The sequence below is a fragment of the Sphaerodactylus townsendi genome, linkage group LG14 (genome assembly GCF_021028975.2).
Source record: "Sphaerodactylus townsendi isolate TG3544 linkage group LG14, MPM_Stown_v2.3, whole genome shotgun sequence".
NCBI classification, from domain to species: Eukaryota; Metazoa; Chordata; class Lepidosauria; order Squamata; family Sphaerodactylidae; genus Sphaerodactylus; species Sphaerodactylus townsendi.
In genome coordinates, this window is record NC_059438.1 from 39,373,848 (window position 1) to 39,517,099 (window position 143,252).

The following is a 143,252-nucleotide window of genomic DNA, read 5'->3' on the forward strand; positions in this document are numbered from 1 at the left end:
AGCCGCAGGTTGCAGACCCCTGCTCTAGTTTAACTCTATATCTGCATATCAACCCCACCTTATTTCCATTTAATTGCTTTGTTGAGGCAGACCCAAAACTATTCCTACACTGTCCCTAAGGCTCATTCCGCACATGCAGAATAATGCACTTTCAAACTGCTTTCAGTGCTCTTTGAAGCTGTGCGGAATGGCAAAATCCACTTGCAAACAGACGTGAAAGTGGTTTGAAAACGCATTATTTTGCGTGTGCGGAAGGGTCTGTTTTACTGGGCCCAGTGAAAGTTACATTAAAAGACTTCTGGACATATAAATGTTTGAAAGTGAAATGAGAAATACTTATACACATCTGAACAACAAATAATACAATGCAAAGCCCTTGTTTTCACAGGTTATCTTTATTAATAATGTGAATTAATGTTACACCAACCAGGTGCCAGTCATATTTCACTCTCTTCAGGACTTTTGGGAGTAGAAAGGTGAAAAGTTAATCATTTGTCTTGAAAGATTCTTTTTTTAAAAAAAAAAATCATGGATGCCTTCGAAGAATGTAAGAATTGCTGGATTGGTCAAAAATTTCATGTAATCCAGCATTTTCTTTTGAACTGCAGCCAATACACAGAGAAATACAGAAGTTGTAAAATCAAAAATAAAGCACAGGTAGAACAGAATTAAAACATCACAAAGTAAAACAAAAGGGCTTTCTTGGTTTTGTGTTCCTTTTTCATGGCCAGTTTTAAATACAAATTTGCTTTGAAAATACAGTAAGAAAATAGTCTTAATATGAGAGTATTATTTAATGTCAGATTCATCAATAGGTGCAGTAATAATGGAAGACGGATACAAAATTCTTAATACATTGCAGTTTTTAAAGAAAAACACCCAAACACCCTCTTTGTCCCCCAAATTATAACCTGATATCTAAACAGTACCCTCAATGATATTGAGTACCTCTATAAAAATGTTTTTAAAAAGTAAAAATTGATTATTATTTTTTCTGGATGCTTGCATCTGTAAAAGTTTCTCAGACATACACATTTGATGTATATAAAACAGCTTTAAAAGTAGCTGGGAGTGTAAATTGCGTCATAAAACCCACCTTGATTTTTTACCCAAAGTTTGCTAAAGGGTTGAAAAAGATGTGATGGGCAGGAGAAAGGGAGAGAGGTTTATACTAACACTGCTCCACCCTACGCACTTACTCCTGTGCACAGTGAAGCTGTCTTGACTTTGCCCCATAAGGCAACTGGAGTGATAAGAGAAGGCCAAAAGGAAAAGCACGTACAGCACACTGTGGTTAAAAGCAAGTGATGCCTAGACATCCAAAGGAAAAGGTATAGGCTGCTCTGCCATACCTTCCTTGCCTGTCCCGCTGAACCCAGGACTTGGGCACCACTGCCTTCCCAAACCAGGCATTGTCCCTTCCTCTTTCCAACTCTGCCTCCTGGATTATTGCTTGACCAGGTTCCAAGTAAATGAACGAACCAGGGAATATAAACCCTTCCCTTCCAACCCTGGAAGCCCTTTCAGGAGGAGCCAGGGTTGATTTTGCTTTGCTGTTCTGGTTGGTAGTTACTGGACCAATTTTGCCTGGATTCTAAATGATGATGATGATGATGATGAAGAAGAAGAAGAAGAAGAAAAAGAAGAGGAGGAGGAGGAGGAGGAGGAGGAGGAGGAGGAGTTTGGATTTATATCCCCCCTTTCTCTCCTGTAGGAGACTCAAAAGGGTCTTACAATCTCCTTGCCCTTCCCCCCTCACAACAAACACCCTGTGAGGTAGGTGCGGCTGAGAGAGCTCCAAGAAGCTGTGACTAGCCCAAGGTCACCCAGCTGGCATGTGTGGGAGTGCCCAGGCTAATCTGAATTCCCCAGATAAGCCTCCACAGCTCAGGCGGCAGAGCTGGGAATCAAACCCGGTTCCTCCAGATTAGATACACGAGCTCTTAACCTCCTACGTACTTGATTTCCCCCACTGAGTAAATGGCAGCAACTTATACAAGAGAAATACGAGGGATGCACTTTGGAATAAGGGTGGAGTGCAAACTCCACGTGTTCCCAGGTCCTGACTAGCCCCAGTAATTAGGAACAAATTCCCTTTCAACAGATTGTCATCCTCAGTTTCGTTTCTTGTCAGTGCTAGAGGCTGATACAATGGGGGCAACTGCTTTATTTTTTAAAAGATCTACATATTTGTGTTAGGATCCCATGAACACGCAATATCCTTCTCCTTGTCTTAAATCATTGAAGCCATTTCCAAAGGAGGCTTGTAAAAGGTTTTTGTATGGGATCTGGGATAGATACTTTTGTGCCATAGGCCTCAGACTGTCCCTTTAAAAAGGGGTGGGTGTATTGCACTGTATCCATGCCCAACACCGTAGTCAGCATTTAGCTTGGGCATGGTGCACTCAAATTGCTTTGGGAAAACGAAGTCAGAACCATTCAAAGAGTTCCGTCAGGGAAGAGGCAGCAGACGAAGAGTAGGTGTTTTGTTTGTTATGCCTGCTTTTGGCAAGTATCTCGATTATCTCTCCCACAGATCAACGTGTTGTAATGTAGTGACAAAGAGACTTGCTATGAAAGCACACAAGTAATCAGGATAACAGAAACACTCATCTCCACCCCCACACAGTCTACAGGGGGCTGACTTCCCTTTTCATTTCGTGAAACTTGCCAGTCCAGGACAGGGTAATGCAGCAACTTCAGTTTCAAAGGCAGCCACTCTCTGCTCAAAGTAGTTTTCACAAATTAAAAAATGAGATTGCACACCTCAGGAAAAATTCTTCCAATTAGCTAGTCCAGGGGTGTCCAACTCTGGCGCCCCAGATGTTCACGAAGAAGAAGAAGAAGAAGAAGAAGAAGAAGAAGAAGAAGAAGAAGAAGAGGAGGAGGAGGAGGAGGAGGAGGAGGAGGAGGAGGAGGAGGAGGAGGAGGGAGGGAGGAGAGGGATTTGGATTTATATCCCCTTCTCTCTCCTGCAGGGAGACTCAAAGGGGCTGATAACTCTCCTTGCCCTTCCCCTCACAACAAACACCCTGTGAGGTAGGTGGGAGCTAGAGAGAGGCCATGGGCGCAGAAGCTGTGACTGGAAGCCCAAGGTCTCACCCAGCTGGCTTGTGTGGGAGCCGCACAGGCTAGATCCTGAATTCCCCAGATAAGCCTCCCCACGGCTCAGGCGGCAGAGGCTGGGAGAATCAAACCTCGGGTTCCTCCAGGATTAGATACACACGAAAGCTCTTAACCTGCTCACGCCCCTACTGTTGCCTCCATGTGAACGCCTGGGGGCACCAAGGAGCTTAGGAACCCACCCCTGAGCTAGTCTATTCAACAGTTACATGATGTGTGATCCATTTAGAAGAGTCCAGAGGAAGAACTTCCTCTTTAAAACGGGGAGAGGGGGTTAATTGGCATACATCATAAATAGGTACATATATAAATTAAAACATTTAATGAACTATACAAATAAATTAGTTTAAAATAATTTGCCTAAAACAAAATAACTTCCCGCCCCATAAAACCTCCTTGCAGTGAATTTACAGGATTTATCTGAGATTTCTGCACATTCTCCTTGGCCAAACTGCCGTACAACCCAAACAGCAAATGGAGGAAATAGGATTAGGGTGAGGAAAAGGCTGGCCGTCATCCCACTGTGTACACCCTCAGAAAAAAATTAAGGAAATCAACACAGCCACTTTAGTAGACAACCAAGTTACTCCAATGTTATTTGTTTGATTTGCCACACCAGAGAAAGCTACTGTAGGGGCAGAGCTGCCCAACTCTGTGGAGGAGAGAGATTTGTGTGTCTCCTCTCCCAAGGCAGAAGATTCAAAACAGCTGGACAGTAGCCAAAGGAATGACCAGTAACCAAAGGAATGACCAGTCAGTTTCCAGACTCCAAGGTTAAGAGATGGAAAAACCAGCTAGATTTTTCTTGAAAGGATCAGAGACCTCTCTCACACACACATACACACAGAGCAGTTTCGACTGACGGAGTTAAATAGTACAATAGCAAATGCTGGTTTGCCCCACAGGTCTAGCTTCTCTGGTTTTCCTCATCTGTCACACAGGACAGAGCTTCTCCCTGCCATAATCTTGGCACATCTGGATTTTGAGGTTATACAACTGAACAATGGAAGATTCTAAGCTCTTACCTGTCAGAGCTTGTTCAAAGATCAGGGCACAGTTTTGTGTTTGGGGCCAAGATTTCTGATGGGACTGTCTAGTGCAGTGATGGCGAACCTTTTCGAGACCGAGTGCCCAAATTGTATCCAAGACCCACTTATTTATCGCAAAGTGCCAACACGGCAATTTAACCTGAATACTGAGGTTTTAGTTTAGAAAAAACGGTTGGCTCCGAGGCGCACATTACTCAGGAATAAGCTTGGTGGAAGTCGGTGGCTTTGCTTTGAAGCAACCGTGCAACTCTTCCAATGGGTGAATCAGGACCCTAGGAGGGTTTACTCAGAAGCAAGCCCCATTGCCAGCAACCGAGCTTACTCCCAGGTAAAGGATTGTGCTTTAGTTCTTCGCATGAAAATCAGTGGGGTTCAACAGCACTTAACAGGGTTACCTACACTGCTTCCACAAAACTAGGTCTGAAGTTTAATGCTTATAATTGAGCCCAGCGGCCCAGGACAGCCTAGATGTGGGGGGGAGGGCAACTCTGTTTGCGCATGCCCACAGAGAGGGCTCTGAGTGCCACCTCTGGCACTCGTGCCATAGGTTCGCCACCACTGGTCTAGTGGAGGACACAGAGATGAGACAGGGCTTGCGTTTGTGGAAAACAGGGATTATGCACAAGGCATTTTCATCTTCTCCTCAGAAAGACTGGGCAGCAGTTTTTGTACTCCAGTTAGCACAATTTAAAGTACTTTATATCAATTTAGCTCTTCTGGACTCCATGTCAAAGAGCAAGCTGGAAATCTTGCCATAAGTGCAGATTTGGAGAGAACCACAAAATCCACCTTGGAGTATCTGCTCCAGCTCAGTGTCTCATCCTGTGCTGCCCCCCACCCCGCCCCCCACCAGTGGCACACAGAAGGTCAGAGAGAGCTCCTGAACACGGGTCACTGGGACAGCCCCTGCTGATCAGTTCCTTGAACTGAACCCAGCCAAGAAGAAGGGAGAGAGGAACCCCTAACCACGTGAAGTTAGAAAACCTGCTAAGAAGGCTAAGAACACAGGGAGGAGATCAGTGGTGGGATCCAAAAATTTTAGTAACAGGTTCCCTCTCCAGCCCCCCCGCCCCAGCAAAGGGGGCAGAGGCGTACCTAGGCAAACCTGAGCCCTGGGCAAAACCTGAGTTGGATGCCCCCCCATGGGCAGCAACCCCACCATAACCCCCCAAAATTGTTTTGCACCATGGCCATTTCTAAATCATCATCACATTATAGAAAATGCCCCAACTCACAAACCTGAACACAGCAATGGTGAAACACACAGGTTCTTTGATAGGGACTGGTGAGATAACAGGTACAAAAGGCTGAGAATCCATGAATTGCAGTACCTGAAAGGGATTAACCCAGTTCAGGGAGTCATGTTATTAGTCGCAATTGCTATATGGAACCTTCACGTTCAAAGGCAGGATGCCTCTCGGGGAGGCGAGGGCGTGGAGACGGAAAAGAGGACCCAATTAGTAACCCCCTCTTGGCACACACAAATAATTAGTAACCCATTCGCAGGAACTGGTGAGAACCTGCTGGATCCCACCTCTGGAGGAGACGTACCTCCACTCGCTCCTCCTATCTGCCCTCAGGAGAGAAACCTCAGGAGAGGTCAAAAGGAGCCTCTTTTCTGGGAGCTGTCAATCGGCCTACTGTCCAGTGGAGAAGGGATCTACCCAGCTGTCCTGGATCATGTGACTGAGGGAGTACACCATATTGAGGCAGCCCTCGATGCCCAGGTGCTGAGTGGGTTCAGAAGAGCACCAATGGAGCTCTGGATTGGCGCCATTATAGGCAACTGGAGGAAACTGTCACTGTTAAGAAACATTTCTTTGGGAGGTGCAGAATTCTGCCAGCTATTTATACAGCGCATTTCAGTCGTTCAAAGCACTTCACATATTTGTTGCCTCAGTAATCCTGACAATCATTTATTTTCAAAGCTGCTGATTTAGGTACCGTAGCTGGCCAATGGGCCTACTGACACAGGGGAGATTCATAGCTCATAAGAACATAAGAACGTAAGAACTAGCCTGCTGGATCAGACCAGAGTCCATCTAGTCCAGCTCTCTGCTACTCGCAGTGGCCCACCAGGTGCCTTTGGGAGCTCACATGCAGGAGGTGAAAGCAATGGCCTGCTGCTGCTGCTGCTCTCGAGCACCTGGTCTGCTAAGGCATTTGCAATCTGAGATCAAGGAGGATCAAGATTGGTAGCCACAGATCGACTTCTCCTCCATAAATCTGTCCAAGCCCTTTTTAAAGCTATCCAGGTTAGTGGCCATCCCCACCTCCTGTGGCAGCATATTCCAAACACCAATCACACGTTGCGTGAAGAAGTGTTTCCTTTTATTAGTCCTAATTCTCCCCCCCAGCATTTTCAATGGATGCCCCCTGGTTCTAGTATTGTGAGAAAGAGAGAAAAAATTCTCTCTGTCAACATTTTCTACCCCATGCATAATTTTATAGACTTCAATCCTATCGCCCCTCAGCCGCCTCCTCTCCAAACTAAAGAGTCCCAAACGCTGCAGCCTCTCCTCATAAGGAAGGTGCTCCAGTTGCTTAGCCACTGTGCTACAGCAAAAAAAAAAAAGAGAGAGAGAGAGAAAGAAACTTTATAAAAAGTTATATAAATAAACGTTCCTTTAAAAACAAACACACACTCAGGGAATTGTATATCTTACAACACAGACCACTGAAGATAATAGGTGCTTAGGAATAATAAAAATAAAAACTCAAATATTAATTGCTGATTGGATGAACTCTGGTCAGAAAAAAAGGCAGTGTTCTCAAAAAGAGGGAGGCGAGAGGTTTCCAAACAGATTTGGTCTTTTTTCCCTTAGAATATATTCAAATGCATTTGATGTTTTAAGCTCACGGAGTCCTTTCCACTTCCAGAGTTAGGAAGGCGAGTTGTAATTGTTTGCTTTAACGAGCATGTATTTCCTGCAATCGTGTGAAGTGACGCATGTATCTGTTGATTTTAAAAAAAGAATAAACACGTTTGGAAAAAAATAATAATAAATAATCTCTTTACACTGATGGCAGCAACCGGGAGCCGCCCCTGTCCAAAGGCATTCCCCAGCTGTGTTTCATCTTCCCTGCCTCTCAGGGCAAGAGAAATGTCCCCGACTTCAGCAGAGAATCCAGCTTTTCAATCTTCTCCCATGAAAAACGCACAAGCACTGAATGGAAGCCGCACACTTGTGACTTTCCACACCTATCCAGCAACGCATGTCGGAATTCCACATTAGACCTCATATCAAATGATTAAAAGCTACCTAAAACTATTTCAAATGGGTACTGAAACATGCCAATCTTCATTTCCATCCCATACAACTGCTAGTGCTAGTTTAACCCAGTCTTGCTACGAAATCATTTAAATGGTTCCCTTCTTATCACTGATATTCCAGATGAAGACTCAACAGTAATGAAAACATCATGTTCTAGTCAGCCCTTCTCTCAGATGCATTCTTTTGCATGGACCGCTGACTGAGTGGGATTGACCAATCCTTAATATTGCTGTATAGATAAATCCACTTCACTCCATCTTCAGCCACACCAGACAGAGCCTCAAAGCAGAGGGCTAGAAATTATTTTATTCTTTTATGTTCCATTTTTCAACTCCCATTCCTGAAGGACAGAAAGAGAGAGAGAGAGAGAGAGAGAGATCAGAGTTAATCCTCAACTGAAAAAGCAGATTCCAACATATCTCGATGCAAGTGTTTCAGTGTTTACTCTCACACCCCACAATAATACAAGAGAAAAAGAGTTATGCTGAATTTCCCCTGCTGTGAATTTAACACATAAAATTCAGATGTTCCTTTCCCCATACCTGAAGAAAAGTAAAATGAGAATCTTGGAGGAAAACACTGCAACAGAGAAACACTTCAACGGTGACAGACGAAGAACTACATAAGCTGAAGGAAATCGTACGCTCCCGCCAGTAGCTTAAAAATAATAATAAATAAACTGGAACATACATCTAAAAGTAGAGTAAGGTCAATTCCCCACTGGCAGGTTTGACCTAGGTTCAACCTAGGTTTGACTTAGGTATTCCCCACAGCCACTGAGTTCGACACGGTTCCATCCCAGCTTCACCTCCTCAAACTGTCAAATTCCGACTCCATCAGGGAGGTACAACTTTTTCAGCGAACCTAGGTCGAACTCAGGTCGAAGCCACTAAAGTGGGGAATCATCAAGGAACTGTTCCCTCCAGTCACCCAATCACACCTCAGTGTTTTGGGCATGCTCAGAACGAAAGACTTGTGGCGGGGAAAAGCGCGCCCTTTAAAAAAAATCCTTCTTGTATATGAAGCGATGGCCATACAGATAAACAGCACACGTTTACACACTGCTTTTAGCTACATAGAGCACTGATTTGTGGCTATGTTGCCGTTATGTAAAAAAAAAACGGACGCACATTCACGTTCCCATGGTAACACGACAGCCAATCGGGAATAAAGAGCAAAAGAGGCGCTGAGGTGATCCCGCCCTCTGAGCTCAGTTCTGGTGGGATGAACTCGGCTGCTGTGGGGAGTAACAATGGAGTCGACCTGGGTGAGTTCCTTTTCAGGGAATCAGGTCGAATCTAGTTGACTCTGCAGTGGGGAATCAACCTAAGAGAGGCAATTCCTGTGGAGTCTATGAACAGCACATTTCGGCCCGGATGGTTGGATTTATTTTTTTACTTGGCTTTGTTTGTATGCCCACCTTTATCCACCAACAGACCTTCTCCTCCACTCCACTTTATCCTTACAACCATTCTGAAGAGCAATTAGGCTGAGAGTGCGTGATTGGCTCAAGGGCACCCAACAAGTTTCCTTGGCAGAGCGTGGCACTAGATCAGGCTCTCCCGGCTCCTGAATGAACACTCTAGCCCAGGAGTCTCCTATGAGTGCCACGGTGCCCACTGACACCTTTTCTGGTGCCCATCAAGGGTTGTTAGGAAGTGGGTGGGGTGAGGCAGCCACTTGCCCAACAGGGATTCTGACTGGCCACTGGAGTTTCAATTGGCTGGGCAGATTAAAATGGCTTCATTTCAGGGGCAGCTGCCCCACAGTTTTGGTTTTATTCACTCTTACTGTACTTCTCTTTTCCAGTTTATTTTTTAAAACCATCTGTCCCCTTCTCTTGAGCTTCCTCTGTGTGTGTGGCTGGTTGGCTCCACCCCCTTTTGTGGTTGGCTTCACCCCCATGGCAGTCATTCTGTGGTTGCACCCACCACCCTGTGTCAGAATTCCAATGGTGTCCACGAACATAAGAACAAGCCAGCTGGATCAGACCAGAGTCCATCTAGTCCAGCTCTCTGCTACTAGCAGTGGCCCACCAGGTGCCTTTGGGAGATCACATGCAGGATGTGAGAGCAATGGCCTTCTGCTGCTGCTGCTCCTGAGCACCTGGTCTGTTAAGGCATTTGCAATCTGAGATCAAAGAGGATCAAGATTGGTAGCCATAAATCGACTTCTCCTCCATAAATCTGTCCAAGCCCCTTTTAAAGCTATCCAGGTTAGTGGCCATCACCACCTCCTGTGGCAGCATATTCCAAACACCAATCACACATTGCGTGAAGAAGTGTTTCCTTTTATTAGTCCCAATTCTTCCCCCAGCATTTTCAATGGATGCCCCCTGGTTCTAGTGTTGTGAGAAAGAGAGAAAAAAATGAGCTAAAAAAGGTTGGGGAACCCTTCTCCAACCTCTGGGATCCCTCTTTCCTCCTCTATGTGTTGATGCTTGTTTTTAATCTTTGGTACTTATTTTAAGCTTGAATTTTAATTTGTTTCAATGCTGCATTTGTGTTGGTTTTACTGGATATTAAGGCCTTCTGATGGGTATGTTTTAATTGGTTAGCTGCCTCTGTGGCCCGATGGGGGTGGTAAAAAGGTGAGGTAAAAATCTTCATAATAAATAAATGAAATGCCCCACGCCGACACCATGCTGGCTCCCAAATCTAGGCGGAACACGAGATCTTACCTTTGCCTTCTGAAGTACGTGGCCTCTACAGGGGGATGTGCTTGAAGAGGAATGTCTCTTTAAGACCACCGCACTGTTCACAGGCACCGAACATTCTGTATCGCTCGTATCACAGCTGGAGATTGGCGAGTTTTCCAATGTCTGATGCTTAAGTACTGGAGACTGAATAAGAGCACAGAAGAATCTAAAACCACCCTGAATGGTTGCTGCCAGCAGGGGTGGGAGCAGTGGTGGGATCCAAAAATTTTAGTTACAGGTTCTCATGGTGGTGGGATTCAAACTGTGGTGTAGCACCAATGGGGCACGACAGGGGTGTGGCCGGGCATTCCTGAAGCGGGGCATTCCTGGGCGGGGCTGTGGCAAGGACGCAGCCGCTGCGTCGGTCCTTGGGCGGGAAATGAATGCACGCAGGTGCAGGCTGCCACGCACACCGGTGCACCTCCTGCTAGACTGCTTCCAGTTCTGCGTGCTACTGCTGAGAGGAGGGTCGTAACTAAGGCAGAAAATCACGTGGCAAAATTACCAATTAGTAACCCCCTCTCGGCACACACAAATAATTAGTAACCTGCTATCGGGAACCTGTGAGAACCTGCTGGATCCCACCTCTGGGTGGGAGCAAAAATTCATGAACATGCACAAAACTGATACGCGGATGAATAAGGTTTAGTTTTAATTTTAAAAGACGACAACGAGGGCAGGGTGTGCATGTGAGAAAAAGTATTCACTGTGTGGCAAAAAGAGATAACTTTCTCCCATTCTCCAAATATAAGAATTTGAGTCGCAAGCAATGGCCAATCAATTCAGCATGGACAAAAGAAAGCATCCCATATATAAGAGGGCCCTGGGTCTAATGGTGTTAAACAGGAATTAAATTCACAGAATACCATCAAAATGAAGAAACATAAGATACACCACGAAGTGGAAATTAAATGAGAAACGGTATCGATCAAAGAGAAAATAACTTCAAAAACTTCTGCTAAAAATTTTGCAACCACCACTGCAATTTCAGGGACAGGATCATTCTGTAAGTACTGAATTACACGCTCCCTACTAGCAAATCCTTTAGCGGGAATAAAGGCAACACCAGTTCTCTACAAAGTCCCTCATGAAGATGGCAATCTGAGTCTACATGCTGGATTGACTCAGGTGTGCTCTCTCCACATGGGCAAAGTCTCTCCAAAAAAAAAGGACGTGATGGTATTTTCCCACTAATGCACTGGAGGGGAATACATTCATAAATAAGACTAATAAAATTCCAGCCCAGAGTGGAGCAAGTACATTTATTCCCAACACATACTTTGAATTAAAAGAGAATAATTTATTTTGTGGTTTGTGACCTCACCTGTCATGAGGTTGGGGTGGGGAATCCGGCCTCCCCAGCTGCATTCAAAGTGGGGTGTGTGCAGTGGTGGGATCAAAAAATTTTAGTAACAGGTTCTCATGGTGGTGGGATTCAAACCGTGGCGTAGCGCCAATGGGGCTCGGTGGGGCATTCCAGGGGTGTGGCCAGGCATTCCGAGGGCGGGGCATTCCTGGGTGGGGCTGTGGCAAGGACACAGCCGCTGCGCCGGTCCTTGGGTGGGAAACGAATGCACGCAGGCGCAGGCTGCCATGCACGCCGGGGCACCTCCTGCTAGACTGCTTCAAGCTCTGCGCGCTACTGCTGAGAGGAGGGGCGTAACTAAGGCAAAAATCACCTGGCAAAATCACCAATTCGTAACCCTCTCTCGGCACACACGAATAATTAGTAACCTACTCTCGGGAACCTGTGAGAACCTGCTGGATCCCACCTCTGGGTGTGTGTGTGATTTGTTGATGTCCTTAAGGGCTCCCCTCCCCAATAATGCAAGCCATTGCTGCACATGGCATCTCAAATAACTCCCAGTTTATAAAGCAATAGAACTGAACTGCTTAACCAAACTTAGAGGGTCCCATCTACCCACACAGCATAACAAGAAGAGAAGCAGAACAGGTCGAAGTACCTGGGCGCTGGAGGTTCCTGATTTGGGTTCTATGGCCAGCCCCAGGGTGATGCCTCCGGCCAAGGCCTTCTTCAGGTTTTCCTTCAGCTCGGTCAGCTCCAATTCCAGAGTCACACGTTCAGACTCCTTCAACTTACACTCCTCCTCCAGCTTCTTTAATTTATCTTCAAGAATAACTAGGGTTTTCTTGCCTGAAATCCAGAAGTGGGTTTTTAAGTTGGGGTGAACTTTTATATACCTAATTGACATCAACGAAGCTCCCGCTTGACAGAAAATAACTTCAAAACTGCAACTGGTACAAAATAAGAGTCAGAATTGGCTGGCAATAAGAGGGTTATGGGAAAGATTAAGGAAATCTAGGATAAAAGGAGACTGTATAATAAATCAATGGTTAAGACTCCATGAAAAATTATAAGGGAAAATTATAGGATCAGTGTATACTTATATGGTAGGGGATAAAGAATTTATGTTAAGAACGTTGAAGCAAAAATGGGAGAAAGAAAATTTTTTAGAAGAAGAAAAAATAGAAAGAATTATGGATAGTATAACGAAGATAAAGATTGAAAAATATGTGGAATTGGAAAGAGAAAGGCAAGTTACTTTAAAGTGGTATAGGACCCCTTAATACAACTAGCCTATACATGATCAAAGGACTAAACCCAAAATGTTGGCACTGTGGGAGAGAAAAAAGGAGCATATTATACTCATATGTGGATAGAATGCCAAAGTGGTAAAAAAAGTTTTGGGGAGAATATTTTGAAATATGTAGAACAGTTAGTAAAAGTAAAAAAAATTGATGTAAACAATGATTTATTAATTGTGGGGATAATAGGATGATATAAGAGTGAACAGAAATTTGGAAACCAATGTATAAAATAATGATTAGAGCAGAACACGCAGTGTTGGCGTTGGGCTGGAAAGATAACAAGAAATGGATAAAGTCTCAAGGAAATGGATTGGGAGTATAATTTGGGGAACCAGGAATTCAAGTTTAGAAAGATTTTTGCACAGAGGAACTGGCAAAAAAAAAAAATACACTATGGCAAGGAAAGAGAAGAACTAGAAGAGAATCATAATTCATGGAGCTATGGACCATTTGTATTAGAAAGAAATGGATGGAAGAAGCCGGATTTAACGAAGAACTATGGAATAAGAGAATAAGAAGAATGAACCTTCTGCTGCTTGCTTGAAATAATCAATGGAAAAGAAGGGGGAGGGGGGTGAAAAAGGAAAAATGTATAGTTGGAACAAATATATTGAATGTTAACAAATATAATAATATTCTATACAATAATTTTTTTAAAAAAAACAAAAACAAAACAAGAGTCAGTACAATTTTCATGTCGCCTTGACGCCCAGAGTTCAGGGTCCCCAAAGTGGCAAATCATCGTAAATTCAGAATAGCAGTTTGCATGACCCACTAAGGAAGGTAACAAAATTCAAAACAGGAACCATTAATTGCACATTTATTTGAAGTTGAATGTATTTGAAGTTGGAAACTTTCATATTTGGGATTGTGATTGTGCTCTTCTTGTTATGTTAAGTTACTTTACGTTGTACACCGCCCAGAGCCCTCTGGGGGTGGGTGGTATATAAATTAAATAAACAACAACAACAACAATTTGTGGCTGCAGGACGGGGCATCTGCTCGGCTGGCAGAAGACTCCAGGCTCTATGCCTGGCATCTCCATTTAAAACCTTCAGGGGATAGGTGATGTGAAAAATTTTGACCTGTGATCCTGCAGAGCTGCAGCCAATCAGAGCAGAGAAGCAGTAGAGCAGTAGCCTCAGCACAAGCGTCTTGACTCAGTAGACTGGTTTTGATTGTTCTAACACCCAAAGAAACCCAACACCCAACCTACCAGTGTTCGCTTCGAGTGCTGCTCTGAGGTCTTTCCTTTCTTTCCGGAGCTGAGCCAGGCGACTCCGCAACACTTCTTTTCTCCTCAAGAGCTCCTCCTCTTTGGTCTGCAGCCTCTTTGCGTCTGCTTCTACGCGGTTCTTGCCATACTTGTACTGATCAGCATCTGCCCAGGAAGACCAGTTATTAGATCAAAACACACGGGAGACGGAGCTGTCACAGATCGGAAACAGGAGGATTACAAGGGGCTTTGAACAGAGTAATCTGTAAGGGTTTGTTACTCCAGCCAACACCGTGTTTCCCCGAAAATAAGACAGTGTCTTATATTAATTTTTGCACCCAAAGATACGCTATGTTTTATTTTCAGGGGATGTCTTATTTTTCTGTGGTCTGTTCGTCGGGCATGCTTCCAAACAAAAACTTTGCTACGTCTTACTTTCAGGGGATGCCTTATATTTCGCACTTCAGCAAAACCTCTACTATGTCTTATTTTCAGGGGATGTCTTATATTCCGGGAAACAGGGTAATTGAGACTCATGAAGATATCAAGAGCTTTTATTGAACCGTGTCAGGACCCCAGGGATGAGTAGCCAAAGGTGGGGGCTCTGTCTCCTGTCCCTGGTATATATCAGAAAACATTTGCACATTGGCATTCCCCCTCCCCCTTTTCCCAAAACAATTTTCAACAGACAAGGAAGAGTAAAAGAAAGGACTGTTATGGAATTGGGGCGTGCGAAGGACTCCTCCTTGGTCCCAGGAAATGGAAGATAAGGAGAATGTATGCCTGAATCGGGGCACATAGCCAAATATCTTGAATTATTAACTGAACCCCAACAGAGATGGATTGTCACAAGGGCCAGATCCAATACCTTCCCATCGGCCATTACAAAGGGTCGCTACTTATCCATCCCTCTCCAGGATCGGGTTTGTCCACACTGCAAAAATCAAGTGGAGACTCTTGCTCACATTATTCTTGACTGTCCGAGATATGTGGACATTAGGAATTTCTCTCCCAGGCTGGCCCTTCACAAACCTGAAAGTGACTCTGACTGTTCTGTTGTGGAGCTTCTGTTAAACAACACAGATGTTTTGGAAAAAGTAGCAAAATTTCTTTTACAAGTGACAGAACTTTCTAAGTAATGTATACTGCTATATACAGTCTTCCTGTCTGCGCTTTGAATGTACTCTTGATTTGTATTTCAAAAATGTCTGGCAACGCTCTAGAACCTATTTTTAAATGCCAAATAAAGGTGGTTGTTTTTGTTGTTGTTTGCCTGAATCACTAGTTACAAAGCGAAGCAGTAGGAGAGCCATCCAGACCCCAAGCGGTGAAAAGCTAGGAGTGGCCTTGGGCGAGTAGCAGGAAATGCCAGACTCTGTGGAGCCAGGCCGGTCTCTGGGATGCCAGGCCCAGCGGGAGCTAGGCCGGACATAATCCTATTCAGCCTAAGCCTCTGGATTTCCTTGGAGTAACTCTGAAGAGGAAGTCACTACAAGGCATTCAGCAATTAATCAGTACCAAAGCATCACTGCCTTTCCAAGAAACATCCATGCTTAAGTAATGATGTTACGTTAACAGAAATGACCATTTCTGAAGGGAAATCAGTCATTTCAACACCTCGAGAAAAAAACAACCCTAAATCTCATGTGAAATGACACATTGGCCTGAAGATCCTTTCAGTATTAGACTTTTTAACACATTGTTTACACATTGTAGGTGAACAAAGAAGAAGAGAAGAGTTTGGATTTATATCCCCCCTTTCTCTCCTGCAAGGAGACTCAAAGGGGCTGACAATCTGCTTTCTCTTTTCCCCCCCCTCAACAAACACCCTGTGAGATGGGTGGGGCTGAGAGAGCTCACAAAGCACTATTTGCACAACATTGTGTCAGAGGGCAGCCAAATTGATTTGCAGAAGAGCAGCTTGATTTGAGTCCAGGAGCTCCAGATTTTCGGGGTGTAAGCTTTTGAGAGTTACCCTTCATCAGACATCTGATGAGGGGAACTTTGACTTGTATTGTCAGCTTCCACAGCTGGAATCAACTGCTGTTGCAGGTTTTCTGGGTTGTGTGGCGGTGGTCTGGTAGTTTTTGCTCCTTCAGGAAACACATCTCACCATGACGTGCCTCTGAAGATGTCAGCCATAGATGAAGGCGAAACCAGACCACAGCCCAGAAAACCCACAATAGCCAGGACCTGGTTGGTCTCCAAAGTACTACTGGACTTGAATCTAGCTATTTTTACAGAAGTTTCCAGAAGTTTCCAAAGATATAGCCTTCCACAGATGGAGTACACTTACTAGAGGTATTGCGTTTCACATTTGAAGCAAATTCTGATTTCTTCTGAGGATTGCTTAAAGTTCTCCCTTTCCCCACAATTCCATTTGCAGCCAGAGGAGTCTTCTTTCCTTTAAACTAATAAGAAAATCAAATTATTTAGCTATTATTAGTAGGAAGCAGAAATATCCTGTTTTTATTAGGTCAAAGCATCTCAGATTCAATTCAATAAGCCTTTATTGGCATATAACACGATAGTATAAAATACAGTTCCAGTTAAAAAGTGAATAGTAAAAGACTTCGCGTTTGTCCCCCCCCCCCCCCACCCCCCCCCCCCCCCACCCCCCCCCCCCCCCACCCCCCCCCCCCCCCACCCCCCCCCCCCCCCACCCCCCCCCCCCCCCACCCCCCCCCCCCCCCACCCCCCCCCCCCCCCACCCCCCCCCCCCCCCACCCCCCCCCCCCCCCACCCCCCCCCCCCCCCACCCCCCCCCCCCCCCACCCCCCCCCCCCCCCACCCCCCCCCCCCCCCACCCCCCCCCCCCCCCACCCCCCCCCCCCCCCACCCCCCCCCCCCCCCACCCCCCCCCCCCCCCACCCCCCCCCCCCCCCACCCCCCCCCCCCCCCACCCCCCCCCCCCCCCACCCCCCCCCCCCCCCACCCCCCCCCCCCCCCACCCCCCCCCCCCCCCACCCCCCCCCCCCCCCACCCCCCCCCCCCCCCACCCCCCCCCCCCCCCACCCCCCCCCCCCCCCACCCCCCCCCCCCCCCACCCCCCCCCCCCCCCACCCCCCCCCCCCCCCACCCCCCCCCCCCCCCACCCCCCCCCCCCCCCACCCCCCCCCCCCCCCACCCCCCCCCCCCCCCACCCCCCCCCCCCCCCACCCCCCCCCCCCCCCACCCCCCCCCCCCCCCACCCCCCCCCCCCCCCACCCCCCCCCCCCCCCACCCCCCCCCCCCCCCACCCCCCCCCCCCCCCACCCCCCCCCCCCCCCACCCCCCCCCCCCCCCACCCCCCCCCCCCCCCACCCCCCCCCCCCCCCACCCCCCCCCCCCCCCACCCCCCCCCCCCCCCACCCCCCCCCCCCCCCACCCCCCCCCCCCCCCACCCCCCCCCCCCCCCACCCCCCCCCCCCCCCACCCCCCCCCCCCCCCACCCCCCCCCCCCCCCACCCCCCCCCCCCCCCACCCCCCCCCCCCCCCACCCCCCCCCCCCCCCACCCCCCCCCCCCCCCACCCCCCCCCCCCCCCACCCCCCCCCCCCCCCACCCCCCCCCCCCCCCACCCCCCCCCCCCCCCACCCCCCCCCCCCCCCACCCCCCCCCCCCCCCACCCCCCCCCCCCCCCACCCCCCCCCCCCCCCACCCCCCCCCCCCCCCACCCCCCCCCCCCCCCACCCCCCCCCCCCCCCACCCCCCCCCCCCCCCACCCCCCCCCCCCCCCACCCCCCCCCCCCCCCACCCCCCCCCCCCCCCACCCCCCCCCCCCCCCACCCCCCCCCCCCCCCACCCCCCCCCCCCCCCACCCCCCCCCCCCCCCACCCCCCCCCCCCCCCACCCCCCCCCCCCCCCACCCCCCCCCCCCCCCACCCCCCCCCCCCCCCACCCCCCCCCCCCCCCACCCCCCCCCCCCCCCACCCCCCCCCCCCCCCACCCCCCCCCCCCCCCACCCCCCCCCCCCCCCACCCCCCCCCCCCCCCACCCCCCCCCCCCCCCACCCCCCCCCCCCCCCACCCCCCCCCCCCCCCACCCCCCCCCCCCCCCACCCCCCCCCCCCCCCACCCCCCCCCCCCCCCACCCCCCCCCCCCCCCACCCCCCCCCCCCCCCACCCCCCCCCCCCCCCACCCCCCCCCCCCCCCACCCCCCCCCCCCCCCACCCCCCCCCCCCCCCACCCCCCCCCCCCCCCACCCCCCCCCCCCCCCACCCCCCCCCCCCCCCACCCCCCCCCCCCCCCACCCCCCCCCCCCCCCACCCCCCCCCCCCCCCACCCCCCCCCCCCCCCACCCCCCCCCCCCCCCACCCCCCCCCCCCCCCACCCCCCCCCCCCCCCACCCCCCCCCCCCCCCACCCCCCCCCCCCCCCACCCCCCCCCCCCCCCACCCCCCCCCCCCCCCACCCCCCCCCCCCCCCACCCCCCCCCCCCCCCACCCCCCCCCCCCCCCACCCCCCCCCCCCCCCACCCCCCCCCCCCCCCACCCCCCCCCCCCCCCACCCCCCCCCCCCCCCACCCCCCCCCCCCCCCACCCCCCCCCCCCCCCACCCCCCCCCCCCCCCACCCCCCCCCCCCCCCACCCCCCCCCCCCCCCACCCCCCCCCCCCCCCACCCCCCCCCCCCCCCACCCCCCCCCCCCCCCACCCCCCCCCCCCCCCACCCCCCCCCCCCCCCACCCCCCCCCCCCCCCACCCCCCCCCCCCCCCACCCCCCCCCCCCCCCACCCCCCCCCCCCCCCACCCCCCCCCCCCCCCACCCCCCCCCCCCCCCACCCCCCCCCCCCCCCACCCCCCCCCCCCCCCACCCCCCCCCCCCCCCACCCCCCCCCCCCCCCACCCCCCCCCCCCCCCACCCCCCCCCCCCCCCACCCCCCCCCCCCCCCACCCCCCCCCCCCCCCACCCCCCCCCCCCCCCACCCCCCCCCCCCCCCACCCCCCCCCCCCCCCACCCCCCCCCCCCCCCACCCCCCCCCCCCCCCACCCCCCCCCCCCCCCACCCCCCCCCCCCCCCACCCCCCCCCCCCCCCACCCCCCCCCCCCCCCACCCCCCCCCCCCCCCACCCCCCCCCCCCCCCACCCCCCCCCCCCCCCACCCCCCCCCCCCCCCACCCCCCCCCCCCCCCACCCCCCCCCCCCCCCACCCCCCCCCCCCCCCACCCCCCCCCCCCCCCACCCCCCCCCCCCCCCACCCCCCCCCCCCCCCACCCCCCCCCCCCCCCACCCCCCCCCCCCCCCACCCCCCCCCCCCCCCACCCCCCCCCCCCCCCACCCCCCCCCCCCCCCACCCCCCCCCCCCCCCACCCCCCCCCCCCCCCACCCCCCCCCCCCCCCACCCCCCCCCCCCCCCACCCCCCCCCCCCCCCACCCCCCCCCCCCCCCACCCCCCCCCCCCCCCACCCCCCCCCCCCCCCACCCCCCCCCCCCCCCACCCCCCCCCCCCCCCACCCCCCCCCCCCCCCACCCCCCCCCCCCCCCACCCCCCCCCCCCCCCACCCCCCCCCCCCCCCACCCCCCCCCCCCCCCACCCCCCCCCCCCCCCACCCCCCCCCCCCCCCACCCCCCCCCCCCCCCACCCCCCCCCCCCCCCACCCCCCCCCCCCCCCACCCCCCCCCCCCCCCACCCCCCCCCCCCCCCACCCCCCCCCCCCCCCACCCCCCCCCCCCCCCACCCCCCCCCCCCCCCACCCCCCCCCCCCCCCACCCCCCCCCCCCCCCACCCCCCCCCCCCCCCACCCCCCCCCCCCCCCACCCCCCCCCCCCCCCACCCCCCCCCCCCCCCACCCCCCCCCCCCCCCACCCCCCCCCCCCCCCACCCCCCCCCCCCCCCACCCCCCCCCCCCCCCACCCCCCCCCCCCCCCACCCCCCCCCCCCCCCACCCCCCCCCCCCCCCACCCCCCCCCCCCCCCACCCCCCCCCCCCCCCACCCCCCCCCCCCCCCACCCCCCCCCCCCCCCACCCCCCCCCCCCCCCACCCCCCCCCCCCCCCACCCCCCCCCCCCCCCACCCCCCCCCCCCCCCACCCCCCCCCCCCCCCACCCCCCCCCCCCCCCACCCCCCCCCCCCCCCACCCCCCCCCCCCCCCACCCCCCCCCCCCCCCACCCCCCCCCCCCCCCACCCCCCCCCCCCCCCACCCCCCCCCCCCCCCACCCCCCCCCCCCCCCACCCCCCCCCCCCCCCACCCCCCCCCCCCCCCACCCCCCCCCCCCCCCACCCCCCCCCCCCCCCACCCCCCCCCCCCCCCACCCCCCCCCCCCCCCACCCCCCCCCCCCCCCACCCCCCCCCCCCCCCACCCCCCCCCCCCCCCACCCCCCCCCCCCCCCACCCCCCCCCCCCCCCACCCCCCCCCCCCCCCACCCCCCCCCCCCCCCACCCCCCCCCCCCCCCACCCCCCCCCCCCCCCACCCCCCCCCCCCCCCACCCCCCCCCCCCCCCACCCCCCCCCCCCCCCACCCCCCCCCCCCCCCACCCCCCCCCCCCCCCACCCCCCCCCCCCCCCACCCCCCCCCCCCCCCACCCCCCCCCCCCCCCACCCCCCCCCCCCCCCACCCCCCCCCCCCCCCACCCCCCCCCCCCCCCACCCCCCCCCCCCCCCACCCCCCCCCCCCCCCACCCCCCCCCCCCCCCACCCCCCCCCCCCCCCACCCCCCCCCCCCCCCACCCCCCCCCCCCCCCACCCCCCCCCCCCCCCACCCCCCCCCCCCCCCACCCCCCCCCCCCCCCACCCCCCCCCCCCCCCACCCCCCCCCCCCCCCACCCCCCCCCCCCCCCACCCCCCCCCCCCCCCACCCCCCCCCCCCCCCACCCCCCCCCCCCCCCACCCCCCCCCCCCCCCACCCCCCCCCCCCCCCACCCCCCCCCCCCCCCACCCCCCCCCCCCCCCACCCCCCCCCCCCCCCACCCCCCCCCCCCCCCACCCCCCCCCCCCCCCACCCCCCCCCCCCCCCACCCCCCCCCCCCCCCACCCCCCCCCCCCCCCACCCCCCCCCCCCCCCACCCCCCCCCCCCCCCACCCCCCCCCCCCCCCACCCCCCCCCCCCCCCACCCCCCCCCCCCCCCACCCCCCCCCCCCCCCACCCCCCCCCCCCCCCACCCCCCCCCCCCCCCACCCCCCCCCCCCCCCACCCCCCCCCCCCCCCACCCCCCCCCCCCCCCACCCCCCCCCCCCCCCACCCCCCCCCCCCCCCACCCCCCCCCCCCCCCACCCCCCCCCCCCCCCACCCCCCCCCCCCCCCACCCCCCCCCCCCCCCACCCCCCCCCCCCCCCACCCCCCCCCCCCCCCACCCCCCCCCCCCCCCACCCCCCCCCCCCCCCACCCCCCCCCCCCCCCACCCCCCCCCCCCCCCACCCCCCCCCCCCCCCACCCCCCCCCCCCCCCACCCCCCCCCCCCCCCACCCCCCCCCCCCCCCACCCCCCCCCCCCCCCACCCCCCCCCCCCCCCACCCCCCCCCCCCCCCACCCCCCCCCCCCCCCACCCCCCCCCCCCCCCACCCCCCCCCCCCCCCACCCCCCCCCCCCCCCACCCCCCCCCCCCCCCACCCCCCCCCCCCCCCACCCCCCCCCCCCCCCACCCCCCCCCCCCCCCACCCCCCCCCCCCCCCACCCCCCCCCCCCCCCACCCCCCCCCCCCCCCACCCCCCCCCCCCCCCACCCCCCCCCCCCCCCACCCCCCCCCCCCCCCACCCCCCCCCCCCCCCACCCCCCCCCCCCCCCACCCCCCCCCCCCCCCACCCCCCCCCCCCCCCACCCCCCCCCCCCCCCACCCCCCCCCCCCCCCACCCCCCCCCCCCCCCACCCCCCCCCCCCCCCACCCCCCCCCCCCCCCACCCCCCCCCCCCCCCACCCCCCCCCCCCCCCACCCCCCCCCCCCCCCACCCCCCCCCCCCCCCACCCCCCCCCCCCCCCACCCCCCCCCCCCCCCACCCCCCCCCCCCCCCACCCCCCCCCCCCCCCACCCCCCCCCCCCCCCACCCCCCCCCCCCCCCACCCCCCCCCCCCCCCACCCCCCCCCCCCCCCACCCCCCCCCCCCCCCACCCCCCCCCCCCCCCACCCCCCCCCCCCCCCACCCCCCCCCCCCCCCACCCCCCCCCCCCCCCACCCCCCCCCCCCCCCACCCCCCCCCCCCCCCACCCCCCCCCCCCCCCACCCCCCCCCCCCCCCACCCCCCCCCCCCCCCACCCCCCCCCCCCCCCACCCCCCCCCCCCCCCACCCCCCCCCCCCCCCACCCCCCCCCCCCCCCACCCCCCCCCCCCCCCACCCCCCCCCCCCCCCACCCCCCCCCCCCCCCACCCCCCCCCCCCCCCACCCCCCCCCCCCCCCACCCCCCCCCCCCCCCACCCCCCCCCCCCCCCACCCCCCCCCCCCCCCACCCCCCCCCCCCCCCACCCCCCCCCCCCCCCACCCCCCCCCCCCCCCACCCCCCCCCCCCCCCACCCCCCCCCCCCCCCACCCCCCCCCCCCCCCACCCCCCCCCCCCCCCACCCCCCCCCCCCCCCACCCCCCCCCCCCCCCACCCCCCCCCCCCCCCACCCCCCCCCCCCCCCACCCCCCCCCCCCCCCACCCCCCCCCCCCCCCACCCCCCCCCCCCCCCACCCCCCCCCCCCCCCACCCCCCCCCCCCCCCACCCCCCCCCCCCCCCACCCCCCCCCCCCCCCACCCCCCCCCCCCCCCACCCCCCCCCCCCCCCACCCCCCCCCCCCCCCACCCCCCCCCCCCCCCACCCCCCCCCCCCCCCACCCCCCCCCCCCCCCACCCCCCCCCCCCCCCACCCCCCCCCCCCCCCACCCCCCCCCCCCCCCACCCCCCCCCCCCCCCACCCCCCCCCCCCCCCACCCCCCCCCCCCCCCACCCCCCCCCCCCCCCACCCCCCCCCCCCCCCACCCCCCCCCCCCCCCACCCCCCCCCCCCCCCACCCCCCCCCCCCCCCACCCCCCCCCCCCCCCACCCCCCCCCCCCCCCACCCCCCCCCCCCCCCACCCCCCCCCCCCCCCACCCCCCCCCCCCCCCACCCCCCCCCCCCCCCACCCCCCCCCCCCCCCACCCCCCCCCCCCCCCACCCCCCCCCCCCCCCACCCCCCCCCCCCCCCACCCCCCCCCCCCCCCACCCCCCCCCCCCCCCACCCCCCCCCCCCCCCACCCCCCCCCCCCCCCACCCCCCCCCCCCCCCACCCCCCCCCCCCCCCACCCCCCCCCCCCCCCACCCCCCCCCCCCCCCACCCCCCCCCCCCCCCACCCCCCCCCCCCCCCACCCCCCCCCCCCCCCACCCCCCCCCCCCCCCACCCCCCCCCCCCCCCACCCCCCCCCCCCCCCACCCCCCCCCCCCCCCACCCCCCCCCCCCCCCACCCCCCCCCCCCCCCACCCCCCCCCCCCCCCACCCCCCCCCCCCCCCACCCCCCCCCCCCCCCACCCCCCCCCCCCCCCACCCCCCCCCCCCCCCACCCCCCCCCCCCCCCACCCCCCCCCCCCCCCACCCCCCCCCCCCCCCACCCCCCCCCCCCCCCACCCCCCCCCCCCCCCACCCCCCCCCCCCCCCACCCCCCCCCCCCCCCACCCCCCCCCCCCCCCACCCCCCCCCCCCCCCACCCCCCCCCCCCCCCACCCCCCCCCCCCCCCACCCCCCCCCCCCCCCACCCCCCCCCCCCCCCACCCCCCCCCCCCCCCACCCCCCCCCCCCCCCACCCCCCCCCCCCCCCACCCCCCCCCCCCCCCACCCCCCCCCCCCCCCACCCCCCCCCCCCCCCACCCCCCCCCCCCCCCACCCCCCCCCCCCCCCACCCCCCCCCCCCCCCACCCCCCCCCCCCCCCACCCCCCCCCCCCCCCACCCCCCCCCCCCCCCACCCCCCCCCCCCCCCACCCCCCCCCCCCCCCACCCCCCCCCCCCCCCACCCCCCCCCCCCCCCACCCCCCCCCCCCCCCACCCCCCCCCCCCCCCACCCCCCCCCCCCCCCACCCCCCCCCCCCCCCACCCCCCCCCCCCCCCACCCCCCCCCCCCCCCACCCCCCCCCCCCCCCACCCCCCCCCCCCCCCACCCCCCCCCCCCCCCACCCCCCCCCCCCCCCACCCCCCCCCCCCCCCACCCCCCCCCCCCCCCACCCCCCCCCCCCCCCACCCCCCCCCCCCCCCACCCCCCCCCCCCCCCACCCCCCCCCCCCCCCACCCCCCCCCCCCCCCACCCCCCCCCCCCCCCACCCCCCCCCCCCCCCACCCCCCCCCCCCCCCACCCCCCCCCCCCCCCACCCCCCCCCCCCCCCACCCCCCCCCCCCCCCACCCCCCCCCCCCCCCACCCCCCCCCCCCCCCACCCCCCCCCCCCCCCACCCCCCCCCCCCCCCACCCCCCCCCCCCCCCACCCCCCCCCCCCCCCACCCCCCCCCCCCCCCACCCCCCCCCCCCCCCACCCCCCCCCCCCCCCACCCCCCCCCCCCCCCACCCCCCCCCCCCCCCACCCCCCCCCCCCCCCACCCCCCCCCCCCCCCACCCCCCCCCCCCCCCACCCCCCCCCCCCCCCACCCCCCCCCCCCCCCACCCCCCCCCCCCCCCACCCCCCCCCCCCCCCACCCCCCCCCCCCCCCACCCCCCCCCCCCCCCACCCCCCCCCCCCCCCACCCCCCCCCCCCCCCACCCCCCCCCCCCCCCACCCCCCCCCCCCCCCACCCCCCCCCCCCCCCACCCCCCCCCCCCCCCACCCCCCCCCCCCCCCACCCCCCCCCCCCCCCACCCCCCCCCCCCCCCACCCCCCCCCCCCCCCACCCCCCCCCCCCCCCACCCCCCCCCCCCCCCACCCCCCCCCCCCCCCACCCCCCCCCCCCCCCACCCCCCCCCCCCCCCACCCCCCCCCCCCCCCACCCCCCCCCCCCCCCACCCCCCCCCCCCCCCACCCCCCCCCCCCCCCACCCCCCCCCCCCCCCACCCCCCCCCCCCCCCACCCCCCCCCCCCCCCACCCCCCCCCCCCCCCACCCCCCCCCCCCCCCACCCCCCCCCCCCCCCACCCCCCCCCCCCCCCACCCCCCCCCCCCCCCACCCCCCCCCCCCCCCACCCCCCCCCCCCCCCACCCCCCCCCCCCCCCACCCCCCCCCCCCCCCACCCCCCCCCCCCCCCACCCCCCCCCCCCCCCACCCCCCCCCCCCCCCACCCCCCCCCCCCCCCACCCCCCCCCCCCCCCACCCCCCCCCCCCCCCACCCCCCCCCCCCCCCACCCCCCCCCCCCCCCACCCCCCCCCCCCCCCACCCCCCCCCCCCCCCACCCCCCCCCCCCCCCACCCCCCCCCCCCCCCACCCCCCCCCCCCCCCACCCCCCCCCCCCCCCACCCCCCCCCCCCCCCACCCCCCCCCCCCCCCACCCCCCCCCCCCCCCACCCCCCCCCCCCCCCACCCCCCCCCCCCCCCACCCCCCCCCCCCCCCACCCCCCCCCCCCCCCACCCCCCCCCCCCCCCACCCCCCCCCCCCCCCACCCCCCCCCCCCCCCACCCCCCCCCCCCCCCACCCCCCCCCCCCCCCACCCCCCCCCCCCCCCACCCCCCCCCCCCCCCACCCCCCCCCCCCCCCACCCCCCCCCCCCCCCACCCCCCCCCCCCCCCACCCCCCCCCCCCCCCACCCCCCCCCCCCCCCACCCCCCCCCCCCCCCACCCCCCCCCCCCCCCACCCCCCCCCCCCCCCACCCCCCCCCCCCCCCACCCCCCCCCCCCCCCACCCCCCCCCCCCCCCACCCCCCCCCCCCCCCACCCCCCCCCCCCCCCACCCCCCCCCCCCCCCACCCCCCCCCCCCCCCACCCCCCCCCCCCCCCACCCCCCCCCCCCCCCACCCCCCCCCCCCCCCACCCCCCCCCCCCCCCACCCCCCCCCCCCCCCACCCCCCCCCCCCCCCACCCCCCCCCCCCCCCACCCCCCCCCCCCCCCACCCCCCCCCCCCCCCACCCCCCCCCCCCCCCACCCCCCCCCCCCCCCACCCCCCCCCCCCCCCACCCCCCCCCCCCCCCACCCCCCCCCCCCCCCACCCCCCCCCCCCCCCACCCCCCCCCCCCCCCACCCCCCCCCCCCCCCACCCCCCCCCCCCCCCACCCCCCCCCCCCCCCACCCCCCCCCCCCCCCACCCCCCCCCCCCCCCACCCCCCCCCCCCCCCACCCCCCCCCCCCCCCACCCCCCCCCCCCCCCACCCCCCCCCCCCCCCACCCCCCCCCCCCCCCACCCCCCCCCCCCCCCACCCCCCCCCCCCCCCACCCCCCCCCCCCCCCACCCCCCCCCCCCCCCACCCCCCCCCCCCCCCACCCCCCCCCCCCCCCACCCCCCCCCCCCCCCACCCCCCCCCCCCCCCACCCCCCCCCCCCCCCACCCCCCCCCCCCCCCACCCCCCCCCCCCCCCACCCCCCCCCCCCCCCACCCCCCCCCCCCCCCACCCCCCCCCCCCCCCACCCCCCCCCCCCCCCACCCCCCCCCCCCCCCACCCCCCCCCCCCCCCACCCCCCCCCCCCCCCACCCCCCCCCCCCCCCACCCCCCCCCCCCCCCACCCCCCCCCCCCCCCACCCCCCCCCCCCCCCACCCCCCCCCCCCCCCACCCCCCCCCCCCCCCACCCCCCCCCCCCCCCACCAGGGGGTGGCTGCTGACCTTGTGGCAGGCCCTGCCCCATGGGCCAGCTCCATGTCCTTGCTGGCGTTGGTGGGAGACACCACAAGAATGGGGGGGTGGTGGTGGTAGTGTTGCCGCAGAACCCCTGGGACATGCTCACGGCACCCCAGGGTACCAGGGAACCCTGGTTGAGAATGGCTGATTTAGGGGAATCCTGCATTACGTAAAGCACAGTGGTTCTCAAACTTCTCACAGGCCACGAAATACAGCTTCTGGCTCAGTATTGTATAAACATTAAACACAAAAAAGTGGAATATACCCTAGCTGAATGTTAACAGTTATGAGATTCCTACATTTTGCATTGAGAAGGGGTAAGGCAGCCTGAAGTTACTTTGGATGTAAGTAACTTAGGCAGTTTAGACATGAATATAATGAACATCCAGGATACTTTGTGAATGCCAACAGGACAAAGGCGGTAATTTTATGTTCACTTACCCAGAAGTAAAAACTGTGGAACATGCTGAAGTCATGAAAATATGCACAAGATCAGAGTCTGGGTTTTTGCTTCCAATACAGGGAATTAGACAATGAAGAGCCTCAACAACGCTCCCATTTCCAGAAGTTTCCTCTATGTGGTCTTACTGATTGTGTGTGTCACTGGTATAAGATTATAAAAAGGGACTGTACATGTGGGTGTGTGGGTGTGTGTTTTATCTGTATTGATTTGCTTTCTCAATTGTAATAATGCACCTTTCATATGTTCTTTCCCATAGATGTATGTTCTTTCCCATAGATGTATTTAATCACCATAAGATTTGGTCTGGAGATTTCGTAGGGATTTTCATATATGTTTGTACCTAGAAAAAACATGTAGTTTGTAGCCCACTGTTTCATCAAACCAGCAATGCTTCTGTCTTTACCAACAGAGTAAGAAACAAAAGAAACACTCTGCTTTGAAAAAAACAGAATCTGGTATTTTCTCAGGTATAGAATAGGGAACAGCACGAATTCTGCTTTTGTTTGTCTCTGCAACAGAGACTGTCGCTAAGCAAGGTACCTCTAACACTGCAACTTCCTGTGCGTTTCGAAGTAGTCGGAACGTCAAAGGATGCTTGGAATCCAGCCCTGGAATAACATCACAGCCGCGAAGGGGAATAGAGACGATGTGATTCTTCAGATCTGTTCTATCTTTATGGAAAATGAGTTTATTGTCCTTCACTCTGCACCAGCGCTCACGCCAACGGTTATTTGACAGCACATTCAGATAGCCTGCGAAAGGGGGAGGGGAGAGGGGGAGAAAGCATCGTCACTTTTTACTTCCAATATTCTTTCAAGCCAACATGTTTTTAAAATTAAGTCACAGCTGACTCATGGCGACTCTGCAGCATTTTCAAGAGACGTTCAGAGGTAATTCATGTGGCAGATCATATTCTGTGATTACTGGAACCACTTTAAGTCGGATTGTCTGCAAATTAATATGTATTCCTAAATGATAAAATAATTAAAAGAGAAGAGATGTTCAGAGGTGATTTACAATTGCCTGCCTTTGCATAGTAACCCCGGTATTCCTTAAAGGTCTCCCAACCAAATACTTACCAGAGTTCACCCTGCTGAGCTTCCGAGATCTGACGAGTTCAGACCAGCCTGAATTACCCAAGTAAGGGCATCATGCCAGCTTGGTACTTAGCAAATGCCTGTACCTGAAGAATTAAGCCCAGGGCAACTCCATGAGCGGAGGTGTGTTTTCCCGAATATGTTAAAGTGGTAATACAGGTTCTATTTCTGAAATTCTTGGGAAAGGGGCACTGAGTGGGCCCAAGTGATACAGCTGTTGCCTCAGTACTTCTCTTCCACAATAGCAGGAGGGGAGTTGTTGTGGCACAAGACAGTGTGAATCTCTCCATAGTTCTCATGGGTTCCTACTTCCTCTCTTAAATCAGGCCTTTCAAGAAGATGCTATGCTTTCAAGGATCCAGTCATATTTGACAACATGACAGCATGGCTAAACAGCCTTACTCTGATTTGGTCTAGCCTGTGACAATGTCACACATAAGATAAAGGATACCTACCATATATACTCACGTATAAGTTGAGTTTTTCGGCCCTTTTTTAAGGCTGAAAAATGCCCACTCGACTTATACGCGAGTGAGGGTCCCACACCCCTTCCCACCTTGGTCAGCCCCCAGCTGCAGCTCAACCACGCCCCTTTAGCACCACCCCCTCACTCACTCACCCTTTCCTTTTGTTTCCCGCCCAAGGACCGGCGCAGCAGCTGCGTCCTTGCCACAGCCCCGCCCAGGAATGCCCGGCCACGCCCCCGTTGCGCCCCGCCCAGCCCCATTGGCGCTACGCCACTGTTTGAATCCCACCACCATGGGAACCTGTCACTAAAATTTTTGGATCCCGCCACTGCACACTTCACAAGCTTTTAAAAAAACACAAACTTTATGGTCCAGCTTTTCCCTAAAAACTAAAGTTTCTTGCACAGACCCTTGAATACACTTAGCTGCACTTTTCCTGTAAATTTATCAATACAGGGATTTCCCTTGACCACTGAAATCCTGTTTTGGCCGGTAGCAAGAGCAACCATTTCTTAGAAAGCCCATCTTCAACAAACAAAACACGAAGGAGATAACACCGCCCTCTCCTAAAAGGATACGCTTACAAAGGCAGTAACCAAAAAGAACCAAAATTAAAAGCAACTACAATAACATGCAGACGCTGCCTGTCTTTCCTGTATCACAGTAACGCCTGAAAACATGGCAGCTGAGTCTCCCCGTTTTCAGAAACAACCCCCCCCCCCCACATACACACACAACCCCTCCTTGTGCTCCCCCTGGAAACACTAGCAATTAGTCTCCAAGTGTACTTAGATAATAAAAGGTTTCTGGTATTTTCAGTGACGGGGAAGAAATCAGTCAGGCTTCATTGCTTCCTTCCTGCAGGGCCATGAAAACACTGCCATTTTAAAGTCATTTAAAAATGCCATGAGGGCCTGACTCTGATTGGGCCCACAGAATGGCCATCTTCCCCCACCCATGGCTTTTCAAGCACAGAAGCAGAACTTGGGGAGGGGGGGTTGCCTTTGGGCACTTGATAAGGCATTGAGAGAGAGAGAGCCACAACAGAAAGAGGTTTTATACTGCACCAAACAAACAACCCTGTAGCATGCAATAGAAACTTTCAAATAAATCTCATGTTCTCCAGTATTCTTATTTATTTGCATTATGGTGCTAGGCGTAATCTGGAAGAAAAACAAAAAACCCACCAGTGGTTTCTGGACCACTGGTTAAGAACCTCTGTACCATGGATGTTGAACTCATTTGTTATGACATAAATATAGCCTGGTCGGACTGGCCGTGTGTGTGTGTGTGTGTGTGTGTGTGTGTGTGTGTGAGAGAGAGAGAGAGAGAGAGAGAGAGAGAGCTCTGAGAAGCTGTGACTAGCCCAGGGTCACCCAGCTGGCGTGTGTGGGAGTGTACAGGGCAATCTGAATTCCCCAGATAAGCCTCCACAGCTCACGCGGCAGAGCGGGGAATCAAACCCGGTTCCTCCAGATTAGATACACGAGCTCTTAACTTCCTACGCCACGGCTGCGGGGGATATTACAAAGCCAAAGAAATATTTGGAGTCTAAATTCAAGAGACAAAAGCTCTCAGCAGTATAAAGTAGTGCAGGGGTCTGCAACCTGCGGCTCTCCAGATGTTCACAGACTACAATTCCCATCAGTCCCTGCCAGCATGGCCAATTGGCAGGGGCTGATGGGATTTGTAGTCCATGAATATCTGGAGAGCCGCAGGTTGCAGACCCCTGAAATAATGGGTGGGAAAGTTTCAGAATGCCACGAAATACAAATCTGGCTCACTTTTATCTAACTTACCTTTATTAGTTTACTTGCAGAGCCCTTCGGGGATGGGGCGGTATATTAAATCAATCAATCAATCAATCAATCAAATAATAGTAATAGTAATAGTAAGAAGAAGAAGAAGAAGAAGAAGAAGAAGAAGAAGAAGAGGAGGAGGAGGAGGAGGAGGGGGAGGAGGAGGAGGAGGAACATGAGAGGCCACTCACCACAGGTGGGAATGTCTTCATCAGCTGATGATGTCTGTTCGTCCGTGGAGAGCTTCTTCTTCCCTAAACCAATCATCTTGGTGATCTTTTTCCCCGTTACTTTAGTCACGGGGCCCTTGGAGTCCGTCTTCGTGCTCTTTTTTCTCTTTACTATGAAGGGAAACACAAGTCTTGTTGGTGTAGCCTGCTGGAAGGATGGCCAACTTATGGTGACCCCAACAAAGGGTTTTTTAGGCTATTGAGAAGCAGAGATGGTCTGCCACTGCCTTCCTCTACACAAGTGGTTTGCCACTCCCCTCCTCTGCAGAGCCTTTCGTGGGGACCGTCTTTCCAGGCACTGACCCTGCTTTGCACCCGATCTGATCAAGTCTGCCTATACCATGCCCCCTTCCCAGCCATACAAGTTTTACACCATTTCAGTGGGTTTCTAATTTAAATTTTTATTCAGTTTAACTTAAAATAAAAAACAACATACAATATAAGAGAACTAGTGTGTAGCGTCTCGCATTTTAACATAGTGACATACAAATGAATATACATACAAGACAAACTAATGATAACATCACATATACTACACTCGCCCTAACATAACATAAATTCAATTGTGACTTCCTTGATTGCCTCAAGAGGTTTAATTTTTCTCCTTTATGAACTCTGTCATTTCACATATTTCAATATTGAAACTATTTGCAATGGTCCTCCGAAGGTGGTAAAATATTAACTTAGGGGTACATTGTGTAATCTACAAATACATTCATCTCTTAAAACCTTGTTAGATTCATTTAAAAATATAAAAATAAAAATGTATAAATTAAACTAATATAAGCATATAAGCAACTATTTGTTGACTTTGCTGTTAGTTTCCTTCTCAAGTTTATCACAACTCGCATAAGAACAAAAGCTTCTATGTCATAAAAGAAACAAGATACAGCATTTGCTTTTATGCCTTGTGACCAGTACTTGGGAAAAAAGTTTTACACCATTTGAAAAGACCTGGTTATGCAGGAAAATTAGCTGCACCAAAAAAAAAGGTTTTTCTCAATATAAGCAAGTGAGAAAGACACAGAAATGAAGCCCAGATGTAGTTTTAATTAATTAACAAAAGGCTCCGTCAAAAGGCTAAAAACACAATAAGTAAAAACAGTAAAACAATGGAAAACCCTACCCCTGCAGGCAACAAAACCATCCTCAGTGCGCGTCATTCCTGGCGCTCCTCAAAACGGCGCCTTTTGATGACCCCATGGGGTCGTGGGGAAGCCCGGGAGCGCGCTAGAAATGACGCGTGCTGAGAGTAGCGCGCAGCAAAGGCTGGTCGAGGTAAGTGGGGAAACGGCCAATAATGACATGGTGCTAGCACAGAGAACTACCTTTACCTCTTCCTGCATATTAGGCCTCTCTTACCCTCCCCTTTTTTGCTATACTGCCTCTGAGTTCCTTGCATCTTCTCTTCCCCTCAGGCCCCGGATAACACATTCCATGCAATCTGATTAAAAAACATTTGCATTAAATAAAGCAGGCTTTGCATTTCCCTTACAGAAGAATGTTTATAAAAATCCAGAGCTACTGCTTCTTTTTTTCTTTTTCCCAGAAATGTTGTAAACATTTGACAGGCCAGCTCAGGTCCCATTCAACACTGTCCTCCTACCTTGTTCTTTTCCATTACAGATGGTGACAGTCCCGTTTTCTACGGCCCCCTCTCCATCAGAACTCGGCCTTTCAGAGGACAATTTCTGCAACAACAAAAGGACTGCTAGCAACACGGTCACATTGGAAAATTAAGTGTCACAAATTAAATGATATGCCAGATTCTTGTGTGTCCGCAGAACAAATGTGAGGCTGCTGAGAATTAAGTGGAAATATGGGAGTGAAGGTGAACGATCCTCATCTTTCATTGTGACACTCATTAAAAACTGTTCGGCGATCAAATAGGCCCGTTCAAAAAAATTCCACTCAAGACAAAAAACATTTACCTTTAAAATTTCCTGTTACCTCAGTGCTTTGGCATTTTAGATGTAACTAGTGGGGCCCGGCCACGCGTTGCTGTGGCTTATTGTGGTGAAATGGGAAAGGAACAGTAGCAGCAAATCAATTGCAGAGGCCAGCAGTACATGCTCATGCAAACACGCAGCCTGAAACTGTGCGATGTCATTGATGTGTGTGCCCACATTCCTTGGGGGGGGGGGGGAATTGAAAGATACCCCTCACACACATCTAGGCTGGCTGGTCATGATCCTTTACCTGGGAGTAAGTTTGGTTGGTGGCAATATGAAGGTGTAAGCTTCTGAGAAACCCTCTGAGGGCCTTGACGCAGCCATTCAAAGTATGTCACGCAGTTGCTGTACCGGGGAAAGCTTACTCCTGAGTAATGCGTGCCTGGATTTTCTTAACTTTGTAACCGTGCGAATTCAGGGGAATCTAAGGGGTGCCTGGCCCCTCGCTTCCCATCCCTTGCATGTAAGCCCCTCACTCTCTTCCCTCCCTCACTTCTCTTCCCTTGCATGCCACCCCTACCCCTCCCTTCCCTTCCCTTCGGCATCTCCGGCTAGGGTGGGTGGGTCATATCAAGATGCTGGGGCCCCTGCCTCCCCTCCCTTGCATGCCACCCCTCATTCTCTCCCCTCTCTCACTTCTCTTCCCTTGCATGCCTCCCCCTCTGTCCCTTTCCTCTCCCTCCCTCTCTTCCCTTGCATGCCACGCCTCCCTCTCCCTCCCTTCCCTCTCCCTCGTGTGTATGTGTGTGTATGTGTTTCACTTCCACTCAAGTGACTGCCTATGTACTGTTTTCACTGTTCATATCTGGCCATCTGAGTGAACATTCTAAGCAGCACAAACATTCTAAGGGTGACAGTTACACACAGGCAGCTGCATGTCCTTCACCAGGGAGCGCCAGGAAAAAAGCGTTTTACCTGGGCCAGGTGTGAAATTTCAGGTATGTGAACATCTACAAACACTCTCACCTGGCTGACTATAGTAGCTGGGAATTCTCAGAGGAATTGGCCCAGCAGTTTCTGAGTTATACTACCACTAACAAATACACGGTTAGCTTTTTATATATATAGATTCACAGTCCGGTCATTTAATACTCAAGTAGCACGTTCAGAATTGGCAGTATACTTTCCGCACAATTGTTTCTGAGTTTTCTGCATACTGTCAAATGAAGGATACTACTTAAGTCTTGTGGAAATCCTGTCAATTCAGTGTTATCTCTCTCCATTAATGGTGCTCAGCTATGTGTGCTGCTGCTTCTTCTAGTCCCCGTTCTCCAAAGACCGTTCTCATATTTCTGCTGGGTGTCTCATGGTTCTCAAATATCATATCCAAAGCAAATTCCTTGTCCTTATCTTTCTAACTTTCCAACTTTCTTTGTTTCTCATAATACCCCTGCAGGTGGTGACCTTCACTTCTCCACTTCCGCCTCTCTTTGACCCATGTTCTCTTTGTTCTCACACCTATGCCTGGAATGTTCACCCTGTATTTTCTGTCTCTCTCGCTTCCTTCAAATTCCTTCCCCCAAACCCTCCTTTTCCTCACACTCCTTGGTCCACACCCTTGGAAAAAAACGTCAAAGGACATTCATTCTCATTCATCCTTTTGTTTACCTGACCTCTCAAACCCCATAAGTGTAGAGGACCATTTCAATTTGCTCATAACATCCAAAGATTGAGAGCGTTAGAGAAAAAAAAATAACAATGAAATCCATTTCTCCACACACAAATCTAAAAGTGATCTCAACTTCCTCTAGAACTCAGTTGGGTCTCTCTTTTTTTCAGTCTGGAAATGTATGTCTGCTTTCCCATCTTTTTTTCTTATCTTTTCCCCCAGCCCTTGATCTCTCCAGGCACCGAAATGTTAGCCCTCTTTCACTGTGCTGATATTCCTGAAAATATTTGACCAATGAAGCTGGAATCCTGCCATTCTTGTAACTCTTGTGCTCACAAACAGCCGGAGACCCTCTTAGCAAACACTGGGCCAGAAATAACATTCGCAGCAGGCTGAGGGGGACGGCTTTTATTCCTGTCAGGAAAAACTTGGCTTGAGGCAGTCTTCGAGCAAAGTTTTTTGCCCTCATGCATGAATGGAAAAATAAACCTGATATGCAGCCAGCTTGAAGTGAGAGAAAATACCTCTCCAATTATAAAGATATGACCAATGAATGAAAGCAGGAAGTAGTTCCCTATACCGGCAGAAATGGTAAATTTTAAGGCGGGGAGGTCATACTTAAAGAAAATTGAACAGGGATAACTAGAAAAGCAATACATCTTAAAACAAACAAACAAACAACCAGTGAAGCAATGTTAAACTTGGAATAACAAACTTTGGTTTGGCTCCTATGGTGTATACACATACAAATGTGCTTTTTCCCCCCTGCTCTCTTCCTTCACCCAGCAGCCTCCTGAGACCTCCAAAATACAGATGCTGGAAGTTGTAGGACCTGACTGAATCAAAAGTCACGGAGCCCAAGGGGGTGACCATGAGAAGGAAGACCCAAACAAAACCACCCTCCCATTCTACTTCCATCAGCAGAAATTCCATTAGCAGAGGAGTTAGAGCAGTGATGGCGAACCTTTTCGAGACCGAGTGCCCAAATTGCAACCCAAAACCCACTTATTTATAGCAAAGTGCCAACATGGCAATTTAACCCGACTACTGAGGTTTTAGTTAAGAAAAAATGGTTGGCTCTGAGGCGTGCGTTACTCGGGAGTAAGCTTGGTGGTAGTTGGTGGCTTTGCTTTGAAGCAACTGTGCAGCTCTTTGAACGGGTGAATCACAACCCTAGGAGGGTTTACTCAGAAGCAAGCCCCATTGCCAGCAACCGAGCGTACTCCCGGGTAAAGGATACGGCGCTTTAGTTCTTCGCATGAAAATCAGTGGGGTTTAACAGCGCTTAACAGGGTTACCTACACTTCTTCTCCAAAACTAGGTCTTAGTTTAATGCTAACAATCGAGCCCAGCGACCCAGGCCAGCCTAGATGTGTGGGAGGGGGACGATTCCCCCCCCCACATGACGAACTCTGTTTGCGCATGCCCACAGAGAGGGCTCTGAGTGCCACCTATGGCACCCGTGCCATAGGTTCGCCACCACTGAGTTAGAGTCAGCTAAGCTCTCCTTCCTCTGCATAGCCTTTGTAGGGTTTTTTTCCTACGGCCAGCAGTATGATCATTTTGGAAGTTCCAGGATGCTATTGGTGGAAGGCAAGAAAGAAACATGTCAATCCTTTTATTCGTGCTCTGGAGGACCCAAGCCACTGGATGCCAGCCCATAGAATTACAATCTCATTAAGTAAATTCAATAAATTTTAGTTGAGCCGCTGTTTAGGTTTTGCTTGATTAATCTGTTGCATCTGCATATGGTTCTAATGAAAACATCATTCTTGCTTTGGTTACATGCACTACGACCGAGAAACAAGCTGTAGGAATTAAGATGTAGGAATTAAAAAATTTCTAAGATGTAGGAATTAAGATTTTAAAAAAATGAAAATCTGCTACTTATCAGGCGCCGCTGTTCTTCATTAAAACGAATGCCGGCCTGTTGTACTGGTTAAGGTGCCAGACTAGGATTTGGGAAACCCGAGTTTGAGTCCCCACTCGACCTGGGGCCAGTCACACACTTTCAGCCTCAACCCTGACAAGTATTTGGATGGGAGACCTCCAAGAAACACCAGAGGTGTAACATGGAGGCAGCTAACCACAAGCCACCTCTAGATATCTGTTGCCTTGAAAACCACAGGGTCACTATAAGTCAGTCAGTATATCTACTAACCCCATATGTCCCAAATCGACCTCTGCGGTCAACAGAGGCCAATCTGCTGGTGATCCCTGGCCCCTCAATGATGTGGCTGGCCTCCACCCGGGCCAGAGCTTTTACAGCTCTGGCCCCTGCCTGGTGGAACGCTCTACTTCCAGCTACGCGGGCCCTGCGGGACCTTAATGAGTTCCGCAGGGCCTGCAAGACTGAGTTGTTCTACCGGGCCTTTGGGGAGACTGGCCGCTGATGCCCCCCCCCTTTGTAACACCTGTGGATCCTACCGTCCCTCCCCTCCCCCCCTTTTCTTCTTAGGGGATTTGTTAGTAGAACGCTATCTATTTATTTAGCTATTTGACTGAATGCTGCTTTTAATGGGGCATTTTAATATATATGGAGCCACTATTAGTGTTTATTCGATCCGTTTGATATTATTGATTTTATTGTGTGCTCTAATTGTATGTTTTGTTCACCGCCCTGAGCCCTTCGGGGGAGGGCGGTTTATAAATACAAATAATACAAATAATAATAATAATACAAATAATAATAATAATAATAATAATAATAATAATAATAATAATAATAATAATAATAATAATAATAATAATAATAATAATAATAATAATAAAGGATTGAATTACAAAGACTCTGGCACAAACCAGTAAAGGTGGTCCCAGTGGTGATCGGCACACTGGGTGCAGTGCCTAAAGATCTTGAACGGCACTTAAAAACAATTGGCGCTGACAAAATCACCATATGTCAGCTGCAAAAGGCCGTAGCCCACCCTACTGCGGCTCTGCAGCCTTATTAGATGCGATAGCATCCACACGCACAGTCCTAGATGCTTGGGAAGTGTCCGACGTGTGATGAAATACAAAATCCAGCATATTGATCTTGTTTGCTGTGTATAACTGTTTTGTATCAATAATAATAATAATAATAATAATAATAATAATAATAATAATAATAATAATAATAATAATAACAACCACCACCACCACCACCACCACCACCACCACCACCAATTAGAATAGGAGTCTGCAACCTGCGGCAGTCCAGATGTTCATGGACTACAATTCCCATCAGCCCCTGCCAGCAGGGCCAATTGGCTGGTGGGAATTGTAGTCCATGAACATCTGGAGAGCCGCAGGTTGCAGACCCCTGAAGGACAATCCAAAATTGAGTCACACAGTTCTAAAGCCACTGACTTCAGTGGGACTCAGAAGGGTGTAATTCTGTTTCAGACCGGATTGTACATGTTGCAGCTGCTATGAATATGGATGTCCTTCTTAATGACTGGGAGGGGATAACCCATAGCAGTGACTTGGAAGGAAGACAATAAAATCCAGAGATAAGGGGCTGCCAAAAAAGAAAGGAAATAAGACAACAAATGCAATCTTTGCCTTAAGGAAAATGAAGAGCAACAGTCAGGAGCAAGCAGGTAAGCATTTAAAAGAAAAAGTGAGATTTTAAAAGTAATACAACGATGGAAGGAAGTCGGTGAAAAGGGGGGGAAAAAGAAACATGGTCATATTTTAAGGGAAAGGATGGACTGCTGAATAAAGACCAGATTGTCAAGAAGATTTACCTTCTTGAAAGTAAAATCTTCTTGGTTGAGAGGTAATTGTTGGAAACAGGAGGGCAAGAGTCAGTTGTAGATAATTCAGCCAATAAAATGAGTTAATTGTTTGGCAGCTCTCAGGAGTGCTTGGTCACTAGAACTCAGTCCTCAATCAAAATACCTGTGAAGGAGGGTTGCGATTGACTTGGGTTCTAATAAGGAAGTCATGGTTGAACTGGGTTTTTTGGACGGGAGGCAAAGACAGTACAGACTGGCATGGCTTGTAGACGTAGCCATAGGTCCTGGCCAAAGAACCAATTCAAGTTGATTCCAGCTACATGGAAATTGTAGGTATTCTGAGAAGAGTATGCAGTTAGCACTCAAGTGGGAATTAATTAATGTTTTGGTTTATTGATTGCGTTGAATTCTTGTTTAAGAAAATGAATCTTAAGAAACAGTCTTGATCTCTCTAATGATTATCAACATGCAAGAACGAAGTATCATGGTACAATATTGTACTATATTGGTACAAGGGCCACCTGACAGAGGTAGTATATTTATAGGTTGAGTCCCAACTTTGGGACAACCCTGGAGGTTGGAAAGCAGATGTTCTGGAGGTTGGAAAGCAGATGTTCTGCCAGCTTGGGGGGGGGGGCATCCTGACACAGACACCAGTGGGTTTTTTTTGTGAGATGAAGGAAGACCATAAAAAAGAAACCGTGGAAACACTTCTTCACGCAACGTGTGATTGGTGTTTGGAATATGCTGCCACAGGAGGTGGTGATGGCCACTCACCTGGATGGCTTTAAAAGTGGCTTGGACAGGTTTATGGAGGAGAGGTCGATCTATGGCTACCAATCTTGATCCTCTTTGATCTGAGATTGCAAATGCCTTAACAGTCCAGGTGCTCAGGAGCAACAGCCACAGAAGGCCATTGCTTTCACATCCTGCATGTGAGCTCCCAATGGCACCTGGTGGGCCACTGCGAGTAGCAGAGAGCTGGACTAGATGGACTCTGGTCTGATCCAGCTGGCTTGTTCTTATGTTCTTATGGAACTAGTCCAGTTTTGACAAAATAAAGGAAGGAACCCCAATTTTAGTAGCATCTTCAGACATACAAGCAAGCCCATCTCCAAAACTAAGGACCGGCAGCTCTTGCGGTTACATGGTCTCTACTGTCCATGGACCTCAGTGGACTTTGAAAGGCATAACTAGTTTAGGATTGCTCCAATGATCTTCTTCCTTACAATAGGAACATGAGTACACAGCCATGCCGCAAAGCCCTCCTCCAGCCCAGTCATAAATCTGCGTCCTGGTAAACAAGACCAAATTAACAACATATCTAATCCTCCTTTTTGGTTTTTATTGAATGTCTACCATGCTTAGCATTGATGGGCTTTTCTCCTAGAATCCATGTGCTAATTTTATCATCCAATTACAGAAAATAATATGAAGGTTACAGTAAAGGAAGCAGAATATAGGGTGCAGTATAGAAGTGCTTTACAATCCACACAAAGTACTACTCCCAAAAGCTTTAATGTGACCCACTCAAAAATGGTGCGCTTCAATGCTTGTTCCTTTATGAACAAACACTAACAAATTACAGCTGATTTGTGGGGTTTTCAAGACAAAAAACAGGAGCAGCAGTGGCGTAGGTGGAGGAGGTTAAGAGCTCGTGTATCTAATCTGGAAGAACCGGGTTTGATTCCCCGCTCTGCCGCCTGAGCTGTGGAGGCTTATCCGAGGAATTCAGATTAGCCTGTGCACTCCCACACACATGCCAGCTGGGTGACCTTGGGCTAGTCACAGCTTCTCGGAGCTCTCTCAGCCCCACCTACTTCACAGGGTGTTTGTTGTGAGGGGGGAAGGGCAAGGAGATTGTAAGCCCCTTTGAGTCTCCTACAGGAGAGAAAGGGGGGATATAAATCCAAACTCCTTCTCCTCTCTTTTTCTTTCTTTTCTTTTCTCTTCTCTTCTCTTCTCCTTCTCCTTCTTCCCACTGCCTGCCTCTGCATAGTGACTCTGGACTTACTCAGTGGTATCCCATTCCAGTACTAAATCAGGTCCAACTCTGCCTAGTTTCCCGATCAGATTGGGTCAGGGCCAGTTCTAAACTGCGCGCGTGGGCATGGCCCCCTCTCTGCGCCCCCCTCCTGCCTGGTTCCCCCCGCCCCCCTGCCCTACTTACAGGAGCCAGGGAGCCAGCAGGGAGGGTGTGTGGGGCTTGGGGGGCAGGGCTCAGGCTGGTGTCACGGCAGAAGGTCGGCTCCTGGGCCGCATGCCGCAAAGCTACATGCCGCCATCCCCAGGCCCTGGGGATGGCAGGAGCCGGTCTGCAGGGAGGCTGGAGGGGCAGGAGCCGGTCTGTAGGGAGGCTGGAGGGGCGGGGCTTGGTGGCATGCCATGTCCCATGTCTCCATTAGCAGTACGCCACTGATCAGGGCTAGTTGCTCCTTAGAGGCACTACTCCAAGAAACAACATTTTTACAGGCTAACAGTAATTTGAGTTATCAAATATACCCTGTTTCCCCAAAAATAAGACAGTGTCTTATATTAATTTTTGCTCCCAAAGATGCGCTATGTCTTATTTTCAGGGGATGTCTTATTTTTCTGTGTTCTGTTTGTCGGGCAAGCTTCCAAACAAAAACTTTGCTATGTCTTACTTTTGGAGGATGCCTTATATTTCGCACTTCAGCAAAACCTCTACTACGTCTTATTTTCAGGAGATGTCTTATTTTTCTGTGTTCTGTTCGTCAGGCTGTCTTATATTCGGGGAAACAGGGTAATCACAGACCAAGAACTACCATTCAATTGTACCAAGCTGAAAGTACAGCCACAAATCTCAAGTTCATGCTCAATTTTCTATGTGCCGCCAAGATGAATTAAGCAGTCAGTTGGAAATAGCACAGTTCTCTTAAGTGTCTCCAAAAGAACACAGTGCAATCCAGCTTGCGGGGGGGAGGGGGGGGAGTGTTGCAATGGCTGGAAGAGGTGCAGGGAAAGCGGCGCCGTTCTGCCTCTAAAAGGGTTTCAGGTAGCACAGAAGGGAGGGGGAACAAAAAAACTCCCACTGCACAAATTGCCCCCTAGGCCAACACGCTTACTGTAGTTTTCGTGCAGCAGGTCCGAGGGTCAGCATTCCTGGGCTAGAACACTGGTGGAAGATGACTGGTGTTGGCTCCACCCGTGGGAATACCCTCCCCCCAATGGTGGGATCCAAAAATTTTAGTAACAGGTTCCCATGGTGGGGGGATTGAAACTGTGGCGTAGCGCCAATGGGGCTGGGCGGGGCATGACGGGGGCGGGAGCGGGCATGACGGGGCGGGGCATTCCTGGGCGGGGCTGTGGCAAGATGCAGCCGCTGCGCCGGTCCTTGGGCAGGAAACGAATGCACGCAGGCGCAGGCTGCCATGCACGCCGGTGCACCTCCTGCTAGGCTGCTTCTGCGCGCTACTGCTGAGAGGAGGGGCGTAACTAAGGCAAAAATCAAGTGGCAAAATCACCAATGAGAAACCCCCTCTCGGCACACACCAATAATTAGTAACCTACTCTCGGGAACCTGTGAGAACCTGCTGGATCCCACCTCTGCCTCGCCCCGATACTGGCATCCAAGAAGACACCAGAATTGCTCCGCAGCAGCCCAGACTTCTGGTTTTTGCCGCCACTGAACTGAGGGGATGTCGCCCGCTGGCGCCTTCACCCCTCCTCTAGCAGAGGGGGCAATGGACTGAATGATTCATTCAAGAATGATTCATTCATTCATTCATTCATTCATTCATTCATTCATTCATTCATTCATTCATTTATTCATTCATTCATTCATTCAAGAAAGAGATAACTACTGGTGTCCAACACTTACAAGAGACTTTTTTCACGAGTCTTTTATGGTACAAGGGTTACCTTTTCTAGTTCAGTCTTGTGTATGGGAGAATTAGATGGTGGGCCATCGGAATCTGTACCTCCAATGTAGTTGTTGCAAACTTCCTTTATCACCTATAAAGAAATGAGGGGAAAAAACAAATTACCTCGTTTTGTTTGAAGCTATTTAAATGGCACTGGAGAGCAAATAAGAAATTAGAATTATTTATTTATTTGTTTGTTTATTTATTTGTTCAATTAATATACCGCCCTCCCCCTAGGGGCTCAGGGCGGTTCACAACAATTAAATACATTAAAAACATGAACAGCTAAAACCACCCTCACAAAGTTCAAAGAACCATAATTTGTTGATGGAGTCAGAAAGAAATGATTCCCCCCCCTTCTCTTCCTTGCGCCCATGGGAGGACAGATGTTAACTTATAGCGAAATTTGACGTTACCCCGGCTGGCCAAACGCCTGGCGGAACAGGTCCGTTTTGAAGGCCCTGCGTGTAGCTCCTATCTTGAAAACTGAATCTCCAGAGACCAAATCACAAAACCCCTACTTCAGAGTTTCCACCTTCATGCATGTCCTAGAGCCGTGGTGGCGAACCTTTGGCGCTCCAGATGTTATGGACTACAATTCCCATCAGCCCCTGCCAGCATGGCCAATTGGTTCATGAGTAGTTTTCTTTTGCAGCCAATTGGCCATGCTGGCAGGGGCTGATGGGAATTGTAGTCCATAACATCTGGAGTGCCAAAGGTTCGCCACCACGGTCCTAGAGTGACTAGAGGGACTACAATGTCAGGAGGTGAAATATTTAAGCTAGAACAGCTTAGGCCAAGCCAGAGACACATACCGATGCTCCTGGATAAAGAAGTGCTTGTATAGCAGGGCCAACGTGTTTTTCTCTCTGAGATAACAAATTTTAATCTAAAATTAAAATAACAAATCTACAGGGAATGGCTAAGGGCCTGCATATGGAGAAAACATACTGCATATTCCTAAAGAAAGAGAATTCAGGCTCCAGCTTGAAAACCTGCTCTTCAGTTTAATCCTAAATGATGAGAGACAAGTGCCCTTCAGAAGACACAGTAGAAGAAGAAGAAGAAGAAGAGTTTGGATTTATATCCCCCCTTTCTCTCCTGCAGAAGACTCAAAAGGGCTGACAATCTCCTTGCCCTTCCCCCCCTCACAACAATCACCCTGTGCGGTAGGTGGGGCTGAGAGAGCTCGGAAGAACTGTGACTAGCCCAAGGTCACCCAGCTGGCGTGTGTGGGAGTGCACAGGCTAATCTGAATTCCCCAGATAAGCCTCCACAGCTCAGGCGGCAGAGTGGGGAATCAAACCCGGTTCCTCCAGATTAGATACATGGAGCTCTTAACCTCCTACTCCACTGCTGCTCCTGTAGTAGTATCTGGTACCCTTGTTGATGCCTCTGGAATGAGGAAATGACAGAGATGGTTGACAGAGTTGGTTGACAGAACCTTGCTCAGCGCTCTCTCTCAATGTTAGAGCACAGGTGGTCCCTTGGTTTACCAAGGGGCTGTGGGCAATGAAAAGACAAAGGAGACAAAGGAGGAAGACTCGGGATGAATCTGACAAGATGTGGGCAAAAGCTCATTTTAAAGCATACTCCATAGCAGTGATGGCAGCAAACAAACAACTTTTTTCTGCTACCACTGGGTCTGCACAGTCCAATTAAGCCTTCTAGGGCCGTGGTGGCGAACCTATGGCACTCCAATTGGCCATGATGGCAGGGGCTGATGGGAATTGTAATCCATGAACAGCTGGAGTGCCATAGGTTCGCCACCACTGTTCTAGGGGGTCAGAGGCCTGCTGGGATCTGACCTGAAGGAGCAGGTGGGCTGCTCTGCGGCCATTTTGCTCTGCAGATAAACTCTCTTGCATCCGCAGCCGTTCTGACTTGGACTCATTGTTAGCAGTTTCAGGGTCATTGCAAAAGGTGGAAAAAAAGCACGGGGGGGGGGGGTCGTCAACCTAAAGAGTTTTTCAACTTCCAAATCATTCTGTGCCAGACCTGTGTGTACACAGCAACCCATGTAAGACAGAACAACAGACAAATTAAAACAACACAATAAGAAAATACAATGAAAGCAAAGAGATGTGTAGGGGGTAGATGGGCTTGTTAAAAAAAATTAACAAGTTTTTTGCAGAGCTGAATTAAGCCCAGCATAATGTGGCTAATGTACACCAGTCTCACACAGCTGACCACCTTTAATTTCCCTAGCATTTTAATTTCCCTTGTGGATCAATGTCGTGCTGGAGAGAAGGCTGCAATCTACCGTGAAATCAGGTAAAACCCAAAGCCATGAGCAACCCGGGCAGCAACACGGGTTTTCCTGGCAAAAAAATGTAGGCCTCCAACTTCCTTCTTTTTACGAGGAAGCCCGAAGTAGAATATTCCAGATTGGCATGAACATCCCAGGCACCCAGTATACCTTCGGTAATTTTTTTTAATAGCACAGGGAGAAAATCTGGTGTTAAAACCAGAAAGACTGTTTGTGAGCCATCTGTTTCTTCCCCCTGAATAGACCTCAGGAGGATGCACAGAGAACAGCTGGCTCTCTCTGCCTGCACATGATCCCAATTAGGGATCTCCCTCCCTCCTGAGAGAATTCACCCTAAAGAGGCCCTAACTCCCCCCCCCCAAATGTCCCTGTTTATATAGACACTGAAGAACTCTGTTCCTTTTAAATGTGATGTTTGAAATGGCAAGCAGAGGTTCCAAAGGACAGAAAAGTAGGAAAGATGCAAACCAAAGTAAAATAGAATGAAGTGAACTGTAACCGTCCTCTTCCCGTCGGCACAGTGTAAGACCAGGTGCCCCTCCCTTTCCAGCCAGCTGACCCTTTCCATTTGCTTTAGCAGGTCAGTCAGATGGCCGGCGGGCAGCAGCCGGTAGCTCCAGTGCCAAATGTAGCTCATTATGGAACCTCATATGGTTCTTCTCAAAAGAAAAGGAAATCTCTGGGTTAAGGGACATGCAAAGAATTGGGGGGGGATGATGGAAGAAGCAGTCAGCAAAGGGAAGAGCAGGCAGATTTTTGTGTGATTAAAAAGTTTCTCAGAGGTGTCCTAAAGAAAGGGAGATGATGAAAGTTGAACAGATGCCAGGAATCCAAGCGTGAACCATGCACAGATTTTTTTGCCAGTTTGCGGAAACTGGCATAAACGGTATGTTTATACAGAGCGCTTCCTGTGTTTTTATGCCTCACTGTGAGATTTCATATGCACCACTTCCTAATAAAGGACTCTCAACAGCATGTATTTGGGACTGTAGATTGATCAATGTGTTATCAATAATGTATAATATAAAAACGTGTCTTTTCAAGTGGGCTCCTGTATAGTGTTGTTGATCTCTTGTCCGAATTCCGACACGGTTTTCTTGTCCTTTCTGGAACCTTCTTTGAGAATTCTGGCTCTTTGATTCCAAAATGTTGCTGACCCCTAGAGCCTGGCTTTCACCTCTACCCCTCTGGAATATAAGCTGATTTCTGTCTCCCATATTAACCAAACTCTGAAAAAAATAATGTGTATCTTTGGAGGGAGTTTTAGAAGAACACTGGAAACAAATTTCATAACATCACAAAATGGGCTACAGTACAGTACAGTATATGTTACTAAACAGTACAGCATATACAGTACAGTAGAGTATATGTTACTAAACAGTACAGCATATACAGTAGTATATGTTACTAAACAGTACAGCATATACAGTACAGTACAGTATATGTTACTAAACAGTACAGTATATACAGTCGCATATGTTACTAAACAGTACAGTATATACAGTACAGTATATGTTACTAAACAGTACAGCATATACAGTACAGCACAGTATATGTTACTAAACAGTACAGCATATACAGTACAGTACATGTTACTAAATAGTACAGCATATACAGTACAGTACATGTTACTAAACAGTACAGCATATACAGTACAGTATATGTTATTAACAGTACAGCATATACAGTACAGTATATGTTATTAACAGTACAGCATATACAGTACAGTATATGTTATTAACAGTACAGCATATACAGTACAGTACATGTTACTAAACAGTACAGCATATACAGTACAGTATATGTTATTAACAGTACAGCATATACAGTACAGTATATGTTATTAACAGTACAGCATATACAGTACAGCACAGTATATGTTACTAAACAGTACAGCATATACAGTACAGTACAATATATGTTAAGGATTGTTTTAAACATTCCAATATCTGAGCTGTGGTTTGACGAGAACCTACTTAATACTGTACTTGAATGCTCCATTTCTGCTCCTGCCTCTTTGATGACCCTGACAGAACAGCTCATATTTTCAGCCTCTGCTCATACCACAGTGGTAATTAGTTTGGCCAGGCAGGATGGCTGTGGAAGTCAGACAGAGGTCACAAGGAGGAATTTGGCAACCATCAGAGAGCTGGAACTGCAAAGCCAAGCACTCTTGCAAAAGACCAATTTCATCACCACGCGAGGAGAAGATCCAGGCCTCCTGATGCCTGGCAAAACCGGCTCTCTTTTATTTCCTAGGTGCAATTCAAGGTGCCGGTTTTGACTGATGGAGGCCTAAAGGACTTTCTGAGACCCACTTCTGCCAAACGTTGCATCATGGTCCTTCAGAGCAGCCTACAGTGCCGTCTTAACTACAGCATCTACCTCCAAAGGTACTAAAGAAAGGTTCAGTCACACAACTGTGGGCTATTTGGGTGCAGTGGCGACCTTTGAGATAATATGTTCCATTTGTTTCTAGGAATGCTGCCTGCTTATGAAGACAGCTTGGAGAAATGAATGTACCATTTGAATGAGGAAAGGAGCGCTGCCGCTTTTCTCAGCTCCCTCACAACTGCAATGAGGTCTCACAGCAATCCACAAAGGCCTTATTTAATAGAAGGTGAGTGGGAAACGTTATTGCCTGAGTGCTGTGTGGTTTCCGGGCTGTATGGCTGTGTTCTAGCAGCATTTCTCCTGACGTTTCGCCTGCATCTGTGGCTGGCATCTTCAGATCCTCTGTATCCTCTGAGGATGCCAGCCACAGATGCAGGCAAAACGTCCAGAAAGAATGCTGCTAGAACACGGCCATACAGCCCGGAAACCACACAGCACCCCAGTGATTCCGGCCGTGAAAGCCTTCGACAAGTTATTGCCTGACTCCGCAAAGAGACAGACAGAGGCTGTGGTGCCCTCTGGCATTCCCTTTCTCCCCAGAGGGGCCTTTGAGCAGCCTCTGTTGCCAATGGGTCCCCTCTCTTCCAACCACCACAGCTCTCTCCCATGACTGGGAGAGTAACTTGGCTCTTTCTCCCCAACTCACCTCTTAAAGACTTCCCCAGGAGACGCACCTGAATTCTCCCAGTCTCAGATGCGAGACTTGAATCCCTCATGAGAGCCAGAGCTAAACAGCCTTCCCATGGGTTGCCACCCTTCTTGCCCTGCTCATCCATCTGTTCCCAAAGTCCTGCTTCCTGCCTAAGCAAGACTAGGGAAACCTCTACCACCTTCCCTTCCTCCCTCCATTTTTCCTTGAGGTGTATTTTGGGCCCAGTGGGCTACATCTGGTCCATCAGTTGCCCGGTCAGGCTCCTCTATCTCCCTGCTGATGCTGCTGAGAGGCCCGAATCTTGATAGTTCCCCTTTCTTGGGCCAACCCAAGAGGACAAGGACAACATGAAGACTCCAGGAAAGTCTTCCTCCGACTCTCAAACTTAGCACTATCTGGAGGCCTCCAAAAAGACATTAAAAAAAGGAGGGGGCTCCAACACACAAAGGAGGACATGCACCAGGAGATCTCACCAAAGAAGGTTCCAGGAAGGACAAGAAAATACAAGATGAGGCAGACCGGAGTAGAAGGATTGTACCAACCATGTCTGTGGACAGATAATGGGGAGCCTGCTTCTAGCAATGTAAGTAATGTACAGTAGAACCCAAGCCCAAATAAAAGTAATGTACAGTAGAACCCAAGCCCACATAAAATTAATGTACAGTAGAACCCAAGCCCATATCAAAGTAATGTACAGTAGAACCCAAGCCCATATCAAAGTAATGTACAGTAGAACCCAAGCCCATATCAAAGTAATGTACAGTAGAACCCAAGCCCATATCAAATTAATGTACAGTAGAACCCAAGCCCATATCAAAGAGGAAGGGATGGGACTATATTTGCACGCAGCTTCCAAAGGGCAAAAGCTCCTCTATCCCTAAACAGTCGCACTTCCATGAACATTAAGAAAAGGGGTGCTAAGAAAAGGGGAGAAAAAGAAACATGTCCCCAACAAAATCCATATTACCGCTAACTACAATACAAAATTATCAAAAATATATTTAATTATACACATTATACAGAATAAAAATGGCGACAGTAAAAAAATTGTTTTCTCATTGACCACTGAGGAAGGCCATAAAGGGCGAAACGCTTACGATTCTGTTGATCACTTGGTATATTCATCAATCGTAATGACACTGGTAGTGTAATTTTTGTGAGATCTGTGTGTAATATATGTTGGGATCTTGTTTCCAGAACCTATGTTTTTAACTAGCCATTTTTATTCTGTGTAATGTGCACACTCATTAAGAAAAAGGGACCGGAAAAAGCTCTCCCAAAGAAGCTGAGTTAATGGAGGGAGAAATTACACAAAACAGATTTCCGTGGAAACTGGTTGTCTTCCCCCAGGGAGAGTATAAACAACACACTTGTCTTTTCAGTATAATTACCATGCTACAAACTGCATGGAACGAAGGCATCAACTTGCAAACAGAAAGGGCATGCAAAAGCAAATAAGAGGAATTCTTTATCAGGTGGCTCATAAACTCTGATGAACCACGGGAGAAAGGTTATTCTGCCTGAGGAAAACCACTCTGAATTAGATTAGGCTTCATCATCTCTCCAAGGAAGTGATACTTTCAGCAAGATAACAGCATCGGGATGTTGCAACCACAAAAACAAACAAATGAAAAGAAATGTCTTGTGGGTTTTGTTCTAGTGTAATCTTTCATTGAGTAAATTCCATTTAGTTCCAAACTAGATGAGTCTATTTTTGCAGAGCTATTTTAAAGTCTGTGCCATAGGCAGAAACAAACCTTACTGTGGAACGCCTCTGAAAATCAGACCCCAAAGAGTTATAAACTATACCAGGGGTCTGCAACCTGCAGCTCTCCATGCTGGCAGGGGCTGATGGGATTTGTAGTCCATGCACATCTGGAAAGCCGCAGGTTGCAGACCCCTGAACTATACCGTAGGCTACGGTAATGCTCCAAATAATCTCAAGTGATGCAAAGATGAAGCGCGCACTTAATAGACACATATAAAACGGACAGACATGCAATGTGAACCTAAAGTCCGTGGGGAAGGAAAAAATCCCTTCCAAACCTACAGTCCAAATTGGGCATCCAAACACTGGATGTCCAAGAGGATGAGCCTCATGGTTCCATGCCCATTTCGTGGAAATATGAACTCCGCTTCCTCGGCGTTGATTATAGGTTCTTGCTCTCAGTTTTCCTGGGATCACAGTAGAGTAAACACAATTCATGTTCATAGTAGGAAGCAGGGTTACCAAGTGTGTCCCATCAGTCCTGCAGGTGCAACAGAACAGCATGTAATTTGGCTCTTGGCCACACACTGATGGGACACACTTTGTAGCGATGTTTCTACTATGAATTTATAGGCTGCCCTTACCAGGGCCGGAGTGAGGGGGAACTGCGCCCGGGGCAAGCGTGTCAGAACATGTGTAGATGTTTAGATGAGCAAAATCTAAATGACAGTTGTACCCTCCTCCAAACTGGTGTCGTGTGCAGTATTAGTGCCAAGTGCACAGACTGTACCGTGTGCAACCCTGATAAGTCAGAGGCAACTGATTGGCACCTGATATGTATATACCGTGTTTCCCCGAAAATAAGACAGTGTCTTATATTAATTTTTGCTCCCAAAGATGCGCTATGTCTTATTTTCAGGGGATGTCTTATTTTTCTGTGTTCTGTTTGTCGGGCATGCTTCCAAACTAAACTTTGCTACGTCTTACTTTCGGGGGATGCCTTATATTTCGCACTTCAGCAAAACCTCTACTACGTCTTATTTTTGGGGGATGTCTTATATTCAGGGAAACAGGGTAGTTGGCACAGACTACAGAACACCTGGGAACACCTGTGGTCTGGCGAAGCAGTTTGTTAGTTGATAGCAATAAATAGAACTGCACTGGTGACTGTGTGTCTGTCAGTTCTTTCTACGTTGCCCCCTAGATGGTGGTCTACTCCGAGTAACCGCTGCTTCAACAAAGCATGCACCCTGCCCCCCTCCACACCCCCGCCCCAGCATGCGCCTGGCGCATCGCATGTGCCCCGGCCCCCTTGGTGCTACGCCACTGCCCCTTACAGCCTGTTCAAACTCATAAAACTCACTTAATAATTCACAACAAAGTATCCGCACGGTGCCCTAACCAATTCTAAATAATGGGTGGAGAAGAGAGGAAAGCAGAGGGAGGCTAGGTCTGATGGAACGCCCCGCCACTGCCCCCAACCACAGACCTGGCGGAATAGCTCCATCTTACAGGCTCTGCGGAATGGGACTAGTCCCGCAGGTCCTGCGTCTCATTTGACCGAGCATTCCACCAGACCAGAGCCAGAGCTGAAAAAGAACAGACGGATCTCTTTTGGGCCTAGTGGATCACCACTAGGCTGTTCTCCACAAAGCGAGGGGTACCCTTGGAGGCAGTGGTGGGATCCAAAAATTTTAGTAACAGGTACCCATGGTGGTGGGATTTAAACTGTGGCGTAGCGCCAATGGGGCTGGGTGGGGCATGATGGGGACGTGGCCGGGCATTCTGGGGGCGGGGCATTCCTGGGCAGGGCTGTGGCAAGGATGCAGCCACTGTGCCAGTCCTTGGACAGGAAAAGAATGCACGCAGGCGCAGGCTGCCACGCACACCGGTGCACCTCCTGCTAGACTGCTTCAAGTTTTGCGCACTACTGCTAGGAGGAGGGGCGTAACTAAGGCAAAAATCACGTGGCAAAATCACCACTTAGTAACCCCCTCTCGGCACACACCAATAATTAGTCACCTACTCTCAGGAACCTGTGAGAACCTGCTGGATCCCACCTCTGCTTGGGGGTGTGTTTGGAGAGGTAGATACAAGGGTCCCATACTGCTCAGGGCTTTAAAATGATTAATTGCTTCATGAAAAATGATAATATGTTAATACAACTTTTTATTATGTGAGAAAAACTTATAGAAGAAAGCATTCATATGTGTTTTTGTATAAGTTTGGATTTTTAGAATTTATATTAAGAATAGCCATCATTAGTAATCGGCAATTGTTTTTGATGTTTATATAATATTCATATATAGAATTTGGTTTATGTCTTAGTCTTTGAAACTAACTGTAAATATGCCTTGACTGAGGGTTTTTTCCTGGTTTGTTCATTTCTATCTATAATTTTTAAAAAATCATTGTTTCCCCTCACCGTGATAGGAACAATATTGAGACAGGGCACCAGTTGTAATGGCAGGACATACCTTCAAGACAAACGGAAGGCAGAGATGGGAGCGGGCAACTCTTAACAGAGAGCCAATATACCCATTAGAAGCCTCAAAGAACTGTTGGAAGTTTTTTGAACATACTGGCATACTGAGGAAGACGCACGAAAAACGTTCCATACGCGCGAGACGTTTTTATGTAGTACCTACAGAATTGGAATATGGACTATATGGAACTGAAGCTTTGTTTCTGAACAAAGAATTGAATGGACTAAGTGATTATTTATGTTTAGTTGTAAGAGTTGGAAGACTTATGCTGTATCTTTAAGAACTTTGTCAGAGAAATAAGGAAATGTAAATACAAATAGAAGTGTTAAGTTGTTTAATTATATGTAAGATCAATATATAAGATTGGACACAGCCCGAGTGCAACGTGTGTATTTTTGAGTTTATTTGGGCTAACGTTGACATTGCATTCTTAAAGATAGTGGCGATTGTTAGGACTTACCTTCAGCCACTGATCAGCCTGTTCCTTGCTTTGCACCGCAAGAACTAGAGCATCCTGCCCTTGATGAATGATTTTCAGTTCATGCTGCTTCTTCTTGCTGTCCTTGGGGATGTATGTAATACTGCAGCCATTCAACAACAGCTCCATTTGAGGTTGCTGGTCCTTGGAACTTTTATAGCACTAAAGGAGAAATGCAAACAAAGCTCTGAGAATGAGAATCTTGAAGGAAAAAAATCCAAGTTTCAAGTAAACAAACCTCATTAGTATCTGTAGTGTTGTGTAGTTTCCGGGCTGTTATGTAGCATTTTCTCCTGACATTTCGCCTGCATCAGTGGCTGGCATCTTCAGAGATGATGAAGAAGAAGAAGAAGAAGAAGAAGAGTTTGGATTTATATCCCCCCTTTCTCTCCTGTAGGAGACTCAAAGGGGCTTACTATCTCCTTGCCCTTCCCCCCTCACAACAAACACCCTGTGAGGTGGGTGGGGCTGAGAGAGCTCTGAAGAACTGTGACTAGCCCAAGGTCATCCAGCTGGCATGTGTGGGAGTGCACAGGCTAATCTGAATTCCCCAGATAAGCCTCCACATCTTAAGTGACAGAGCAGGGTATCAAACCCGGTTCCTCCAGATCAGAGTACAGCTGCTCTTAACCACTACGCCACTGCTGCTCCTCTGAAGATCCTCTGAAGATGCCAGCTACATATGCAAGCAAAACATCTGGAGAAAATGCTACTAGAACACGGCCATACAGCCCAGAAACCACACAACACCCCAGTGATTCCGGCCGTGAAGGCCTTCGACAACCCATTAGTATCCATTATCATCTTTTTAGCGATTAAAAAAAATCATGGTGTCACTGCTGACAAAACTATAAGACAATAGTATTATATTTTAAAACAATATTATAATAACAAAAATGGAGAGTACAAACTTCATAATCAATTAATCAAAGAGGATACCAACTTATCCACACAAAAACTGAAGAAGGTGGGAAGCCTATCTTTCAGTGAGTTCTGGGAAGGCTCTGAATTTTTTGCACATGACATCTATTTCCCACAACCCCCCTGTATTTTTCTCTCCCATTTGAACGGGGCCACTTGGCACACTACCTGTATTGCTTAATAAACCCCGTTCAAAAGAGAGCCATAATGCTCACCAGGTTTAATGTTATGCCTTCTGCCTTGTTGCATGGCAGATTTAATAAGCAAGAAAAGGCTAAAAGATTGTGCCCATGTAACGATGGCTCAGTTGAATCTCTGGCCCACCAATTACTACACTGTGTCAGATTCAAGGAAATCAGATCCAAGTATGTGAATCTTACTCCTTTACAGTTACCCCATCTCCCCATCTCAGATTACACTACTTGTTGGACAATCCTGATCCTTCTCTCTGTATGATAGTGGCAGACTTTCTCCTGGAAACTACCAAACGCCAGTAGATTTCCTTCGACCTAACATTTATTTCCTGTTTTGTATATGCTTTTTAATCAGTTTTTTATTATTGTTGTACTGCTGTCTATGCCAATAAAGGCTTGCTTCTAATGTATTTCCCACAAAATATCTTCGAGAAAACTAGCTGCTGCCATCATTCATTCAAAGGAGTGGGCTGTTTGGGAAAAAACCAGGATACACTCTGATTCGTGTAACTTGCTGCACCTTTTTCCAAGGAGTTTCAGAGAGGAAGGAAGTATTTCTTCACTTCACACATAGTTAAATTGTGGAAGGAAGTATCTCTTCATACAATGCATAGTTAAACTGTGGAACTCACTGCTACAGGATGTGGGGATGGTTGCCAATATGGAATGTTTAAGAGGGAAGTGAACATGGGAGGTAGGGCAACCCATAGCAACTAGTCAAGATGGATACTGGTCACGGTTCTTTTCTATTCTCTCCAGTATCAGAGGAGAATACCTATTATATTAGATGCTGTGGATCACAGACAGGATAATGCTGCTGCAGTCATCTTCTTTATGGACTCCTGAGAGTCACCTGGCTGACCACTGTTGCACTTGAAGGGCCAACATGACTTTTCTTAAGCTCTTAAGAAACTACAAAATTCCAGTCCATTTTGCTGGGACTTGAACATCCAGCTTTCTGTGGTCCACCTTAACATCATTTTCTGGTGAGTTCTAAACTTGTTGAGCTTTAAACCATAAAATTGAGGCAAAAACACTGCATTTCACAAACATTTCTTCTCTCGACCATAAGGAGGGGCATGTTATAAAGAGGAAGAGGATGAACATGTCTGAATACAATTCCATTTTGAGCTGCCTTTTTTTTGGTGCCCATTCTGCCTTCCCAAAAGAGCTACCTTTTCTCAGGTCGATTCCCCACTGGTGGAATCATTCTGGAATAGCCCCTGCAATTGTTTAGGAACTCCGCACAGCTCCTAGATTAAATTCACGTCTGTTCCAGCTCTGCCCTGTGAAACCCCCTTCTTCCCAGTATTTTTTAAAAACCACCAGGAAGGTACACCTTTTTCTGTTGTTCTCTGGCGAACACAGGTTGAACCTGGTATCATGGGGAATCCTAACCTGCCGTGACTCTCTCGTTCATGCCGTCAGCCATTCACGGCTAAGTGTCTTGGACATGGGCAGAACGGGAGACTCACGGCGGGCAGAAATGTGCCTTTAAAAAAATTCTTCTTGCATACGAAGCCACAACCATACAACTAATAGGCGCACGTTTCTAGCTACGTTGAGCACTGCTTTGTGACGATGTGGCTACGTAGTCGTTTCATTAAAAACAAACAAACAAAAAGGAACACACGTTCACGCCCCAAAGCAACAGCCAATCAGGAACAAGGAGCAGAAGAGGCACCGAGGTGTTCCCGCCCTCTGAGCACAGTTCCAACACGAGACATCGGCTGCTGTAGGGAGTGACTCTGGGATCAACTAGGTACTGTAATTTAATGGTCCCACCTTCTTATTGTATTTGGAATTCTTGATACACACCGGTTTTATGCCTAATAAAGGTTTCGGATTTGGATTTAAAGGTCCCAGTTCAATCCCAGAATGATTCCACCCGTGGGGAATCGACCTCAAAGTATCTTCAGAGAAGTAGCAAAAACATAATAGAGCGTTTTTGAAGGTGAAATTGGTTGCTGAATTGACATCCTTTGTTCTTTCAAATCTGACATCCTTTGTTGTTTCAAATCTTCTTTTTGTTGACTGGGCAAAAAGTATCCTTTTCAGACCACCACTGAACCACTGGCTTCATACGCCTCAAGTGACATCAGTGAACAGGCAAATCTTAGTGGCTGTTTGATGGGGACACTTTTTTTGCCAGAATATTATTGTTGTTGTTGTTGTTGTTGTTGTTGTTGTTGTTACTAAGGATACTGGTTCAACAGCCTATCAAGCCTGTGAACCAGCACAAAAGGAACTAGGAATTGTGAGAAGGTTCCAAGAACATTTTGGCCCATCCCAGAGAGGTCTGCCCTTGAACCTTCGGCACAAATCATTCATGACCAGAAGCCAATCGACCCAATCACATCACAGCAATTCAGCAAGACAGTGGCTCAACCTCAACTGTGGTTTTCCAAGTGCAGATCTGGCTCTGATTAGGTTGAGAACAGCTTCTTCTTCTTCTTCTTCTTCTTCTTCTTCTTCTTCTTCTTCTTCTTCTTCTTCTTCTTCTTCTTCTCCTTCTTCTCCTTATTATTATTATTAATAAAATTGTTGTTGTTGTTGTTGTTAAATATAATATAATATAATATAATATAATATAATATAATATAATATAATATAATATAATATAATATAATATAATATAATATAATATAATATGACATAACATCAACAACAACAACAACAACAACAACAATTTTATATACCACCCTCCCCCTGGGGGCTCAGGGCGGTTCACAACAAGGTTAAAACATACATTAAAACTTAGTGAAAAGAGCAGTTACCAGAAGTTTGTTTTCTTTGATCACACACAGCAGTTTAGTCCACTGTCCAAACCGCTTCTTCCTTAAGAGGAAGGCACAGATTTTCGCATCCTTCACAAGGTCCATAGATGCCTCCTCGGAAGGCCACTGGTGTCTCATTTTTTTCCCTTTCCCATCCTCGTCCTCTTCGTCGTAAGATTCGTAAGAGCTGCTCATAGCATCCGAATCATAATCTTGAGGCAAAACGAGACAAAAAGTACCATTAAGATACCATTAAGACAACTACATGGTGTCACGTTCATCACCCTCCTTCCAGTAACTAGATTCAGAGTTGCAGAAACCGGGTTTATCACGTCAGAATACAAGCTAGTACACTCCAAAGGTTTTGCCGAATATTGCACTCACATGCAGTGGTGGGATTCGGCCTATTCGCACCAGTTCGGTAGAATTTTTTGTCAAGTTTGGAGAATGGTTGTAATCCCACCACTGAGTCCTTTTCGAAACCAGCTGTTAAATTATTTGAATCCCACCACTGCTCACATACAACCCATGTGCCCCAGCCAAGCATCCGCTCCCCAACCATCATTGTCTAAAGCAGGGGTCTGGAACCTGCGGCTCTCCAGATGTTCATGGACTACAATTCCCATCAGCCCGTGCCAGCATGGCCAATTGCTCTAGGGCTTGCAGTGGCGTAGCTACCACGGGATGGGGCAGGGGCAGGCGCCCCAGGCAGACACCATTATGGCTGATGGGATTTGTAGTCCATGAACATCTGGAGAGCCGCAGGTTCCAGACCCCTGCTCTAGGGCTTGCAGTGGCGTAGCTACCACGGGGTGGGGCAGGGACAGGCGCCCCAGGCAGATACCGTTATGGCTGATGGGATTTGTAGTCCATGAACATCTGGAGAGCAGTAGGTTGTGAACCTCTGGTCTAAAGTGAAAGCTTTCCCAGAAGCTCAAAGCATTTTCAATCCACCGTGAAGCCCTCTCCCTCCCAAAATGGCCCAATGCGGTGCACTCGGCTCCCATCCAACAGGAAGCTCCTGCCCCATTCTCTCATGAACTCGGAAACTTGAATCAGGGAATATGGCAGTTTTCCCTGAGGCCCCTCCAAAAATGACTTTCAGCTCCCACTCCACTGGGGCTGTCCTGGGCGCTTGCGGAGCTGGAGGCCCCAGAGGTGCCTGCAGCAGATGCTCCAGCCCAGGCCGTGGGTCCAGCTATGGCAGTGGGCTTCCCCCATCCGCCGGGGTCACCAGGACTGCCCCATCTGGTTGAACTCTGGCGGGAAGCTGCCTGGTTAACAGGTTGGCCAGTTCCAGATGTCGGAACAGCATTCGGAAGACACACACACAAGTACTTTTGGAACAAAATGATCACACACAGACACAAACAAGAGCAGCAGTGGCGTAGTGGCTAAGAGCAGGTGCACTCTGATCTGGAGGAACCGGGTTTGATTCCCAGCTCTGCCGCTTGAGCTGTGGAGGCTTATCTGGGGAATTCAGATTAGCCTGTGCACTCCAACACATGCCAGCTGAGTGACCTTGGGCTAGTCACAGCTTCTCGGAGCTCTCTCAGCCCCACCTACCTCACAGGGTGTTTGTTGTGAGGGGGGAAGGGCAAGGAGATTGTAAGCCCCTTTGAGTCTCCTGCAGGAGAGAAAGGGGGGATATAAATCCAAACTACTCCTCCTCCTCCTCTTCTTCTTCTTCTTCCTCTTCTTCTTCATCCTTTAGCAGACCCTCGATCCATCCAGGTCAGTACTGTCTACTCTGACTGGCAGCCGCTCTCCAGATTCTCAGGCACAGATCTTTCAAATCACCAACTTTTACATCACCTACTACCAGACATTTTTAACTGGACGTGTTGGGGATTGAACCAGGAAATCTCTGAATACCAAGCTCTACCCCTTCCTAATATGTGTTCTAAGTGATCCTACTGTCAGGACACCTTTCCCACTGGGTTCCCACCCTTGTCCCTCTTGGTCGCCACACCTTCTGTCTTCCCATCAGCCTCACAGCAGGCAAAGGGATTGGAGCCAAGCTCCTTTGGAGCGCTCCTCTGCCACAGCCTCTGCCTCGCCTTTTCGATAACGTCCTTTATCTCTGGCAGCTTAGGCTCCTGTGCTAAGATATTCCCACCTCTTCACTGGCTGGGGCCTGCTTGAAGCATTTATCCCCTCCCATGACCAATCCCCTTGTGACTTCTACTAATTTAAACTACACTGGACTGGAGCAGCAGTGGCGTAGTGGTTAAGAGCAGGTGTACTCTAATCTGGAGGGACCGGGTTTGATTCCCCGCTCTGCCGCTTGAGCTGTGGAGGCTTATCTGGGGAATTCAGATTAGCCTGTGCACTCCCACACACTCCAGCTGGGTGACCTTGGGCTAGTCACAGTTCTTCTGAGCTCTCTCAGCCCCACCCACCTCACAGGGTGTTTGTTGTGGGGGGAGGGGGGAGGGAAAGGAGTTTGTAAGCCCCTTTGAGTCTCCTTACAGGAGAGAAAGGCAGGATATAAATCCAACTCTTCTTCTTCACTTGTGCTTATAATGCATCAGCTAACGTACTAAAGCCCTTTTTCTTTTCAGTGAGCAGAAATCTATTACCATTCCTATTATTAAAATCAATCTTAGCTTCTCATTTTCTAAGCATTCCACGTTCGGTTATGACCCACCACAGAGACATTACAGAGTCAAGCTGGCAGGAGCAAGATAGTTCTGAAGAAATAATTAAGTCAAAAGATTTAAACTTGTGGTTTTCCAATTTTACTGTAAGAGCCATAAAAGTCAACTTTATTTGCACTCTCTTAATATATATTTTACTTACTGGATGTGATGTATTCAGGAGCCTTTCCCGGACTGAGGGGAACAGCCTCCTCATAGTAACCTTCAGGAAGGGATGACGAAGGTAACGGTGGAGGCCCGCTATCTGGTAGCTAAATACAAGGAAGGCGGAGTAATTAAATCCACAGCAAAGGGTGGGAAAGTATAATAAGAAATACGGTTTAATCTGCATTCAGGCCTCGTTTAAGGAATCTTTTTGGTGCCAACTTTTGTGTTACTGGAACACACAACGCATCCTCTAGGACACAGGTGTCAAACTCGTGGCCCTCCAGATGTTATGGACCACAGTTCCCATCATCCCCTGCCAGCATCATGCTGGCAGGGGATGATGGGAACTGTAGTCCATAACATGTGGAGGGCCACAAGTTTGACACCTATGCTCTAGGACTAGGTTCTAGGACTCGGTTAAATTACACAGTAGTCCAGCAGTACCTCCAAACTGAACAAAATGTATTCCAGCATAAGCATTAATGTCAGAGCTCACTTCTTTGAATGCCTGAAGTGTCAACTCGATGCAGAAAAATGTCAAACTGGCGTTCAAGCAACAGAAAAGGAAGGCTGGAATTGGAAAAAGTTTTCAAGGGAAAGAACCAAAAATTCATCAGTCTCTTCAGAGGGGGGGACTGATTACTGAGTAGAGCACAGGTGTCAAACTCGTGGCCCTCCAGATGTTATGGACTACAGTTCCCATCATCCCTTGCCAGCATGATGATGTCAGGGGATGATGGGAATTGTAGTCCATAGCGTCTGGAGGGCCATGAGTTTGACACCTATGGAGTAGAGTAAAACAACTCACATACAACCATGGACCGTCTGACAGGCACAAACTCAGGAATCAGACCTACACCAACAAACAGGGCCCCCAACTTTGTCCATCAGTTGCTCATCCTCCAATGTAATATATGACCTTGTGTGTCAACAATGTCTCTCTACCTCTGTAGTGGACAAACAGGTCCAGTCTGAATAAATGGACACAAACCTGACATTAAAAATCACAATATCCAGAAGTCAGTCAGTAATCTTCCTGGGGCATTGTTGCTAATCTAAAAGTTACTCTTTTCAGGACTTCAAAGGAGAATTCCAATGCTAAACTTCTGAATTAGAATTCATTAACAAATTCAAGATTATACTACCAACACACACACTCTCTCTCTAAGAACATAAGAACAAGCCAGCTGGATCAGACCAGAGTCCATCTAGTCCAGCTCTCTGCTACTCACAGTGGCCCAACAGGTGCCTTTGGGAGCTCACATGCAGGATGTGAAAGCAATGGCCTTCTGCGGCTGTTGCTCCCGAGCACCTGGTCTGCTAAGGCATTTGCAATCTCAAATCAAGGAGGATCAAGATTGGGAGCCATCTCACTCTCACTCACTCCAGTTTGTAAAAGGAATGGGATTCCTCACTCACTAAAAACGTTTCTATCCTGCATAACTCTCTGTGACTTCTTAATGCAACTGTTTATCTTGACTGAAATGTTATGTTAATCCTCTTTTGCTCATGTAGTATCGGTTGTGGGTACTGCTTACCTGTTCTGAGTGAACTGACTCCTCTTTTTATTAGGTCTGGTTTTAAAGTGGTCTCTGTTTATACTTCTTCCCTCCCCTGCCACCCCGACCCCAACCTGCTGTTCTGTTATGAACACAAAAACATCAACCTAATTAATATATGTCCCCGTGAATCTGATGACGTTTGCGCCGACTTGGAAAAGCTTATGCTGGAATAATGTTGTTAGTCTTTATGGTGCTGTTGGATTTTGTTTATTTTGGATAAATGCAAGGTTCTTTAAACCCTTGAATTATGTCAACAGAAAGTAGAGGCAAGTTTCACATCAGCTCTGAAAAGTTTAAGCAAATTATTTGTAATTTAAAGAGTAATGAAGTTCCAGGAACATAGAGATTACAGTTTTTCCTGTAATGTCTCTAAATGTGACACTGAACTGCTTCCAAGTCATTTAATCTTAGCTATAAATGCTCAATGCTGGAAGAAGTGAACCGTGCCAACTTTAGGAAATTGAATTTGCAGGGCCTGGGGTATTACTATTATGAATAAATTGATTAATTATGTTCACTTAAGGGATCAGCATGTGGAGGAGAATATGTATTTTGGAAAGCAATTTTTGGCACTAGAATGCAACATTCCAAGATAACGTAGCCTTATATGTTTTGTATATTTTGTTAATGTTTGTAAAACAAATTGGACTTGACTTTGGTTAGATCACATCGTTTGTTTGTAAGTAATTTCACTGGTTTCTCTGCCCCCCCCCTCAAAAAAACTCTTCCAGAGTACAAATAATTGTGAAAAGTTGGCTTACTCTGTGTTACTGTCTTCCCCAGAGAAAGACGATGTTAAAATAAACATTAATTACACAGAACTTCATCAGCAGAATTCATGGGCTATAAAACCATCTGGTATGATCCAAGATGGTACCCAAAAGTCATCCTGTAAAATACCTTAAAAAGATGAATGCTGCCCCAAATATATCATCATTTAGCTGCTTTAACATGATCACTACAATGGATAAAATCTGATTTCTCAGTGGTATTACAGCATTCTAAGGATTAGGCAGGCATTGGAGTTAAAGAAAAAACTGGTTGTATTCACGTATGGTGGCAGTGTGCATTTTTGGCAAATAATCTTACTAAATATAAAGAACATACTTGGATCCAATATTCCAATATCTCCACAGGTTATTTTGCTAGGTCATTTGAGAGCACAAGAACTTGAAATTAATTATTGATACTTGCAACTGTTCAAAATCCCCATCTTTCTCAATTCCAAGTGTGACATTTTCAAAGCAAAATATGAATTCAAAATTCAACCCCAAAATTCAGATGCTTTAGACCAGGGGTAGGGAACCTGCGGCTCTCCAGATGTTCAGGAACTACAATTCCCATCAGCCCCTACCAGCATGGCCAATTGGCCATGCTGGCAGGGGCTGATGGGAATTGTAGTTCCTGAACATCTGGAGAGCCGCAGGTTCCCTACCCCTGCTTTAGACTCACTGGTATCTCTTGAGGGGTGATTTTTTTGTGAGCTTCCAAGACAGAATTTTAGGTTGTCAACTTCCCAATATTTATTATCATGGCACCTACGAATGGCTGTGGATGGCTTCAGAGATTTTATAAAATCATTATCTGTGAGCTATTAAATACTAACTAACATTAGATACTATTGGAAGCCTGCCAATAAATGCATTAAGTATGAGATTCCAGGGTCTTTTCACGCTATTTCCTGGAGAATTTCAGATTTGTTGAAAACTTATCAAGGGCATCTCAACTGAACACCACAAAGAACACCTCAAAGTCTGTCTGTCACTACAGGGAAACTTAGACGTGTTCTAGGTCACGTTCTTAGTTTACAATGGTTATCAACATGACTACCAAGAACGTGTGGCAGAATTATCTGCAAATAAGCAGAAACACCGAGATTCCTTGGCAGATATTAATGTTGTTTGAAAATAATGATGAATATTTGAAAATAATGATGATATGTCAATATTATTGTCAAATACCACACACTATTGAGCATCAAATAGCAAACCTCTCAAAAGATCAAGCGCTGGAACCAAGTACCATCTAGTATAATCAAATACAGATATAAAATATTCAAAGAACACTGAAGCATAAGCTGCAGATCATTCAACCTGCCATTTCATTTCGGTTCTAGTTAAGTGTGAACATGAACCTGCTGTGTGATCCATTACAGTCAAAGAGACAAATTGCTACATCAAACAAAGAAATGAAGGGGGGGGGGGGAAATATGGCACATAATATAATAAACAGGCTCTTGTGGGGAAACAAAGGAACTACTTAGTTACCTGGTAGTCATTCGCAGGTGCTGGGTCTCAGTTAAATGTCAAGGAAATTTAAGATTACCGTACATTTTGGTAATTGTAAAGATGAAACAAAGGGGTCTGAAGAAAGATCTCATACAAGGACAATGGAATCAAGATTCACTAACAATATTTTAATTTTTATTTACCTGTATTTTCTGGTTTAGTTTTTGGAAACTGGGTTTTTTAAAAAAAAGGATATGATTTCAATAGTACTTTAACAACACACTGTTTTATTTAAACCTTATGTATTCAATCTTTTCAATGGGGCAGGTTACAAATATAAATAGAAAACTGGTTAAGTGGTTTTCCAAACTCTATACCAGTGATGGCGAACCTATGGCACACGTGCCAGAGGTGGCACTCAGAGTCCTCTCTGTGAACGCCGCACAGAGTTCATCATGTAAGGGAAGCGGAAAATCACACATACCCACACACACACATATCTAGGCTGGCCTTGCTTCTGAGTAAACCCTCCTAGGGTCGTGATTCACCCATTTCAAGCGTTGCACGGTTGCTTAATCAAGCTTACTTCGAGTAACACACACCTTGGAGCAAACCATTTATTCTAAACTAAAACCTCAGTATTCAGGTTAAATTGCCATGTTGGCACTTTGCGATAAATAAGTGGGTTTTGGGTTACAATTTGGGCACTCGGTCTCGAAAAGGTTCGCCATCACTGAAGAAAGTGGGGAAAGAGATCTTGGTTCATAATTAAGGGGCACTCACCAGCCACTGCTGAGGGATCTCTGGAAGAGGCATCTGAGGAGGGGCGGGCACGTTATTGGCCACCTCTTGTTTCTGCACATTTGATTTTATTTCAAAATCTAAAGGAAATGAAACCAAGTTATTTGACCCAGATAAAGAGCGTTCTCCTCTGTCGCTCACAACCTCTGAACTTTTCCAGAATTCTGAAAATAAGAAGAGTTGGTTATTATACACTGCTTTCCTCAACCGTAGAGTCTCAAAGCCGCTTATAAACTCCTTTCCCTTCTTCTCCCCGTAACAGACACTTTGTAAGTTAAGTGGGGCTGAGAGAGTTCTGAGAGAACTGTGACTGGCCCAAGGACACCCAGCAGGTTTCATGTGGAGGAGTGGGGAATTAATCCCAGTTCTCCAGATTAGAGTCCACTGCTCTTAACCACCACACCATACTGCTGTAATGACAAATATTAAATAAGTTATCTGCAACCAATACAAGGTTTCTGACACTCAGAATGTGGCAAGAAAGGTTGAGATCCAGAAAGGCTTATGGTCTCTGGGCTGAGGGCCAAGGTATTGGGTTCTGCTCCAGAGGACTTCAATCTTGAGTGGAGGTTTCTCACTGGGCATGAGAATACCAATGAAAGAGAATAGCCACTGTGTACAGGTGAATAATCTGGATTATGTTTGGGTGCTGTGTGGTTTCCGGGGTGTATGGCCGTGTTCTAGCAGCATTCTCTCCTGACATTTCGCCTGCATCTGTGACTGGCATCTTCAATCTGGATTATGGATAATGGCTTCTTTGACTTTGGGGGCTTAGAAACACTGAGATATAACAGACCCAGAATACAATTTGGAAGAGTTCCTACTGAAGAGAACTGGGAAGTTAAAATTAGAGAATACTTTTGTATGGCAAAATTAACTGAACAGAAGTCCAGAATATGAATTGAAACTAATGGAGAGTCTTATCTTAAATATTATAGCATATAAAGTAGTGTTAAGTTTGTTTCAATAAAATGATTGATACAAGATATCTCTCTCTCTCTCTCTCTCTCTGTATGTGTGTGTGTGTGTGTGTATATATATATATCTGTCTCTGTCTCTCTCTCTAATCTATCTCTATATATCTATATCTATATATCTTGTCATGGTTATACATGTTCTGCTAACATCTAGATTATATTAGTGGAATGCAGGGGGTTGCCCTTGAAGAGTTTTCAGAAGCTATAACTGAAGCAGAATGCTATGACTGGAGCAGGTTGCAGGGACCATATTACTTGTTCCACCTACAGCCGTGGTGGCGAACCTATGGCACTCCAGATGTTCATGGACCACAATTCCCATCAGTCTGTGCCAGCATGGCCAATTGGCTAAATGCTAAATGCCAATTGGCCATGCTGGCGAAACGATGATGGTAATAGTATCCATGAACATCTGAACCGCTGTGGTTCACTCTCATTGACTTCTAGCTGCATTCCCAATTTGCTTCCAGCCCAAAATAAGATGCTGGTCTAGCATGTGGCTCACGTACATTAAGGACTATCTACTCCTGAAAGGACCTACCCAACCAGCATGTTGATCTTCGTAGGCCCTGCTTTGAGTGCCCCAGCCACCTAAGGTTAGACGGATGGTGTAACGAACTTGCCCCACCCTGAAGGGCTGGGCATTACCAGCAGGCCAAAGGAGAAGGCCTTAGCAACAGCCAGAAAGAAGAGAAAGGGCTCCACAAGTAGAGAACCCGACCTGATTGGTTGAGAGTATGGGTCCAGTAACTTTGGAAAAAAGCTAGGGGGGATTCCAGGTATGCTTACAGCCGCAGGAGAGTGGAGTTCAGTGCTGATGGGAGTCACTGTCACGAGAGAGTAGAGCAGAGTTGGGCAGTCTGTCAGCTCTCTGACAAGAGAAGGGGATTCCTGACTCAAGCTGAGGAAGCTTGAGGGGAGTGTGTGTGGAAGGCCCTGAGTCTTGGTGGGAGTGTGAACCTTGCCGCCTCAGGTGCCTGGCAGCCTAGCCTGCCCAGACATGGTCTGTATCCTGTCCCCTGGGTTCTAAACCCAGTCACCAGAGAAAGTCCCAGTCCCGAAGGGGAGTTTTAGGCCTGAGTAAGGGGGACCTGATAGGGTGGAGAGTGGCTGAGTGTGTGCCCAGTCCTACTCAGACTTAGACTTACTGGGGTATATGAGCGAGAAGAGGGTGTGTGTGGAACATGTAGACCATCTAGTGTCTGTGAGGTAACATCTCAAGAAATAAGTTTTGCCTTCTGTAACCCGACAAAAACTTTTGGGGAAACCTCTCAAATCACCTGAGAAGCCTCTCCTGTCAGAGCCCCTAAAATAAACATTTTTCTTGCTAGTTTTGTTCATTTTAAAATCTGTCTCCAGTGTTTTCTTTCTGTCTGTATCTGTGTTCCCCAGTCAGGGTGGTGTCCCCTTTACGTTACATTGGTGGCAGCGCAGTATAATAAGCGCCTGTACGTTATAGATGGCCCCCTGGGAACAGGGCCTTCTTGGTCATGACACCAAAATAATGGAATTCTCTCCCCAGGGAACCCAATGTACCTTTGTGTCATAGTACAGAAGCCACAAATCTCATGGCCCCCTTCTGCACATGCAGAATAATGCGCTTTCAATCCACTTTCAATCCACTTTGCAGCAGGATTTTACTGTGCAGAATAGCAAAATGAACGTGACAACCATTGTGAAAGTGGATTGAAAGTGTATTCTGCATCAGACAAGGAGAGGCAGATAGAAACAGCTGGTGAAGTTCTGGTTTACCTGCATTCTAGGGACCATCGACCTCGAAGACCAACTAGCCCACCCGACCTGAGCAGAATCTGTCCAAGATGTCTCTTGTGGCCCTGACAAGCAAACTTGGGAGCAAGTCCAGGTGAGGGCTGGACTGAAGTTAAGAGAAAAAGAGTGGCACTGATGGCCAGATTTAAACAGCTCTCACCTTGGGATCAACAGACTGAAATAATGGGAAAATAGATTTCTGGGCAGTGGGCCGGTGTGAGTAGAAAGGCCTTGGGTGAAGACACATATCTCCAAGATTCAGAGTCTTGTACCTGTGAGGTTCACAACCCAAGTTGTGATACAGGATACTATTTCTTGTGTGTTCCATAGCAAAGGCAAGAAGACAGTGATGCCTGTTAAGGAAGATGTGTCTCTCCAAGAGTGAGGACTTTATAGGCACCATGGCAGCTTCTACTAAACTCTTTCTCACAATGCTAGAGCCAGGGGGCATTCATTGAAAATGCTGGGGGGAAGAATTAGGACTAATAAAAGGAAACACTTCTTCACGCAACGTGTGACTGGTGTTTGGAATAATATGCTGCCACAGGAGAAATTGAGTGGATGGCCACTAACCTGGATAGCTTTAAAAAAGGGCTTGGACAGATTTTATGGGAGGAGAAGTCAATTTATGGTACTACCAATCTTGGATCCTCTCTTTGATCTGAGATTGCAAATGCCTTAACAGACCCAGGTGACTGAGAGCACAGCAACCTTGAGAAGGCCATTGCTTTCACCTCCTGCATGTGAGCTCCCAAAGGCACCTGGTGGGCCACTGCGAGTAGCAGAGAGCTGGACTAGATGGACTCTGGTCTGATCCAGCAGGCTAGTTCTTATGTTCTTACGTTCTTAAATGGGTGCTGGTTGCTAGGCATGCCAAAAGGTCTGAGATGATGGAGGAGATTGGTATAATAGCCACAAATGTAACAGTGGACATGAAGGCTCCCTGAAGGAGCTATTAACTGACGCAATTCTTTGGTTGGAGGGGGGCATTCATCAGGGGCCTCTCTCTGTAGTTTCTCAGAAATCTCTCCTATCCTTGCAAGCTATGTAGGATGTGATCTGAAGGCACCTAAATTTGATACAGAACAAACCCCATCTACTCCTGCAAATAGGCTGGGGGTTAAATGAGATCTGGTTAGAAGAGAAGAAGGTCAAGATGACAGTTAACTCGATAACTAAAAAGGAAATGTCTCCAAAGAGGACAACAGCCTCACATTTACTAGCCCGAGAAAGTAGTTGGGAAATGCAAGTTCAGAGAGCAGAGGGCATAACACTGGTTCCAAAGAAAGGAAGAAATAACCCAATACAAAGAAATGTGACACTTTTGTAGAGCCATTCCTTTCCGGAACAGGAGTATTCCAGATTTAAAGGAGCTTGAACAAGTAGAGCCAGGGCTACATTTTTCCAATATAATTATAGTAATTAAAAGGAATTTTGTTTCACAGATGAGAGGGAGCTGTCTCATATCACAAAGCCTCTTCATGAGGAAAGATACTAACTTTAACAACTAGAGATTTTCAAACTTCCTTTTCTTATTTTATTTCCAAATTTGGCAATGGACTTGAGGGAGAGGGATATAAGGGAACAAATGTGGAAAACAATATAGCTTTTGATGTTTCTAAAACCACATTAGCTTTAAAGGCAGGGTCAGTTTCAAAAAGCAGAAATTAAATTATAATTATTACAATTTCAGATGATTTAGAATAACTGTACTAATATATGCTGGAAATGATGTGTTTGACTTGAAAGTCAAGAATTGGTACATACCATACATAAAAACAATGTAGTCTGGGGCCAATTAAAAACTAACACATTTAGGCTCTTGATGATGCAGCTCTGGACTAAGAAATGTTATGCCCTAGTCTTGACTTTGGATGGTTCTTGATGTGGTCAGACAAACAAGGCTACCCCCAAAGAATTTTGCAGTACATTATTTCTTAGAGAACTGGCATGGTATAGTGCCGTGGTGGCGAACCTTTGGCACTCCAGATGTTATGGACTACAATTCCCATCAGCCCCTTCCAACATGGCCAATTGGCCATGCTGGCAGGGGCTGATAAGAGAGCTCAGTCCCACAGCATCTGGAGTGCCAAGGTCTGCCACCACTCCCTAGACTCAATCAGTTAAGAGCAGAGGACTCTAATCTGGAAAACTGAGTCCGACGCCCCATTCCTCCACATGACACCTGCTGGATGACCTTGGCTAGTCACGGTTCTCTCAGAACTCTCTCAGACGTACCTACCTTACAAGGTATCTGGTGCAGAGAGAAGGGGTTGTGATTGCAAGCTACTTCATGATTCCTTATAGTAGAGAAAAACATACTTTTCTTCTAGATGGTGTTAAATGCCAAAATAGTTACTTTCACCATAAGAAGTTATTTGATCTTCTACATCCCTACGCATTTCACCATATGCTTCAGCAGGGAATCTTATATAAAAATGTCTTTGACTACCACCCAGAACATGATGAAGAGAAGAAGAGTTTGGATTTATATCCCCCCTTTTCTCTGTTGGAGACTCAAAGGGGCTTACAATCTCCTTGCCTTTCCCCCCCCTCACAACAAACACACCCTGTGAGAGGTGGGTGGGAGCTGAGAGAGAGCTCAGAAGAACCTGTGAGTAGCCCAAGGTCACCCAGCTGGCGTGTGTGGGAGTGCACAGGCTAATCTGAATTCCCCAGATAAGCCTCCACAGCTCAAGTGGCAGAGCAGGGAATCAAACCCGGTTCCTCCAGATTAGAATGCACCTGCTCTTAACCACTACGCCACTGCTGCTCCTTATGATGCAACCTTATCTTCTAGATGAAGAGTTTGGCAGCTAGGTTAGGTTCCAGGTGAAGTTCGAAGAACAGTCTCAGTTCTGGATATCTTAGGGCAGTGGTGGCGAACCTGTGGCACTCCAGATGTTCACGGACTACAATTCCCATCAGCCCCTGCCAGCATGGCTACCTACTCCTGTATACCCTACCTGGTCATCATCATTCCCTGACACATGCCCCCAGGACAGCCACAAGTGAGTAGACAACAGATGTGCTTTGTCTCTAGAGCAGTGTTTCCCAACCTTTTCGAGGTCAGGGTACCCTTGACCTCACTCTTCATATCTCACGGTACCCCTGCCACCCCCCCCACCTTCCCCTCCCAGGGTGAGAGGAAGCGTTAACTGAGGAATGGGGGGGGCGGGGAAAGTAACTGCTGACTGCTGCGGCAGGCCCTGCCCCTGGGCCAGCTCCATGACCTTGTTGGCGCCGGTGGGACACCACAAAAATGAGGGGGGCCGGTAGTGTTTCTGCGGTACCCCTGGGACATGCTCACGGCACCCCAGGGTACCACGGAACCCTGGTTGAGAATGGCTGATCTAGAGGATCCAAGAGAGATTCACGATGCACCATCTTTATCAGAACTCCTCATGGGTTGAAAACTGTCCTTTTCAGCAGAACAAAAGCATTGGCCAGCTCTGCCTCCTGGGACAACCACTTTGTGGCAGCCGTTTTGTTGTGATGTCCCCTGCGCCATGTCAGAATTCCAAATGTGCCTACAGGCTCAGAATGATTAGCGTACAGTGTTGTTTTTCACTGCTTCTGTATTATGTATTTTAAAAAGTTTCTTTTTTTCTCGTTTTCTGCCTTGGGGACTCTTAGCTGAGTAGAAAGGTGGTATGAATATGTTTTAAAGAACTAACACATTTTGCCGTGACACATAGGAGGGAAACGTGGACAAGTACCAAGGAAGACTGAGAAGCCCTGAATGAATAGAAAGGAAAGAACTGTGCCTCATGCGAAGAACATCTCCCCTTCACTTCATGCTCCATGCAAATAATATCCATCTCACACTGACCTTTGGACGATTGTATCCTCAGAAGGATGTTCGTCAAGACTGCCTTTTTCTCCCTAACTGTGGAGGTTAGGTATTCGTGGTCCAGAAGTTCAAGAAACAGCTGCAATTCAACTATTAACTCCTCCATGTCTGAAATAAAAACAATATTTTTTTTAGTAATTAAATATAAAAACAGTTAAGAACAGAAATTCCAGTCAGAAGTAAAAAAAGAAAGAAAGTAGAAAACTGTACTCTTCACACCTGTCAAACCTGTTGCCTTTTAAAGTAATTTTGGACTACTGCTTTCCTGTGAGTAGGGACGGTGCACAGATTGACATATGTTTGGTAAGGGAAAATATTCACACCCATATGAACAGGGTTTGTATAGCCAACTGGTGATCTCAGGACCAAATCTAAGTTCTCAAAGAAGAGCTTTTCTCTGCTGCCTCATTGGCTCATTCCACACATGCAGAATAATGCACTTTCAAACTGCTTTCAGTGCTCTTTAAAGCTGTGCGGAATAGCAAAATCCACTTGTAAACAGTTGTGAAAGTGGTTTGAAAACACATTATTTTGCGTGTGCGGAAGGGCAAGTCTCAAAGCAGCTCACAATTGCCTTCATTTTCTCTCTCCATAACAGGAACCTTGTGAGATAGGTGGGAGTCAGAGCTGTGACTGGCCCAAGGTCACCCAGTAGGTTTCATGTGGAGGAGAAGGGAAAAAAAACAAACCCAGTTCACCAGATTAGAGTCCGCACACTTGACCACGCTGGCACTTTTATCTCCTGTCAGCCCTTTCTGATTTTAACTCAATTTCTAACCCTAACCGTATCTGATTTTAACTCAAGATATGACCAAAAAAAAAAAAAGGTTTGCCCATATTTTCATTCTTATGAAAAAATATTTTTAAAGTAGTAAGGGATATTCTACACTCCGTTGCTGTATTAGCCTTTGCCTGAGATTACGTGCTCCCTGACTTCCAGGTAACAGTACTCCAAAGTTTCCTATCATTAAACGCCATATTCAAATGTACTGTTCATCTTTTCCTGTGGACATCTTGGGCCCAGAGCAGTCCCTCCAGAGGTAACTCACATCATTGGAAATTGTAGGTAGTTCACTCTCCGCAACTGCAATTGCTTGGAGCAGCAGTGGCGTAGTGGCTAAGAGTAGTGGCTAAGAGCAGGTGCACTCTGATCTGGAGGAACCGGGTTTGATTCCCCGTTCTGCCGCTTGAGTTGTGGAGGCTTATCTGGGGAATTCAGATTGGCCTGTACACTCCCACACACGCTAGCTGGGTGACCTTGGGCTAGTCACAGTTCTTTGGAGCTCTCTCAGCCCCACCTGCCTCACAGGGTGTTTGTTGTGAGGGGGGAAGGGCAAGGAGATTGTAAGCCCCTTTGAGTCTCCTACAGGAGAGAAAGGGGAGATATAAATCCAAACTCTTCTTCTTCTTCTTCTTGACAGTCTACAGCAGGGATGGCCAGCCTATGGTGCTCCAGATGTTCATGGACTACAATTCCCATCAGCCCCTGCCAGCATGGCCAATTGGTCACGCTGGAAGGGCTGATGGGAATTGTAGTCCATGAATATCTGGAGCGCCGTAGGTTGGCCACCACAGAATAAAGGTGTTTCATTCTGTTCATCCCACCCAAATATATGGTTTTTTTACTTTTTTGCTTCCCCCTAGCAGGAACTCAAAACAGCTTACTTTGTTCTCCGCTCCTCCATTTCCTCCTCACAACATCCCTGCGAAGTAGGTTAGAGTGACAGCACAAGATCACCAAATAAGCTTCCACAGCAGAGCGGGGGAGGGGGGGGGTTGAACCTGGATGTCTCAGATTCTAGCCTGACAGCTTAACAATGCAATGTCACCCCCAGGGAATGAAAAAAGCTGAAACACCCAAACAGAAATAAAACCAAACATTTAGGAATTGGAAGGCAGCCATCAGGCACAAGGGTCTTTTTGAATGGATGTTTAGACGTCACCTGTCAAAAGAATATTTTTATATATAGCTGGATATAAGAGCACAAATTCCTGAACTATTAGGACAGCAATGCTATTCGACTCCGGCTAACTTTTTTTTAAAATGACTCTGCCACGGAGGGCAACAGCCCATCAGTTGATGTTATTCATATTAACCACATGGAATCTCCATCTTCAGGAGCTATTTCCACAGCTGGAGTTTGTCTTCAAGCCCTGCTTTTGAACATCTAGAAGACTCTGGCTGGCAGCTGCTATAAAGGCAGAATGTTAACTAAAGGGACCTTTACTCCAATATCGAAAGGTAATTTTCATGAAAACGAAGACACGCTCAGAGCAACTGTGTGTCCTGCCGGGAAGTTTAAACAAAGCACAGATAAAACGCCTATTCCTATTCCCAGCACAATGCGTTTTCAAAATTAGCCTCTTCCATTCACCTCATTAATACACTCTTGCCTGAACCAACGGGCTCAGCTGAGCACAGAGCACAATAACATTTGGGAACCAATTTATTGTAGATCCCGCTATTAGTTACTTGCTTGCGCATATGTATACAGCACACACACACACACACACACCCAAAGCTGTCATTTTATTCAACTTGCCAGATGCTTCACACAGGCACATTTGTAAATTTATAAGACTTATAGCGGAAGAAAGTACAGATGCATCTATTTTCCTTGCAAATCATACAACTGCTAACCTTTGCAAACAATAGATTTCTAGCTTTTAGTGTAGAGGCCCCAAATAACCTTTAAAACCCCAGAATCCCTCATAAATAAAAACAAATGAAACAGGTGCTTTCCATTTTTTTCAGTTTGAAATGTGCTTCTACCGGATATTTTCATGGGCTTGGTTCACCTGAGCTGAACGCAAAATATCACATACTTGTCTCTTTTCTTAAATATTTTGGTGTCAGCCTATTTCTGGACAATAAAATCAAAGACAGTTAACTATTCCAGGGTGATGGAGGGGAGGAGAGAAAAATCTGCATTAATTTCCCCGACTGCCACCAACATTATCCAGGAAATGTGTGACTGGAAATGGTCACTGTGGGATTTGGCACGTCTGGGGACGCAGCTGCCAACTGTCTAGAAAACAGTTGTGATAAAGAAACATATCTAGTGGAGGCCTTGCTTCAAATATCATATTGCAGCATATTTCACATCTGAACACGCCATGTGAAACAGGAGTTCCGGGACGTCAACTTGGTATTTGAATTAGGACAAAACAAACCTGTCACCACACAAATTAGATTGGAGAACCCCAATTGGGTCATCTGACTTGACTAGATTCTGTTTTTTCTCATAGCTAGCCAATGGGGAAGGCAGAATTTGACAGAGACTGCAGGAAGCAGATTAACCTTTTCCCCTTGTACAGTTTTTCCCAATGCTCTACGCCGCTAGGAAAACATGGGGCTATCAAGATGCCCTTTGGAGTACAGTATAGGGTAGCTTTACGACCATGACTTTATCTTCCTTCTGCCTTATCTCTGCTACAAAACACCCCACTCCCGATGTTACTGAGCTCAGAGAAAAGAAATCACTATAAACATAGTATCTATGGTGGCAATCCACTTTTACTCTGGGAAGGCTAGACCCAGAAGAGAATCTCTCTTTCATAACCTTGCCCCCTCACCCTCTACGCCAATCCAATGTGCATGTTATGCGTGAAATTCACAATTCTATGCCATGCATTCTTATACCAGTTGAACACTGATGGCTGTTTTTAAGGTAGGGTGAAAATCTGCCAGTGAAGTTCAGTGCCTTCCCCCTCAGAGAGAGAGGTTAGAATTAAAATCGGTGTACACTGTCTTCTTTCAAAGTACTTGCTCAATCTCTGCATAAAGGGACCAGGAAAGCTGTGAAACACATATGCAGTGTAATTCACTACCCCCTTTGAGCACCGATATATCCAAAAACAGATAGGGATATCTGTGATGTAATTCTCCATTCACTGCTCAAACACCTTCTCCATATGCATTTTTCAGGGTAGGGAAAGGTGATGAGAAAATGCAGTATCAGAAGCAAGCTTTCTCTCAAGAATCGTGCTTATTCTGGAAACGTAAGTTTACTGGTACTTAGGGTAGCTCAGTGGTGGCGAACCTATGGCACTCCAGATGTTCATGAACTACAATTCCCATCAGCCCCTGCCAGCATGGCCAATTGGCCATGCTGGCGGGGAGACTGATGTGAATCCCATGGCTATCTGGAAGTCTCCTGGGATTCCACCATCAGGCCAATAGCTATTTAACTAGATAATTCTATTTTATATTTCTTGACTATACACACGCTTCATTAAAGCAGCTCAGATGGTCAACGGATTAGACATATTACCGGGATGTCAAGAACTGCACAATTCATCAGGATACATTCTTAACCAAAAAATGGTAATAAGAGTTGTTACTTCACAGCACTCCAAGTTCGTTCCTTCCTTCGTTCCTTTGTTCCTTCGTTCCTTCCTTCCTTCCAACGGTTGCCATTGCCTGCCTCCACCTGGTGCCGCTGGTATTTCTTTCAGTTCTTTGTATTCCAAATCCTTGCACCAGTAGGACTAGAGTCTGTGACTATTAAGGTCACCCAGGAAGCTCTTCCATGGTGCAAGTGGGGATTTGATCCTGCATTTCCCAACTCCTACTTCAACACCTTAACCACCACACATACTTCAAAAACAAATACCTGTTAGTTGGCTGTCTGAATATTTTTTCTTATATGTATGTAGCAGCTCTAAAAGTAACACCTTTTGAAACAACAGCAAAACTCAAACTGGTTTCAATGTGCAAAATGTAATCCTTTTATTAGCTAAATTGTTCAACAGGACGCACAACGAACATACTTCAAAATCCAGTAGGGTTATATGCTATTTCTTCTAAATCTATGTCTCAACAAATGAAAGACATTAGATACTGGGAGCATCTGGGGCACAGCACTGTAACTACGAAGACCGCACCTAACTGAAGGAAGTTTCTTGTATGTGCCAAATGCAGAGGGGTGTAGCAGAGACACAAGTCTCAGGAGAACATTACATCAGACATCAGTTTGCCAGAAGTAATCAAACTGAGCCCCCTTCCCTATCCACAAGAAATATTTGGAAGAGGGAATGGCTACCCTTTTACTGTTCTTAACAAAGCTTTTTATGTGTGTGTGTGTGGGGGGGGGGGATCGAGGGAGAGGTGGAGCAATCTTAATAAGCCCAGTTTCATTTGCTGCAGGCTGCCGATCGTCTAGACAAGATGCTAAACTCCAGGATTTGAATATGTTTAGTCCTTGTGTGGAGTGAAAACATGGCCTGGCACAATTCTCATTAAGTCACCCCACAGAAAATATACTGCAAATTAATCTTGCAGTATTACATGTCACAGCAAAACCTATGTTACAAAGGCTCCAAGATCCCCCAAGATTATGCATGCGTGCACATTCAAGTAGAGCCAAATTTTACTTCTGCTACATTTTTTTCAATTTATTTTTTAAAACGTACAATACGCAAATATGTCAGACGAGTCACTTGTGACTGATGGTGATCCTATGAACGAATGACACCCACAAAACTCTACCAATAACACCCTTGCTTGCTCAGGACTTTCAAACTGAGATGGGTTGCAAAGTCTACCCATCTCATGTTCGAGCTTCCTCCTTTCTTAATGCTTTCAACTTTTTCCTAGCATTGTTGTCTTTTCCCGTGAGTCGTGCCTTCTCAGCTTTTACTATCAAATGCAAGGCTTACTATCAAATAACTGTTCAGTCCCATAAACATACCTGCTTTCCTAACCCTCAGCTTGGGGGAGGGGGGATAATATTTAAAAAACTATCAAGAAACAAAGTAAGGTAAACATGATCCAAACAGATAAAGTTTTATATCAAGTTTCACAGAGCTCTAAAACCTCAGCTCAAATATCCTTAGAACAATAAGAGCATTAGAACTAGCCTGCTGGATCAGACCAGAGTCCATCTAGTCCAGCTCTCTGCTACTCGCAGTGGCCCACCAGGTGCCTTTGGGAGCTCACAGGCAGGAGGTGAAAGCAATGGCCTTCTGCTGCTGCTACTCCCGATCACCTGGTCTGTTAAGGCATTTGCAATCTCAGATCAAGGAGGATCAAGATTGAGTGATCATAAATGTCGACTTCTCCATGGAAATCTGTCCAGAGCCCTTTTAAGAGTTATCCAGGTTGGTGGCCATCACACCACCTGTGTGGCAGCATATTCCAAACACCAATCACACGTTGCGTGAAGAAGTGTTTCATTCTTGTATCCCATTACACCACATTCTAACACAGTTATGACCTACATTTGATCATAATTTTGACGAATTGCTTTTGCTCTGATGTTAAAGCAGCTGAATAAATATTCAGCCAATTCTTTGGTCTCTAATGGATTCAAATCATGTTTTTAAAATGAGGTTGTAGCCGTTATCGATACTGCAATTCGTTCCAAAGCCCCAGAATGAAAGCTACATATTTACCCAACGGGCAGCACAATATGCAATATGGTAAACCCTCAAAGACACCCACCCCACAAATTCATCAGGGGTACTCCTAGCAGGCATGACTGCATCAGCCAGTGGTCCTTCTAGTTCAGCAACCCGTTTTGCACAGTGGCCGGCCAGCTGGCTGCCTTCAAGGGCCAAACAAACAGGAGATTGTGGTTGAGGCCCTTCCCTAATGTTGCTCCCTGACGCTGGGTTCGCTGCCTCTGTAGATGGAGGTTCTGCAGATGCTGCCTCTGTAGATGGAGGCTCCCTTTAGTCACCATGGATAGTAGACCTCTCCGCAGTGGTGGGATCCAAAAATTTTAGTAACAGGTACCCATGGTGGGGGGGTTCAAACTGTGGCGATAAGCGCCAATGGGAGCTAGGAGCCGAGGAATACGATGGGGCGTGGCCGGGCATTCGGCGAGGAGGCATTCCTGGGCGAGGGCTGTGGCAAGGGCCCTTGGCCGCTGAGCTGGTCCTTGGGTGGGAAAGCGAGATGCCGCTGAAGCAGGCTGCCATGCGCCCGGTGCACCTCCTGCTAGACTACTTCCAGAAGTTCTGCACGCTACTGCTGAGGGAGGAGAGTAGCTAAAGAGGCAAAATCTGCGGTGGCAAAATCACCCATTGGGCAGCCCCCCTGCGGCACACACAAATAATTAGTAACCTACTCTCGGGAACCTGTGAGAACCTGCTGGATCCCACCTATGCCTCTCCTCCATGAATCTGTCTAATCCCCTTTTAGTTCATCTGTGCTCCTTGACTTCACTACCTCCACCAGCAGTGAATTCCACAATTTAGTTCCTTGCAGAGTAAATAAATAATTATACCTGCATTGCCAGCTTTCCGTGAACAAAAGATCTGGCACATCTTAGCGTCCACGTTACCACCACTGCAGCTACAGAGAAGCACCAGCATCCAAAATAAGTAGGCAAGCTGGACATTTTTATAAACATCCTACTTCTGTGGGGCCACAGGGGCAGCGCAACTCCCAATGGGCCAGTGCGTTCTCTTCTCTCCCAAGGCAGGATATACTGTTGCACCTATGAGAATGCTGCGACAATGAAGGTAGGGCAGATGAGACAAACCAACTGGATCCTCCCACCAACTCTTTCAAGTTCAATAACCTTTATTAGGCATACTGAGTTGAGGGTTTTAATTTTGCGAAAGCGTAGCAAAATATCTTTTAAAGATTATAGACGCAACGCTAGATGGATACTAAGCATTAGATTGCTATCATCATAGCAACAACAATGTTGCTTACATTAACTATTTTGCTACTGGTATACAGTGCCTACCTCTGCCAGCAACCTGTGGGATCCGCGGTCACCCAAAAGTCAAATAACCTGTGGGTGATTCATTGAGAGATAATACCGTGGTTTTATTTATTGATTGCCAGATGGGTGACAACTGAAGGCTATGGCAGCCTATGGGAGTCAAATCAATTGTTTGCCCATTTCCTGCGCCCCTATCCCTTGTTCTGTGTTAGGTGCCACTCCTAACAAACTCTATGTGTTTAATAGTTGGAGTGTTGACCTACTGCTGTTGTTGTGATGCCTGGGCTCTGTTGGCGGGTTTTTAGTCTGGTCTGTGGAGAGGTGTATAGGAATGGCACTTTTGATGAGTCCATTTGGACTAAACTATTGATAAGACTCTGAATGGCTGCTGTATCTATCTGACTTTTATGGACAATTGTTTTATTGTATTTTGGAATGCCAATCAAGGCTTGTCTATGTCTATTGTCATACTGAGTCAAACATAAATAAAATAATGCAGTGAGTACCCTGTTTCCCCGAAAATAAGACATTCCCTGAGAATAAGACATAGTAGAGGTTTTGCTGAAGTGCTAAATATAAAGCATCCCCCGAAAGAGTAAAAGGCGTGCTTAAAGTTTTACCTTTGTTTGGAAGCATGCCCGTCAAACAGAACACCAGTGGATGCAGCTGTGGAGCGGAAAAATAAGACATCTCCTGAAAATAAGACATAGCGCATCTTTGGGAGCAAAAATTAATATAAGACACTGTCTTATTTCCGGGGAAACATGGTAATATAAGCAGGTCACGTTCCTTGCTATTTTCCTTGGTTCCATACAGCAATCGCTTGCAGTGCCCACCAACTCTTAAACTCAAAGTATAACAGTGATTCAGAGAAAGGTGTGTGTGTGTGAAAAGGTTTAATCATTGCATCTGTACAGTGGCATACCGCTAACGGGGACATGCGGTACCCCATGTCACCAGAGCGCCGCGCTGTTTGCGTCGTAATGGCGTGATGATGAAATGGCATGTGCCTGAGGCATTACACCCGCGTAATCCCTCCCCGCCCAGCCCCTCCCTGCAGGCCAGGGCCTGGGGTGGCAGGAGCCAGCCTGCAGGGAGGTCAGGGGGCAGGGCTTTGCGGTGGGCAGTCCAGGAGTTAGTTTGCCACCGCAGCACCAGTCCGAGAACCACCCCCCAACCCCCCTGGGAGTTCTGTAACATCCGCAGAACATAAGAAAGGAGCCTGCTGGATCCAGACCAGAGATCCATCTAACAGTCCAGCACTCTGCTACTCGCAGTGGCCCAACAGGTGCCTTTGGGAGCTCACGTGCAGAGGTCAAAACATCAATTTTGACCTCAAGGCTTGTGTGTGTGTGAAAGGTTTAACTACCCCTGTCCCTCATCATTTCACAAATTAACACAGGGGACCCTGAGCTGCTCCAGTCCTTAAAAGAAAAAAGGCAGGCAAAGATAGATGACTTAACTTTCTTCCTTTAAAGGGCTTACAGCCGCGCCAAGGAAGTAGATCTGATAGATGAAACCGGGGAGGGGAAAGAGTGTCACACACCCCCTCCTCTGTGTGTGGCCTCAATTTGAATTGGGACAGCCCACAGCTGACCGAGAGACCTATTTCCTCTGTCGTGTCTAGTTTGACCTCAAGACTTGTGTAGGATTAGTGAGAAGCAAGGGACTTAACAGCACTGGAGACCGGATACCACAAAGGGTTCAAGTGTCAACTATCTAAACATTTTGACAAGCCAATTAATGTCGGGTTCTCACACTCCTCCAGCCCCATCCCAGAAGCATCCTGGGGAAGGCGGGATCTCTTCCTGCCTCCGCAGTGCAAGTTGAGGGCAGAGAAAAGGCAGCTGCGTGTTTTCCCAGTTGTTCCTTTCGGACTGACATGGGGTGGCTAGACCACACTCTTGAACCCCCAGAGGAAGATAAAGAATGAACTGTAACAGGGCAATCCTAAACAGAGTTATTCCAGTCTAAGCCCACTGAACTGAGTGGACTTAGGTTGGAGTAACTCTCTTTAGGACGGCACTGTAGGTAAACGTGAAAGGTGGAAGAAAAGGACAAACAGTGGGGCGTTGTGTGGTTTCCGGGCTGTATGGCCGTGTTCATGATCCTCTGAAGATGCCAGCCACAGATGCAGGCGAAACGCCAGGAGAAAATGCTACTAGAACACGGCCATACAGCCCGGAAACCACACAACGCCCCAGTGATTCCGGCCATGAAAGCCTTCGACAATACGAAGAGAAGGCTGATAGCTATTTCACAGGACAGGTAAAAATGCAGAGATGGAAGGGACTTAGAATGAAGAACCAAATCACTTAGACATCAGTATTAAACACCCCTTTATGATTTTACTCAAGGAAAATGGCAAAGAAAACTTGGAGACGACCGAGACTGAACATTGACCAATATTATGCTATTTGGCTTCAGTTGAACATGCCGTGCAATCTCAAGAAACAAGCTTGTATTCTACATTTCCTGTCTACTGTACATATCCAGTGACTATTGATCTTTATTTCTCTGATAAGAGCAGAGACAGCAGGAATGTAGGAGCAGGGAAACAAATCTGGTCAATTGGCCATGCTGGTAGAGGCTGATGGGAATTGTAGTCCATGAACATCTGGGTCACCATAGTTTGGTCACCCCGGCATAGAATTAGTGGCATCAGAATACATTGTGGAAATGTATTGTTATGTTTGTTTTAATGAATGTTGGACACCGGCCTAAGCCCAATTGGGGAAGGGAAACCAATAAAACGAATAAATGAGAAACCGAAACTGCCTTATACTGAATCAGCACATCAAGGTCAGTATTGTCTGCTCAGAGTGTCAGCTACTGTCCAGGGTTGCAGTCTGAGGTCTTTCTTATCGCCCACTACCTGGTCCTTTCAACTGGAGATGCCGAAGATTAAGAACGTAAGAGCGAGCCTGCTGGATCAGACCAGAGTCCATCTAGTCCAGCACTCTGCTTCTCGCAGTGGCCCACCAGGTGCCTTTGGGAGCTCACGTGCAGGAGGTGAAAGCAATGGCCTTCTGCTGCTGCTGCTCCTGAGCACCTGGTCTGCTAAGGCATTTGCAATCTCAGATCAAGGAGGATCAAGATTGGTAGCCATAGATCGACTTCTCCTCCATCAATCTGTCCAAGCCCCTTTTAAAGCTATCCAGGTTAGTGGCCATCACCACCTCCTGTGACACCATAACATCTGGAGTGCCAAAGGTTCACCACCACTGCACTAGTGCTATACCAGCCGTAATCACTCTAGTTCACAAACAGCCGCATCAGTTGCTGTCAACCAAAATAGACACATTTCTTTCCATCCCTGGCAGGAAGTGTGCACCTCAAGGCTATCAGCTTACACTGGGGATCTCCAACATTGTGACCCCAGGTTCCTGCGCAGCCCCCAACCTTTTCTGGTCCCACAATGTGGATTTACAAAGTCGAGAGGCTCAGGAGGGGCTTTTGACCAGCAAGGCTTTTGTTGGTCACAGGAGATTTGGATTGGCTGTGCAGATTTTAAAAGCACCGTTTTGGCACCGGCTGCCACCACAGCAAAAGGAATCTTCATTGCAGTTGCCGTTTTTTGGCTAGCTCCACTTCCTGTGACAGCCATTTTGTGGCTGTGTCCACCAAGCTATGGAAGAATTCCAAAGGTGCCTACAGGGTCAAAAAGGTTGGGGATTCCTAGCTGACATGTTCATCTGATAGGTGGGAACAGTGGGACAGCCACAAGTCCAGCCAGATGATGGCCTCACACACTTCCCCAAAATACAGGGGAGGAGGCACACTGGGGAACTGTACTTTGAAGAGCCACAAATGACCTGTCAAAGGACCACACAGAGTTCCAACTCACTGAGTATCACTGGACAATAAAATCTGCCTTGCAGATTTGCAAATACTCGGAACTCCAGCACACTCGCACATTTTAAAGGTGCAGATAGACTTGTATAAACCTCAGAAAGTTTTCCAAAAAAAAAATGAAATCATTTGGCACTGAGAAAATTATTTGTACAGTGTTGGGGTGAGCAAATTGATACAACAGACTGAGAAAATGAAAGTGATTTCCCAACATGTTGGGGAGAAATCCAAAAGCAAATGATTAAAAAAACCCCACAATAACGTATAATTTTTCAAAGAATCACTCGAGCGTATGATTATCATATTTGGTGACGTAATCCAAGGAGTGTTTCCTTTTGGAAGAACCAATATTAACAATAAATTAAATGACAGGGCAAGAGGTCCCTCTAAATCCTCTGACCATTTTGCTAGCATGTGTTTAAGATGATATAAAGCAGGAAAATGGTGACGAACATGATCATTACAGCTGGAATGGAGACAGCGGCCAACTGGAAATCAGATGCTTCATCTATTGAAAAATGGCTAAGAATATAGCATTACAGAGAGTAAAATTGACCCATCTAATACAGTTTAAAGGGAGAGAAACCAGGACTGATATTTTTGTGAAAACTCAACTTTTGTAACAGAAGATATGGTCAAAACTCACCTAACCACAGACACATCATACTTCCTGAGTGTTGCAGGCTATTGTGGTTTTGATATAACCTCCCCCCCAAAACTTTTTTTAAACAATTCCTTTTTTAAAAAAGAGCGGAGAAGTATTACTACTGTCCTCGACGTTTGCCCTTCTGTGTGTGCCACTTAGACTCCTTCCGCACATGCAGAATAATGCACTTTCAATCCACTTTCACTACTGTTTGCAAGCGGATTTCGCTATGCCGCACAGCTGCAAAGTGCATTGAAAGTGCATTATTCTGCATGTGCGGAAGGGGCCGGAGTGAAGCACAGTGGAGCAGCAGTGGCATAGGAGGTTAAGAGCTTGTGTATCCAATCTGGAGGAACCGGGTTTGATTCCCCGCTCTGCCGCCTGAGCTGTGGAGGCTGCGGAATTCAGATTAGCCTGTACACTCCCACACACGCCAGCTGGGTGACCTTGGGCTAGTCACAGCTTCTCGGAGCTCTCTCAGCCCCACCTACCTCACAGGGTGCTTGTTGTGAGGGGGGAAGGGCAAGGAGATTGTCAGCCCCTTTGAGTCTCCTGCAGGAGAGAAAGGGGGGATATAAACCCAAACTCTTCTTCTTCATCTTTCTGAGACATGCCTCTAAAGATGTCAGCCATAGATGCAGGCAAAATGTTAGGAACAAAAACTACCAGGCCGCAGCTGCACAACCTGGAAAACCCACAGTCTGCCCTACTCTTTTCCCATTTCCCCCAAACCTTGACATCCTTTTAGTTTGCTGCCGCTGTTCTATCACAGGCCACACCGGTTAGGCTGCCAGTCAACCACACATTTTTGCCAAAAGGTAGAGACATTAACAACAACAAAGAACCTTTATTGGCATAACAACATTATATACACAGATCCAGTTAACCAAGTAGAGGGAAGCTAAAATAAATGTACAGGTAGAGAAGGCTGATGTTCAGGATTTGCTCCTAAAGCGCTGTTTTATATACAAATCCAAAAATGTGGTGACTGCATCGTTTGCATCACTACTGGGGCTGTCCAACAGAAAGGTAATCTTTTGCAAGTCAGATGCATACTCTTTTTTGAGTAGCAGAGGTGACAAGTATTTGACTCTGGGTCCTGTGTAAAGTGGACAATAGAGTAAAATATGGTCTATAGAGTCAACACAGTTCCCGTTGCATATGCATAGCCTTTGGCGGTAAGAGGTTTTAGTGAATCTCCCTGTTGATACGGCTGATGGAAGGGCATTGCAATGGGCCAACGTCATTGCTCTACGGCGCCTGGGCACGGTTATCTGGTGCAGGTATTGAGCCCCCTTATTACCAATGTAGGTGATACCTAGAGCTAAAGGAGAACAAGTCCTGGAAGCCTTTCCGAGTAGGATCTGATGTTCCTGGTCAAACAGCCTTCTCTTCAGAAGTTGGAAAGTCTCTTTAGATGGTAGCATGGCCAGATAATCCAAAGAATAGCCTAATTTGTTAATTTTTGTTTCTATAATGCCCCACCATTCCAAGTGACAAGCAGTCTTGAGGGCTTTATATGACAAGGAGGCTGCATCGCGGTTGAAACAGATGCGCAGCCAATATTTGAGCGTGGCAAGCCATGCTCTTGTCAGGCAGAGACATTAAACAGGCAATAGCCTTAGAGAAGGGCAGCCGTGTTGGTCTGCAGTAGGAAACCAAGGGCACCGTAGAGACAGCAAGACTTCCAGGAGATGATGGGGCGTTGACTGTCAAAAGCTGGTGCTATGGAAATCTACTTGGTGTTCCTTGTGCCCTGCTTCGCTGGTGTGATCTGTTTTCTTGCCACCCGCCACTTATTTGCTTCTGAGTGCCCTTTCCGTTTGCAAGTGGATGCCTTACTTCCACACAGTTTGCACTTGTACTGAAAGGGCAAGTGTGTTATTTATACTCTCCCTGGGGGAACACAACCAGTTTCCGTGGAAATTGTATAATTTTCTCCCTCTATTAACTCCGCTTCTTTGGGAGAGCTTTTTTCCGGTGCAAGAACCATACAATTTTCTTAATGAGTGTGCACAGTTACACAGAATAAGAGTGGCTAGTTAAAAACCCGGGTTCTGGAAACCAAATTCCCACATATATTACACATAAACTTCCCCAATAACAGCACAAGTGTCATTACAATTGCTGGATATACCAACTGACCGAGTGGCTACCACAGGGGTGGCCAACCTATGGTGCTCCAGATGTGCATGGACTACAATTCCCATCCACTCCTGCCAGCGTGGCCAATTGGCTGATGGGGATTGGGAATGGTAGTCCATGAACATCTGGAGCACCATAGCTTGTAGCCCATGAACATCTGGAGCACCTAGGCTAGCAGGTCGTCCTGTGATTCAAGCTGCAAGGCGCCGCCAACAGATGTGACTCAGGGCATCCCCGTTGCGTCACCAGGCGGCCGTTAATTTTCCGCCGGCCCCTTTCCACCCCCGCCCCCCCTTCCTGCCAATCCCACCGGGAGATTCACTATATTACACATAAACTTCCCCAATAACAGCACAATTGCTGGATATACCAACTGACCAAGTGGTTACCACAGGGGTGGCGGAGCTATGGTGCTCCAGATGTTCGTGGACTACAATTCCCATCCGCTCCTGCCAGCGTGGCCAATTGGCTGATGGGAATTGGGAATGGTAGTCCCTGAACATCTGGAACACCATAGCCTGTAGCCCATGAACATCTGGAGCACCTAGGCTAGCGGATCGCCCTGTGCTTCAAGCCGCAAGGCGCCGCCACCAGATGTGACTCAGGGCATCCCCGTCGCGTCACCAGCCGGCCGTTACTTTTCCGCCGGCCCCTTTCCACCCCCGCGCCCCCCCCCCTTCCTGCCAATCCCACCCGGATTCATGCCGACGCGCCGAGGCTGGACCCTGGGAGCCGCCGCGGCCACTCCAGCGCCCGGGGGGAGGGGGCGCCACCACGGGTCAGCCCCTGGAGGAGTCCTCCGGCGTGACTCCGGCCCTCGGCCACGGCGGCCGGCTAACTTTTGCCGGATTGGAGCGAAGTCTCGGCAGGAAGCAGCCGGCGGGGAAGCCGCGCTTCGGGGAGGCCTCGCGAGTCAGCCGGGAAAGGAGCGGCTCCAAAAGGGGCCCCGGAGGCGCAGAAGCCCCGGCAGACCCCCGCCCGCCCCGCCCACCCGCCCGAGCTCCTCCACGGGCCCGTTCCGCTGCGGGGTCAGCCCGAGGGGAGCAGAGCGCACAGCCCCCCTCGCCTCGCCTGCGCCCTGGCGCACGGACGGGCCGGCCTCTGCTCTCCGCCTCGGCTCCAGGGCGCGGACAGGGCAGAAGGGGCAGCCTCCGAGCCCGGGAGGGAGGGAGGGAGGGAGGGACCGGGCGGCGGGGCTCCCCGAAGGCGCCTTTTGTCCGCCGCTCGCCCGGCTGCCTCCTGCGCCCTGGCTAGGCGGGAGGGCGCCCCAGCGAGCCCGCCGGACCTCACCTGACCAGCCGCGCCGCCGCGCCGCTCCAGCCGGGAGTGCCCAGGAGGGAAAGAGCCCCGCGCGCGCGCGCCCTCCGCCTGGCTCTCCTCCGCGCGCCCGGGGAGCGGGGCCGAAACTGCCCCCCTCGCCCCGAGTGGCGGCTGCGCGAGCCAATGGGCAGGCCCAGAGGAGCGGCGAGGGCGGGGCTGGGGAGAACAAAGGAGGGAGGGGGCAGGCCCCGAGGAGGGGGCGCCCTCCCCACTGGCCGGGCGGCGGACGCCGGGCCCGCCCCGAGGCGCCCGGCAGCTGGGCAGGCGGGCAGGCGGGCTGGACGGCAGCAGCGCCCACAGCAGGAGCCCCCCCTCCCGCTTGCCGGTGCCAAGGCGCGCCCCCTCCCCGCTGGAGAGGCTCCCCTTCCCTGCCCGGGGCGAGGCGCGCCCTTGGAGAGGAGCCGGTGCCCCGCCTTCGGCGCCAGGAATCCTTCGCCCTCGGAGCGCCGTTTTGCCTGGCGACGCTGGACGCCGGCTGGCCCGGCGCGCGGTCCGGATGGGCCCGGGGGGAGCCCCGCAGGGCAGCCCCCCGGGAGGGACGCCGAATCCCGGCCGGAGAGGCAGGCAGGCGCGTGGCGCGGGGGAGACTCCGCCGCCTCCTGACTCGACCCCCCCCCCCCGTGGCTCCGGAGGAGCCTGTCAGTTGGAGAGCCGACTGGAGCCCAGGGAAGCTCCCACGGGGGTTGGGGGGGGGGCAACGGCCTGCCGCTTGTGGGGGCTGGAGGAGCCTGAGAAGGGCAGGGCCGGGCTGGGCCGCAAGGAGGGGTAGGTCTGATGCCGCAGGAGCCGCCTTCCAAAGCAGCCAGGGGCGGCCAACCTGTGGTGCTCCAGATGTTCATGGACTGCACTTCCCATCAGCCCCTGCTAGCCGGGCCAATTGGGAATTGTAGTCCAAGAACATCTGGAGTACCACAGGTTGGCTATACCAATGGGCAGGAGTCTGCAACCTGCGACTCTCCAGATGTTCATGGACTACAATTCCCATCAGCCCCTGCTACTATGGCCAATTGCCATGGTGGCAGGGGCTGATGGGAATTGTAGTCCATGAACATCGGGAGAGCCGCAGGTTGCAGACCCCTGCCAATGAGGAACTCCACTCTGCAGCCCAGAGGCGTACCTAGGCAAACTGGAGCCCTGGGCAAAACCTGAGTTTGATTGCCCCCCCCCCCCATGGGCGGCCACCCTCCCCCACCAGGGGATTTTTTCCACCAGGTTGTTTCAAAGTCACCATCACATTATAGAACATGCCCCAACTCACAAATCTGAACACAGCAATGGGCCATGCCACACAGCAGAAATAATTTTTGGAAAACATTTTCAAAATGCTTTCAAAAGGTTTTATTACTGCTATGAAAACATTTTATGGTGTTGTATCCAGCCCCCCCAATTGGGGGAAACAGCATCACTTTCAATGTTATTTAAACTGGGGACCCCAGATTCTCCCTTTCAGGTGGATTTAAAAGGAGAATCTGGGCTCTGTCGTTTAAACAAGTGATGCTGGAATCCACCCCCAAACAGCATTATTTTCAGTGGTGGTTAAACTAGGGAGCCCAGATTCTCCTTTTAAATCCACCTTAAAGGGAGAATCTGGGGTTCCCAGTATAAACAACATTGAAAATAATGCTATTTTGGGGTTGATTCTCCCCCACCCTGAAACAGCATCACTTGCAATGTGATGGGGACCTCAGATTCTCACTTTAAATCCATGCCAAAGGGGTGGATTTAATAATAATAATAACCTTTATTAGGCATCAAGAGAATAAAAGAAAGAAAGAAAACAAGCATTGGCAGGAAGGGAGTGGATTTAAAAAGAGAATCTGGGGAACTTTAGGGGGTGCCTGTTGTCAGGGGTACAATTATTAAGATAGCAGCACCAAAAGTTCAGAGTGTCTTCATGAGACCCTACTGATGATACTACACAGGTTTGGTGAAGTTTGGTTCAAGGGGTCCAAAGTTATGGATCCTCAAAAGTGTAGCCCCCATCTCCTATTAGCTCCCATTGGAAAAAATGGGGGATGGGGCACTCCCTTTGGGAGTCCATAACTTTGGACGCCCTAAACCAAACCTCACCAAACCTGGGTATCATTAGGATAGTCTCCCAAAAAATCCCTGAAATTTTGGTGCTGCTAGCCTAAAATCTACGCCCCCTTCAGGCCAAAAACGGAAAAAACACTGAAAATACAAAATCCTTCACAAACGAACCTGCAATTTTGTCGCTCACCACAAGGTGGCACCCTGGGCAGCTGCCCACTTCGCCTAGTGGGAGGAACGCCTCTGCTGCAGCCTGGAGATCGGTTCTAATCCTAGAAGAGTTGAGCAACCCTCATGGCAGCCTTGCTGGGTCGAAGTGCCACAGTTTGGGTCGTGGCTGTTGATGGAGCCTGCCAGGCAGGCCTAACCGGAGTGCCGGCCTTCTGCTTCTGCTGAATTCAAGAGGTCTAGAAGGCAGAGAGGACTGCTTCGGATGGCACTGGTGAGAGCCAGGTGGTGTCACGGTTAAGAGCAGGTGGCCTCTGATCCCAGAGACGCAGGTTGGGTTCCCCACTCCTCCACATAAGCAGCAGACTCGATTTTGGAGAACAAGGTTTGATTCTCCACTGTTCTACATGAAGCCTGCTGGGTGACTTTGGGCCAGTCCCAGTTCTCTCCCAACTCTCTCAGCCCCACCTACCTCCAGAGGCGTATCAATGGAAAATGGAGCCCTTGGGCAAGAATGGAATTTTCCGGGGGGGGGGGGTACTCATGAGCGCCCCCTGCCTGCCCCCCACAGGTGGTTGCCCGTCGCCATCAATTTGTGCCCATTCCTTTCTTGGCCTGCTTTTATCCTCCCCCGTAGCTTCTGGCTCAGACGAAGGGGCTCCACCTCGGGTTCACTGTCTGTCTTCCCACGCAGCAACCTATCCTGTAGGAGACTCAAAGGGGCTTACAACCTCCTTTCCCTTCCCCCCTCACAACAAACACCCTGTGAGGTGGGTGGGGCTTAGACCTCCGAAAAGCTGTGACTAGCCCAAGGTCACCCAGCTGGTGGGTGTGGGAGTGCACAGGCTAATCTGAATTCCCCAGATAAGCCTCCACAACTCAAGCAGCCGAGCTGGGAATCAAACCTGGTTCCTCCAGATCAGAGTGCACCTGCTCTTAACCTCCTAAGCCACTTTGAGACTCCTTACAGTTCAAAAAAAGCAGGTTATAAATCCAAACTATTCTTCTCCTTCCGCATTCTCCACAGCTGCTCTAAATATTTGGTACTTCCAATCTTCTCTGTTCCAGTTGGGTCTACCACCAAGGGTGTCAAGGCAGGGCCAATGACAGTACTTAGAACTGCTGTCTGTTTGAGTGTGCATTCATCCAGCCATTGTGGACATGGCTGATAGCTCCTGCTATTGCAATACCTTCTCTGATGGTAGAAGGCATTCCCAACATCACCCCCAACATCACCCCCACAGTCTGGGTCACAGGATAACTGTGTGTCCCCAGAATTCATTTTGTTCATACCTTTTATTCATTCACAACAAACATATTCAGTGCCTGCGTGTAGCAGTTAGGACATTGATGGCGAACCTATGGCACGAGTGCCAGAGGTGGCACTCAGAGCCCTCTCTGTGGGCACACGAATAAGAGTTCATCATGTGGGGTGGTGGAAAATCACACACCCCCACACATCTAGGCTGGCCTGGGCAGCTGGGCACAACACTCCGTGTGAGCAGGGAGGACTCAGCTGGCAGGCCTGGTGCCTGTGCTCCGGGTGGCTGATGCCCCGGGGGGGGGGGGCAGAGGAGGCGGAGAAGCTAGAGAGGCACAGAGCGGTGCCTTGCTGGAGGCTAGAGCAGGCTGGCCCCTGCTTGAGTGGGTGGAGTGGAGGCACTGGAGCAGCGCAGGCCAGAGCGGTGGGTGCACGAAGGACTAAAATCTCAGTATCCAGGTTAAATTGCTGTGTTGGCACTTTGCGATAAATAAGTGGGTTTTGAGTTGCAATTTAGGCACTTGGTCTTGAAAAGGCTCACCATCACTGAGTTAGGATGTCAGAGTTGGATCTGGGAGATTCAGGTTGGAATCCACACTTCTAGGTCACCCGGAGTCCATCACTCAGCCCCACCTGCCTAACAAGTTCAGTTGGGTCACTATGTAGATCTTCAGAAGAAGAGCTAGATTCAAGTCTCTTGGTACCCGAAAGGCCAGGGTAGAAATGTTGACAGTCAAAGTTCCCTTTGTCGAACCTGGACTTGAATTCTGCTTTTCTGTCTGACAAGAATATTGTTGTGAGGATAACGTTAAGGGAGGGGGGATAAGGTCAGTTGGTTTGAGGACTCAGAGGAGGAAGGTGGAGTATAAATGAAATAAATTAATTATTCTGATGTATTGGACTCTGTGCCCTCTTTGGCATACATAAGCAACCCTAACCCTCCAATATTTATTTATATATTTGATTTAGTTACCCTGCCTGAAGACAGCCACCTTCTGTTGTGGTTTGTCCCAGCATATGATAATCTGAGGTATACTGCCTCAGATCATGGAAGTTTCATTATTCGATTTATTAAATCATGGCGGGCTCAGAGTGGCTCACAGAGAAATGTATTTTAAAAGTCCTAATACAGTTTACCAATTTCTCAATAGCACCTAAAATGATTCTAAGGAAAGGAAGGAAGGTAAAAGGAAAAACAAACAAACATGAAGGCCATTTTGATGGAAATTTACTACCACGGCTCTCAATTCTAGGCCTGGCAGAATAGCTCCATTTTACAGGCCCTGTGGAACTGAGATATATCCCTCGGGGCCTGTTCCACTCAATTTCTTTTGGAGTCATGTTCTTTTCTGTCTCTTTTTATGTGTGTTTGTGTCCGCTTAGCACAAACCCCTCCACATTCCACCCCGCCACTTTGCCTTGCGATCTCCAAGCACTGATGTACAAATGTCTTTGTACTTTGTGTTCCTCTCCAAATATCCCTCGTGTGTGCCTCTAAAGAACCTTTAATTTCTCCCATCTCATTCTTTGTGCCTCTGGTTTTGGCAGATAGAAGCACAGAGTCGGAAGAGACCACAAGGGCCATCCAGTCCAACCCCCTGCCATGCAGGAACGCACAATCAAAGCACTCCCGACAGATGGCCATCCAGTCTCTGTTTAAAGACCTCCAAGGAAGAGAGACTCCATCACACTCGGGAGGCAGCGTATTCCACTGTCAAACAGCCCTGACCGTCAGGAAGTTAAGGCCTCTGATACATTTCTGGTTCCCTTTCAGTGAGGAGGGAACCCCATGTACCTTTAACGTCCTCCATCTGTCAGCGCCTCACCAAATTGAAACGGATCTCCATTCAGATGCCCTTAAAGATTTACTCACCCTTGAGTCGCCCCAAAGTTGATACTAGTGTAGGATTTCATCTTGTATTTATTTTAAAATCTGCTCTGTGGCATTTTGGATGACAAATTCCAGCACTTTAGTCCCTTTACAGCAGAGGTTTGCCCAGTGGTGGGATCCAAAATTTTTAGTAACAGGTTCCCATGGTGGTGGGATTCAAACAGTGGCGTAGCGCCAGTGGGGCTGGGCAGGGCACGACAGGGGCGTGGCCGGGCATTCCAGGTGCGGGGCATTAATAATTTCTCGGTTACTGTAAAAAACTCTTACTGTAAAAAAAAGTTCCTAATTTCCAGCTGGTATCTTTCTGTCCATAATTTGAACTCATTCTAGCAAGTCCTATCGTCTACTGCCAACAGAAACAACTACTTCTCCTTTAATTGACTGCCTGTCAAATACTTAATACTTTCAAATACTTAATTTTGTTTCTAGAAATCAAAAGAAGGATACTTTCCTTAAACAAGGAACTTTACTGTATTTCTAAAACATGTTTTTAAAACAGCCCAACAGGGAGAATTATCCTGTTTTCTACCTTCGCTAACCAGCCACATAGGAAGCAACAGGACTTTATGATTTTTGGACCTAGTGGAATTTCTAACGGAAAAGCAGACCCCATTAGTAACCCCCTCTCGGCACACACAAATAATTAGTAACCCACTCTTGGGAACTGGTGAGAACCTGCTGGATCCCACCTCTGGGTTTGCCCCACTGTGGTCAAAACAGCTGTCGTGAAGAAGGAGGTTCTTGGGGGGCGGCAGGCCTCCTCCTGAGGGAAATGATCCTTCAAGACTGCATGGGCAATGAACTGATCTCCTGTCACTTTTGGAAGTGAGCATAGTGAGAGATTTGATCATTAGGAACATGGATCTTTGCGATGGCCAAGTTCATTAGCCCACCTGGACTGCAGGCTGCAGAGAAGCGCTGCTAGTTGATGTGGGGGGGGGGGGGGGCTTCACTGAAATGTAAAGCAGGGCTGTCCAACTCTGGTGCTTCAGATGTTCATGGACTACAATTCCCATCAGCAAATCACCAATTGGCCATGCTGGCAGGGGCTGATGGGAATTGTGATCCACAAACATCTGGAGAGCCGCAGGTTGCAGACCCCTGGGCTGGGGACAATGGTGGGGCCAGACTGCTTGAAACTGATGCTGTGTTTCGCACAAGACTCGGGAAGTGTTCTGTCTAGGATCCATCGCAGACAATGCGTGGACAGATCAAGCTTGCAAAACTAAGCCCATTTATTAAATCAGCTCAAATTACATTTTACTGCAGTGCTGCTTTCCTGCACCAAGATCGGTGTAAGGATCTCAGTCGTTCTTGTTTCCCTTACAGCCTAAACCTGACCTTGAAGGAGATTCTTTTGGCCGGGCGTCCGGCCAGGACCTGCACCAACGTTGTGAGAATGCTTATCTCGCTGTTGCATAGTAGAATTCCGTTCTCATGAGAACGGGACAGGGGGGATGGGTTAGTCAGCATTATAACCTGTTGTTCGAGCGGGGAAGCTCATTCCTGCCATGTCGTGTGTGTGTGCTTTCCAGGATGTCTGAATAAACGGACTTATAATCAAAAGCCTTTTTATTTCTGCTCTTTGGAATTCCTTACATTATGGCAGGAAACTAACTCATTTTTTTTCTCTTGACTGTGTTTGGATCTCTGGTGTTCTAACATGCAGAGATTGAGCACTCTTGACCATGTGGAAGGCACGATAGCCCCCATAGAGGGTTTCGAGCCTTCCCTTCCAGACTCCGAGGATCCGGGAGATGATCCGGTTTCGCTGGTGCCTCTCTCCCGACCTCGGTCCAGTTCGAGTCTGCCTCTCTTCCTTGAGACGATCGACATGGTTCAGATCGTGTGGAGATGCCACGAAATTTTGGGGCGCTATCTATGGATCGGTACCTGTTGACCGATTCATTTCCACCCGGCAGCGTGTGGATTACAAACCCCAGATGCAGCCAGGCCCTGAGGAGTTTGGATTATCTACCATTCATGCTGACACCCAAGAATTCATTGAAAGGTTCCTGGACAAATGCTTGAGGACATTCCCAGAGATCAGCAGTGGCATAGCACCGGAGCTCGTCCCAAAGTTACAGCGGAAGCAGGGGCGATGACGAGGGTTAGATCGATGATCGGAAGAGGGTTCCACACCACCTCGGCAGCACCAAACCCGGGAGCGAACGGCGAATGGGTGAAATCGCTTGGAGCAGTTGGAAGCGTGGAGGAAAAACCATCAGAGGAGGAACTGGATCCCGATCGAATCGTTACCCATGCCCTCGAAAGAAAATTGGGACAGTCGCGGTAGCCATGCTGCGGGGCTATGCCAAACTTGCCTGGGAGAATGAGCGAACTGTGGGAGGAGGAGCGCGAGAATCTGCAACGGGACCGTGAAAGTCTGCAACGGGACCGTGAAAAGCAGCGCCAGGAAATCCAAATGGAGTTGGACCGTGAAAGAGAAGCGTTGCGTCAACAGTATCAACAGAATCTAACGATTCATGACAAAGTGCTGGATCAGTCCAAACTGGATTTACAGCGCCAGCGCGACAACATCAAAGCCATCCAAACCCAGAATGAACTGACTTTAGCCGTGCAACGAGACGAAAGAGCTAAATTGGATCGAGAGAGGGCAGCTTTGCACGCGCACCAAGATGCCTTAACACGCAAGGAAAGGGAATTGGCTGAACGGGAGCAAACTCTACGACGGCAACGTGAGACGTTGGTTAGAGCCCCAGTTGGTGCCTACACCTTCACCCCCGCACTAGCGGCCCTTCCTCCTGCCGGAGGCGCGGCCCTCAGCGGCCGGTTCCAGCTTTTCAACCTGGGGCACCTCCTCAACCCCCTGCTCCTCCAGCCCTACCCTATCCAGTACAACAACCAGGTTACATCGCGGCAGCAACCCCAACACGCACCTAGAGCTGATTGAAAGAGGGTTCTACAGACCCCCATCCCAGCTCGTTTTGATGGCACAGCGTCCAAACTTCCTTACTTTATTCTGCAACTTCGATGCTCATATGCAAGAATTTCATGATCTATATCGTTCTGAACGCGAAAAAATACGAGACATTGGGTCGGTGTTGGATGGGGTAGCCGCTGAGTGGTTTGTTTCTCTTTATGAATTGCAGGGCTGATACCCACACGGTAGCGGGCTTCCTCCAAGCGTTAGCATTCGGTTCCAAGATCCCAATGCTGAAAACGATGCCATCCGTATAGTAAAACCATCCAACAGGGCAACCGCTCCTTTGCTGATTTTGCCCGTGAATTCCGCATAGCGGCCAGTAAACTTCCACCGGACTGGCCCGGCATGAAATGCGAGTATTTTTTTGAAGCAATGGATATTAAACTTCGTGAAACAGTGATCCTTATTCGGATCCCGCAAATGCTTGCGGATTGGATCGAGCTCGGCTGCGCAGGTTGCTACCCGTCTTGCCTATGCTACCGGCTGGAGGCCGCCCACGCCGAAACCAGCCAACATGCGGCGCCGGCTGCTAGAAACCAAGCCCGGCCGTGGCGGCCGAGACCACGTCGAACGCCGTCGCCGTTTGGGATTGTGCCTCTATTGCGGAGGTCCTGGCCACCTGGCTGCCAACTGCCTGAAGAAGCAGAAGCCTCCCCTCCGGGGCCCGCCGACTCCGTCTTGCCAAGCCTCCGCGCCAAATCCAGCCTGCCAACTCAAGGATGCGTCCAAAGCTACTTTTGATGAGGATGTCGAAGAGGAAGAAACTGCGCTTAGTCTTTCAGCGGCACCCGTGGATCTTAATCCTTCTCCTGATCCGGTGAGTGAAGGCAGCGTGCCCATTACTATTTTGACTTCCTTAGCCAACCCCGAAGTAAACTTATCTGGCATTTTGGCCTCTGCGCTTGTGGACTCAGGTTGCTCCCACTGTCTTATGAAACCGCAAGTGGCGAGGAACTTCGGTTTAGACCGAATCCCCTTGGTGAAGCCCATTCCTTTCACCCAAATGGACGGTAGCCCACTGGGTGGTGAGGGTCCGGCCCGGTTCAAAACCCAACCGGTACTTCTCCGTTGCAACGATCATTGGGAAAAGATTAGTTTCATTCTTGCTCCAGTTGCAAAGCACTCCATTGTTTAGGTATGCCATGGCTACTTTTACACGAACCAACCTTCGTTTGGAAGGGAGCAAATCCTTCAATTCTCAGATCCCCTCTTCATGGAGATCACATGGATGGGGAAGATCCATCGGTGGGGGAAACAACCATCGCTACAGCTTTCAATGTACTGTCGGCTCCCCTTGCTGTAGAAATCCCCAAAGTATCAAGACCTATCTAGAGTTTTCCAGGAACAGGAGTGCGATCAGCTTCCCATAGAGATACCGATTGCAAGATCCTGCTACAACCCGGAGCCCAATTACCTAAGGGTAGGATCTATCGTATGAGTCCCACCGAGGAAAAGGAGCTACGCGCCTTCTTAGATAAAAATTTAGCCCACGGTTTCATACGGCGAGCCACAAAACACACCCATGCCGCCCCTGTTTTATTTGTTAAGAAAAAGGACGGTTTGTTAAGACTGTGTACTGATTATCGTGGACTAAATGCTGTTTCCATCTCCAACAAATATCCTTTGCCCTTAATAAAGGACCTTTTGGATGCCCTAGGCAAAGGCCGGATTTTTACCAAATTGGATTTGCGGGAAGCTTATTATCGTGTTCGCATCGCGGAGGGGTACGAACATTTAACAGCATTTAATACAAAATTCGGGCAATATGAATATTTAATAATGCCCTTCGGATTAGCTGGGGCCCCAGGGGCTTTCATGGCCCTCATAAACGAAGTATTACATGATTTATTGTACAAGGGAGTAGTCGTATATTTGGATGATGTTTTGGTTACTCAGACACTGGAAGAGCATGAGGCTTTAGTCGGGAAGTTTTACAACGTTTACTTGATAACTCCCTCTTTGCCAAGTTGTCAAAATGCTGTTTTCACCAAACCTCCATAGACTACCTGGGCTATCGAATATCCTCTGGCCGGTCTAGAAATGGACCGGCTAAAGTGGCCGCCGTGGTAGACTTGCCTGGCCCCACCAATAGAAGGGAAGTGCAATCTTTCTTAGGCTTTGCTAACTTCTATCGTGACTTCATTCCCCACTTTGACAAAATTGCCTTACCCCTCACTGATGTTTTTCGCACTAAAGGAAAGGACACCCAAAGCGGCCAAGCCCGGGGCCCCCTCCTGGTGCAGGAATGCCAATTAAGCGTTCCAGCAGCTGAAAACAGCTTTCACAACTGAGCCAATTCTGACACATCCCGACCCTGAGCTTCCTTTCATCGTTCCGTGGATGCTTGGACAAAGGCTGGGCTGCCCTCTTGCAGAAAAAATAAAGACAATAAATTGGTACCGTGTGCTTATTTATCCAAAAAAATTTTCTGGTTCGAACTAAACTGGACTGTCGGAGATAAAGGAAACGCTGCCATCAAACTTGCGTTGAGCACTTGGCGCCATTGGTTAGAAGGAGCCAAGCACCCCTTTCAAGTCTGGTCGGATCATAAAAATTTGGCTGCTCTTTCCACACCCCTCAAAATGTCCGCTAAACAATTCACGTTGGGCTGATTTTTTCTCTCGCTTTTCGCTTTACGGTCCATTTTTTCCCTGGTAAAAGCAATAAGCTGGCTGATGCATTGTCCGCCTCCCCGAGGGGACGCATCCCTCGGGATATTCCACGCACCGTTCTCTCTCCCTCCCAGCTAGGATTGGCTGTCACCCGCTCACAATCCTCTCGTCACCCCCCCCCCTACGCCCATCCCAGCCATCGTCTCCCCCTTCCTTCAAGAACTCAAGGAGGCGGGATTACGCGAGCTGCCAACAGAGGAAAAGATGAACAGCTACGGCTTGGAGGATGGTGTCTGGAAAGGGGTGTTGGTACGTTCCTCCTCCCCTCCGAAAGCAGGTTCTTCAAGCATGCCATGATGCTTTCGTCAGGCTGGAGCGCCGGGTTTGTGAAAACCCTTCATCTAGCCCGCCGCCAGTTTTGGTGGCGCTCTATCGCAAGGACGTTGAGTCTTACATTAAAAGGGTGTTCCATATGTCGCGGGAGGCCAAGCTCAATACCGGGAAAGCCTCATGGGTTACTGAAACCTATCCCGTTGCCTCCCGACCCTGGCAGAGTTATTTCAATGGATTTTATCACTGACTTGTCGAACAGTCCAAGGGAACACTGTGTTGTGGGTGGTGGTGGATCTCTTCTCCAAACAAAGCGCATTTCATTCCTTGCACCACCATACCTTCAGCTCCCAAACTAGCCGGTTGTTCATTCAACACATCTACGCCTGCATTCCTCTCCTGAGAAGGGGGTATCGGATCATGGCCCTCAATTCATTTCTCGATTTTGGAAGGCTTTCCTGGAGCGGTTGTGAACCACACCAGGAGTCGCCGCCCCCTACCACGTTCAAAGTGACGGGCAAAGTGAACGGACGAACAGAACACTAGAGCAATATTTACGTTGTTATACAAACTACCATCAGGACAACTGGTGTGAATTGCTTCCCTTCGCAGAGTATGCTTACAATAATGCAGTTCATAGCAGTACACAGAAAACCACATTCGAAGTAGTCTCTGGCCGATCCTTCCCGCCGTTGCCCCAGCTGCCGGCGGAGGTATTGCAGCCACCAGAATTTAATCAATGGATTTTGTCACTAGCTGAAGGCTGGAAGTCAGTTCAGTCTACCTTAAAACAGGCTCAAGAAGCCCAAAAGTTTCAGGCAGATAAACACCGCTCAGAATTCCCCTTACGTGTTGGAGCTTGGGTTTATTTGTCCACTAAAAGCTTTCAGGACGTGCATAAATACTCAAAACTTGGCAAGAAATTTGTGGGTCCCTTTCAGATTACAAAAGTGATCAATGATGTTACTGCTCGCTTAGATCTGCCTAATTCACTAAGTAACATTCATCCCGTCTTCCATTCCAGCTTGCTCAAGGAGGCTCCCGCTTCAGATGCCTGGCACGACCCTCCGGAGACACCCCCGCCAGTTATAATTGATGGACATAAGCATTATGAAATAGACGCTATCCTGGACTCTCGCTTCTTTCGCAAACGTCTACAATATCTGGTGTCATGGGTTGGCTATTCTTCTGGCCATAATCAATGGGTGTATAAGGAGAATATCGATGCCCCCTCTTTAATTGCTGCATTTCACCAAGCTTTTCCGGACAAACCGGGGGAGGGGGGAAAAGGGGAGATTTCTTTTAGGGGAGGCAGAGTGTAAGGATCTCAGTCGTTCTTGTTTCCCTTACAGCCTAAACCTGACCTTGAAGGAGATTCTTTTGGCCGGGCGTCCGGCCAGGACCTGCACCAACGTTGTGAGAATGCTTATCTCGCTGTTGCATAGTAGAATTCCGTTCTCATGAGAACGGGACAGAGGGGATGGGTTAGTCAGCATTATAACCTGTTGTTCGAGCGGGGAAGCTCATTCCTGCCATGTCGTGTGTGTGTGCTTTCCAGGATGTCTGAATAAACGGACTTATAATCAAAAGCCCTTTTATTTCTGCACTTATTTATGCACTTACAATCGGCTGTGGCTTAGCTAGAGTAAACGAGTAAGGCTCAAACGGGTGGCGCTTTCCATTAGTTTTTGAACTGAAATTGAAGCACCACAACTAATTTGCTTTGCCAATGTGTTCTCTTTTATCTCCTAAGAAAGGAGCAGCAGTGGGGTAGGAGGTTAAGAGCTCGTGTATCTAATCTGGAGGAACCGGGTCTGATTCCCAGCTCTGCCGCCTGAGCTGTGGAGGCTTATCTGGGGAACTCAGATTAGCCTGTGCACTCCCACACACGCCAGCTGGGTGACCTTGGGCTAGTCACAGCTTCTCGGAGCTCTCTCAGCCCCACCTACCTCACAGGGTGTTTGTTGTGAGGGGGGAAGGGCAAGGAGATTGTCAGCCCCTTTGAGTCTCCTGCAGGAGAGAAAGGGGGAATATAAATCCAAACTCTTCTTCTTCTCTTCTAAGAAGTAGTTTTCTTCTGTAGCCTAATACAGGGGGATTATACAGGAGATCCACACTTCTAGTGTGCTGTTTATAACTGTCTCAGATTAGACAGTCATTAAAATTATCAAAGTGACATTTTTCAAAATGGGAAGTAAATGTATCTAGGCTGAAAACGATTGTAACCAAATGAAAATCCCTCTAAGCTTTAATAGGAGTGGAAGCTTACATTCCAGTTTTCACTGGAAAAAGGAGTATTTCGTGGTCTTCGCAGAGTAGACTTGAAATGATGAGATTCAGGTGACACCTTGTGGAAACATGACTGAACAGCATTTCATTCTCTGCATTTCTTCATTACTCTTTGTTCTCCTGGACAAAAAAACATAATGTAAAACAGTGATGGCGAACCTTTTCGAGACCGAGTGCCCAAATTGCAACCCCAAACCCACTTATTTATCGCAAAGTGCCAACACGGCCATTTAAGCTGAACACTGAGGTTTTAGTTTAGGGAAAATGGTTGACTCTGAGGTGTGCGCTACTCGGGAGTAAGCTTGGTGGTAGTCGGTGGCTTTGCTTTGAAGCAACCGTGCAACTCTTCCGATGGGTGAATCACAACCCTAGGAGGGTTTACTCAGAAGCAAGCCCCATTACCAGCAACCGAGCTTACTCCCAGGTAAAGGATCGCACTTTAGTTCTTCGCGTGAAAATCAGTGGGGTTTAACAGCGCTTAACAGGGTTACCTACGCTGCTTCCTCAAAACGAGGTCTTAGGTTTAATGCTAATAATTGAGCCCAGTGGGCCAGGCCAGCCTAGATGTGTGTGTGGGGGGGGGGGGGCTCTGTTTGCGCGTGCCCACAGAGAGGGCTCTGAGTGCCACCTCTAGCACCCGTGCCATAGGTTCGCCACCACTGATGTAAAACATACATTGTGGAAAGGAGCCCTCTTAGATAAACTCCAATGGCAGCTCTGCTTGTCAAAAGCAACTGTGATACAAATACTTCAAACAATATATTTGTGTTAATACATGGGTTTTTACGTTATCGTGTGCATAAATGTTATTGTACACCGCCCAGAGCCCTTCGGGGGTGGGCGGTCTATCAAGACCAATACATGAATAAAAATAAATAAAAATAAATAAAAATAAATAAAGCACCATCCTGCTGCAGCTGACTCATTGCCCTCCTCTTCAGAGTTTTCCTTGAAGGACTCCCTTCCTGCTTTGCGTCTGAGAGCTGTCAAATGCCGCCAATCAACTATTCTCCCTTGTCTTGGTAGGTGAGAGTGGTCTAGACATTTGATAAATAAATAGATATTCTATGTTATATTGTTCACATTAAAATTTGCACAACTTCCCCACAGTTCCACCCTAAACAGTGTCATGCCCTTTAAAGCCCACTTTTTAAGCCCACTACACAGCAGTGGCGTAGTGGTTAAGAGCAGTTGTATTCTAATCTGGAGGAACCGGGTTTGATTCCCCGCTCTGCCGCTTGAGCTGTGGAGGCTTATCTGGTGAATTCAGATTAGCCTCTGCACTCCCACACACGCCAGCTGGGTGAGCTTGGGCTAGTCACAGCTTTTTGGAGCTCTCTCAGCTCCACCCACCTCACAGGTTGTTTGTTGTGGGGGAGGGAAGGGAAAGGAGTTTGTCAGTCCCTTTGAGTCTCCTTACAGGAGAGAAAAGGGGGATATACATCCAACTCTCCTTCTTCATTCACTTAAGTGGATTTGGAAGGACTGTTTAGGATTGCACTGCACATATAGAAGAAGAAAAAGAAGACGAGTTTGGATTTATATACCCCTTTTTCTCCTGTAGGAGACTCAAAGGGGCTTACAATCTCCTTGCCCTTTATCCCCTCACAACAAACACCCTGTGAGGTGGGTGGGGCTGAGAGAGCTCTGAAAAGCTGTGACTAACCCAAGGTCACCCAGCTGGCGTGTGTGGGAGTGCACAGGCTAATCTGAATTCCACAAATAAGCATCCACAGCTCAAGAGGCAGAGCTGGGAATCAGACCCGGTTCCTCCAGATTAGAGTACACCTGCTCTTAACCACTACGCCACTGCTGCTCCCTATAGGGGATATATGAATGCTTGCAAAATGAAGGACTCCTGGGCTCACTTCAGCAGCGAGGAAGCGCAAGGTAATCTAAACAGGTGGTAGGTCTCAAGCTTCCCAGCATCTTGCCCACATCCTCAGACTACACAATTCCACACAACTGTACAGATCAGAACCTTGGGAACATTCAGTCCATCCAATTCAGACCTCTAGCAACCCAGAAGAGTTGTTCCTCGACCCAGAAGAGGTCTCCCCAAAAGACCTTTAGCAACCCAGAAGAGTTCTCCCTCGACCCAGAAGACGTCTCCCCAAAAGACCTCTAGCAACCCAGAAGAGTTCTCCCTCAACCCAGAAGAGGTCTCCCCAAAAGACCTCTAGCAACCCAGAAGAGTTCTCCCTCAACCCAGAAGAGGTCTCCCCAAAAGACCTCTAGCAACCCAGAAGAGTTCTCCCTCGACCCAGAAGAGGTCTCCCCAAAAGACCTCTAGCAACCCAGAAGAGTTCTCTGGGGCCCTCATACCTTAAGGACCGTCAGTCCCCTTATGTCCTCTCACGGTCTCTGCGTTCGGCAGAGACCAATGTACTGGTTGTCCCAGGCCCCCCTACAACCCAGCTGGCCTCCTCCCGGACCAGGGCCTTCAGGGCATTGACCCCTGTTTGATGGAATTTTCTACCACAGGGGTCTGCAACCTGCGGCTCTCCAGATGTTCATGGACTACAAATCCCATCAGCCCCTGACAGCATGGTCAATTGGCTCCTAATAAGTAGTTTTATTCTGCAGCCAATTGGCCATGCTGGCAGGGGCTGATGAGAATTGTAGTCCATGAACATCTGGAGAGCCACAGGTTGCAGACCCCTGTTCTACCACCACCCATCCGGACCCTGCGGGACCTTGAGCGGTTCTGCAGAGCCTGTAAAACGGTATTATTTCACTGCAGGGCCTTTGGTGGAGAGAGATAGCTTTGGATAGGGACCTCCCCTGTGTTAGTTTTTTGCTTGGTTTGTACTGAGTTACCATCTGACCTACCCTCGCGAAAAGTAACGAATTACTATCTCTGCCATCTGATCTCTTGTGCTGCAGTGGTGGTAAAGTTTAGCTCCCTGCCATTCAACCCTACCCTGAACCTCTTCACAGCCTTCTCACTCATCAGCATCCAATGGCAGAACACTTTCTTTCTGCTTCCCGGAAATGCAATGGATGCTTCCAAATGACGTCTTTTGGAGCCCGAGAGGTGAAAGAGAGCAATTTCATGCCAACATTCAAAGTGCAGGGACAGGTTTACCACAGGATACGAAGTCTCATGATGGGACCCCATCAGCAATCTTCATTTCTTCAGATATACTTTGTTGGGAATGATAACAATGAGAGGGTCCCACACGCCAGCTGGGTGACCTTGGGCTAGTCACAGCTCTTCTGAGTTCTCTCAGCCCCACCTACCTCACAGGGTGTTTGTTGTGAGGGGGGAAGGGCCCTTTGAGTCTCCTGCAGGAGAGAAAGGGGGGATATAAATCCAAACTCCTCCTCCTCCTCCTCCTCCTCCTCCTCCTCCTCCTCCTCTTCTTCTTCTTCTTCTTCTTCTTCTTCTTCTTCTTCTTCTTCTTCTTCTTCTTCTTCTTCTTCTTCTTCTTCTTCTTCTTTCTTCTTCTTCTTCTTAATATGCCTTTTTTGATTATTCTTCTTTAATGTATTTCCCCCAGAGATAAATGATTAACCAGTGTGCTTTTAGCGTATCACTGCTTGAGAAGTCAGAACAGACCAGTCTTGTCTGCCAGACGTCCCCACACAAAGAGAAAGCTTTTCACCAAGAGAATGGAGCGGTTCACTCTACAACTGTTCCTTAGCTCTCTCTCTGCCTCTCGGACCTCACAGCACTGATGGAAAACGACTCTCTAGCTGTCAACCAATCACAAACTCCTTGTCTGCTGGAGCTTTGCTCTGATTACAAGCAGTCAAGTCCTGGAATCTGTCACAACCTCCATCTAAATGTGGACAAAAGTCAGGTCTCCCTGTTGCTCCTGCCGACTCCATCTTCTGCCTTTGACACAGGGGACCATGCCTACAGGTGGAGCAGGCATCCTCATGGACCAGACCCAGTGGTGGGATTAAAATAATTTAACAACTGGTTTATTTCTGTAGAGCAGCAGTGGCGTAGTAGGTTAAGAGCTCGTGTATCTAATCTGGAGGAACCGGGTTTGATTCCCCGCTCTGCCGCCTGAGCTGTGGAGGCTTATCTGGGGAATTCAGATTAGCCTGTACACTCCCACACACGCCAGCTGGGTGACCTTGGGCTAGTCACAGCTTCTCAGAGCTCTCTCAGCCCCACCTACCTCACAGGGTGTTTGTTGTGAGGGGGGAAAGGCAAGGAGAATGTAAGCCCCTTTGAGACTCCTGCAGGAGAGAAAGGGGGGATATAAATCCAAACTCTTCTTCTTGTTGTTGTTGTTTACAAGCACCATTTAAACTACTGGTTCTGCTACATATTCTACTGGTTCTGCTACATATTGGGGGAAAAAAGATCTTTTTCTTGGGCTTCTCTTGGGAGGCCCTACAAATGGTCACTGCTCTGGAGATTTACCATCGTCTAAAGACTAGATTATTTGATCAAGAATATCAATTTCTCCTGAGCAAAGCGCAAAGCTCTTGCTCTCCAATATTCTCTGGGATTATCCCTCAGAAATCTAGCCCTGCTATATACCTGGAACAACTTGTTAATTACAATTGCAGGTGGGTCATGACTAGAGCAAGGTGTAACTCTTTTCCCTCAGTACACCTTCAAGGTCGCTTTTCTAATATTCCACAAAATGAGCGTTGCTGTCGATTCTGTCCTGATACAACTGATACACTTTCTCATATCTTGCTTTACTGTTCAAAATACAACAACATTAGAACTGATTTGGGGACTGTATTACCAACAGGATTTATGCTCCTTTCTGATAAGTTAAAAATGGCTAAGCTTCTAAATAATTCTAATGTTGAAATCTCGGAAGCTATTGCTATATTTTTACTCTGTGTACTACAAATTGTGCAATAATTACCTTCTTATTGTATTTGGAATTCTTGACACACACCGGTTTTATGCCTAATAAAGGTTTAATAAGAATAAGAGCAACCGGTTCTTCCAAAGCGGTGCGAGCCTGGTGAATCCCACCACTGACCAGATCGAAATAATTTTCACTAGAAATCAGGTATCATCAGTGTGAAATCCATTATTTGGGATGCAAGTTTATCATGCATGCAAGTTTATCCTGCATGCCCATAAAGTCTTAAATCTTTATGTAAAGCCCTTAAGCCAAATTATTCATAGTTCAGGGGTTGGCTGTCATTGATATGCAGAAGGTACATAGCCAGAGGTGAAATCCAGCAGGTTCTCACAGGTTCCCGAGAGTAGGTTACTAATTATTTGTGTGTGCTGAGAGGGGGTTACTAATTGGAGATTTTGCCATGTGGTTTTTGCCTTAGTTACGCCCCTCCTCTCAGCGTGCAGAACTTGAAGCAGTCTAGCAGGAGGTGCACTGGCATGCGTGGCAGCCTGCGCCTGTGTGCATTCGTTTCCTGCCCAAGGACCGCCGCAGCGGCTGTGTCCTTGCCACAGCCCGCCCAGGAATGCCCCGCCCCCGGAATGCCCGGCCCAGCCCCATTGGCGCTACGCCACAGTTTGAATCCCACCACCATGGGAACCTGTTACTAACATTTTTGGATCCCATCACTGTATGTAGCTATATACATATCCTTATCCAAACCACCTGGTGATGCAACAGAGGTCCTAAATCACTACTGCTGCTGTGGTTAAATAGCTAAGAGTGAACAAATTGAAATAAAACCCTGGACACACTGATGTTATGCTGGGTGGGAAGGCAGGGGTCTTGAAGGACATTATGCTCCCCACTTTCAGTGGTGTTCAGCTGACCCTTGCCCACTCAGCAAAGAGCCTCAAGGTTATTCTGGACCCAAGATAATTGCTGGAGAAGCAAGTTAATGCAGTTGCCAAAAAGGCTTTCTTCCAACTCAGCTCAAAAAAATGGTCTCTTACCTTGATAGGACGGTTGTGGCCATCTTGATCCATGCCTTGGCAGCACTGAGACAAGACCACTGTAATGCACTGTATGTTGGTCTCCCCTTCAAATTGATTTGGAAACTTCACTTTGTGTAGAATGCCACAGCTTGGCTGAAATCAGGAGCAAGATGGATCATAATATTACTCCCATTCCCTCCACTGGCTGCCTTTCAGTTACCGGGCTCAATTTAAAGTATTGGCTATCATATACAACACCCTTCACGCAGTGGTGGGATCCAAAAATTTTAGTAACACGTTCCCATGGTGGTGGGATTCAAACAGTGGCGTAGTGCCAATGGGACTGGGCGGGGCACGACAGGGGCGTGGCCGGCCATTCTGGGGGCGGGGCATTAATAATTTCTCTGTTACTGTAAAAAACTCTTACTGTTAAAAAAAAGTTCCTCATTTCCAGCTGGTATCTTTCTGTCCATAATTTAAACTCATTATAGCAAGTCCTATCGTCTGCCGCCAACAGAAACAACTACTTCTCCTCTAATTGACTGCCTGTCAAATACTTAATACTTTCAAATACTTAATTTTGTTTCTAGAAATCAAAAGAAGGATACTTTCCTTAAACAGGGAACTTCACCCTATTGCTAAAACATGTTTTTAAAACAGCCCAACAGGGAGAATGATCCCGTTTTCTACCTTCGCTAACCAGCCACGTAGGAAACAACAGGACTTGATGATTTTTGGACCTAGTCGAATTTCTAACGGAAAAGCAGACCCAATTAGTAACCCCCTCTCGGCACACACAAATAATCGGTAACCCACTCTCGGGAACTGGTGAGAACCTGCTGGATCCCACCTCTGCCTTCACGGCTTTGGACCCTGATTTTTAGGAGATAGTTTCTCTGCATGTTCTGCCACAACAGCTTCCCTCATCAGAGCAGGGTGCCAATCTGCAAATTGGCGAAGTCAACAACCACCCATACAGGGGCTTTCTCTGTTTTGACCCCCATGTTATGGAACAGTCTGCCTGAAGAGTTTAGGAAGACACCCTCTCTCTTGGCTTTCCTCAAACTATGTAAAACTGAAATATTCCAGAGGGCTTTTCTATGCAGTCCATAGAGTAGCACTGTACAAAATGATCCACAAAGTTTTTGGGATAAATTATTAGGGATTGTGGTCTACGCTGCTGTGTACAGTTTGCGGTAAGCTAGATTGTACTGTGTAATTTTGCAACATTTAATGCGTCATGTTAACCCCCATGTTGTGCTTCAGCCCTGTTTTTTAGGTTTCTGCTCGGTTCTGCTACCCAAATCCTATTTCAGTGGATGCTCCATCCTATTGCTCTGTGTGATCCACCTTGCATCCCAATGCAAAGGGCAGACTATAAATAACATAAATAAATGAATAAATACAGCCTGATTCAGAAGCCAGTAGGAGAGGCGGGGTTACCAGCAGACTGGAGGATAATGTCCTGTCCCTTTAGAGCAGCGGTTCTCAACCTTCCTAATGCCGCGACCCTTTAATACAGTTCCTCAAGTTGTGGCGACCCCCAACCCTAACATTTATCCATTTTACAGATGGAGAACACTGATGCAGAGAGTCTTAGGTGACCCCTGTGAAAGAGTCATTCGACCCCCAAAGCAGAGGTGGGATCCAGCAGATTCTCACAGGTTCCCGAGAGTAGGTTACTAATTATTTGTGTGTGCCGAGAGGGGGTTACTCATTGGTGATTTTGCCACGTGATTTTTGCCTTAGTTACGCCCCTCCTCCCAGCAGTAGCGCGCAGAACTTGAAGCAGTCTAGCAGGAGGTGCACCGGCGTGCATGGCAGCCTGCGCCTGCGTGCATTCGTTTCCTGCCCAAGGACCGGCGCAGCAGCTGCGTCCTTGCCACAGCCACGCCCCCATCATGCCCCGCCACGCTCCCGTCATGCCCCACCCAGCCCCATTGGCACTACGCCACTGTTTGAATCCCACCACCATGGGAACCTGTTACTAAAATTTTTGGATCCCACCACTGCCCCAAAGGGGTCCCGACCCCCAGGTTGAGGACCACTGCTTTAGAGAGCTGCTATTTTATTTATTTATTTATTTATTGTATTGATAAACCGCCCTCCCCCGAAGGGCTCAGGGGAAAGGTAGATAAAGCTATTCATGGCAAGGGAGTAAATAACTCAGTAAACCTCTATTGAAGGTAGAAAACACTCCCCCCCCCCACCTCAGCCTGTTGGTAACTCCAAAGAGACACTATTAGCAGAGTTGCTTTCAGCAATCGGCATATTTCATCTGCATTAATTTTTTATGGTTGTGAATCTTTTTTTAAAAAAATAGTAATATTTTGTGTGAAAGAATTTTCCCCTGACTCTCTTTTCAATATAATTGTTCTTTATGGAAGGCCCCCCCCCCCCCCGCCAGTGATGTGATTCAGCAGGTGCGCACCACTTCGGTCTTCAAAATGGTGCTTGTAAACAACCAGTTGTTAAATTATTTGAATCCCGCCGCCAGAACCAGTTGTTAAATTATTTGAATTCCACCACTGAGTAGCAGTGGTGGGATCCAAAAATTGTAGTAACAGGTTCCCATGGTGGTGGGATTCAAATTGTAGCGTAGCGCCAATGGGGCTGGGCGGAGGGCAACGGGGGCGTGGCCAGGCATTCCAGGGTGGGGCATTCCGGGGCGGGGCTGTGGCAAGGATGCAGGTGCTGCGCCGGTCCTTGGGCGGGAAATGAATGCACGCAGGCGCAGGCTGCCACGCACACCGGTGCACCTCCTGCTAGACTGCTTCAAGTTCTGTGCGCTACTGCTGAGAGGAGGGGCGTAACTAAGGCAAAACTCACGTGGTAAAATCACCAATGAGTAACCCCCTCTCGGCACACACAAATAATTAGTAACCTACTCTCGGGAACCTGTGAGAACCTGCTGGATCCCACTTCTGCTGAGTAGGCCCCCTGAAAAGTGTAGCCCCACCAAACTAGGCCCCGCCCCCACCCCCCGTTCTGGCCTGGCTACAGAAGAAGCAACAGTGAAAAGCTCATGCAAGTAAACTTAATCCACATGCCATGAAACATGAACTGTGGGTTTCCACACTAGCTCATTATTTGCTAAAAAGCTGGGAAAGAGTTGCAATTACTCAGTTTGTCCACCTGATGGCTGCAAAGAGTGCTTTACTAATCATCCTTAACTTGAAGAGTTCATGTTTGTGGAAGTGAGCTTTGAGACACAGACATATGCACCATCCAGAACCACAGATCTCAGCAGCAGTAGATGCAGAGGTGGGATCCAGCAGGTTCTCACAGGTTCCCAAGAGTAGGTTACTAATTATTTGTGTGTGCCAAGAGGGGGTTACTCATTGGTGATTTTGCCACATGATTTTTGCCTCAGTTACGCCCCTCCTCTCAGCAGAACTTGAAGCAGTCTAGCAGGAGGTGCACCGGCGTGCATGGCAGCCTGCGCCTGCGTGCATTCGTTTCCCGCCCAAGGACCGACACAGCGGCTGCGTCCTTGCCACAGCTCCGCCCCTGGAATGCCCAGCCCCTGTCGTGCCCCGCCCAGCCCCATTGGCGCTATGCCACAGTTTGAATCCCACCACCATGAGAACCTGTTACTAAAATTTTTGGATCCCACCACTGAGTAGATGCCTCTACCACCATTCTTGCTCCCAAAGGCTGAAGGTGGAAGCCAGTGTCTCCTATTTCTCCCTCCCACTGCTGAGATCCGTGGCTTTTTCTTACCCTCAAGAACACCCCAAGGCGGAAATCAATGCCATTTTTGCTGACCTTGGCATATAAGGTTGGCATCTCTGGGCCAGGTAATATCTAGAGATTTGGGACATGCAGCCGTGGGAGGGTGGGGGTTGGGGAGGGGAGGGGAGGGGAGGGGAGGAGAGAGCCAGCGTGGTGGGGTAGTTAAGAGCAAGTGGGCTCTAATGTGGAGAACCGGGTTTGATCCTCCACTGCTCCACATAAGCGGTGGACTCTAATCTGGTGACTTGGATTTGCTTCCCTGCTCCTACCCCTGAGGCCTGTCGGGTGATCTGGAGCTCATCACGTTTCTTTAAAACTCTCTCAGCCCTGCTTACCTCACAAGGTGTTGATAGCGGAATCAGAAATGATTTATTCCATTTCTGATCTTGCTTTTAGATAAAGATGGAACTATGTTTTATTTCTGTATAAGTTAGGGAGGAACAAATTGTATTAGGTAGAAAGTAGGAATTGTAGCTATATTTTGTATTTGTGTCTGCATGGAACCTCCTTGGTTCAAGGCAGGAATCCACCCCTGCTCCACCTGGGCACGACCCTTTCATTTGCTAAAACCCTGAATGGACGTTTGACAAAAGGGACCCCGGAAGAAGCGCCTCCGTCTGCCTTAATCCCACCAGCAGGCAGATAAGGGTGCCGCCGTCGTTAGGTTTCATTTCCTGGCCCCAAGCACCCAAGGGACTCTTTTGTGTTTTCCCCGCCTGTGCCTACGTCATCGCCTCGCCCCGCGAAATTCAAGAAGGGACTGCCCTCTGGACTCTAATTGGTTGCTATGTATTTGTAGATGAATGATTGGTTCCTGTGTATTTTGTGAATGAATGAGTGTAGGTTGTCCTGTACCCTCCCGGATTTCCTGGGTGGGAGATCGTGTATAAAAGTGGTTGTAAAGCTGCTAGGCAGCTGCAGTTGCCGGGGTGCGGAGGTGCTGACACGTAGGTCAGCATCTCAATAAACTCGTTTCTATTTTCAATATTCTCGCTGTGTCGGGTCCTGTTTCTGTTCCTCTGCGCTGCTGAGAGCTGGCAGATCTGGGGAAATAAAAGTTACCCAGGCAGCGCGGTAACAGTGTCTATTGTGGGGAGAAGAAGGGAAAAGAAGTTTGTGACTCCTGACAGGAGAAGGAGGCGGGGTATAAATCCCAACTCTTCTCGTCTTCAACAGGGCACAATGACACAGAGAGTCCACCATTCAAACAGCCATTTTCTCTAGGACTTCTTTTACCTGGAGACAGTGGTGGGATCCAAAAATTTTAGTAACAGGTTCCCATGGTGGTGGGATTCAAACTGTGGCGTAGCACCAATGGGGCTGGGCGGGGCACGACGGGGGCATGGCCAGGCATTCCTGGGAGGGGCTGTGGCAAGGACACAGCCGCTGCGCCAGTCCTTGGGCGGGAAACGAATGCACGCAGGCGCAGGCTGCCACGCACGCCGGTGCACCTCCTGCTAGACTGCTTCCAGTTCTGCGCGCTACTGCTGAGAGGAGGGGCATAACTAAGGCAAAAATCACGTGGCAAAATCACCCATTAGTAACCCCCTCTCAGCACACACAAACAATTAGTAACCTACTCTCGGGAACCTGCGAGAACCTGCTGGATCCCATCTCTGCCTGGAGATCATTTGCAACAGCAAGAGATCCCCAGATCTTACCTGGAGGCTGGACACCTTACCCCTTGTGGGGTACCCTGCAGGTGGGTCAGTGGAGATAACCAAGCCTCGAGGCAGCAAGAAGCGTTCTTGTCGTCTCCCCCCACCCACCCACCCACCCACTTCAGCTGCAGCTAAAATGCTTCTTAGCAGCATTCAACTCTCTAGGAAAACGAAGCGAGTGGGTGACAGACAGGTTCTCTTGCACGTTGCTCGCTGCTTCCGGGGAATAAACTGCAGCAGTTTTATAATTGGCTGCTTTTTCCAAGTAGCTCATCTCTAGGAAGCTGAGCATTAGGAACCTCACCCTGCTTTCTCCACCCAGGCGCAGGGGAAAGGAGAACTGACAGAGATTGACCGTGAAGGCAAAGGCAAGGCGGTTGCAGCTAGGAAATCCCACCCGCTCTAGGAAAAGAATCTGGGATTGCCAACTGTCAAGGGCCATTCAAATCTCACACAGGACAGCAGGATGAGCCACTAGAGATTTCACATGAGAAGGCACAAAAATAATACGGGGGATTGTTATAAATCCGGGATGCAAAGTGTGCGCATTTCATTAAATATTTTTCACACACCAAATTGCATTGAAAAGTACAAGAAGAGTTGGTATTGAATAGTCATAGGTGTCAAATTCGCGGCCCTCCAGATGATAGCGGAGCCAGAAGTGATTTTTATTCCACTTCTGGACTTGTTTTGAATAAAGATTAAACAATGTTTTATTCCTGTATTAGATAGGTGGGAGCAAACTGTATTAGATAGAAAAATAGGATTTATAGTTATCGTTTGTATCCTTTGTATCTGCGTCTGCATAGAACCTCCTTGGCTCAAGGCAGGAATCCACCCCCGCTCCACCTGGACGCGTTCTTTCATTTGTAAAACCCGGAATGGACGTTGACAAAGGGGACCTCAGAAGAAGCGCCTCACTCTGCCTAATCCCACCAGCAGGCAGATAAGGGTGCCATCGTCATCAAGTTTCGTTTCCTGACTCCAAGCAACCAAAGGACTCTTTTGTGTACTTCCCGCCAGTGCCTACGTCATCGCTTCGCCTTATTCCAGCCGCGACATTCAAGAAGGGGCTGCCCATCGAACTCTGATTGGTTCCCGTGTGTTGCAGATGCATGATAGGTTACTGTGTAGTTTGTTTATGAATGGTGGTGGGCTTTGTACTCTCCCGGACGCCCGGCGGGAGAAAGTGTGTTTAAGAGGTTGTAAAACTGCTAGGCAGTTGCAGTTGCTGTGGTGCGGAGGTGCTGTCACATAGGTCAGCATCTCAACAAAACCTTCTTTTTATTCATTATACTCGCTGAGTCGGGTCCCGTTTGTGTTCCCCTGCGCTGTTGAGAGCTGGGTGGTCTGGAGCTATTAAAAGTTACCAGGTAGCACGGTAACACAGATGTTATGGGGAAGGAATCTGTAAGCCGCTTTGAGACTCCTTATGGTTGAGAAAAAGGGGTAAAAATCCAAACTCTTCCTCTTCTTTCAGAATCTGCGGCACTCTGTAACCTCCTAGCAGGCAGCATTGTTAATTCAAAGACTCGTAGTAGAAATATCTGCTTCCCAGGCTACTTAATGGGTTTTTTTCCCCATCCAACTTGGCGATGAAGTGTTCTGGTGAGCTCAAAAGCTTGCATAATGTTTTCTGTAAATTTGGGGGTGATGGAAAGTGTTGTCAAGTCACAGCTGACTTACAGCGACCTCATAGGACTTTCAAGATAAGAGAGGTTGGGTGGTGGTTTGCCACTGCTTGCCTCCGCTGAGAGAGTTCTGAGAGAACTGTGACTGGTCTGAGGTTGCTCAACAGGCTTCAGGCGGAGGAGCAGGGAATCGAACCCAGTCCTCCAGATTAGAGTCTGCTGCTCTGAACCACTACACCCATGGTGGCGAACCTTTGGCACTCCAGATGTTATGGACTACAATTCCCATCAGCCCCTGCCAGCATGGGAATTGTAGTCCATAACATCTGGAGTGCCAAAGGTGCCAAAGGTTGGCCACCACTGCATTACACCATGCTGGCTCTCAAATTTACTTAATCCTAATAGAAGATTTCACATAGATTTGCTTCCTGTTTGGGGTTTATTTATTGATTGAATGATGAAAACAAGATGGCTGCTTACCATTTTCTCCAATATATTCATGCCTACCTCATTGAGAGGTGACCCAGTGTGTGTTTATTTTTTACCTTTGTTTCATTATATGCTCTTGCTCAACATATTGTGTTTTCTTTTGTAATCAGTGACTTTTACGTATTAAGGGCAGAGGTGGGATCCAGCAGGTTCTCACCAGTTCCCAAGAGTGGGTTACTAATTATTTGTGTGTGCCGAGAGGGGGTTACTAATTGGGTCCGCTTTTCCGTTAGAAATTCCATTAGGTCCAAAAATCATCAAGTCCTGTTGTTTCCTATGTGGCTGGTTAGCGAAGGTAGAAAACGGGATAATTCTCCCTGTTGGGCTGTTTTAAAAACATGTTTTAGCAATATGGGAAAGTTCCTTGTTTAAGGAAAGTATCCTTCTTTTGATTTCTAGAAACAAAATTAAGTATTTGAAAGTATTAAGTATTTGACAGGCAGTCAATTAGAGGAGAAGTAGTTGTTTCTGTTGGCAGTAGACGATAGGACTTGCTATAATGAGTTTAAATTATGGACAGAAAGATATCAGCTGGAATTTAGGAACTTTTTTTACAGTAAGAGTTTTTTACAGTAACAGAGAAATTATTAATGCCCCGCCCCTGGAATGCCTGGCCACGCCCCAGTCATGCCCCGCCCAGCCCCATTGGCGCTACACCACTGTTTGAATCCCACCACCATGGGAACCTGTTACTAAAATTTTTGGATCCCACCACTAGTTAAGGGGGAAAAACACTTTTTAACACCGTGTATGTTTTTTGCAGTCTTTCTGCATCCCAAGAACTGCCATGTTCGGTCTATCATAGAAAGGGAAAGGGGAAGTATGTGATTTCCAAAACAGACTCAACTCTGGAGAACTCGCCTTCAGCCCAAACTAAATTGTGGCAATACAAGCCTGAGAAACTATGTTTATAAAAGATCTTGGGGTCTGCAACCTGCGGCTCTCCAGATGTTCGTGGACTACAAATCCCATCAGCCCCTGCCAGCATGGCAAGGGCGGATGGGAATTGTAGTCCACGAACATCTGGAGAGCCGCAGGTTGCAGATCCCCGGTAGGGTTACTAGCTCCTGGCTGGAAAATCTCTTGAGATTCTGGAGGTGAAACCTGAGAAGGTCAGGGTTTGGGGAGGGGGTTCAATGAGGTATAATACCATCTAGTCCACTCTCCAAAGCAGACATTTTCTCCAGATGAACTGATCTGTCAACCAGATATCAGTTCTAATCCCAGGAGATCTCCAGCCACCATTTGGAAGTTAACAACAACAAACAAACAACAAAGAACCTTTATTGGCATAACATTATATATACGGATCCACTTAACCAAGTAGAGGGAAACTAAAATAAATGTACAGGTAGAGAAGGCTGATGTTCAGGATTTGCTCCTAAAGCGCTGTTTCATATGCAAATCCAAAAATTTGGTGACTGCATCGTTTGCATCACTACTGGGGCTGATTTGGAAGTTAGAAAAACCAGAAAAAAACAACCATTTTGCACCTGTTGGATAGAGTCTCCTTGCACCAAATAACATAAAACCAATTTATCCTCAGCACTCTCCTACATGTCATTCAAAGTCTGTTTAATCAATGCTACATCAAACTCAATATCCCAACGTTGTAATCGCTCCCTGCATCTTATAATTTTTCCTAGACACTTCTAGGCATCCTCAAGGGGATATGCAATCTCATATACAAACCTCATATACGCAGCCTCGTATACAAAATAAGGTTAGAGCAATAATCCTTCAGACAAAATAACATTAAACCAATAATCCTCCAGGCTAATCAGCCACCCGTTTCAGCTTGCCATCTTCTTGGCTCGAAGAATGAGACTCCTGGAAAGCACAAATTTTTCTTAACAGTGGTGGATTGGGCAAATATAGCGGGTGCAGGTTATATAAACCATTTTGGAGAGGGGACTTTGCGCGGGTCCTGTCTCCCAAACAAGCCCGTCCCGTTTTATTTCCTTCAACTCAGGATTTTTGAAAATCACTAAACCAGCGATCCTTTTGAAAAATCCCAGGTTGGAGTCGCTCCCCCATGAATGAACATAAGAACATAAGAACTAGCCTGCTGGATCAGACCAGAGTCCATCTAGTCCAGCACTCTGCTACTCGCAGTGGCCCACCAAGTGCCTTTGGGAGCTCACAGGCAGGATGTGAAAGCAATGGCCTTCTGCTGCTGCTGCTCCCGAGCACCTGGACTGTTGAGGCATTTGCAATCTCAGATGAAAGAGGATCAAGATTGGTAGCCATAAATCGACTTCTCCTCCATCAATCTGTCCAAGCCCCTTTTAAAACTATCCAGGTTAGTGGCCATCACCACCTCCTGTGGCAGCATATTCCAAACACGTTGCGTGAAGAAGTGTTTCCTTTTATTAGTTCTAATTCTTTCCCCCAGCATTTTCAATGAATGCCCCCTGGTTCTAGTATTGTGAGAAAGAGAGAAACATTTCTCTCTGTCCACATTTTCTACCCCATGCATAATTTTATAGACTTCAATCATACCCCCCCTCAGACGTCTTGGCGGACTTGGCGGTGTGCAACTAGGACACACCCCGTTTTGTCACGTGTGGGATACCCCCAGTGGTGGGATTCAAATAATTTAACAACTGGTTGTTTACAAGCACCATTTTAACAACCGGTTCTGCCGAAGTGGTGCAAACTGGCTGAATCCCACCACTGGATACCCCATGTCCCCATTAGTGGTACACCACTGCTGAGATCTGACCAGATTCAGCTAGTTTGGCCTATCCTACATGTTCTGCCCCTCAAGTGAATCTATTTTTGGTGCCCTGTACTTGGCTAGGACAGAATGGGGGAGACACAAGCCAGGTTCAACAGTTCTTATAATGGGTTTATTACTGGAGAGAATCAAGAGCCTAACCCCTCCCTTGGGTCTATCTAATCAGAGTACTTGCTTGTCTTGAGCAGGTTCGAAGCTGTAGACTGTGTCTTCTCCTGGCTGCTTTCAAGAAAGTCCACTGTGTCTTGCTTCCTTTCAGTACTTTCAGTCTTTGTCTAGTTCTAACTGATATTAAACTTAACTTGTGCTCTATGGACCACCATATATCAATATGTACATCATGAATATTCCAGTCTCCAACTACCCTTAGCACCTCACTCTGACTGGCTAGAACTAAAACAGGGGATTGCTAGGTAAAGAAAGGAAACTGCCTATTGGGAAATGTCTTAAAGGGACGGGGGCTAATTAAAATACCCTCCCTTAGAAGACTTAACAATGAACTAAAATGTATTGTCGAAGGCTTTCACGGCCGGAATCACTTGGGTGCTGTGTGGTTTCCGGGCTGTATGGCCGTGTTCTAGCAGCATTCTCTCCTGACGTTTCATCTGCATCTGTGGCTGGCATCTTCAGAAAATCCTCTGAAGATGCCAGCCACAGATGCATCCCCCCCCCCACCCCCCCCCCCCCCCCCCGCCCCCCCCCCACCCCGCACCAACCCCCCCACCCCCCCCCCCCTAACACCCCCCCACCCCCCTCCCCCCCCCCCACCTCCCCCCCCACCCCCCCCCCCCCCCACTCCCCCCCCCCCCCCCCCCCCCCCCCACACCCCCCCCCCTCCCCACCCCCCCCCCCCCCCACCCCCCCGCTCCCCCCCCACCCCCCCCCCCCCCCGCCCCCCCCCCCCCCCACCCCCCCCCCCCCCCACCCCCCCCCCCCCCCACCCCCCCCCCCCCCCACCCCCCCCCCCCCCCACCCCCCCCCCCCCCCACCCCCCCCCCCCCCCACCCCCCCCCCCCCCCACCCCCCCCCCCCCCCACCCCCCCCCCCCCCCACCCCCCCCCCCCCCCACCCCCCCCCCCCCCCACCCCCCCCCCCCCCCACCCCCCCCCCCCCCCACCCCCCCCCCCCCCCACCCCCCCCCCCCCCCACCCCCCCCCCCCCCCACCCCCCCCCCCCCCCACCCCCCCCCCCCCCCACCCCCCCCCCCCCCCACCCCCCCCCCCCCCCACCCCCCCCCCCCCCCACCCCCCCCCCCCCCCACCCCCCCCCCCCCCCACCCCCCCCCCCCCCCACCCCCCCCCCCCCCCACCCCCCCCCCCCCCCACCCCCCCCCCCCCCCACCCCCCCCCCCCCCCACCCCCCCCCCCCCCCACCCCCCCCCCCCCCCACCCCCCCCCCCCCCCACCCCCCCCCCCCCCCACCCCCCCCCCCCCCCACCCCCCCCCCCCCCCACCCCCCCCCCCCCCCACCCCCCCCCCCCCCCACCCCCCCCCCCCCCCACCCCCCCCCCCCCCCACCCCCCCCCCCCCCCACCCCCCCCCCCCCCCACCCCCCCCCCCCCCCACCCCCCCCCCCCCCCACCCCCCCCCCCCCCCACCCCCCCCCCCCCCCACCCCCCCCCCCCCCCACCCCCCCCCCCCCCCACCCCCCCCCCCCCCCACCCCCCCCCCCCCCCACCCCCCCCCCCCCCCACCCCCCCCCCCCCCCACCCCCCCCCCCCCCCACCCCCCCCCCCCCCCACCCCCCCCCCCCCCCACCCCCCCCCCCCCCCACCCCCCCCCCCCCCCACCCCCCCCCCCCCCCACCCCCCCCCCCCCCCACCCCCCCCCCCCCCCACCCCCCCCCCCCCCCACCCCCCCCCCCCCCCACCCCCCCCCCCCCCCACCCCCCCCCCCCCCCACCCCCCCCCCCCCCCACCCCCCCCCCCCCCCACCCCCCCCCCCCCCCACCCCCCCCCCCCCCCACCCCCCCCCCCCCCCACCCCCCCCCCCCCCCACCCCCCCCCCCCCCCACCCCCCCCCCCCCCCACCCCCCCCCCCCCCCACCCCCCCCCCCCCCCACCCCCCCCCCCCCCCACCCCCCCCCCCCCCCACCCCCCCCCCCCCCCACCCCCCCCCCCCCCCACCCCCCCCCCCCCCCACCCCCCCCCCCCCCCACCCCCCCCCCCCCCCACCCCCCCCCCCCCCCACCCCCCCCCCCCCCCACCCCCCCCCCCCCCCACCCCCCCCCCCCCCCACCCCCCCCCCCCCCCACCCCCCCCCCCCCCCACCCCCCCCCCCCCCCACCCCCCCCCCCCCCCACCCCCCCCCCCCCCCACCCCCCCCCCCCCCCACCCCCCCCCCCCCCCACCCCCCCCCCCCCCCACCCCCCCCCCCCCCCACCCCCCCCCCCCCCCACCCCCCCCCCCCCCCACCCCCCCCCCCCCCCACCCCCCCCCCCCCCCACCCCCCCCCCCCCCCACCCCCCCCCCCCCCCACCCCCCCCCCCCCCCACCCCCCCCCCCCCCCACCCCCCCCCCCCCCCACCCCCCCCCCCCCCCACCCCCCCCCCCCCCCACCCCCCCCCCCCCCCACCCCCCCCCCCCCCCACCCCCCCCCCCCCCCACCCCCCCCCCCCCCCACCCCCCCCCCCCCCCACCCCCCCCCCCCCCCACCCCCCCCCCCCCCCACCCCCCCCCCCCCCCACCCCCCCCCCCCCCCACCCCCCCCCCCCCCCACCCCCCCCCCCCCCCACCCCCCCCCCCCCCCACCCCCCCCCCCCCCCACCCCCCCCCCCCCCCACCCCCCCCCCCCCCCACCCCCCCCCCCCCCCACCCCCCCCCCCCCCCACCCCCCCCCCCCCCCACCCCCCCCCCCCCCCACCCCCCCCCCCCCCCACCCCCCCCCCCCCCCACCCCCCCCCCCCCCCACCCCCCCCCCCCCCCACCCCCCCCCCCCCCCACCCCCCCCCCCCCCCACCCCCCCCCCCCCCCACCCCCCCCCCCCCCCACCCCCCCCCCCCCCCACCCCCCCCCCCCCCCACCCCCCCCCCCCCCCACCCCCCCCCCCCCCCACCCCCCCCCCCCCCCACCCCCCCCCCCCCCCACCCCCCCCCCCCCCCACCCCCCCCCCCCCCCACCCCCCCCCCCCCCCACCCCCCCCCCCCCCCACCCCCCCCCCCCCCCACCCCCCCCCCCCCCCACCCCCCCCCCCCCCCACCCCCCCCCCCCCCCACCCCCCCCCCCCCCCACCCCCCCCCCCCCCCACCCCCCCCCCCCCCCACCCCCCCCCCCCCCCACCCCCCCCCCCCCCCACCCCCCCCCCCCCCCACCCCCCCCCCCCCCCACCCCCCCCCCCCCCCACCCCCCCCCCCCCCCACCCCCCCCCCCCCCCACCCCCCCCCCCCCCCACCCCCCCCCCCCCCCACCCCCCCCCCCCCCCACCCCCCCCCCCCCCCACCCCCCCCCCCCCCCACCCCCCCCCCCCCCCACCCCCCCCCCCCCCCACCCCCCCCCCCCCCCACCCCCCCCCCCCCCCACCCCCCCCCCCCCCCACCCCCCCCCCCCCCCACCCCCCCCCCCCCCCACCCCCCCCCCCCCCCACCCCCCCCCCCCCCCACCCCCCCCCCCCCCCACCCCCCCCCCCCCCCACCCCCCCCCCCCCCCACCCCCCCCCCCCCCCACCCCCCCCCCCCCCCACCCCCCCCCCCCCCCACCCCCCCCCCCCCCCACCCCCCCCCCCCCCCACCCCCCCCCCCCCCCACCCCCCCCCCCCCCCACCCCCCCCCCCCCCCACCCCCCCCCCCCCCCACCCCCCCCCCCCCCCACCCCCCCCCCCCCCCACCCCCCCCCCCCCCCACCCCCCCCCCCCCCCACCCCCCCCCCCCCCCACCCCCCCCCCCCCCCACCCCCCCCCCCCCCCACCCCCCCCCCCCCCCACCCCCCCCCCCCCCCACCCCCCCCCCCCCCCACCCCCCCCCCCCCCCACCCCCCCCCCCCCCCACCCCCCCCCCCCCCCACCCCCCCCCCCCCCCACCCCCCCCCCCCCCCACCCCCCCCCCCCCCCACCCCCCCCCCCCCCCACCCCCCCCCCCCCCCACCCCCCCCCCCCCCCACCCCCCCCCCCCCCCACCCCCCCCCCCCCCCACCCCCCCCCCCCCCCACCCCCCCCCCCCCCCACCCCCCCCCCCCCCCACCCCCCCCCCCCCCCACCCCCCCCCCCCCCCACCCCCCCCCCCCCCCACCCCCCCCCCCCCCCACCCCCCCCCCCCCCCACCCCCCCCCCCCCCCACCCCCCCCCCCCCCCACCCCCCCCCCCCCCCACCCCCCCCCCCCCCCACCCCCCCCCCCCCCCACCCCCCCCCCCCCCCACCCCCCCCCCCCCCCACCCCCCCCCCCCCCCACCCCCCCCCCCCCCCACCCCCCCCCCCCCCCACCCCCCCCCCCCCCCACCCCCCCCCCCCCCCACCCCCCCCCCCCCCCACCCCCCCCCCCCCCCACCCCCCCCCCCCCCCACCCCCCCCCCCCCCCACCCCCCCCCCCCCCCACCCCCCCCCCCCCCCACCCCCCCCCCCCCCCACCCCCCCCCCCCCCCACCCCCCCCCCCCCCCACCCCCCCCCCCCCCCACCCCCCCCCCCCCCCACCCCCCCCCCCCCCCACCCCCCCCCCCCCCCACCCCCCCCCCCCCCCACCCCCCCCCCCCCCCACCCCCCCCCCCCCCCACCCCCCCCCCCCCCCACCCCCCCCCCCCCCCACCCCCCCCCCCCCCCACCCCCCCCCCCCCCCACCCCCCCCCCCCCCCACCCCCCCCCCCCCCCACCCCCCCCCCCCCCCACCCCCCCCCCCCCCCACCCCCCCCCCCCCCCACCCCCCCCCCCCCCCACCCCCCCCCCCCCCCACCCCCCCCCCCCCCCACCCCCCCCCCCCCCCACCCCCCCCCCCCCCCACCCCCCCCCCCCCCCACCCCCCCCCCCCCCCACCCCCCCCCCCCCCCACCCCCCCCCCCCCCCACCCCCCCCCCCCCCCACCCCCCCCCCCCCCCACCCCCCCCCCCCCCCACCCCCCCCCCCCCCCACCCCCCCCCCCCCCCACCCCCCCCCCCCCCCACCCCCCCCCCCCCCCACCCCCCCCCCCCCCCACCCCCCCCCCCCCCCACCCCCCCCCCCCCCCACCCCCCCCCCCCCCCACCCCCCCCCCCCCCCACCCCCCCCCCCCCCCACCCCCCCCCCCCCCCACCCCCCCCCCCCCCCACCCCCCCCCCCCCCCACCCCCCCCCCCCCCCACCCCCCCCCCCCCCCACCCCCCCCCCCCCCCACCCCCCCCCCCCCCCACCCCCCCCCCCCCCCACCCCCCCCCCCCCCCACCCCCCCCCCCCCCCACCCCCCCCCCCCCCCACCCCCCCCCCCCCCCACCCCCCCCCCCCCCCACCCCCCCCCCCCCCCACCCCCCCCCCCCCCCACCCCCCCCCCCCCCCACCCCCCCCCCCCCCCACCCCCCCCCCCCCCCACCCCCCCCCCCCCCCACCCCCCCCCCCCCCCACCCCCCCCCCCCCCCACCCCCCCCCCCCCCCACCCCCCCCCCCCCCCACCCCCCCCCCCCCCCACCCCCCCCCCCCCCCACCCCCCCCCCCCCCCACCCCCCCCCCCCCCCACCCCCCCCCCCCCCCACCCCCCCCCCCCCCCACCCCCCCCCCCCCCCACCCCCCCCCCCCCCCACCCCCCCCCCCCCCCACCCCCCCCCCCCCCCACCCCCCCCCCCCCCCACCCCCCCCCCCCCCCACCCCCCCCCCCCCCCACCCCCCCCCCCCCCCACCCCCCCCCCCCCCCACCCCCCCCCCCCCCCACCCCCCCCCCCCCCCACCCCCCCCCCCCCCCACCCCCCCCCCCCCCCACCCCCCCCCCCCCCCACCCCCCCCCCCCCCCACCCCCCCCCCCCCCCACCCCCCCCCCCCCCCACCCCCCCCCCCCCCCACCCCCCCCCCCCCCCACCCCCCCCCCCCCCCACCCCCCCCCCCCCCCACCCCCCCCCCCCCCCACCCCCCCCCCCCCCCACCCCCCCCCCCCCCCACCCCCCCCCCCCCCCACCCCCCCCCCCCCCCACCCCCCCCCCCCCCCACCCCCCCCCCCCCCCACCCCCCCCCCCCCCCACCCCCCCCCCCCCCCACCCCCCCCCCCCCCCACCCCCCCCCCCCCCCACCCCCCCCCCCCCCCACCCCCCCCCCCCCCCACCCCCCCCCCCCCCCACCCCCCCCCCCCCCCACCCCCCCCCCCCCCCACCCCCCCCCCCCCCCACCCCCCCCCCCCCCCACCCCCCCCCCCCCCCACCCCCCCCCCCCCCCACCCCCCCCCCCCCCCACCCCCCCCCCCCCCCACCCCCCCCCCCCCCCACCCCCCCCCCCCCCCACCCCCCCCCCCCCCCACCCCCCCCCCCCCCCACCCCCCCCCCCCCCCACCCCCCCCCCCCCCCACCCCCCCCCCCCCCCACCCCCCCCCCCCCCCACCCCCCCCCCCCCCCACCCCCCCCCCCCCCCACCCCCCCCCCCCCCCACCCCCCCCCCCCCCCACCCCCCCCCCCCCCCACCCCCCCCCCCCCCCACCCCCCCCCCCCCCCACCCCCCCCCCCCCCCACCCCCCCCCCCCCCCACCCCCCCCCCCCCCCACCCCCCCCCCCCCCCACCCCCCCCCCCCCCCACCCCCCCCCCCCCCCACCCCCCCCCCCCCCCACCCCCCCCCCCCCCCACCCCCCCCCCCCCCCACCCCCCCCCCCCCCCACCCCCCCCCCCCCCCACCCCCCCCCCCCCCCACCCCCCCCCCCCCCCACCCCCCCCCCCCCCCACCCCCCCCCCCCCCCACCCCCCCCCCCCCCCACCCCCCCCCCCCCCCACCCCCCCCCCCCCCCACCCCCCCCCCCCCCCACCCCCCCCCCCCCCCACCCCCCCCCCCCCCCACCCCCCCCCCCCCCCACCCCCCCCCCCCCCCACCCCCCCCCCCCCCCACCCCCCCCCCCCCCCACCCCCCCCCCCCCCCACCCCCCCCCCCCCCCACCCCCCCCCCCCCCCACCCCCCCCCCCCCCCACCCCCCCCCCCCCCCACCCCCCCCCCCCCCCACCCCCCCCCCCCCCCACCCCCCCCCCCCCCCACCCCCCCCCCCCCCCACCCCCCCCCCCCCCCACCCCCCCCCCCCCCCACCCCCCCCCCCCCCCACCCCCCCCCCCCCCCACCCCCCCCCCCCCCCACCCCCCCCCCCCCCCACCCCCCCCCCCCCCCACCCCCCCCCCCCCCCACCCCCCCCCCCCCCCACCCCCCCCCCCCCCCACCCCCCCCCCCCCCCACCCCCCCCCCCCCCCACCCCCCCCCCCCCCCACCCCCCCCCCCCCCCACCCCCCCCCCCCCCCACCCCCCCCCCCCCCCACCCCCCCCCCCCCCCACCCCCCCCCCCCCCCACCCCCCCCCCCCCCCACCCCCCCCCCCCCCCACCCCCCCCCCCCCCCACCCCCCCCCCCCCCCACCCCCCCCCCCCCCCACCCCCCCCCCCCCCCACCCCCCCCCCCCCCCACCCCCCCCCCCCCCCACCCCCCCCCCCCCCCACCCCCCCCCCCCCCCACCCCCCCCCCCCCCCACCCCCCCCCCCCCCCACCCCCCCCCCCCCCCACCCCCCCCCCCCCCCACCCCCCCCCCCCCCCACCCCCCCCCCCCCCCACCCCCCCCCCCCCCCACCCCCCCCCCCCCCCACCCCCCCCCCCCCCCACCCCCCCCCCCCCCCACCCCCCCCCCCCCCCACCCCCCCCCCCCCCCACCCCCCCCCCCCCCCACCCCCCCCCCCCCCCACCCCCCCCCCCCCCCACCCCCCCCCCCCCCCACCCCCCCCCCCCCCCACCCCCCCCCCCCCCCACCCCCCCCCCCCCCCACCCCCCCCCCCCCCCACCCCCCCCCCCCCCCACCCCCCCCCCCCCCCACCCCCCCCCCCCCCCACCCCCCCCCCCCCCCACCCCCCCCCCCCCCCACCCCCCCCCCCCCCCACCCCCCCCCCCCCCCACCCCCCCCCCCCCCCACCCCCCCCCCCCCCCACCCCCCCCCCCCCCCACCCCCCCCCCCCCCCACCCCCCCCCCCCCCCACCCCCCCCCCCCCCCACCCCCCCCCCCCCCCACCCCCCCCCCCCCCCACCCCCCCCCCCCCCCACCCCCCCCCCCCCCCACCCCCCCCCCCCCCCACCCCCCCCCCCCCCCACCCCCCCCCCCCCCCACCCCCCCCCCCCCCCACCCCCCCCCCCCCCCACCCCCCCCCCCCCCCACCCCCCCCCCCCCCCACCCCCCCCCCCCCCCACCCCCCCCCCCCCCCACCCCCCCCCCCCCCCACCCCCCCCCCCCCCCACCCCCCCCCCCCCCCACCCCCCCCCCCCCCCACCCCCCCCCCCCCCCACCCCCCCCCCCCCCCACCCCCCCCCCCCCCCACCCCCCCCCCCCCCCACCCCCCCCCCCCCCCACCCCCCCCCCCCCCCACCCCCCCCCCCCCCCACCCCCCCCCCCCCCCACCCCCCCCCCCCCCCACCCCCCCCCCCCCCCACCCCCCCCCCCCCCCACCCCCCCCCCCCCCCACCCCCCCCCCCCCCCACCCCCCCCCCCCCCCACCCCCCCCCCCCCCCACCCCCCCCCCCCCCCACCCCCCCCCCCCCCCACCCCCCCCCCCCCCCACCCCCCCCCCCCCCCACCCCCCCCCCCCCCCACCCCCCCCCCCCCCCACCCCCCCCCCCCCCCACCCCCCCCCCCCCCCACCCCCCCCCCCCCCCACCCCCCCCCCCCCCCACCCCCCCCCCCCCCCACCCCCCCCCCCCCCCACCCCCCCCCCCCCCCACCCCCCCCCCCCCCCACCCCCCCCCCCCCCCACCCCCCCCCCCCCCCACCCCCCCCCCCCCCCACCCCCCCCCCCCCCCACCCCCCCCCCCCCCCACCCCCCCCCCCCCCCACCCCCCCCCCCCCCCACCCCCCCCCCCCCCCACCCCCCCCCCCCCCCACCCCCCCCCCCCCCCACCCCCCCCCCCCCCCACCCCCCCCCCCCCCCACCCCCCCCCCCCCCCACCCCCCCCCCCCCCCACCCCCCCCCCCCCCCACCCCCCCCCCCCCCCACCCCCCCCCCCCCCCACCCCCCCCCCCCCCCACCCCCCCCCCCCCCCACCCCCCCCCCCCCCCACCCCCCCCCCCCCCCACCCCCCCCCCCCCCCACCCCCCCCCCCCCCCACCCCCCCCCCCCCCCACCCCCCCCCCCCCCCACCCCCCCCCCCCCCCACCCCCCCCCCCCCCCACCCCCCCCCCCCCCCACCCCCCCCCCCCCCCACCCCCCCCCCCCCCCACCCCCCCCCCCCCCCACCCCCCCCCCCCCCCACCCCCCCCCCCCCCCACCCCCCCCCCCCCCCACCCCCCCCCCCCCCCACCCCCCCCCCCCCCCACCCCCCCCCCCCCCCACCCCCCCCCCCCCCCACCCCCCCCCCCCCCCACCCCCCCCCCCCCCCACCCCCCCCCCCCCCCACCCCCCCCCCCCCCCACCCCCCCCCCCCCCCACCCCCCCCCCCCCCCACCCCCCCCCCCCCCCACCCCCCCCCCCCCCCACCCCCCCCCCCCCCCACCCCCCCCCCCCCCCACCCCCCCCCCCCCCCACCCCCCCCCCCCCCCACCCCCCCCCCCCCCCACCCCCCCCCCCCCCCACCCCCCCCCCCCCCCACCCCCCCCCCCCCCCACCCCCCCCCCCCCCCACCCCCCCCCCCCCCCACCCCCCCCCCCCCCCACCCCCCCCCCCCCCCACCCCCCCCCCCCCCCACCCCCCCCCCCCCCCACCCCCCCCCCCCCCCACCCCCCCCCCCCCCCACCCCCCCCCCCCCCCACCCCCCCCCCCCCCCACCCCCCCCCCCCCCCACCCCCCCCCCCCCCCACCCCCCCCCCCCCCCACCCCCCCCCCCCCCCACCCCCCCCCCCCCCCACCCCCCCCCCCCCCCACCCCCCCCCCCCCCCACCCCCCCCCCCCCCCACCCCCCCCCCCCCCCACCCCCCCCCCCCCCCACCCCCCCCCCCCCCCACCCCCCCCCCCCCCCACCCCCCCCCCCCCCCACCCCCCCCCCCCCCCACCCCCCCCCCCCCCCACCCCCCCCCCCCCCCACCCCCCCCCCCCCCCACCCCCCCCCCCCCCCACCCCCCCCCCCCCCCACCCCCCCCCCCCCCCACCCCCCCCCCCCCCCACCCCCCCCCCCCCCCACCCCCCCCCCCCCCCACCCCCCCCCCCCCCCACCCCCCCCCCCCCCCACCCCCCCCCCCCCCCACCCCCCCCCCCCCCCACCCCCCCCCCCCCCCACCCCCCCCCCCCCCCACCCCCCCCCCCCCCCACCCCCCCCCCCCCCCACCCCCCCCCCCCCCCACCCCCCCCCCCCCCCACCCCCCCCCCCCCCCACCCCCCCCCCCCCCCACCCCCCCCCCCCCCCACCCCCCCCCCCCCCCACCCCCCCCCCCCCCCACCCCCCCCCCCCCCCACCCCCCCCCCCCCCCACCCCCCCCCCCCCCCACCCCCCCCCCCCCCCACCCCCCCCCCCCCCCACCCCCCCCCCCCCCCACCCCCCCCCCCCCCCACCCCCCCCCCCCCCCACCCCCCCCCCCCCCCACCCCCCCCCCCCCCCACCCCCCCCCCCCCCCACCCCCCCCCCCCCCCACCCCCCCCCCCCCCCACCCCCCCCCCCCCCCACCCCCCCCCCCCCCCACCCCCCCCCCCCCCCACCCCCCCCCCCCCCCACCCCCCCCCCCCCCCACCCCCCCCCCCCCCCACCCCCCCCCCCCCCCACCCCCCCCCCCCCCCACCCCCCCCCCCCCCCACCCCCCCCCCCCCCCACCCCCCCCCCCCCCCACCCCCCCCCCCCCCCACCCCCCCCCCCCCCCACCCCCCCCCCCCCCCACCCCCCCCCCCCCCCACCCCCCCCCCCCCCCACCCCCCCCCCCCCCCACCCCCCCCCCCCCCCACCCCCCCCCCCCCCCACCCCCCCCCCCCCCCACCCCCCCCCCCCCCCACCCCCCCCCCCCCCCACCCCCCCCCCCCCCCACCCCCCCCCCCCCCCACCCCCCCCCCCCCCCACCCCCCCCCCCCCCCACCCCCCCCCCCCCCCACCCCCCCCCCCCCCCACCCCCCCCCCCCCCCACCCCCCCCCCCCCCCACCCCCCCCCCCCCCCACCCCCCCCCCCCCCCACCCCCCCCCCCCCCCACCCCCCCCCCCCCCCACCCCCCCCCCCCCCCACCCCCCCCCCCCCCCACCCCCCCCCCCCCCCACCCCCCCCCCCCCCCACCCCCCCCCCCCCCCACCCCCCCCCCCCCCCACCCCCCCCCCCCCCCACCCCCCCCCCCCCCCACCCCCCCCCCCCCCCACCCCCCCCCCCCCCCACCCCCCCCCCCCCCCACCCCCCCCCCCCCCCACCCCCCCCCCCCCCCACCCCCCCCCCCCCCCACCCCCCCCCCCCCCCACCCCCCCCCCCCCCCACCCCCCCCCCCCCCCACCCCCCCCCCCCCCCACCCCCCCCCCCCCCCACCCCCCCCCCCCCCCACCCCCCCCCCCCCCCACCCCCCCCCCCCCCCACCCCCCCCCCCCCCCACCCCCCCCCCCCCCCACCCCCCCCCCCCCCCACCCCCCCCCCCCCCCACCCCCCCCCCCCCCCACCCCCCCCCCCCCCCACCCCCCCCCCCCCCCACCCCCCCCCCCCCCCACCCCCCCCCCCCCCCACCCCCCCCCCCCCCCACCCCCCCCCCCCCCCACCCCCCCCCCCCCCCACCCCCCCCCCCCCCCACCCCCCCCCCCCCCCACCCCCCCCCCCCCCCACCCCCCCCCCCCCCCACCCCCCCCCCCCCCCACCCCCCCCCCCCCCCACCCCCCCCCCCCCCCACCCCCCCCCCCCCCCACCCCCCCCCCCCCCCACCCCCCCCCCCCCCCACCCCCCCCCCCCCCCACCCCCCCCCCCCCCCACCCCCCCCCCCCCCCACCCCCCCCCCCCCCCACCCCCCCCCCCCCCCACCCCCCCCCCCCCCCACCCCCCCCCCCCCCCACCCCCCCCCCCCCCCACCCCCCCCCCCCCCCACCCCCCCCCCCCCCCACCCCCCCCCCCCCCCACCCCCCCCCCCCCCCACCCCCCCCCCCCCCCACCCCCCCCCCCCCCCACCCCCCCCCCCCCCCACCCCCCCCCCCCCCCACCCCCCCCCCCCCCCACCCCCCCCCCCCCCCACCCCCCCCCCCCCCCACCCCCCCCCCCCCCCACCCCCCCCCCCCCCCACCCCCCCCCCCCCCCACCCCCCCCCCCCCCCACCCCCCCCCCCCCCCACCCCCCCCCCCCCCCACCCCCCCCCCCCCCCACCCCCCCCCCCCCCCACCCCCCCCCCCCCCCACCCCCCCCCCCCCCCACCCCCCCCCCCCCCCACCCCCCCCCCCCCCCACCCCCCCCCCCCCCCACCCCCCCCCCCCCCCACCCCCCCCCCCCCCCACCCCCCCCCCCCCCCACCCCCCCCCCCCCCCACCCCCCCCCCCCCCCACCCCCCCCCCCCCCCACCCCCCCCCCCCCCCACCCCCCCCCCCCCCCACCCCCCCCCCCCCCCACCCCCCCCCCCCCCCACCCCCCCCCCCCCCCACCCCCCCCCCCCCCCACCCCCCCCCCCCCCCACCCCCCCCCCCCCCCACCCCCCCCCCCCCCCACCCCCCCCCCCCCCCACCCCCCCCCCCCCCCACCCCCCCCCCCCCCCACCCCCCCCCCCCCCCACCCCCCCCCCCCCCCACCCCCCCCCCCCCCCACCCCCCCCCCCCCCCACCCCCCCCCCCCCCCACCCCCCCCCCCCCCCACCCCCCCCCCCCCCCACCCCCCCCCCCCCCCACCCCCCCCCCCCCCCACCCCCCCCCCCCCCCACCCCCCCCCCCCCCCACCCCCCCCCCCCCCCACCCCCCCCCCCCCCCACCCCCCCCCCCCCCCACCCCCCCCCCCCCCCACCCCCCCCCCCCCCCACCCCCCCCCCCCCCCACCCCCCCCCCCCCCCACCCCCCCCCCCCCCCACCCCCCCCCCCCCCCACCCCCCCCCCCCCCCACCCCCCCCCCCCCCCACCCCCCCCCCCCCCCACCCCCCCCCCCCCCCACCCCCCCCCCCCCCCACCCCCCCCCCCCCCCACCCCCCCCCCCCCCCACCCCCCCCCCCCCCCACCCCCCCCCCCCCCCACCCCCCCCCCCCCCCACCCCCCCCCCCCCCCACCCCCCCCCCCCCCCACCCCCCCCCCCCCCCACCCCCCCCCCCCCCCACCCCCCCCCCCCCCCACCCCCCCCCCCCCCCACCCCCCCCCCCCCCCACCCCCCCCCCCCCCCACCCCCCCCCCCCCCCACCCCCCCCCCCCCCCACCCCCCCCCCCCCCCACCCCCCCCCCCCCCCACCCCCCCCCCCCCCCACCCCCCCCCCCCCCCACCCCCCCCCCCCCCCACCCCCCCCCCCCCCCACCCCCCCCCCCCCCCACCCCCCCCCCCCCCCACCCCCCCCCCCCCCCACCCCCCCCCCCCCCCACCCCCCCCCCCCCCCACCCCCCCCCCCCCCCACCCCCCCCCCCCCCCACCCCCCCCCCCCCCCACCCCCCCCCCCCCCCACCCCCCCCCCCCCCCACCCCCCCCCCCCCCCACCCCCCCCCCCCCCCACCCCCCCCCCCCCCCACCCCCCCCCCCCCCCACCCCCCCCCCCCCCCACCCCCCCCCCCCCCCACCCCCCCCCCCCCCCACCCCCCCCCCCCCCCACCCCCCCCCCCCCCCACCCCCCCCCCCCCCCACCCCCCCCCCCCCCCACCCCCCCCCCCCCCCACCCCCCCCCCCCCCCACCCCCCCCCCCCCCCACCCCCCCCCCCCCCCACCCCCCCCCCCCCCCACCCCCCCCCCCCCCCACCCCCCCCCCCCCCCACCCCCCCCCCCCCCCACCCCCCCCCCCCCCCACCCCCCCCCCCCCCCACCCCCCCCCCCCCCCACCCCCCCCCCCCCCCACCCCCCCCCCCCCCCACCCCCCCCCCCCCCCACCCCCCCCCCCCCCCACCCCCCCCCCCCCCCACCCCCCCCCCCCCCCACCCCCCCCCCCCCCCACCCCCCCCCCCCCCCACCCCCCCCCCCCCCCACCCCCCCCCCCCCCCACCCCCCCCCCCCCCCACCCCCCCCCCCCCCCACCCCCCCCCCCCCCCACCCCCCCCCCCCCCCACCCCCCCCCCCCCCCACCCCCCCCCCCCCCCACCCCCCCCCCCCCCCACCCCCCCCCCCCCCCACCCCCCCCCCCCCCCACCCCCCCCCCCCCCCACCCCCCCCCCCCCCCACCCCCCCCCCCCCCCACCCCCCCCCCCCCCCACCCCCCCCCCCCCCCACCCCCCCCCCCCCCCACCCCCCCCCCCCCCCACCCCCCCCCCCCCCCACCCCCCCCCCCCCCCACCCCCCCCCCCCCCCACCCCCCCCCCCCCCCACCCCCCCCCCCCCCCACCCCCCCCCCCCCCCACCCCCCCCCCCCCCCACCCCCCCCCCCCCCCACCCCCCCCCCCCCCCACCCCCCCCCCCCCCCACCCCCCCCCCCCCCCACCCCCCCCCCCCCCCACCCCCCCCCCCCCCCACCCCCCCCCCCCCCCACCCCCCCCCCCCCCCACCCCCCCCCCCCCCCACCCCCCCCCCCCCCCACCCCCCCCCCCCCCCACCCCCCCCCCCCCCCACCCCCCCCCCCCCCCACCCCCCCCCCCCCCCACCCCCCCCCCCCCCCACCCCCCCCCCCCCCCACCCCCCCCCCCCCCCACCCCCCCCCCCCCCCACCCCCCCCCCCCCCCACCCCCCCCCCCCCCCACCCCCCCCCCCCCCCACCCCCCCCCCCCCCCACCCCCCCCCCCCCCCACCCCCCCCCCCCCCCACCCCCCCCCCCCCCCACCCCCCCCCCCCCCCACCCCCCCCCCCCCCCACCCCCCCCCCCCCCCACCCCCCCCCCCCCCCACCCCCCCCCCCCCCCACCCCCCCCCCCCCCCACCCCCCCCCCCCCCCACCCCCCCCCCCCCCCACCCCCCCCCCCCCCCACCCCCCCCCCCCCCCACCCCCCCCCCCCCCCACCCCCCCCCCCCCCCACCCCCCCCCCCCCCCACCCCCCCCCCCCCCCACCCCCCCCCCCCCCCACCCCCCCCCCCCCCCACCCCCCCCCCCCCCCACCCCCCCCCCCCCCCACCCCCCCCCCCCCCCACCCCCCCCCCCCCCCACCCCCCCCCCCCCCCACCCCCCCCCCCCCCCACCCCCCCCCCCCCCCACCCCCCCCCCCCCCCACCCCCCCCCCCCCCCACCCCCCCCCCCCCCCACCCCCCCCCCCCCCCACCCCCCCCCCCCCCCACCCCCCCCCCCCCCCACCCCCCCCCCCCCCCACCCCCCCCCCCCCCCACCCCCCCCCCCCCCCACCCCCCCCCCCCCCCACCCCCCCCCCCCCCCACCCCCCCCCCCCCCCACCCCCCCCCCCCCCCACCCCCCCCCCCCCCCACCCCCCCCCCCCCCCACCCCCCCCCCCCCCCACCCCCCCCCCCCCCCACCCCCCCCCCCCCCCACCCCCCCCCCCCCCCACCCCCCCCCCCCCCCACCCCCCCCCCCCCCCACCCCCCCCCCCCCCCACCCCCCCCCCCCCCCACCCCCCCCCCCCCCCACCCCCCCCCCCCCCCACCCCCCCCCCCCCCCACCCCCCCCCCCCCCCACCCCCCCCCCCCCCCACCCCCCCCCCCCCCCACCCCCCCCCCCCCCCACCCCCCCCCCCCCCCACCCCCCCCCCCCCCCACCCCCCCCCCCCCCCACCCCCCCCCCCCCCCACCCCCCCCCCCCCCCACCCCCCCCCCCCCCCACCCCCCCCCCCCCCCACCCCCCCCCCCCCCCACCCCCCCCCCCCCCCACCCCCCCCCCCCCCCACCCCCCCCCCCCCCCACCCCCCCCCCCCCCCACCCCCCCCCCCCCCCACCCCCCCCCCCCCCCACCCCCCCCCCCCCCCACCCCCCCCCCCCCCCACCCCCCCCCCCCCCCACCCCCCCCCCCCCCCACCCCCCCCCCCCCCCACCCCCCCCCCCCCCCACCCCCCCCCCCCCCCACCCCCCCCCCCCCCCACCCCCCCCCCCCCCCACCCCCCCCCCCCCCCACCCCCCCCCCCCCCCACCCCCCCCCCCCCCCACCCCCCCCCCCCCCCACCCCCCCCCCCCCCCACCCCCCCCCCCCCCCACCCCCCCCCCCCCCCACCCCCCCCCCCCCCCACCCCCCCCCCCCCCCACCCCCCCCCCCCCCCACCCCCCCCCCCCCCCACCCCCCCCCCCCCCCACCCCCCCCCCCCCCCACCCCCCCCCCCCCCCACCCCCCCCCCCCCCCACCCCCCCCCCCCCCCACCCCCCCCCCCCCCCACCCCCCCCCCCCCCCACCCCCCCCCCCCCCCACCCCCCCCCCCCCCCACCCCCCCCCCCCCCCACCCCCCCCCCCCCCCACCCCCCCCCCCCCCCACCCCCCCCCCCCCCCACCCCCCCCCCCCCCCACCCCCCCCCCCCCCCACCCCCCCCCCCCCCCACCCCCCCCCCCCCCCACCCCCCCCCCCCCCCACCCCCCCCCCCCCCCACCCCCCCCCCCCCCCACCCCCCCCCCCCCCCACCCCCCCCCCCCCCCACCCCCCCCCCCCCCCACCCCCCCCCCCCCCCACCCCCCCCCCCCCCCACCCCCCCCCCCCCCCACCCCCCCCCCCCCCCACCCCCCCCCCCCCCCACCCCCCCCCCCCCCCACCCCCCCCCCCCCCCACCCCCCCCCCCCCCCACCCCCCCCCCCCCCCACCCCCCCCCCCCCCCACCCCCCCCCCCCCCCACCCCCCCCCCCCCCCACCCCCCCCCCCCCCCACCCCCCCCCCCCCCCACCCCCCCCCCCCCCCACCCCCCCCCCCCCCCACCCCCCCCCCCCCCCACCCCCCCCCCCCCCCACCCCCCCCCCCCCCCACCCCCCCCCCCCCCCACCCCCCCCCCCCCCCACCCCCCCCCCCCCCCACCCCCCCCCCCCCCCACCCCCCCCCCCCCCCACCCCCCCCCCCCCCCACCCCCCCCCCCCCCCACCCCCCCCCCCCCCCACCCCCCCCCCCCCCCACCCCCCCCCCCCCCCACCCCCCCCCCCCCCCACCCCCCCCCCCCCCCACCCCCCCCCCCCCCCACCCCCCCCCCCCCCCACCCCCCCCCCCCCCCACCCCCCCCCCCCCCCACCCCCCCCCCCCCCCACCCCCCCCCCCCCCCACCCCCCCCCCCCCCCACCCCCCCCCCCCCCCACCCCCCCCCCCCCCCACCCCCCCCCCCCCCCACCCCCCCCCCCCCCCACCCCCCCCCCCCCCCACCCCCCCCCCCCCCCACCCCCCCCCCCCCCCACCCCCCCCCCCCCCCACCCCCCCCCCCCCCCACCCCCCCCCCCCCCCACCCCCCCCCCCCCCCACCCCCCCCCCCCCCCACCCCCCCCCCCCCCCACCCCCCCCCCCCCCCACCCCCCCCCCCCCCCACCCCCCCCCCCCCCCACCCCCCCCCCCCCCCACCCCCCCCCCCCCCCACCCCCCCCCCCCCCCACCCCCCCCCCCCCCCACCCCCCCCCCCCCCCACCCCCCCCCCCCCCCACCCCCCCCCCCCCCCACCCCCCCCCCCCCCCACCCCCCCCCCCCCCCACCCCCCCCCCCCCCCACCCCCCCCCCCCCCCACCCCCCCCCCCCCCCACCCCCCCCCCCCCCCACCCCCCCCCCCCCCCACCCCCCCCCCCCCCCACCCCCCCCCCCCCCCACCCCCCCCCCCCCCCACCCCCCCCCCCCCCCACCCCCCCCCCCCCCCACCCCCCCCCCCCCCCACCCCCCCCCCCCCCCACCCCCCCCCCCCCCCACCCCCCCCCCCCCCCACCCCCCCCCCCCCCCACCCCCCCCCCCCCCCACCCCCCCCCCCCCCCACCCCCCCCCCCCCCCACCCCCCCCCCCCCCCACCCCCCCCCCCCCCCACCCCCCCCCCCCCCCACCCCCCCCCCCCCCCACCCCCCCCCCCCCCCACCCCCCCCCCCCCCCACCCCCCCCCCCCCCCACCCCCCCCCCCCCCCACCCCCCCCCCCCCCCACCCCCCCCCCCCCCCACCCCCCCCCCCCCCCACCCCCCCCCCCCCCCACCCCCCCCCCCCCCCACCCCCCCCCCCCCCCACCCCCCCCCCCCCCCACCCCCCCCCCCCCCCACCCCCCCCCCCCCCCACCCCCCCCCCCCCCCACCCCCCCCCCCCCCCACCCCCCCCCCCCCCCACCCCCCCCCCCCCCCACCCCCCCCCCCCCCCACCCCCCCCCCCCCCCACCCCCCCCCCCCCCCACCCCCCCCCCCCCCCACCCCCCCCCCCCCCCACCCCCCCCCCCCCCCACCCCCCCCCCCCCCCACCCCCCCCCCCCCCCACCCCCCCCCCCCCCCACCCCCCCCCCCCCCCACCCCCCCCCCCCCCCACCCCCCCCCCCCCCCACCCCCCCCCCCCCCCACCCCCCCCCCCCCCCACCCCCCCCCCCCCCCACCCCCCCCCCCCCCCACCCCCCCCCCCCCCCACCCCCCCCCCCCCCCACCCCCCCCCCCCCCCACCCCCCCCCCCCCCCACCCCCCCCCCCCCCCACCCCCCCCCCCCCCCACCCCCCCCCCCCCCCACCCCCCCCCCCCCCCACCCCCCCCCCCCCCCACCCCCCCCCCCCCCCACCCCCCCCCCCCCCCACCCCCCCCCCCCCCCACCCCCCCCCCCCCCCACCCCCCCCCCCCCCCACCCCCCCCCCCCCCCACCCCCCCCCCCCCCCACCCCCCCCCCCCCCCACCCCCCCCCCCCCCCACCCCCCCCCCCCCCCACCCCCCCCCCCCCCCACCCCCCCCCCCCCCCACCCCCCCCCCCCCCCACCCCCCCCCCCCCCCACCCCCCCCCCCCCCCACCCCCCCCCCCCCCCACCCCCCCCCCCCCCCACCCCCCCCCCCCCCCACCCCCCCCCCCCCCCACCCCCCCCCCCCCCCACCCCCCCCCCCCCCCACCCCCCCCCCCCCCCACCCCCCCCCCCCCCCACCCCCCCCCCCCCCCACCCCCCCCCCCCCCCACCCCCCCCCCCCCCCACCCCCCCCCCCCCCCACCCCCCCCCCCCCCCACCCCCCCCCCCCCCCACCCCCCCCCCCCCCCACCCCCCCCCCCCCCCACCCCCCCCCCCCCCCACCCCCCCCCCCCCCCACCCCCCCCCCCCCCCACCCCCCCCCCCCCCCACCCCCCCCCCCCCCCACCCCCCCCCCCCCCCACCCCCCCCCCCCCCCACCCCCCCCCCCCCCCACCCCCCCCCCCCCCCACCCCCCCCCCCCCCCACCCCCCCCCCCCCCCACCCCCCCCCCCCCCCACCCCCCCCCCCCCCCACCCCCCCCCCCCCCCACCCCCCCCCCCCCCCACCCCCCCCCCCCCCCACCCCCCCCCCCCCCCACCCCCCCCCCCCCCCACCCCCCCCCCCCCCCACCCCCCCCCCCCCCCACCCCCCCCCCCCCCCACCCCCCCCCCCCCCCACCCCCCCCCCCCCCCACCCCCCCCCCCCCCCACCCCCCCCCCCCCCCACCCCCCCCCCCCCCCACCCCCCCCCCCCCCCACCCCCCCCCCCCCCCACCCCCCCCCCCCCCCACCCCCCCCCCCCCCCACCCCCCCCCCCCCCCACCCCCCCCCCCCCCCACCCCCCCCCCCCCCCACCCCCCCCCCCCCCCACCCCCCCCCCCCCCCACCCCCCCCCCCCCCCACCCCCCCCCCCCCCCACCCCCCCCCCCCCCCACCCCCCCCCCCCCCCACCCCCCCCCCCCCCCACCCCCCCCCCCCCCCACCCCCCCCCCCCCCCACCCCCCCCCCCCCCCACCCCCCCCCCCCCCCACCCCCCCCCCCCCCCACCCCCCCCCCCCCCCACCCCCCCCCCCCCCCACCCCCCCCCCCCCCCACCCCCCCCCCCCCCCACCCCCCCCCCCCCCCACCCCCCCCCCCCCCCACCCCCCCCCCCCCCCACCCCCCCCCCCCCCCACCCCCCCCCCCCCCCACCCCCCCCCCCCCCCACCCCCCCCCCCCCCCACCCCCCCCCCCCCCCACCCCCCCCCCCCCCCACCCCCCCCCCCCCCCACCCCCCCCCCCCCCCACCCCCCCCCCCCCCCACCCCCCCCCCCCCCCACCCCCCCCCCCCCCCACCCCCCCCCCCCCCCACCCCCCCCCCCCCCCACCCCCCCCCCCCCCCACCCCCCCCCCCCCCCACCCCCCCCCCCCCCCACCCCCCCCCCCCCCCACCCCCCCCCCCCCCCACCCCCCCCCCCCCCCACCCCCCCCCCCCCCCACCCCCCCCCCCCCCCACCCCCCCCCCCCCCCACCCCCCCCCCCCCCCACCCCCCCCCCCCCCCACCCCCCCCCCCCCCCACCCCCCCCCCCCCCCACCCCCCCCCCCCCCCACCCCCCCCCCCCCCCACCCCCCCCCCCCCCCACCCCCCCCCCCCCCCACCCCCCCCCCCCCCCACCCCCCCCCCCCCCCACCCCCCCCCCCCCCCACCCCCCCCCCCCCCCACCCCCCCCCCCCCCCACCCCCCCCCCCCCCCACCCCCCCCCCCCCCCACCCCCCCCCCCCCCCACCCCCCCCCCCCCCCACCCCCCCCCCCCCCCACCCCCCCCCCCCCCCACCCCCCCCCCCCCCCACCCCCCCCCCCCCCCACCCCCCCCCCCCCCCACCCCCCCCCCCCCCCACCCCCCCCCCCCCCCACCCCCCCCCCCCCCCACCCCCCCCCCCCCCCACCCCCCCCCCCCCCCACCCCCCCCCCCCCCCACCCCCCCCCCCCCCCACCCCCCCCCCCCCCCACCCCCCCCCCCCCCCACCCCCCCCCCCCCCCACCCCCCCCCCCCCCCACCCCCCCCCCCCCCCACCCCCCCCCCCCCCCACCCCCCCCCCCCCCCACCCCCCCCCCCCCCCACCCCCCCCCCCCCCCACCCCCCCCCCCCCCCACCCCCCCCCCCCCCCACCCCCCCCCCCCCCCACCCCCCCCCCCCCCCACCCCCCCCCCCCCCCACCCCCCCCCCCCCCCACCCCCCCCCCCCCCCACCCCCCCCCCCCCCCACCCCCCCCCCCCCCCACCCCCCCCCCCCCCCACCCCCCCCCCCCCCCACCCCCCCCCCCCCCCACCCCCCCCCCCCCCCACCCCCCCCCCCCCCCACCCCCCCCCCCCCCCACCCCCCCCCCCCCCCACCCCCCCCCCCCCCCACCCCCCCCCCCCCCCACCCCCCCCCCCCCCCACCCCCCCCCCCCCCCACCCCCCCCCCCCCCCACCCCCCCCCCCCCCCACCCCCCCCCCCCCCCACCCCCCCCCCCCCCCACCCCCCCCCCCCCCCACCCCCCCCCCCCCCCACCCCCCCCCCCCCCCACCCCCCCCCCCCCCCACCCCCCCCCCCCCCCACCCCCCCCCCCCCCCACCCCCCCCCCCCCCCACCCCCCCCCCCCCCCACCCCCCCCCCCCCCCACCCCCCCCCCCCCCCACCCCCCCCCCCCCCCACCCCCCCCCCCCCCCACCCCCCCCCCCCCCCACCCCCCCCCCCCCCCACCCCCCCCCCCCCCCACCCCCCCCCCCCCCCACCCCCCCCCCCCCCCACCCCCCCCCCCCCCCACCCCCCCCCCCCCCCACCCCCCCCCCCCCCCACCCCCCCCCCCCCCCACCCCCCCCCCCCCCCACCCCCCCCCCCCCCCACCCCCCCCCCCCCCCACCCCCCCCCCCCCCCACCCCCCCCCCCCCCCACCCCCCCCCCCCCCCACCCCCCCCCCCCCCCACCCCCCCCCCCCCCCACCCCCCCCCCCCCCCACCCCCCCCCCCCCCCACCCCCCCCCCCCCCCACCCCCCCCCCCCCCCACCCCCCCCCCCCCCCACCCCCCCCCCCCCCCACCCCCCCCCCCCCCCACCCCCCCCCCCCCCCACCCCCCCCCCCCCCCACCCCCCCCCCCCCCCACCCCCCCCCCCCCCCACCCCCCCCCCCCCCCACCCCCCCCCCCCCCCACCCCCCCCCCCCCCCACCCCCCCCCCCCCCCACCCCCCCCCCCCCCCACCCCCCCCCCCCCCCACCCCCCCCCCCCCCCACCCCCCCCCCCCCCCACCCCCCCCCCCCCCCACCCCCCCCCCCCCCCACCCCCCCCCCCCCCCACCCCCCCCCCCCCCCACCCCCCCCCCCCCCCACCCCCCCCCCCCCCCACCCCCCCCCCCCCCCACCCCCCCCCCCCCCCACCCCCCCCCCCCCCCACCCCCCCCCCCCCCCACCCCCCCCCCCCCCCACCCCCCCCCCCCCCCACCCCCCCCCCCCCCCACCCCCCCCCCCCCCCACCCCCCCCCCCCCCCACCCCCCCCCCCCCCCACCCCCCCCCCCCCCCACCCCCCCCCCCCCCCACCCCCCCCCCCCCCCACCCCCCCCCCCCCCCACCCCCCCCCCCCCCCACCCCCCCCCCCCCCCACCCCCCCCCCCCCCCACCCCCCCCCCCCCCCACCCCCCCCCCCCCCCACCCCCCCCCCCCCCCACCCCCCCCCCCCCCCACCCCCCCCCCCCCCCACCCCCCCCCCCCCCCACCCCCCCCCCCCCCCACCCCCCCCCCCCCCCACCCCCCCCCCCCCCCACCCCCCCCCCCCCCCACCCCCCCCCCCCCCCACCCCCCCCCCCCCCCACCCCCCCCCCCCCCCACCCCCCCCCCCCCCCACCCCCCCCCCCCCCCACCCCCCCCCCCCCCCACCCCCCCCCCCCCCCACCCCCCCCCCCCCCCACCCCCCCCCCCCCCCACCCCCCCCCCCCCCCACCCCCCCCCCCCCCCACCCCCCCCCCCCCCCACCCCCCCCCCCCCCCACCCCCCCCCCCCCCCACCCCCCCCCCCCCCCACCCCCCCCCCCCCCCACCCCCCCCCCCCCCCACCCCCCCCCCCCCCCACCCCCCCCCCCCCCCACCCCCCCCCCCCCCCACCCCCCCCCCCCCCCACCCCCCCCCCCCCCCACCCCCCCCCCCCCCCACCCCCCCCCCCCCCCACCCCCCCCCCCCCCCACCCCCCCCCCCCCCCACCCCCCCCCCCCCCCACCCCCCCCCCCCCCCACCCCCCCCCCCCCCCACCCCCCCCCCCCCCCACCCCCCCCCCCCCCCACCCCCCCCCCCCCCCACCCCCCCCCCCCCCCACCCCCCCCCCCCCCCACCCCCCCCCCCCCCCACCCCCCCCCCCCCCCACCCCCCCCCCCCCCCACCCCCCCCCCCCCCCACCCCCCCCCCCCCCCACCCCCCCCCCCCCCCACCCCCCCCCCCCCCCACCCCCCCCCCCCCCCACCCCCCCCCCCCCCCACCCCCCCCCCCCCCCACCCCCCCCCCCCCCCACCCCCCCCCCCCCCCACCCCCCCCCCCCCCCACCCCCCCCCCCCCCCACCCCCCCCCCCCCCCACCCCCCCCCCCCCCCACCCCCCCCCCCCCCCACCCCCCCCCCCCCCCACCCCCCCCCCCCCCCACCCCCCCCCCCCCCCACCCCCCCCCCCCCCCACCCCCCCCCCCCCCCACCCCCCCCCCCCCCCACCCCCCCCCCCCCCCACCCCCCCCCCCCCCCACCCCCCCCCCCCCCCACCCCCCCCCCCCCCCACCCCCCCCCCCCCCCACCCCCCCCCCCCCCCACCCCCCCCCCCCCCCACCCCCCCCCCCCCCCACCCCCCCCCCCCCCCACCCCCCCCCCCCCCCACCCCCCCCCCCCCCCACCCCCCCCCCCCCCCACCCCCCCCCCCCCCCACCCCCCCCCCCCCCCACCCCCCCCCCCCCCCACCCCCCCCCCCCCCCACCCCCCCCCCCCCCCACCCCCCCCCCCCCCCACCCCCCCCCCCCCCCACCCCCCCCCCCCCCCACCCCCCCCCCCCCCCACCCCCCCCCCCCCCCACCCCCCCCCCCCCCCACCCCCCCCCCCCCCCACCCCCCCCCCCCCCCACCCCCCCCCCCCCCCACCCCCCCCCCCCCCCACCCCCCCCCCCCCCCACCCCCCCCCCCCCCCACCCCCCCCCCCCCCCACCCCCCCCCCCCCCCACCCCCCCCCCCCCCCACCCCCCCCCCCCCCCACCCCCCCCCCCCCCCACCCCCCCCCCCCCCCACCCCCCCCCCCCCCCACCCCCCCCCCCCCCCACCCCCCCCCCCCCCCACCCCCCCCCCCCCCCACCCCCCCCCCCCCCCACCCCCCCCCCCCCCCACCCCCCCCCCCCCCCACCCCCCCCCCCCCCCACCCCCCCCCCCCCCCACCCCCCCCCCCCCCCACCCCCCCCCCCCCCCACCCCCCCCCCCCCCCACCCCCCCCCCCCCCCACCCCCCCCCCCCCCCACCCCCCCCCCCCCCCACCCCCCCCCCCCCCCACCCCCCCCCCCCCCCACCCCCCCCCCCCCCCACCCCCCCCCCCCCCCACCCCCCCCCCCCCCCACCCCCCCCCCCCCCCACCCCCCCCCCCCCCCACCCCCCCCCCCCCCCACCCCCCCCCCCCCCCACCCCCCCCCCCCCCCACCCCCCCCCCCCCCCACCCCCCCCCCCCCCCACCCCCCCCCCCCCCCACCCCCCCCCCCCCCCACCCCCCCCCCCCCCCACCCCCCCCCCCCCCCACCCCCCCCCCCCCCCACCCCCCCCCCCCCCCACCCCCCCCCCCCCCCACCCCCCCCCCCCCCCACCCCCCCCCCCCCCCACCCCCCCCCCCCCCCACCCCCCCCCCCCCCCACCCCCCCCCCCCCCCACCCCCCCCCCCCCCCACCCCCCCCCCCCCCCACCCCCCCCCCCCCCCACCCCCCCCCCCCCCCACCCCCCCCCCCCCCCACCCCCCCCCCCCCCCACCCCCCCCCCCCCCCACCCCCCCCCCCCCCCACCCCCCCCCCCCCCCACCCCCCCCCCCCCCCACCCCCCCCCCCCCCCACCCCCCCCCCCCCCCACCCCCCCCCCCCCCCACCCCCCCCCCCCCCCACCCCCCCCCCCCCCCACCCCCCCCCCCCCCCACCCCCCCCCCCCCCCACCCCCCCCCCCCCCCACCCCCCCCCCCCCCCACCCCCCCCCCCCCCCACCCCCCCCCCCCCCCACCCCCCCCCCCCCCCACCCCCCCCCCCCCCCACCCCCCCCCCCCCCCACCCCCCCCCCCCCCCACCCCCCCCCCCCCCCACCCCCCCCCCCCCCCACCCCCCCCCCCCCCCACCCCCCCCCCCCCCCACCCCCCCCCCCCCCCACCCCCCCCCCCCCCCACCCCCCCCCCCCCCCACCCCCCCCCCCCCCCACCCCCCCCCCCCCCCACCCCCCCCCCCCCCCACCCCCCCCCCCCCCCACCCCCCCCCCCCCCCACCCCCCCCCCCCCCCACCCCCCCCCCCCCCCACCCCCCCCCCCCCCCACCCCCCCCCCCCCCCACCCCCCCCCCCCCCCACCCCCCCCCCCCCCCACCCCCCCCCCCCCCCACCCCCCCCCCCCCCCACCCCCCCCCCCCCCCACCCCCCCCCCCCCCCACCCCCCCCCCCCCCCACCCCCCCCCCCCCCCACCCCCCCCCCCCCCCACCCCCCCCCCCCCCCACCCCCCCCCCCCCCCACCCCCCCCCCCCCCCACCCCCCCCCCCCCCCACCCCCCCCCCCCCCCACCCCCCCCCCCCCCCACCCCCCCCCCCGAGCCTAATCCTCACCTGGGGGCAAGACCATTGTCCCTGCGCCCGGTGACTGAGCCAGACAGTTCATGACCCGTGACTCATAGGGGGATGAGGAGTGGGGGTGCGGTGCGACCAGAAGGCCGTAGGTCCGTTGGCGTCCCAACGTTCTACCACGGTGCTGCTGGGTCAGCAGTGCATTACTACAAAACCCCAATAAAATCGAGGGATCCCTCAGTCACACAGCACTGGGGACTCCATTACAAAGTGAGGTGACCGGTTGCTGCGTGAACTCAGTTTCCCCCTTGCCTGAGTATCAGTAGCAGGTTGTGTGAAAACATGGACTCACATTCAATTAATCTGCAGGCTTAATTTAATTAAGGCAGTCGGTTAATGGAAATGATCTGGCTGTTCTTGTTCTCTTTGCCAGTCAATCAACGTGATAAAAGCTTCAGTAAAATCTCCCCCCCACACACACACACACAACCCCCCCTCTTCAGTCCCAGATGGCTGAATTTCAAATGCGAAAGAAAAAAACAACATAAAATATTGGAAGTCATTCCCGAGTCTGTTCCTTCCTTTGGCCGGCCTTCTAATTACTTATTTTGGCAGCTCTGACATTAATGGCACTCTTGAGTTTTGTGGGCAATAATCCTGGGTCGCTTAGCAGCTGATATATGACTCTGGGTGACTTTTCGTTGGAAATGTACTAGGTGTGCATTGCGTATTTCTCACCGTCACTGTCAGCAATCTGGCTAAATAACGGCTTCCTTCCAAAATGCAGATTAGCGTTTACCTAATTTGAATTCCCCCCCCCCTTTACCTTTCACTTCACGCCAGCATGGAAAGCTCCTTGGTGTATTTATCCCTAATGTCCCTCAGATAAAAAGAGACAGTGTGATGTAGTGGTTAAGAGTAGCGGACTCTAATCTGGAGGACTGGATTCAAATCCCTGCCCTTCCACAGGAATCCTGCTGGATTTAGTGGTGTAGAGCCAAGGAAAGGGGGGCGCACGTGATGCACCAGGCGCGCACCAGTGCAGGGGCATTCCAGGGTGTGGCAGGGGCGCAGGGTGCACACGAGCCCTTGCTACGGCTCTGGATGGATGACCTTGGGCCAGTCACAGTTCTCTCAGAATTCTCCCAGGATACATTGAGGCAGACAATGGCAAACCACCCCTGAACATCTTACACTCTCTCTCTCTCTCTCTCTCTCTCTCTCTCTCTCTCTCTCTCTCTCTCTCTCAGTGGTGGGATCCAAAAATTTTAGTAACAGGTTCCCATGGTGGTGGGATTCAAACTGTGGCGTAGCGCCAATGGGGCTGGGCGGGGCACGACAGGGGCGTGGCCGGGCATTCCGGGGGCGGGGCATTCCTGGGCGGGGCTGTGGCAAGGATGCAGCCGCTGCGCCGGTCCTTGGGCAGGAAACAAATGCACGCAGGTGCAGCCTGCCACGCACGCCGGTGCACCTCCTGCTAGACTGCTTCAAGTTCTGCGCGCTAATGCTGAGAGGAGGGGCGTAACTAAGGCAAAAATCACATGGCAAAATCACCAATTAGTCACCCCCTCTCGGCACACACAAATTAGTAACCTACTCTCGGGAACCTGTGAGAACCTGCTGGATCCCACCTCTGCACACATCCCTCAGATAATCTTCAGTTGCCCCTTATAAACAAAGTCTTCAATTTGCTGCTGATAACAGCAGCCTCTGCTGTTTTGGGAGGGTTTTATTTTCTCCTGGGAAATAGGAATTTAACACACAAAAGGAAGACACTGTTCTTTTAGTGGTGTGCACAGGGATTTTGAGGCGGCTGCTGTGAATTTCCCAGGCTTTTCAATACAAATTTGTGTGAATAATAGCCGGAAGGTAAGAAGTGGTTCAGAATTGGAGAGAAGATGCTGGGGAGAGTTTGTGTTTGGATGTCTCAACAATGCAACACAGCTGGAGTTCTGAACATAGATTTTGGGTGTTTACTTCAACAACAACAACAACAACCACCACCTTTATTTGGCATTTAAAAATAGGTTCTAGAGCGTTGCCAGACATTTTTGAAATCAAGAGTACATTCAAAGCGCAGACAGGAAGACTGTATATAGCAGCGTACATTACTTAGAAAGTTCTGTCACTTGTAAAAGAAATTTTGCTACTTTTCCCAAGAGCATGACATCTGTGTTGTTTAACAGAAGCTCCACAACAGAGCAGTCAGAGTCACTTTCAGGTTTGTCTAGGGCCAGCCTAACCCTCCCCGCAAAAACAAAAAAACCAAACAGGAGCAGCAGTGGCGTAGGAGGTTAAGAGCTCGTGTATCTAATCTGGAGGAGACCGGGTTTTATTCCCAGCTCTGCCGCCTGAGCTGTGGAGGCTTATCTGGGGAATTCAGATTAGCCTCTGCACTCCCACATACGCCAACTGGGTGACCTTGGGCTAGTCACAGTTCTTCTGAGCTCTCTCAGCCCCACCTACCTCACAGGGTGTTTGTTGTAAGCGGGGAAAGGCAAGGAGATTGTAAGCCCCTTTGTGTCTCTGACAGGAGAGAAAGGGGGGATATAAATTCAAGCTGCTGCTGCTTCTCCTCCTCCTCCTCCTCCTCTTCTTCTCCTTTTTCTTCTTCTTCTCCTTTTTCTTCTCCTTTTTCTTTTGCTGCTTCTTCTCCTTCTTCTCCTCCTTCTCCTC

At 57.8% G+C, this 143,252-nt stretch overlaps 1 protein-coding gene across 1 annotated transcript; it reads right to left on the bottom strand.

The window, feature by feature from the left end:
• Positions 1-6,644: 6,644 nt before the first annotated feature.
• AFAP1 (actin filament associated protein 1) lies at positions 6,645-85,449 on the bottom strand. Its single transcript, XM_048515362.1, has 15 exons — positions 85,300-85,449; positions 69,667-69,795; positions 63,070-63,167; positions 58,492-58,600; positions 55,690-55,901; positions 51,780-51,959; positions 41,809-41,901; positions 32,250-32,334; positions 30,605-30,754; positions 27,591-27,802; positions 16,268-16,382; positions 13,972-14,136; positions 12,110-12,300; positions 10,128-10,289; positions 6,645-7,787 (listed from the first exon to the last, which is right to left on the bottom strand). Exons 2-15 carry the CDS (start codon positions 69,791-69,793, stop codon positions 7,761-7,763), a joined length of 1,926 nt encoding a protein of 641 aa, XP_048371319.1. The 5' UTR covers positions 69,794-69,795; positions 85,300-85,449; the 3' UTR covers positions 6,645-7,760.
• Positions 85,450-143,252: the final 57,803 nt, after the last annotated feature.

Bases quoted from the DNA above. Each gene is read 5' to 3' on its own strand.
- AFAP1 (XM_048515362.1), bottom strand. From the start codon at position 69,793: ATGGAGGAGTTAATAGTTGAATTGCAGCTGTTTCTTGAACTTCTGGAC. The intron at 16,383-27,590 runs GTACCTTGCTTA...TTTTCTTATTAG, and splicing joins AGGAAGTTGCAGTGTTAGAG to TTTAAAGGAAAGAAGACTCC. The intron at 14,137-16,267 runs GTAAGTGTACTC...CTTCCTGGGCAG, and splicing joins TGTGAAACGCAATACCTCTA to ATGCTGATCAGTACAAGTAT.